Source organism: Schistocerca serialis, chromosome 1 (assembly GCF_023864345.2).
Source record: "Schistocerca serialis cubense isolate TAMUIC-IGC-003099 chromosome 1, iqSchSeri2.2, whole genome shotgun sequence".
Classification (NCBI taxonomy): Eukaryota; Metazoa; Arthropoda; class Insecta; order Orthoptera; family Acrididae; genus Schistocerca; species Schistocerca serialis.
Window position 1 is genome coordinate 321,501,149 of NC_064638.1, and position 144,179 is coordinate 321,645,327.

Here is a 144,179-nt window from a genome sequence, read left to right on the forward strand (position 1 = left end):
TCTTCGGCACTCTTCCTTCCTACTTCTGCATGGTCTTTGAATTTATTTTCGAAGTTTCTGACTATCAGGCCATCATAAAAGGGGTTACAATCAGCGCAGCAGATTTTATAAATGCCTGCAGCAGTAAATTTGTTGTGATTAGCTTGAATAAGTAGTTATAAGAGTCGAGGGACATGAGAGAGAAGCAGTGGTTGGGAAGGGAGTGAGACAGGGTTGTAGCCTATCCCCGATGTTACTCTATCTGTATATTGAGCAATCAGTAAAGGAAACAAAAGAAAAATTTGGAGTAGGAATGAAAATCCATGGAGAAGAAATAAAAACTTTGAGGTTCGCCGATGACATTGTAATTGTGTCAGAGACACCAAAGGACTTGGAAGAGCAGTTGAACGGAATGGACAGTGTCTTGAAAGTAGGGTATAAGATGAACATCAACAAAAGCAAAACGAGGATAATGGAATGTAGTCGAATTAAGTCGGGTGATGCTGAGGGAATTAAATTAGGAAATGAGACACTTAAAGTGGTAAAGGAGTTTTGCTATTTGGGGAGCAGAATAACTGATGATGGTTGAAGTAGAGAGGATATAAAATGTAGACTGGCAATGGCAAGGAAAACGTTTCTGAAGAAGAGAAATTTGTTAACATCGAGTATTGATTTAAGTGTCAGGAAGTCGTTTCTGAAAGTATTTGTATGGAGTGTAGCCATGTACGGAAGTGAAACGTGGACGATAAATAGTTTAGACAAGAAGAGAATAGAAGCTTTCGAAATGTGGTGCTACAGAAGAATGCTGAAGATTAGATGGGTAGTTCACATAACTAATGAGGAGGTATTGAATAGAAGAGGAGAGAAGAGAAATTTGTGGCACAACTTGACTAGAAGAAGGGATCGGTTGGTAGGGCGTATTCTGAGGCATAAAGGGATGACCAATTTAGTATTGGAGGGCAGCGTGGAGGGTAACAATCGTACAGGGAGACCAAGAGATGAATGCATTAAACAGATTCAGAAGGATGTAGGTTGCAGTAAGTACTGGGAGATGAGAAGCTTGCACAGGATAGAGTAGCATGGAGAGCTGCATCGGCCGGCCGGTGTGGCCGTGCGGTTCTAAGCGCTTCAGTTTGGAACCGCGTGACCGCTACGGTCGCAGGTTCGAATCCTGCCTCGGGCATGGATGTGTGTGATGTTGTGTCTAGACAAGACAGCCTAGTCACAATGAGAGGAAGCCGAAAGGCACGCGCTAAGCTAAAGCAGGATGGCGTGAGGTCTGAAACAGGATACGTAATGAATGCTATAAAGTAAATTACGTAGCTTCTGGAATACTTAACTTTAATCCATCCTTTTGGTACATCTGGAGATTGAGGCGATACAAGTGAGACTCTTTAGATACATGCAATGTTACTAATGGCGCCTTGCTAGGTCGTAGCCATTGACTTAGCTGAAGGCTATTCTAACTATCTGCTCTGCAAATGAGCGAAGCTTCGTAAGTGTGCATCGCTAGCTACGTCGTCCGTTCAACTGGGGCGAGTGCTAGTCCCTATCTCGAGACCTGCCTTGTGGTGGCGCTCGGTCTGCGATCACACAGTGGCGACACGCGGGTCCGACATGTACTAATGGACCGCGGCCGATTTAAAACTACCACCTAGCAAGTGTGGTGTCTGGCGGTGACACCACATGTGATGTCCTTAGGTTAGTTAGGCTTAAGTAGTTCTAAGTTATGGGGGACTGATGACCTCAGTAGTTAAGTCCCATAGTGCTCAGAGCCATTTGAACCATTTGAAGAGCTGCATCAAACCAGTCTCAGGACTGAAGACCACAACAACAACATGCAAATGTAGTTGGCATAATATGTTATCGTTTTGAACGTATTTCTAACATGAAATCTGCGAAACAGAGCACAGAGTTTATAAGAAATAACCCCCCCCTCCGCCCCCCACACACAAAAAGAAACGAGACAAATTTTATTTATTCGAACACAACCGCAGTACGTTGGCTTTGGTTTGAAGAACCTTGTCAACTATGGAAGAATGGTAGCCATTTTTGGAGGCAATGTGGCACAGTTTATGAGTAGCAAAACCATGGGCCCAATACCTCAGCTGCAGGCGATGTGTTCATGATGTCACTATGCACAACTAGATGTAGCTGCTTCAGGGAGACCTTACCGACCATCGCTTGTCATCAGCAACTTGCGATTGACGCAAAGGGAGACTTTTAATTTACGTGTGTACATTAAAGTTTGTACAGCAACTCTCTATCTCCATTCACGTATGACATGGGTGGGCAACCTGCGGGCCTGTGATTGGTTTCAGTCCGGCATGCGGAACGAATTCGTGGGAGAGAGCGTGAGGACCTCGCCTTGTACACCGGCGTGGACACATTTTCTTTTATTTCCTGCGACGGGTGGCTGGTCTCGGGCTTGCAGCTCATGACGCAGACTAGTGAAAGTTTTGTTCACTCCTCCAAAAAGTAAAGTTACGTAATAAATTCTTAGTCTGTTTGCAGTTACATATCTGCAGTTCTGGTGCACATTAAAATCCACTCTCCGGTATCGTAGCACACCGACAGAGGAGCCAAAAGCCTCTGTCGACGTGCTGCGGTACAATGGGGGGAAGATTTCAGCGTATATCTGCAAATAAACAAAGAATTTATTCTGAGGAATACCACTTCATCTGCATCTACATCTACATGGATACTCTGGAAATCACATTTAAGTGCCTGGCAGAGGGTTCATCGAACCACTTTCACAATTCTCTATTATTCCAATCTCGTAAAGCGCGCGGAAATTTTTCCGTACGAGCTCTGATTTCCCTTATTTTATCGTGGTGATCGTTCCTCCCTATGCAGGTCGGTGTCAACAAAATATTTTCGCATTCGGAGAAGAAAGTTGGTGATTGGAATTTCGTGAGAAGACTCCGTTGCAACGAAAAAGGCCTTTCTTTTAATGACGTCCAGCCCAAATCCTGTATCATTTCTGTGACACTCTCGCCCATATTTCGCGATAATCCAAAACGTGCTACCTTCTTTGAACTTTTTCGATGTACTCCGTCAGTCCTATCTGGTAAGGATCCCACACGGTGCAGCAGTATTCTAAAAGAGGACGGTCAAGCGTAGTGTAGGCAGTCTCCTTAGCAGATCTGTTACATTTTCTAAGTGTCCTGCCAATAAAACGCAGTCTTTGGTTAGCCATCCCCACAACATTTTCTATGTGTTCCAGTTTAAGTTGTTATTACCGTGTCTGATATTTTGTCCAGCGTAGTGCAGCAACTCGACGTGACATGGACTCAACAAGTCGCTGGAAGCCCCTCCTGAAATATTTAGCCATGATGTCTCTATAGCCGTTCGTAACTGCGGAAGTGTTACCGGTGCAGGATTTTGTGCACGAAGTGACGTTTCGATTAATTTCCGTGTATGGCGATCTGGGTGTTCGAGTCATTCGCTAGCAATGTCCAGATGTCCTTCAAACAAATGTGAACAAGTGTGGCCCGGTGCCACATTGCATTGTCATCCATAAAAATTCCATGAATGGCTGCAAATGGTCTCCAGGTAGCTGAACATAAAAATTTCCCGTCAATGGCTGGTTCAGTTGGACTAGAGTACCCAGTCCATTCCTTGTAATCACAGCCCACACTACTGTGGAGGTGCCACCAGCTTGCACAGTGTCTTGTTGACAACTTGAGTCCATGGCTTCGTGGGGTCTGCGCCTACTCGAACCTCACTACTAGCCCTTATCGACTGAAATCGAGACTTATCTGACCAGGCCACGGTTTTCCAATAGTCTAGGGTCCAACAGATATGGACTCCGGGAGAGGCGCTACAGGCGATTTCGTGCTGTTAGCAAAGGCACTCGCGTCAGTCATTTGCTGTCATAGACCATTAACGCCAGATTTCGCCTCATTGTTGTAACGGATACTCTCATTGTACCTCCCACACTGATTTCCGTGGTTATTTCACGCACAGTCGCTAGTCTGTTGGCACTGACAGGTCTACGCAAACGCCGCACTCTCGATCGTTAAGTGAAGGCCGGCGGCCTCTTCGTTGTCTGTGGTGAGAAGCAATGCCTAAAATGTGGTATTCTCGGCAACTCTTGGCACTGTGGATGTCTCGACATTGAATTCCGTGACGATTTCCGAGATGGAACGTCCCATGCGTCTAGCTCTAACTACCATCCCTTCTGTTAAACGCCACCGGTAATAATCACGTCGGACACCTATTCACCTGAATCACCCGAGTACAAACGACAGCTCCGCCAATACACTGCGTTTTTACACCTTGAGTGCGAGATGCTACCGCCATACTGCGAGCACATGGCTTTTGTCAAGACAGTGTATCCAACTAAGGTACGAGCATATGGGATTGGTTCCCAAATATGCGAGTGGCTCGAAGACATCTTAAGTAATAGAACCCAGTACATTGTCCTCGATGGTGAGTGTTCATCGGAGGTGAGGGTATCATCTGGAGTGCCCCAGGGACGTGTGGTGCCGGCCGGTGTGGTCGAGCAGTTCTAGGCGCTTAAGTCCGGAACCGCGCTGCTGCTACGGTCGCAGGTTCGAATCCTGCCTCGGGCGTGGACGTGTGTGATGTCCTTAGGTTAGTTAGGTGTAAGTAGTTATAAGTCTAGGAGACTGATGACCTCAGATGTTAAGTCCCATAGTGCCCAGAGCCATTTGACCCATTTTTTGAAGTGTGGTAGGTCCGCTGTTGTTTTCTATCTACATAAATGATCTTTTGGATAGGGTGGATAGCAATGTGCGGCTGTTTGCTGATGATGATGTGGTGTACGGGAAGGTGTCTTCGTTGAGTGACTGTAGGAGGATACAAGATGACTTGGACAGGATTTGTGATTGGTGTAAAGAATGCCAGCTAACTCTAAATATAGATAAATGTAAATTAATGCAGATGAATAGGAAAAAGAATCCCGTAATGTTTAAATACTCCATTAGTAGTGTAGCGCTCGACACATCACGTCGATTAAATATTTGGGTGTAACATTGCAGAGCGATATGAAGTGGGACAAGCATGTAATGACAGTTGTGGGGAAGGCGGATAGTCGTCTTCGGTTCATTGGTAGAATTTTGCGAAGATGTGGTTCATCTGTAAAGGAGACCGCTTGTAGAACACTAATACGTCCTATTCTTGAGTACTGCTCGAGCATTTGGGATCCCTATCAGGTCGGATTGAGGGAGGACATAGAAGCAATTCAGAGGCGGGCTGCTAGATTTGTTACTGGTAGGTTTGATCATCACGCGAGTGTTACGGAAATGCTTCAGGAACTCGGGTGGGAGTCTCTGGAGGAAAGGAGGTGTACTTTTCGTGAATCGCTACCGGGGAAATTTAGAGAACCAGCATTTGAGGCTGACTGCAGTACAATTTCACTGCCGCCAACTTATATTTCGCGGAAAGACCACAAAGATAAGATAAGAGAGATTAGGGCACGTGCAGAGGCATATAGGCAGTCGTTTTTCCCTCGCTCTGTTTGGGAGTGGAACAGGGAGAGAAGATGCTAGTTGTGGTACGAGGTACCCTCCGCCACGCACCGTATGGTGGATTGCGGAATATGTATCTAGATGTCGATGTACTTGTTCCAGTGTGACCAACTTGCGCCCTGCAGCGTCGTCTGGCTGTCCTGACAGTAGTGGCTGAGGCGGACGTAGCAGAAGTTGCGCCGAGTCTGAGCGCCAAAGCGGAAACTCGGCACGCGTCCACCGCGGACGCTACAGAGGACGGCCCTATGCATGACGTTATCGGGAAGTAGCCTGGAGAGGCGTTTAACGGTGTGATTGGTGAGCGACGTTGCTGCCCCCTTTACAGTTGGTGCTCGTACTCGCTCATGCGGGAAGGCTCAGCTCTCGCTACGCCACACTTTGCCACCGGCGGCCTCCGCGCTTGTCTCCAGGGAGCTCCTGGCTACCTCGCCTGCTCCCGTCTGAGCCTCCGTCTCCGCCACTGCCACTGCAAAGTAAGTCGCGCAGAAGGCAGCGACGCGCGCGCTTCTTGTGATGGTCTGAGGTCATCGCGACCCAGCAGCTGCTGATAGCACAGACGGCCGGCTGAGTTTTTCCTCTGCTGTGCGTCCTTGGCTACTGTTTTTCTGCTGCTAGTGTTACGAATACTGGTAATTATAAGGCGGCGGCACAACGACTTATTGCTTTCTTTCTGCATAACAATGTGAGACGTGGCTGTCGTACCTTAAAACTGGGAAACTGTATTACACATTCAAAAATTTTTGTAACGTAATCTTTTAAAATAAGCATGTATTGCGAAATTTAATTTCCACCTAAAGGGCATTTTCTAAATTTTATTGTTTAATTTCGATGGCAATAAAGTTTTTTTGTGTGCAGTGAAATATTTAGATTTGTAATATTAGTTGTACAAAGTGCCCCCTCCCTCTTCCCCTAGCCCCACAGCTCAGGACAAGATTGTGACATGAAGTCTAAAACAGGGAAAGTAGATTTAAATTAATCTGCCACATGCATGAGCTGATCTACCGATTCTTTACGACACGCATTTATGAGCTCGTTAGAAATTACCCAGTTTTATGAGTTTTGTTTCACCTACTCACAGAAAATATACGTCACAAATTTTGACAGTTTGGCGAGATTTATTTGAAAAATTTTCTGAAATCCAAATGATTATAGGCCTACCACCATTGAATCATTGATAGGAAGAAATGTCCTCAATTGCATTAAACGAGGTAATAAAACAAAATATTACACACTGATTTAAGTATCAGTCTGAACTAACCTAAGGACATCACACACAGCCATGCCCGAAGCAGGATTCGAACCTGCGACCGTAACGGTCGCGTGGTTGCAGACTGAAGCGCCTAGAACCGCTCGGCAAAACTGGCTGAACAAAATTATAGTAAAATTTAACTCTTATAGAGGCGCAGTCAGCTGTTCAAAGCTATCGACAGTAGAAGGAAGTTTCCGAGAAAACCACAAACAGGTTTTTCACCTATAAACTGACCTTGTGACCAGCTCAAGTGTGTTCATGTGCTTGTAGTTACCACCTCTACTGGCGGCATTATGGAAGAACTATCTGTTGAATGTGTCCGCGACCTACAGTGCATGAGAAGATATAGATTGTCAGAAAGTAGTACCTCAGTCACAAAGTTGCCCAGTTTTACGTTAAGTTTGTCGTGCTGGGTCTGGCTTCTCTGTTTAACTATAATATTTTTTTCTTATTGAAGTTCTTACCTATTTAATATACAATTAACATTTCAGTCGGTGATAGTTTTGATGCTGTCGTGGTAATCACTGATAGGTTGAAATTGTGTCGAACTGGGGCTCAAAACTCGACCAGCGTTTTTCATTTGTTTTCCGCAGAACAGCGAGTCCAGCTCCAGGACACGGTTTTAATCCGTCAGAGAGATAGTATTAATAACTTGAAGGTATGCTAAAACCTGAATAAAATTTCATTTGCGCATTATAGTACGTTATACACATCCTGCAAGCGAGAATAGAGAGCATCTTGATGGTAACGAATGTCATCTTCGGTAGCGACCTGATGATGATGATGGTCGTTGTTGTGTGGTCATCGATCCCTTCGAAGACAGAATGATCAAAAACAGTCGACGATGCATAGGAAACAGATTGCTGGTAATGAATAGGAGAATAACTAGCTACAGTTACGATTTACTCGTTAAGGAATAGGTCTGATGATGTCGAAATTAGTCGAGGGATATCGCTGGTCACGCTATTCAACTCCATGGCCGAGGTCGCTCACGCATCCCCATGCGGTGGTGCTCGACACAGATGTAGCCAGTTCTAAATATGGCAGGGGAAAAACTTCCACCACCAGTGATTAGCCTGAAACAGGAGCAAGAGGAGTGGTGGTTATGCCGACTCCGTGATCACCAGTCCGTGCGCCAATGCCCTGGATAAATTCCAGACCTCCCACAATATATCACGAAATGAGGAAGTCGGTGCTGCCGAATGGGGCTTTAAGTACAGTGGATCCCTTGAGCTGCACAAGAAGCTATGCTGAAAGTGGCTAATTAATTTTTGTTGTTGTATGGTTGTTGTTGTTGTCTACAGACCTGAGACTGGTTTGATGCAGCTCTCCATGCTACTCTATCCTGTGGAAGCTTCCTAATCTCCCAGTACTTACTGCAACCTACATCCTTCTGAATCTGCTTAGTCTATTCATCTCTTGGTCTCCCTCTACGATTTTTACCCTCCACGCTGCCCTCCAATGCTAAATTTGTGAGCCCTTGATGCCTCAGAACATGTCCTACCAACCGATCCCTTCTTCTCGTCAAGTTCTGCCACAAACTGTTGTATGGTAATGTATAGTTATATTTACTGGTATTTTGTCTGTGTAGTAATGTGAAGTTAAACTCGTGATAAAGAAACAGTTAAGTTCGTATTTAAGCTAGTAATTAATCTCGTAATTCGTGAAAAGTGATCAGCAATGCAAAAGCTAATCAGAAATGCAACAACAAATTATGTACTACAATGCTCGTGACGAGAGTACAGTTTGTTCTGTTAAATTAAACTGTCCTGTTAGAAATAACACAAGCAATCTGACTGCGAGGAAAATATGAAACATAAATAATTACCAAAAATGCCCTACCTGTAAAGTATGTCACTTTTTAAATGTTTATTGTATCACACGTAAACAATAAATGGTCTACCTGTTTGCGCAATGAATAAATGCTGTGCTGCTGCTATCTCCAAACTATTGCAGCAGCTGCTGCTATGCTAGTTAAAAAATAAAACTTCAAACTACCAGCAACGCATTATGCAAAGCGTGCGTGAAACTGTAGACACATCCAAAAAACTTCTTTGCTAATAAATCTCATTACTGCAGTGATTACTGTCAATTGTAATTCTGTTACTGAGAACCTTGGGAAAGCAAATTATATATGTGAAACTTGAAATAAAGAGACGAATGCTGATTGATGGAAAAACAATAAAGTAACTGTATTAACAGAACTTTACATCACTAAGATAAGATATTTTAACACTTGAAATATTAAAAATTTAATTTACATGAATAAGGAAAAACCTGAACAAAATCTCTTTACTTTCTTACAAACACGTATGCTATCCACCTTTGAAGAACAATCAGTAAATCACACATTGTTATATTGTCATAAAACTCTGCAGCTCTAAATACCTGACCAAATTAGGTATTATGCTTTGATGTCTCGAAAAATGCGCTAGTATAGTACCTTTTGAAGTCTTCTGAATGAAATTACAAGATATCTCTCCATAAATGAAAAATAATATAAAAAATTATTGCTGGCACATAGCACGGCCTAAACACATCATTACAAGATGCAACTCTAATCCTCCTATCTCTCTCTCTATCTCTCTCTCTCTCTCTCTCCAACACTGCAGTCCACTCACAAGCAAAGGCTCTACTAACAGTCTCTCGCAGTGCAACCGTTACAATGTGCCAGCACTGTGTTTTTCTCCCACGTATATTAGAAACATGATACCACACTACATGCACACTCAGGGTCACCCACCGCCAACACTACTACGCAAGTCTATCTCTCTCTTTCTCTCTTTAACTGCCAGGACTAGATGAGCCCCGATAATGATTTACTCGACAGTTCGCTATTATTCGAGTAATACTAGTCACTAACAGAACATCCTTATTAGACGCCCTTCCGTAATGATCCTATCAATGAGTAATGTCACAGGATACTGCTGGTTATATAGATCATACTAGAGGAACTCCCTTAACGATTCTCTCTGCGGTGGACAGGTCTGGAGATACGTACTTATTCGAGTGATATTGCCGGTAAAGTATGCCGTATGAGATGGGTTTCCATCATGATCATTGGACAGTAGCTCTGTGATTGTGGCCGCTTTGCGAGTAGACCAGTAGTGTGCGCGATGTATTACAGCTGTGAGTACGGGCACTGCACAGCTTAGACATGATATCTCTGTGATGTCAAAGAGAAGACAACAGAGTGGGCCGAACGACGTACTTTGTGTATCCCGCACTGTTCATCAGGGCTGTAGCATCTTCGTAAGCTATGTCTCGCAACACTGTGACGTCTAGGACTTGTCCTGTATGTCGTTTCCTAACATACTACAATAATTTGCGCTCCGCTAGTCGAATTTGGGCTTGGAAAGACCATAAGTGAACTCGTGGCAGAATGTTCTCCATTAGCAAAGACGAATCTGAGCTATTAGTGAATCTGTATACCGTTATAGTCCGAAATCAGGAGGACGAGCATGTAGGGGAGATGGGGAAATCCCAGTCATACAGACAATGCTATCCACTTGATATCGTAATAAAAAATTCGCTCTGAATCGCTCTGGTTGGTGCTGCCAGCTACAGAACAACAGTAGGAACTAACTCAACTCTGTGAACCATTGTCTGCTGGTGCCACTTAGAAGCAAGACAATTCTTAAAGGTTTCAGCAATTTTCATATAATTGTACCTGTGTGATTTAACTGAGGTAAGTGTGAGTGTTCTTACTAGTTTTGTAGAATACTTGTCATACATTACTCTACTACATATAGGAGATCAATGTGACAGAGTAATTTGTAATCTGAACTGCAATGTTTCGACTAATTTGTAATATATATAATGACTTGTAGGCGGTGATTATGGCGGCCAACATGACCAGCATTGCCCCACATAATAATAATTTTGATTTTACTCTCAATTAGGTGGCGTGAAATTGTAAAAGAATTTCCAGTAAGGCCACGTGAACACAAGAGCAGCTGCAAGATGCACTCTCCAGGAGAGGATAAAGAAGGTAATGGAGTAGGCCCCTAGAATGGGTCGCAAATTCTCTAAATCTTAGAACAGCTGCATATGAATTTTCAGAAAAGAACATAATAGTTAATAATTTCAACTCGGTTGTGCGTCTGGCTGTTAGAAGTTAGTGAGAGAGTTTTCTGAAGAGGAATACCACCATTTCTGTTAGGAAATTATCGTGAGCCGGATTTGAGGAAGATTTAAGGAAGAATTAAGGAAGAAATGTCCACATTCTATGATCTTCTGGATGAAACATCCAGCAACTCAAATAACACTCAGGATGCAACAGCTTACAGCAAAAGAAACTGATCTGCAGATATATCTCTAATTCGAGGTGCTAGCAACACCCCGAGGAATAGAAAATGACAGAAACGGCAGCACTCTCTAATCCTGAGACCTCAATGAAGAAAATATTGAAGAAAAGAGGGCAAAGTAGACGCGAAAGGTAGACAAAGAGAAATAGAAGGCTTTACAGAAGAGGAAACCAGTCGTTCACAATAAAATAGTAGGTCTTAGGAAGAATATAGCTGATGCATTTCATGATACTGCATCGGAGGCTGACACTGACAGTCTGTGCAATGACAATTCGGACGACAACATTAAAATTGGAAGGGAAAACTGTCTAGTTTGTGTAGACTATAGAAAGGAGGACGAAATATGGTACTAGTTTACAATCTGTTGTTTATGGGAACATTCAGATGAACTAGACTACTGTAAGTGTGATTTTTTTGTATAGACAACTGCAGTGTAAGTAGGAAACAGTCACTGATTCATATTACGCCATTCTATTATTTTTGTTAGTTTCATATTCCTTAGATTCCATAGTATTTAGTATAAATATGATTGTGCACGCATTCTTCTCGATTTGAGAGTTGGTTTCTTACATTTGTATTTTTAGATGTTTGCGACCATGTAACATTGATTCATTAAACTTAATTCTATAAAGATTTCTCTGACCGTTACTAACCCCATCTGTGCGTATTGCCGGTCAAAGCAGTATTTTAATTTGATTCACTTTGTGCACGAGAGATGATACATAACAGTGCAGAGCAGTATTTTTACTAAATTTGTATATTCAAACGAATATAAACAGGCCATTTAATAAATAAGCATTCAAGATTTTGATATTCTAATTTTGACTCGTCCGTAAGTGACGGCCCCCCCCCCCCCCCCAATCTCACCTCGGATCACCTTCAGCAGTAGCAACACTTGTACACAGCAGACTCATTATGTCCATCCTGTTGGGCAGTTTTTATTCGAACGGTTTACTAACCTCCCACAGACTTGCAGCACCATCATAATGAAATGTAGCTGTCTGTCAGGATTGTGTTCGCTTTCCTCTTTGGAACGTTCACTAAGAGGGTTACAGTTTTTGGGTTCAGAGTTTCCGTGCTCAGTACCTGGCTTCTACTCTGCCAACAGCACGGCAACTGGCTTAATAGCCTCTACCGGTGCCCCACGCGGAAAAGGCTTTTGCACACGACTGTTTTAAAGCTACGTGTTTGTCATTTCCACTGTTGTACTTGCACACTGAATTTATACTTAACAATATATGTTTAAAGCTCAGTAATTTCAACTAAAGCTTAAGGTCAGTCTGAAGAAATGAGGAAAGTGAAAAATAAGAGGCGGTGAATTGTAGCTGTGTTACAAGAAGCTCCTAGAAGCCTGTGAGCCGTCGGCTGTCCTTAACTATGCCAGTGTGATTATATTTAGGTCTACACACATTTTTATGCGATAAGATGGAACAGTAAACATAAACTCGAATTTAGTAGTGTTTCCTTATGGCTTCTTATCGTTCTGACTCATATCTTGGGTTGCGTCATCAGACTTTGGTTATTTTGCAGTTCTGGGATGGAATCTACACAGTGGAAAAAAAACTGAGTGAAGTGTATTTCCCTAAAAGGAGACGCATCGAACAACAGTGTTTTTTTTTTTACCTAAAAAGATACTGTAAGCCGCTGCCAGCCCGGGTCGTGTTCTCCTTGCCCTCGCAGTTAACGCTATATTTGTAACGTGTAAGTGTTTTTAATGCTTCTTATGAACATTTCAAACGTTTCTTTGTTCTTCTTCTAAGAGAAGATGTTTTGCTATTCTGCTGATGCATTCGGAATGTTATGAAACACCTTTATACCTAGCTTAGTATTTGACCCCAACAGATTTTGTTAACTGAAGTGTGGTTGCATCAACAGATCTACTATGCTCTTTCTGGTGTTTTTAGTCTGATAGCCACCTGTCATGTCTTTCATTAATAGCAAAATGCGATTACATCTACTACCTCTCTCCTTGTTTTTGTGTTGCGCGCTACTATCCCATCTTGTACCGTCATCCATAATTTCTGTTTCTCCTTCTTTATCTTTCAGCCGAAGTCTTTCTTAATAGCAAAATGCTTTTACATATACTACCTCTCTCCCTGCTTTAGTGTTTCACGTTACTATCCCATCCCGTACCGTCAATCATAATTTCTGTATTTCCTTCTTTATCCTTCAGTTAATGTCTTTATTAACCCGATTTACCATTCTTTTGAATTCCTTCTCTAAAGCCGGCCGAAGTGGCCGAGCGGTTCTAGGCGCTACAGTCGGGAACCTTGCAACCGCTACGGTCGCAGGTTCGAAACCTTCCTCGGGCATGGATGTGCGTGATGTCCTTAGGTTAGTTAGGTTTAAGTAGTTCTAAGTTCTAGTGGACTGATGACCTCAGCTGTTAAGTCCCATAGTGCTCAGAGCCATTTTTGAACCTTCTCTAAATTTTCCTTTCTTTCAATTATATTTGCTTTAAGTTCATCAAAATTCCATAGATTTGTATTTCTGCTTTCCATTTTTATTCCTGTTCTGAAATTTTTCTCTTACTCCACCATTTTGTATAAAACTGAACAGTGTGATAAGTTTTGAATATCTCTACCTTACTTTTCCTATGTTAACTATTTTTCTTTCTTAATTTTTTGTTTTATTGTAATAAACGTTTGTAGTATGCACCGTAAATTACTCATTCCTCATTAAAGTTGATTACTATTTTATCTTATTCAATTTTGCGTTCCTCACCTTTCCTGTAGATCTACGAACAACAACGGACGAATCCAATATTTTCAAGCCACCTTTGTAACTGCATACAAAAATCTTCTTTTTCCGCTGTGAAACTAACAGTTACCCATTAACTTTTAAGTTATACTTTTATTTTTGGATATATGATTACAGCTAACAAATAAGGAATATGATTTAAGATTGGTGATACGATGACTTTAATGTTTATCTTCTTGTTTTTGTTCTCCCATTATTTACTAGAAAAGAATTATTGATGGGAACAGTTTTCCGCATTCCACATTGAATAAACTTTTGCTTCCCACATTTCCCATGGCCTAATGTAATTCTGAAAACAAGTTTGGTCTCTCATGCCTCACTTGAATCGTTATTTGCTATTCCTACCGCACGTTTATAGAAGATGACAAGAAGAGGAAGAAAGGAAAAATGTCAAGAATTGTAGATAAATGTCATTGTATATCAGCAAATCATTGTGAAGCAGTATTCGAAATCTATTGCAGTATTCTTCTCATTTATCTTTTCTATCTTTTACTTGGACTGAAATCAAAAAACTGCATGGCCAAGATTAATGTGGAGAGTTGCATCAAACAACTTTTTGGACGACATCACAACGACAAGTTGTACAGATCGACACACTTATATATCACACGTTATTAAATACAAATATGGAATATATTCTGAGAAATATTGCGTGGCATACCTTTAAATACCATGCATCTGAATCTACAGGTGTAATTGCTTCTTTTTTAAAATTATGGTGAATCTGGCATAAGGGATAATATTACAATTTTTGCATGTATGGAACACTTTCAAAACAGAAGAAGCAACCATAATCATCACCACTAATATGATGTAGAATCTGTGAGACTGGAGACATACCATCACATTTTCGAAAGAAACTTATCACCCTAATCCTGAAGATGGCAAGGGAGATAAGTGCGAAAACTATCGCACAATCAGCTTAACAGCTTATGCATCAAAGCTGGTAATAAAAATAATAATCAGAATAATAAAAAAGAAAACTGAAGATCTGTTATATGTAACAGCAAAGGCAAAGGCATCAGAGAGGCAGTTACGACGAAAATCAAGACGCGTTCATAGGATTGACGACGCAGAAAAGGAGTTCGACAATGTAAAATGGCGCAGGTTGTTTCAAAATCTTAAAAAAAAAACAGGTGTAAGGAGAAACGGGTGGTATGCAATACGTACCAAAATCAAGAGGCAGCAGTAAGAATGGATGATCAACAACGAAATACTTGGATTAAAAGGGGTTTAAGAAAGGGAAGCAGTCTCTTGCCCCCCTCCACCCCCCCCCCCCCCCACTCCCCTACTGCTCACTCTGATCATCGAAGAACCAATGGCGGGAATAAAAGAAAAGTTCTGGAGTGGGACTGAGATTTGGGGTGAAAGGACATCAGTGATGAAAGGAAATGTGTGTGTGGCTAGGACCTCTCCTCAGATAGACCGCTTGCCTGGTGCAAGCCTTTGTAGTTGACGCCACGTCGGCGACTTGCCTGTCGATGAGGACGAAACGATGATGTAGACAACGCAACATCCAGTCCAAGAGCGGAGAAACTTTCCAATCCAGCCAGGTATCGAATCCGGGCTCCTTTGCACTTCCACGGTGGCCACTCAAGTGTGGAGGTGGACATGTCAACGATACGGCTCGTTGATGTTATTGCTATCCCCAGAGAAAGTGAAAAACAAGACTAAAAGTTTATAAGGTATTGACGGGCAATATCAGCAGCAGTCCAGCACATGTGACGTCACAGGGGATAAATACAGAAACCAAATCGATTTTATACTGGTAGTACAAAGATACAGGAATGCATCTGCACATTACCAGGTGTAGATATTAACAGCGACCACAACTTACTTATGGCAGAAATAGAAATAAGCATGAAAAAACTGAAGAAAGCGACCATGGTGAAGAAGCGGGATCTAGAGAAGATAAAATCCAACAAAGAACAAATTACAGACATGCTGTCGCTTGAGTTTGTAAACGCATTACGAGACAAAGAACCACCTGATAATGTCAATGAGTACTGGAATATGCTGAAAGAAGGAATCAATAAAGAAGGACAGCAAAATGTAGGACATGTAAAAGGGAAAAGGGCAAAAAAACCATGGATCACACAAGAAATGATTTCCAAGGTGGAGGAGAGAGGAAAAGAACATTGAAGATGCAAGAAAGGTGTACCGAAGGTTAAATAATGAACTGGGAAGAGAAACAGAGTGGGCTAGGAAAAAATGGCTAAAAGAGGAATGAAGAACTGGACAGGAAGGGAAGATACGGCTTACTATACAATAGAGTAAAGACTATGACATGGGATCAAAGCAGAGCAGGAAGTAATAGTATGGAAATTTTGAGTAAAGACGGAGAGGCAGTGTACAAAGATCGTGACGATGTCCTCCAGAGATAGAAAGAATATCTAAAAGAACTATAAGACACAGATCGCAAACCAGAAACTCTGGAACTTGAATCACTCAACAGTGTAAGTGATGACGTGAAAGGACCAACCAACATAATGGAAGAAGTAAAGTCTACCATAGCTGCAGTGAAAAATGGCAAAGCAGTAGGTGCAGATACGATACCGGGAGAAATATTAAAATGCTTGAACCAAGATGGAATAAGAGAAATATTGAGGTTATGCAATAAAAAATATGACACTGGTGAGCGACCTGAGGACTTTCTGACAACAGTAATGATTCTATTACCGAAAAAACAAGGAACGAAGAAATGCAGTGAGCACAGGACAATCAGTATCATTTCACGTGCAGCCAAAATGATGTTAAGAATAATTAATAAGAGACTTGAAAAAGTAATGGAGAAGAATCTTGGCGAGGAGCAGTTTGGCTTTAGAGAGAATACGGGCACCAGAGATGCAATAGGCCTCCTACGAATCTTGGGAGAAAGGTTTATTGAAAAAGGAAGAGACCTCTACATGTGCTTCATCGATCCAGAAAAGGTATTTGACAATGTGGCTTGGGAGAAACTGGCGGCTATAATGAGGGAAAAGAGAGTGGACTGGAAACCAGAAGACTTATAAAATTATATCTGAATCAAAAAGCCACAGTTAAAGTGAGAGTTGAAAGTACAAACTGGATCGAACTAGGAAAAGGAGTAAGACAAGTATTATCACCTATCCTTTTCAACCTGTACTTGGAAAATATGATTGACCAATGCTCATTAGATGACAAAGGAGTAGAAATTGGAGGAAAAAGAGTAGGGTGTTTGAGGTTTGCTGATGACATGGTCCTTCTAGCCGCAGAGGAAAAATAATTACGGGATCTACATCTACATCTACATGACTACTCTGCAATTTACTTTTAAGTGCTTGGCAGAGGGTTCATCGAACCACAATCATACTATCTCTCTACCATTCCACTCCCGAACAGCGCGCGGGAAAAACGAACACCTAAACCTTTCTGTTCGAGCTCTGATTTCTCTTATTTTATTTTGATGATCATTTCTACCTATGCAGGTTGAGCTCAACAAAATATTTTCGCATTCGGAAGAGAAAGTTGGTGACTGAAATTTCGTAAATAGATCTCACCGCGACGAAAAACGTCTTTGCTTTAATGACTTCCATCCCAACTCGCGTATCATATCTGCCACTGAAGCTAACGGAAAAAATTATGTAATGAAAATTAACACAAAGAAAACAAAAGTATTGGCACTAGGAGGAAATAAAGAAATAAAAATTAAGCTGAATGGACTAAAATTAGAACAGGTGCAAAATTTTAAGTACCTTGGGAGCGGGATAGATACCGACTGGAAGTGCAGCACAGAAGTTAAAACAAGGATGGCAATTGCAAAAGGGACATTTTATAAGAAAAGGAGAATTTTCTACGGCAATGTGGACAGAGAATGGCTCATAAAATGTTTTGTATGGCGCGTTCTTCTGTATGGCGCTGAAACATGGACTTTGAGAAAGGAAGACAGAGAAAGGCTGGAGGCTTTTGAGATGGAGACAATGTGGAGGATGGAAAGAACAAGTGAGATGGACAGAGTAAAAAATGAAGAGGTACTGAGAAGAGTGGGAGAGAAAAGATAGTTACTAGATGTAGTAAAAAGAAGAAAAAGAAAGTGGATTGGGCATATATTAAAAAAGAATGAGGGACTGACAAAAACAGCTTTAGAAGGCTATGTAGAAGGGAAAACGAAGCGAGGAAGGAAGAGATTTCAGATACTGGATAACGTGAAGGACGGTACAACATACAGAAGCCTTAAGAAGGCTGATGATGATGATGATGTGCTACAGAAGTAAGCCGAAAATTTTGTGGACTGATAAGATAAGAAAAGAGGGGAATTTCCGTAGAATCGGCGAGGAAAGAAACATACGGAGAACAATGACAAGAGGAAATGACAGAACGATAACACACGTGTTACGGCGCCGGGGAGTAACTTCCAAGGTACCAGAAGAAGCTGTGGGTGGTAAAAATTGTAGGGGAAGACAGAGATTGAACTGTATACAACAAACCGCTGGGGACATTAGGTGCAATTTCGACTCTGATATGAAGATGTTGGCCAAGGTGAGGAAGTCGCGGCGGGCCGCATTAAGCCAGTCAGAAGACTGATTAACGCACCTCTCCTCTCCTCCTCCACAAAACACGGTGTATCGTCGCTGCGAATGAACAACACTGGTTCTCACCAAAGTGACAACAATAAGATTATTGAGAACTTACAAAGGACCATTTGACCTCGCCGAAATAAGAGTTATATCAAGTTCTAGGATAATCGTGGAGGGTGTTGGTCCAGGTGCAGTACGGCTTCCAAGCGGATCTTTACCAAATTCAGCACGATTCAGGTAAGATGAGCGCCGTGGCATACGAGTGTTGAGCGTGCCTTGTGCCTTGTAGTAGTATGTCGTTGACTACCTTTACATGAGGCTTTCGTAAGAAGCAGTTTGTCGTCAGCGGCGTGAGCATACGGCAAGAGAGCAGAACATGCTGTCTCTCCACATAAGTGCCACAGAAGCACTCACAGTTACGTTACTTATTTTACGAACAATACTCTACACACTCTAATGTGATTTGCTACTGCGTAGCTCGGTGAACAGTTCAAACAACTCCAGTCATTTAATAAGCTATCAAGTGTACAATTGCACCGTAATTTTTGGGCGGTGGGTACTTGACAGTCTGCTTGGTTGTACAAGTAGCAAGGATAGGAAAAGAACGCCAAGAGTCAAAAAATGGTTCAAATGGCTCTGAGCACTATGGGACTTAACATCTCAGGTCATCAGTCCCCTAGAACTTAGAAAAACTTTAACCTTACTAACCTAAGGACATCACACACATCCATGTCCGAGGCAGGATTCGAACCTGCGAACGTAGCAGTCGCGCGGTTCCGGACTGAAACGCCTAGAACCGCTCCGCCACCCGGGCCGGCCACCATGGGTCAACTTACAGTATTTGATCAAAAGTATCCGCACACCTGTCAGAAAATGACTTACAAGTTCGTGGCGCCCTCCATCGGTAATTCTGGCATTCAGTATGGTGTTGATCCACCCTTAGCCTTGACGACAACTTCCAGTCACGCAGGCATACATTCAATCAGGTGCTGGAAGGTTTATTGGGGAATGGCAGCCCATTCTTCACGGAGTGCTGCACTGAGGAGATGTTGGTCGGTGAGGCCTGGCACGAAGTCGGCGCTCCAAAACATCCCAAACGGTTCTATAGGACTCAGGTCAGGACTCTGTGCAGGCCAGTCCATTACAGGGATATTATTGTCGTGCAACCACTCCACCACAGCGCGTGCATTATGAACAGGTGCTCGATCGTGTTGAAAGATGCAATCACCATCCACGAAATGCTCTCCAACAGTGTGAAGCAAGAAGGTGCTTAAAACATGAGTACAGGCCTGTGATGCAATAGTGCCAAGCAAAATAACAAGGGGTGCAAGCCCCCTCCACGAAATAGTCGACCACACCATAACACCATCACCTCTGAATTTTATTGTTGGCACTACACCCGCTGGCAGATAACGTTCACCGCTCATTCGCCGTACCCACACCCCGCCATCGGATCGCCACATTGTGTACCGTGATTCATCACTCCACACAACTTTTTTCACTATTCTGTCGTCCTATGTTTACTCTCCTTACGTCGTTTGGCATTTACCGGCTTGATGTGTGGCTTATGAGCAGCCGCTCGACGTTGAAATCCAACTTTTATTACCTCCCACCTAACTGTCATGGTACGTGCAGTGGATCCTGATGCAGTTTGGAATTCCTGTGTGATGGTCTGGATAGATATCTATCTATTACACATTACGACTCTCTTCAGCTGTCGGCGGTCTCTGTCAGTCAACAGATGATGTCGGCCTACGCTTTTGTGCTGTACGTGTCCCTACACGCTTCCACTTCACTATCACATCGGAAACAGTGGACCTAGGGGTGTTTAGGAGTGTGGAAATCTCGCGTACAAACGTATGACACAAGTGACACTCAATCACCTGAACACGTTCGACGTCCGTGAGTTCCGCGGAGCGACCCATTCTGCTCTCTCACAATGTCTAATGACTACTGAGGTCGCTGATATGGAGTACCTGGCAGTAGGTGGCAACTCAATGCACCTAATATGAAAAACGTATGTTTTTGGGGATGTCCGGATACTTTGGAACGCATTGTGTACCTGTCTGGCAGCTGAGCTAGTTTCCCCGTGAATGTTTCGCTTTTGGACGATACTTGTCGTATCAGCGGAAATATTATTTGGAGAAGGAAACACAGTCGCTTTTAAGTTATTGCTTAAATTCATTGTCACACTCGAGAATAGCCCTTTCTGTTGTTTCGTTTTAGTGTGTTGTCATGAATCTACTTCCACATTTCAGATTTACAAAAATTGTCAACGTTTCACTTTAACGTTTGTGTACCTCCATTGTTCCAGTGGTTTCGCGTTGTTTTTTTCATATGAGTTAACTGAGGGTTGTGTGTACGCTTACACTCACACACTCACTCACTCACTCACACACACACACACACACACACACACACACACACACACACACACGCACACCCGCGCGCCGGCAAATGTGTGTGTGTGTGTGTGTGTGTGTGTGTGTGTGTGTGTGTGTGTGTTTGTACGTGTGTCTGGCCCAATGGTTGTTTCTCGAGAACGACACGCGAAGCACACTACATTACAAGAACAGCTCTGACAGAAACTAAGTTAGAAATAATGGGCTAGAGACTCAGGGTGCTGCAGAAAGCTAAACAATCTTTTATGACTTCAAATTTCACATACCAAAAAGTCTTACGTAAGTAGATAAAATGTAGCAGTACTCTAAAATAAAACAAAAATAATGAATGATCATGTAAAGAGATCATCGGTCAAAGCGAAATTTTTGGGTGTGATATAACACGTAATAGATAGTAGAAAAAAAAGTAGGAGAGACTAATTACGATACCTATTGCGTGTTATGTCTATCATAGCGCTAAAATCACATAGAACTTTAAACAAGCGAAGAGAGGAGCGATACGCATTTGTTAGTCGAAATGGTGGTCTCCTCATTGCTTATTCGGAGAGCGCAAGTGATATATTGCCTGACGGCAACGGAGAGGAAGCGAGCAGTATAGCGTCATGCCGGCGTATCAGATGTTGTTTACATCCGGCAAGGACGCGAACTTTGTCGAGATACACGGCATATGTTGAGTTCTCTCCTTCAGTTAGTAGTGTCTGTAGCAACGGCCCCTCAAACGGGAGACATCCAACCGTTTATTTCCCATTAAGTTGATTAAAAAGTGAACATGCGTGTAGACATGGGTAGAGAAGTAGTGTCGAATACACCAAGTTGAACAAATGACTGTGAATACGAAGACTCATGTCATAGTGTCAAGCAACAACAATTAAACTCTAGGGATTATAGAATAACTTAAAAATAAAATCCGTCTACTGCCTTCTCAATAGCGCTTATACTTAGTCAGTGTACATTTCGAACCACAGCTTCATCATACGAGCTCCAGTTGGCACCGAAGAATACAATGCCCACACAACAGAAAGGTTTGTGAGGAACAAATGAAATACAGGCAACCAGTTACAGAATAAACCATTCATTTCTGCGACTGAATGGTTGTATTTCACTTTATCCTCATTAGCGGCATCCAGTCATGTTCGAGATTTAAACATAAATAAATAAATAAATAAAAATGCATGTCTGTGGGACTTACAGTACTTCTTAATTGCAATTTGCCAGGCTGTGGCGTAAATATACAGGATGGAGAAAAATATGTGTCGATTTTTCCTAACACTTACAGTATTGGTATAACTGAGGATTTTGCTGATTGTTGTACAGTATCTGATCAAAATAAACGTTAATACGAGGTGTGTCCACGTTTTGCCTTTACGAGGACTTGAACGATGCTGCGAACATTTTCAGTGACATGTCTAAATGTCTTACGAGCCGAAACCAGAGAAGAAACTTATCCCAAAGATGTTCCATTGCGTTCAGATTCGGACTCTGTGCAGGACAGTCCATTTCAGGAATGTTATTATCCATAAACCATCCGTAAACCATTGACTGACAGATGTTGCTTTACGACAGGATGCGCTTACATGCTGATTCAATCATCGTTTCCAAACTGTTCCTCTATTTTATGCAGTACACAACACTGTAAAAATGTTTTCATATCCCTCTACATTCAGCGTTTTCTTGAGCGCAAAAAGGAAACCACACCCCAATTACGACAAACACAAACCGAGCGATGTGACGCAGTGGTTAGCACACTAGACTGGCATTCGGGAAGACGACGGTTCAATTCCGCGTCCGGTCATCCTGATTTAGGTTTTCCTTGATTTTCCTAAATCACTCCAGGCAAATGCCGGGATGGTTCCTTTGAAAGGGCACGGCCGACTTCCTTCCCCGTACTTCCCAAACCCAATGAGACCGATTGCCTCGCTGTTTGGTCTCCTCCACCAAAACAACCCAACGAAAAACACGCCCATAACGTAACACTACCTTCTTTGTACTTGACTGTTGGCAGTATATATGATGGCAGGTATTGTTTTCCTGGCGTTCGTCAAATACATACTCTTCCTTCGGCTTGTCACAGAGTATAGCGCGATTCATAACTGCTAATTACGCTTTTCTACACTCATGCTCATAAATTAAGGATAATGCTGATACATGGTGAAACAACGCTCTGGTGGGCGGTTTGCGGGTTTAAATCACCTCGGGTTATGACCATGCTGTGCATTTGACCTGCGGTCGTCGCACAGCGGCGCTGGCAGCAGTCCACATTCGCCGAGGTGTGTTGGTGCACGTCAAAGTACGGTGCAGCGAGTAAGTGTGCGGACGTTTTCAGACGTGCTAATGGTGACTGTGTGTTGAAAATGGCTCAAGGAGCACATATTGATGACGTTATGAGGGGTAGAATACTAGGGCGACTGGAGGCTGATCAAACACAGCAGGTCATAGCACGGGCCCTCCGTGTGCCTCAAAGTGTGATATCAAGATTATGGCAACGATTCTAGCACACAGAAAACGTATCCAGGTTCTACGGTACTGGACGTCCATAATATACAACACCACAAGAAGAACGATATCTCACCATCAGTGCCAGCCGGCCGCAGTGACCGTGCGGTTAAAGGCGCTGCAGTCTGGAACCGCAAGACCGCTACAGACGCAGGTTCGAATCCTGCCTCGGGCATGGATGTTTGTGACGTCCTTAGGTTAGTTAGGTTTAACTAGTTCTAAGTTCTAGGGGACTAATGACCTCAGCAGTTGAGTCCCATAGTGCTCAGAGCCATTTGAAACATTTTTGAACCATCAGTGCCCGCAGACGGCCACGGAGTACTGCAGATAGCCTTGCTCGGGACCAGCCATTGGTACAGTTGTCTCCAGTCACACCATCTTCAGATGACTGAGCAGACATGGTTTATTTTCCCGGAGACCTGCAAAGTGCATTTCACTGATCCCTGGTCGCAGGAGAGCCCGTAAAGCCTGGTGTCAAGAACACAGTACAGGATCATTGGAACAGTGGACCCAGGTTATGATCACGGACGAGTCCAGGTATAGTCTGAACAGTGATTCTCGCTGGGTTTTCATCTGGCATGAACCAAGGAACCAGATATCAACCCCTTAATGTCCTTGAAAGGGACCTGTATGGAGGTCATGGTTCGATGGTGTGGAGTGGGATTATGATTGGTTCACGTACACCCCTGCATGTCTTTGACAGAGGAATTGTAACAGGTCAGATGTATCGGGACGTCATTTTCCACCAGTATGTCGTCCTTTTCAGGGGTGCAGTGGGTCCCATCTTCCTCCTGAAGGATGATAACGCACGGCCCCACCGAGCTGCCATCGTGGAGGAGTACCTTGAAACAGAAGATGTTAGGCGAGTGGAGTGGCCTGCCTGTCCTCCAGACCTAAACCCCATCGAGCACGTCTGGGAAGCTCTCGGTCGACGTATCGCAGCACGTCTTCAACCCCCAACGACACTTCAGGAGCTCCGACAGGCACTGGTGTAAGAATGGGAGGTTATACCCCAGCTGCTGTTCGACCACCTGATCAAGAGTATGCCAACCCGTTGTGCGGCCTGTGTACGTGTGCGTGGTGATCATATCCCATATTGAAGCCGGGATACACGCACAGGAAACAGTGGCGTTTTGTAGCACATGCGTTTTGGGCGGTTTTCTCAGCTTATCACCAATGCCGTGCACTTTCAGATGTGTGTCGTGTGTCGTCCCTGTGTGCCTATGCTACTAGCGCCAGTTCTGTGTAGTGCCACGTTGTGTGGCACCACATTCTGCAATTTTCCTTAATTTATGAGAATGAGTGTAGTTATCCTCTGTCCAGCGTCGCCCCTGTTTGCACCATGTCAAGTGTCGCATACCACTGACTGTAGAAATCTGCATTGTTGTAACGTCCTAGGCATAGTCCTTGTGCTAAGTACATTGCTGTTAGCTCTTTCGAACCCTTGCACTTTTTTACAGCCACCATCCGCAATACTAGACGGTCCCTATCCCCCAGTATGTGAGGCGTGCCTGGTCTTGCTACAGCTGTGGTTGTTTCTCCACTTTTTCGCTTTACATTCGCATCACCAACAGTCGACTTGAGCAGCTTTAGAAAGATTTAAATGTCCTGAGGGATATGTTACTCAAGTGACATGCAATGGCTTGTCCACTTCGGAGTTACTGAACTCAAGTGACCGTGAGATACTTCTGGTATTGCTTCTCTACTGATAACACGGCACTCCCCGTCTCCTTTTATACTAGCGGGTCGGCCTCTCATCTAGTAGTCAACTCTGCTTTACATTTGGATGTCCAGATACGTTTGACCAGGTAGAGTATATGACAGGACAATCAAGTAATTTCCACACGTTGTTTACTCCATTCTGTGAAGATACATTGCTTTGAAAGGTGACAATACAGGCATGAAACAAAATCGCAAGTTGCGTAGATATTGCAGTGGAACAAATAATAATTAGCATACACGTTATACAATTTAATATTTAAAAAAAATTCCTTACATATTCGATGAAAAAAGTGATAATATCGTAGATTCTTCTCCGTTGTTGAAACTAAACATCAAAATGACTATTACCGGTTGCAAAACATATAACGTGAATTATCCATCACAAAATGCTCGAACAAGTGTACTAACGGAAACCGAACGTGAATTGAGTTTACAAGGTCTGAAACGCTTTCGGAATCATGAAGAAATAGTGAAGATGTGCCATGTTCGGATCGAGAGTCAACATATATAATAAAGTAAAACACAGAGCAAGTGAGAGAGATGATAACATAAAATCATCGACTATATCAGAGACTGATAAAGGAAGGGTTGAGAAGCAGCAAAGAATGTTTACGGCAACATTCACACAGATTTAGGAAAATGAGATAGCAATGTCCGATTTGTATTCCACAAATCAGCAAACGATCGGGACGCACTACGGGTGAAAATTGATATAGATGTAATTAATACTGAGATCCATCTTCTCTGCAAATCATCATTACAGCCAAGAAATGGTAGGCAATATCAAAAGGGTCCGAAAAGTGTTCGGTACTTCTTTACAATGTAATCTAAACTGCAGAGAGATTATTCGATATTGTAACAGACACCATTGGATGTGAGAGCCGTAACAGCGACGAGTTGTCAGTGTAGAGCTGTTAAGGTGGTCAGTGGCAGCAGAGGGTGGTTCCGAGCCCGCTTCACTTGGACCACCAGGTAGGAGATGCAATGATTCAGAGCTGAGGCCGCCAGATTGATTCAGAGCCTGACAGTTTGTGGAATAGTGTCCACCTGCTTCCTCGATTCCGTAAAAGAGTAGCCTCCAAAAGTCCGCTATTCAAAGAAAGCGACGACATGATACAATGGGAACTCGTCCTGGAAAGTACTTCAGCTACCGACGCCGGTCTCCTGTACGACGCTGCATTAAGACTATTGATGCTACGTATTCGTTATAATCAGCCGTCGTCGTAACCGACAGCTAAGTGGGTCTCCTGTACGACAAAACCCGGCCGCATCATGGCACCTGTGAACTCGACTTCATGGCTAAGTGCCATTTCTGGAACATTGGCCATGACTCCCCTGTATGGTAACGGCAGATTTCCTTTGGTTCTACTAAAAAAAAGGAAGCCCGAAAAGAACACATGTTTGAAACACACTGCACCTCCAAAGAATCGAGCGAAGTGGCGCAGTGGTTGACACTTGCCTCGTTATTGGGAGGACGGCATTTCAAACCCCATGTATCCAGCTTGATTCAGGTTTTCCGTGCTTTCTCTAAATCGATTAAGACAAATATCGGAATTGTTCCTTCGAATACGACACGGATGATCTCCTTCCCTGTCCATCATCAGTCCGAGTTTGTGCTGCATCTCTAATGATCTCATCGTCGACTGATGTTACTCCCGAATCAACATTCTTGCACATCCAGACATGTGTTACGTCGATGCCTCGATCGACTACACAAGAAGGCCTTCGCTGAAACATTTATAAACGTCAAGGAAGGGTGTTGTGGCCACTGGAACTAATTATTTTAAGATATCACCGACAGAATTTTTCAGATTTACGTTGTGTGTAAAATACTTTCCTCATGAAGCAAACTACTAATTTAATGTAATAAATTTGCAAAGAAATGTGTAACTTCCTGGCAGATCAAAATTATGCGTTTGACCAGGGCTCGAAACTGGGACCTTTCCTTCCGCAGGCAAGTGTTCTACCTACTCAACTATCCAAGTACGACTCACGATCCGCCCTCACAGCTATAAGTTCAAAGTATTAAATCCCTCACAGCTGTGAAGTAAAGTATTAAATAAGGGTAAGTAGTGATTGGAGGCCCGGTCCGCCACATAGTTTTCATCTTCCAAGAAGTTTCAAATCAGCGCACACTCTGCTGCAGAGCGAAAATCCATCCTGGAAAGAAATTTGTTTTGACAGGACGCTTTAGGTGTGGGCAAAAAGCTTGATATGAATTATTGGAGTCTGTAAAACACTATTCAATACTTAAATACATGCTTCTCCCACACATATCTTTCCGAAGTTTATTTGCACGGAACATAAAAGAGTTCTTGTTTTGTAAACAAAACTGCCTTTTCCTGCTGCTAGTTAATTTATTTATTCCATCCGCGTTTCGCCTTTTCCTGTTCTAAGACATCATCAGTGGGACCTACATTGATACAGTTTTGTTAGTTTTAGGTTATTAAACAGTTCACGTCACGATTTTTTTTTTGTAAAAAATTAATTACTTACGATTTTCTTATCTGCATTTCCTCACGTCTGCTCTGGAGGTCACACTACCACTTTGATTACTGCCATATAATCACAACTTTGTGTTCTAGCCTTCATGACACTGTTCACCATGTTTCTCAATCTTTTTTGTGGTGTACTATTGTCCTTTTGTCTCTCGATACAACTATTTCGCCGGATACTGCTTTTCACAAAGTAAATATTGTGACTCCATTACGTGTTTTCTCTTCTTTGGCATGTTTTCTTATTTGTTGCCTACCTAACGAAGTATGTGTTCGAGACTAGATTCTGTTCGTGACGTTTATATTGTGTGTGTGTGTGTGTGTGTGTGTGTGTGTGTGTGTTTGTATGAGAGAGAGATGTCATACGAAATTCAATTCGAGTCTGGGACAAAGCTACTCATGTTTAAAAAACGTACGATTGATGGCACAAAAACTGGCAAGCGGAAATCGCAGCCAGAGCTAAACTCCGGTGCAGCAGAGATGTGAAACAAATTCAGTATGCCATAATTTTTTATTTTCCGCGGGAGCATCGATATGAGGACATATTACTTCAAAAATTACAGGAAACCGAGCTTCAGGTCTGTTCCGAGAAGGCCTAAAATCTTTTGTACAAATAAGATATGCTGGTATGGAAGTTTGGCTACAAACCAAAGAGAGTCGCCCTGTTTTTGATTTTATTGATATTAGACGCAACAGACTGATAGTCTGTTGCGGATAGGTCTGCAAGCGCAAACATTTGTTCTATAATTACCAGTGACAGTACACGAGGGACGACAAATGCCTCTACCCCATCGCTTTCAGACAAGTCATATTTTTCACGCACTATGCCTCATCGTCAACAGGCTATTCGTGGCTGCGTCATTGCTCCTACAGAGGAAGGGGATCGGACGCCCGGTCATGGTATGGCATCCTGAGCGCGCCGCGTGAGGATGGGTAAAACAGTATCGAGATACTAGAGTATCCAGTAGGCGTGTGAGAACTTGACTTTGGCGCATAATAACTTGTGTCCACCATGAAGATCTTGTCAACGCATCACGGCAAAATCCGTTTTTAAATGTGGTGCAACTGAAACATACTGGCGGAACGTGACATTTTCCGACTACTCAGTATTGTCCTCAGCGAATGATGGTCCCGTACGGGTATACAGACGGAGAGGCATCTCGCAGAGGCTGTGTATCTGTGGCAGGGGCTGGATATGTTCCTGTGGAGTTGCAGTGGTTCTTGGCTCCACATCACGAATTGAACTGCCCTTACTGGATATGCAGTTCTACAAATGACTCGGCGCAGTTTTCTTCCCTTCCTTTGAGGTACGTCCTTAGGTTAAGCGTGAAACAGTTGTTAATCCTTCTACCACACAGACACACACACACACACACAAACACACACACAATGACAAATGTTATTTACTTTTATGAGCAAATCTGTACACCCGGAATGTGACTGGCACCGTCATAACATGGGGGGTAATTTAAATTTCAGCCATTTTTTCTGCTGTTAGTCGTATATCCTGTAACGACCTCTTCAGCTTGTGTGTTGCTTGATTAAGAGCTTGTCAAATCCGTTACACAAATTTGCCAAGAGGTTGACATTTGGGTTCTGCAAAGTTGTTTATAAAGTATGCGGATCATGATACAGCAACCACAGCTTGACAATTGTTCCCATTACAAGATGAATAAATCTTATACAGTTGTCGACTGTACTATACTTTTCGTAACTTCCTTTGCAGTACCTTAACGTACTGAAAACAAGTCACAGTCCTCTACACCAGAAGCTGTCATGACTCCCCTTATCACCTCAGCACCGTCTCCCGGCTTCACTCTCCTCGTATTTACGTATATTTGTACACAACGTAAAGAAAGAAAACTCAGAGTTTGACGTCTCGTAGATGGCATGATCATTAGAGATAGATAGCCGAGTCCATTGTCTAAGTTGTATGCGTCTCTTTGATCATGATAGCTATTTATGTTTGCACCCGAGTCACAAATTTGTGTCTCTTCTTGTGTCCCCAAAATTTAGAAAACTTTTCCATAAACATTTCTGGGCTATAGAGCTTCTCATTCTGTAAAATGAAGTAATATTTCGCTTCAGTTTCATTACTTTCATCATGAACTTCATGTCTGCAACATACACAGGGCCTTTTGTATGCGGTTCCAGCCTTAACCTTATTATGGTGTATGTAGAAAAATATTTAATGACATGTTGTAAGCGAATTTGATCTTGTTGCAGGAAGTATGGTGGTGATGTTGAAGAGATGCTGTTGCCAGGGGTGTTCTCTCAGGACAGGTGCCATCATCATCGGCGTGTCTGGCATTGTACGTAACGTTGCGTTATTACATTTCTTGCACCGTTAACTAACTAACTAACTGATATTGGCTGCCAGGCTATTGGCCTTCACATCTTTTCTTTACAGTGCTGAAGTTCATAGGGAGGTCCTCACATTAAGTGTGATCAGGAAGCCTAAGCATTTTCGGTATCACCCAAAGAGACAGCTACAGATAGCTAGAGTATGTTTATAGTACGTTATTGCATCCACGTCCTGAGGAAGGCCGCTGCAGCACGATCCAAACGTCGGTTATATTTTACCATTTTAAGATTTTTATAAGATGGAGGGCAACATATCCTGAAGGATTTTAGTTAAACTGTTACTGGTGGCAGAGATATACGAGCTTATAACAGTGTATATACTAGTTGATACGCTCCACGTTTAACGACAGGTGGCACCGTTAACACAATTGTAGTTACTTCTATCCTACCTTCTTACAACACACATAATTAATTGATATTTATAGTCCACGATACAACAGGGGCGATTTCCATGTGATGATCAAGTATGCTGTAATTGAAAAGAATCGTACAGTATTTGTAGCTTCTAGAATAGAACACATTAGCACACACAACTGCAGCTTGCAAGAGTACTTGGGTCTGTTGATTCGACATGGCCCAAAGGATTGTGATATCAGGCTGAGGCGCGCAACGTGTGCCACGTTAGGGTGAGCTTTTGTCTATAATGAGTTCAGAAACAAAAATGGAGTTTGTGACTAAGGGGAGAGGTGGAGAGGAAAAGGGGAAAGGGGAAAGAAGGAGGGGGAGGAACCTGGCAATGCTATACACTACACTACAGAAGCTGAAAATCTGCTGTAGGAAGATATGCGCGCAGATCGTCACATAAATGGAATACCACACCGTGGTCGTGATGTGTCATGAAGCTGGTAATTATTTTTGATGCTCTGTAGCTGAGTGGTCAAGCTCCGGATACTCATCTTTTGGCGCATCAAAATTCAGCTGTGTAGTTCCGATAAAGATACGACGGGTTTCCGACGAACCTGCAGATATCTGACGGTGGTCCCGGAGTATCAAAACTAGTTATACAGTAAGAAATATGCTACTGGGTCTGAAAAATAAACGTAATAAATAAAAAGAATTATTCAAGAATTTTTCAGAAAATCGTATTCTGAAGTTTAGGAACAGTTGACTGCGTCACTCAAGAGTCGATTCCTCAAAGAACCTTAAATCTCTGGAAAGATCTATTCTTTAACAACCTACAGAACTCGATGAAATTGTAAAATGTTACAGAAAAGGTAATTTATCGGGAGAGAGGTTGCCATGCAGAGGACCCGGGTTCGATTCCCAGCATTGCCAAAGGTTTCCTTCCTTGGCGAGAGGACTGGTACGTTGTGCATTCAGACTTGTGATGCCAAGTGAGGAGGAGCTACTACTTAATCGAGTCGCAGGGGCTCCACGGTCTGGAAAGTCTGTGAAACGGTCGGTAGAGCGGTGTGCTGACCACGTACCCCTCCATGCCGCATGCGCAAGACGCTGCAAGGTAGAGGACGACATGGCGGCTGGTCGACGTCCCACGGGCCTTCACGGCCTGACGAGGAGCTCATTTATACAATACTTGGTCTTGAAATGTTGGAAACGCTGCGTGAGAAGACTTTAGAAATATAATCGGAGAGATGTAGAAAACACCGGTAGATCACCTTCTGAGCGGACCTGAGAATTGTCTGACGAACTCTGAGCAGGTCCAACAGTTCATACTCTGTCTGAATGGGTAGTTGCCCCATAAACGGTCCTCCGACTCCTTACCCCTTCCCTCCCCCCTCCCAGAAATAGCAAACAGAAAAAATCATAAAAAGGAAACTTTTTACTGACAAAAATCACAATAAAATTCAAAATCATTCTTAAGATATTATTTGTTTAATTGTAAACAATTCATTACAAAAGAAAATCACTTGCACCACGCAAAATGTGAGCTCCCCTTTGAGTGGCGCGAAATAAATGTATTTAACAAATCGTCTACATCTGTTTTATTGGTAATGCCACAGCAAACATGCAAAATATCGATAGGGCTGAGTCGATCTCGCAACACTGCCGATCCTAAATAAGTTCTAAATCGACACAAAAAAGGAAAACTTAGTTCGTTAGAATATGATGATCAAGGAATCGTAAAAAAACAAATGAACAAACCTCTGAACTCAAGAAGTGGTCGTCTTGTCCATTAACATTTTTCAAAAACTCCACAACTTTCGTAAAATATTATGCCTACTCATTTTGTCTCTTCAGAAGTTGTAAAAACATGTCTCCGTTGCTTATCAACCTCTCTCCCGATAAATTACCTTTTCTGTAACATTTTACAATTTCATCGAGTTCTGTAGGTTGTTAAAGAATAGATCTTTCCAGAGGTTTAAGGTTCTTTGAGGAATCGATTCTTGAGTGACGCAGTCAACTGTTCGTAAACTTCACAATACGATTTTCTGAAAAATTCCTGAATAATTCTTTTTATTTATTACGTTTATTTTTCAGACCCAGTAGCATATTTCTTACTGTATAACTAGTTTTCATACTCCGGGACCACCGTCAGATATCTGTAGGTTCGTCGGAAACCCGTCGTATCTTTATCGGAACTACACAGCTGAATTTTGTTGCGCCAAAAGATGAGTATCCGGAGCTTAAACACTGTTGGACGAAAAATAATTTCACTCATTCTTTTTATATTGCAAAACTGGTAAGCAATGTGCCAGCTTATAAGCGCTTAATAGTCTGAGAAACGGCTGGAACTGCTCGTCTACGGAAAGCGCTCGCAATAAGCACTCGATTTCCGCGAAATTAAAAAAAATGCGAAAAGAACTTATACCGCTTCTCTGCGACACTTTCCTTCTTTCCTTTTTTTAGGTTAGTTATTTAGAATATATATATACATAAATTGATGGAGCAGAACGTTTGCTGTGCTGCAGTCCTATTCAGAACGGCTGCTGTATGTACTTCACGGTGATTACCAGCGGTCTTACAGTTTGAGTTGCTGTTCCCTTTGGGACCGCAGCTTTCCCAAAGGCGCAGCAGCAGCTACACCAGTACGTTGTGTTAGGAACGCCATCACGCTCTTGATGCAACTACCACAATTTGGAGTGGCTTCATAAGCGCTTAGGAGAGTATCTTTCCCGAAAGTAGGAGACAACTCGCGCTGAGAAGTAAATACGTCACTGTAACTGCAGTTAGCGCAGCTGCTTCGCGAAGGTTGTCTTAGTGTACAGTCCGCATCTCGTGGTCGTGCGGTAGCGTTCTCGCTTCCCACGCCCGGGTTCCCGGGTTCGATTCCCGGCGGGGTCAGGGATTTTCTCTGCCTCGTGATGACTGGGTGTTGTGTGCTGTCCTTAGGTTAGTTAGGTTTAAGCAGTTCTAAGTTCTAGGGGACTGATGACCATAGATGTTAAGTCTCATAGTGCTCAGAGCCATCTTAGTGTACATGTATTCCCTGAAATCTAGAGTGGGTGTTTTGCCCGTTCTGAATTGTTTGAGTGGGTACACCTACCCTCTATATCCTTACTAACCGCCCGCCCTGTCTGTAAGTGGGGCATCTCATCCACAAGACTGGCTGAAACCTCCCTGTGTCTATCTGCACAACTGCCGAATTTCTCTTTGGCGAGTGATTGTCTCTGTGAAGTCTCCATCGTGACTCACGATGCCGCATCATCGAGCATGGCCATGCCATCTATGTGAGGAGGCAAGCGACATGTGATATGCCATCTAAAGTACGAAGTTAATTATGGTACTCTTTGCAGGTAACGTGCAGCTTAGCATTTCACTGCAGAGATTTTTTAAGCAACTGCAGCAGCTTTTCGCTGCCTCGCTCCATTATCAGGAAGATAGCGCGTGGTCTCTCACAGCAACTAAATCGAAGGAATGTCTATTCAATTCCTGATCTTTATCTCACAGGACAAGGGGTAATAATAAAGTGTTAATTATCACAAGCAAAAATTAAAGTTCTGTAATGTCTATGAGCCCGTTGGTAAAGTGGATTATCGTGCTGTAATTAATTTCCTGTATTTCAAGGGAAACAACGCTGCAACAATCCATGCTGAGCTGTTGGAGGCATACGGCAGCAATGCACCATTATATGAGCACGGTCTTCGGCAAGTCATCTATCGTTGTGAAAAATATGTCGTATCCCCATGGCTCTTAGGATGGTAAAGAAGCCATCTGGAGTGGCGTGAAACAGCTGAAACATTTACATTGCTGCCTCGCTTCGGTGAGCTCTTTGAAAGGGTGTGAGAAGTCGCGGAAACCAAATGGTGGCAACTTTTGTCACGTGAAAAATGTCGTGCAAGATGCTCAGAACTGATCCATGACTGTTTCCACTTTTGTTTCGGTTGTGAGACTTCGGTGTTTGACAGTGTATCCACTTCTCTTGCGACTTACGGACTTCCTCAGAGAGATGGTGTGCTTTTTCGCTCTGCGCCATCCAGGTTTGTCTGACTGCCAAGCAAGCGTCTGTGCCACGTAACCATTGAGTCAGTGATGGTGTATAGTTACCATACACTTTTTCAACTCAGCATAGATTGTTGCAGCGCTGTTCCCCACCAAATGCGGAATATTAAAATCACCGCACGGCACTCCCTATATCAACGACTTGCGACGTTTTCTTTAGTCTCCGATGTTGGTGTGAAACGGTTCTGTACGGAACGATTTCTGTGTGTACTTGCAAATAAACAAAAAATAATTACCTAATTTTATGTTTTGGAGGTGATAATTAAAACTTAGACTGCCTCCCGTATGCTCAGCAAGGTCATTTTCTCTTTACTACTTTCCAAAGATACTTCTTATGTGATGACATCTACTATCGTCAATCTCTAATTACTACATCCGTAGATTGCGAAATACTCATACCTATGAATCAGCATTAAAATAAGGTAAAAAAGCTTTAAGAACCTTGTTCTGTTTTTCTTCGTTTGTACGTTAAGAAAACCGATGTACGAGGGTAATCTCAAAAGTATGGTCTCCTATTTTTTATTTCCACAATGGTTTACATCGGTTTACAGCTTGAACATTTAGCTATTTTTCGACATAATCACCATTTCTAACGATGCATTTTTGTAGATGCTGTGGCAGTTTTTGTATGCCCATGTCATACCAGCTCGCCGCCATGCTGCTCAGAAAGTTATGAATCTCTTCTTTCACCTCGTCGTCAGAGCTGAATCGCTTTCCGGCCAAATGTTCTTTTAACTTAGGGAACAGGTGATAGTCTCTGGGCGCCAAGTCAAGACTATAGGGTGGGTGGGTGATTTATGTTCCACTGAAACTACTGCAGGAGAGCAACGGTTTGCCGAGCGATGTGTGGGCGAGCGTTGTCATGGAGAATGTGTACGCCCTTGCTCAACATTCCTCTTCTCCAGTTCTGAATTGCCCGTTTTGAGTTTTTTCAGAGTCTCACAGTACCTGTCAGCGTTATTTGTGGTCCCAGTGGACATAAAGTCGACCAAAAATACCCCTTTCCGATCCCAAAAAACGGTTGTCATGACTTTACCGGCAGACTGTGTTTGTTTGAATTTCCGCGGCTTTGGCGAAGAAGGATGCCGCCACTGGCTTGATTGTTGTGTAGTGTCAGGTGTAAAGTGGTATTCCCAGGTTTCGTCACCCGTGACAATTGAATCCAGAAAGTTGTCCTGTTCGGCTGCAAGGCGGTGAAGAAACGCGCGGGAAGCATCAACTTGTTGTCGCACGTGGTCCTTTCAGCATGCGTGGTACCCATCTTGCGCACACCTTCCGGTAACTCAATATTTCCATTAAAATTCTGTGAGCAGTGCTTCGGGAAACCTCTGGAACCAACGTGCAGAGATCATCCAGGATGATCCGCCGATCTTCACGCATGCTTTGTTCAACCTTCAACAATATCTCCTCAGAAATTGACGGTCCGACCAGCTGCAAACTCTCTAGACCACTTACGAACGTTTTTGACATCCATGCACGACTCACCATACACTTCCGTCAGTGCCCTTTGCGTTCAAAAACCGAATAACTGCGCGCAATTGGCACATGGCGGTAACATTCAACGGAAGCTCAATTCTCAACGGCTTCCAAGACAAGACTGAGCGCCTCAGCGCGGCGTGCGCAAGTTTGCACTCAGCGCGTGAAGCACTCTTCATAACGGTGTGACCAACTGCCACACAAACAGATTTCTATACTTATAAAAAAATATGAGACCTTACTTTTGGGATTACCCTCGTATTTCTTTTCGTGAAAGTCTGTTTCTAAATCTTCCAGCAATTGGAGCTTTTTTCCTATCTTTCCCATGTTTAAGATTTCTATCTGTCGTCTATTACTTCTACAGCGTGGCCATGGCCTGTTTTGTGCACGTGGTAGCTACTTTTGATTTGTATTTCCTAACTTTGAAAGCGTCTTTACGTTCCTTGTATCTGATCGAAAATGGGCTCCTCGTGGGTCCAATATAACTTGTATCACAGGATGGGACGTATTTTAGATACTCTCGACTTTTGAAATTTCCTTAATCGCTACCGACAACAAGCCTCAGGCAATGCCTTAAATGAAGGATTAGTCTGAAACGACTGTATGACATCATGAGGCTTAAAAATGTTTACTGACTTTTGCTAGAGGACATAGCGACCAACATCATCAACCTCCTAACGATGCTAGGACTGCCCCTCAAAATGCGTTGTTATTTTGTGCGAAGTATATTTTTAAGTGTAATGAATGGTACTACTTATTATGTTTAGATTATAGCAATCCTACCTCACATCCACACAATTGGAAAATATTAATTTGTTGCTCAGTTCGACCAGATGACAGTGAATATAGTATCCTGTATTCTCAATCCAGAGGCTTTGTAAGCATAGTCAGAATTAAACTGGAAGCGATAGGCAACAATTTGTTTTCAGGAAATCATTTTTCCTCTCCTTCAGTAGTTGTCATTCTGGTAATGCAAATCCACGAGTCTCAATTTGAGCTTCTTACACGTTTTCATCATCACCTACGTGAGACTTGGGCTTTTTGCCTGATCTGTCTTCGTGATTCCTTTCTCCACCTCTTCCTAGATCTTCCCGAAGGGTCGTCATTCTTTTGGTACGTACTGGATTCCTGTTCTCGTACTTTCCAGACCCCTATTTCGGACAAAACCAATCTGATTCAGTCTCCATCACTTACGTTATATTCCTAGTAATTGTTACGAAGCCTTGCTGCTAAAAAGTATCCCGCTTTTTGCTCCATGTGCTCTTTCCGACGACTTTTGCATATATGAGATATTCTTATTCTACGCAGTTTTTCAAAAATGAAACTGGGGCCGGCCGCTGTGGCCGAGCAGTTTTAGGCGCTTCAGTCTGGAACCACGCGACCGCTACGGTCGCAGGTTCGAATCCTGCCTCGGGCATGGATGTGTGTGACGTCCTTAGGTTAGTTAGGTCTAAGTAGTTCTAAGTTCTAGGGGACTGATGACCTCAGATGTTAAGTCGTAGAGTGCTCAGAGCCATTTGAACCATTTAAAACTGGGTGAACGAAAAGGATATTGTGAGATCTTAGCTTCTCCCGGCCTATACATTGTTCAAATAACTTACGGGACTGTAGCCGTCTGGCGTCGCCGACAACCACCGATACTTCGACAGCAACACGCCCTGACATTTTCAAGACAAAACTGCAGCAAGTAAAAGCCGTGCAAGCTCAATTAAAACCTCGGTTTTCAGAGAAACTCCATAAATATAAAACACACACACACACACACATATTGTAAACACTAGCGCTGTCACAAATCAACGATGATAACTTCAGAAGTTATCGATAGTGAAATCACGAGCTCAGAAAGTAATCCACTGCATTTTTTTTCTTCGACCTTTATTGAACATTATGAGGATTGGATTACACACACGAAAGAATGGTGTTTTATCTACACACCCTATTTTTCCAAGAAATCTCCATCCCGTTCTATGGCCTTCCTCCAGCGCGAAACAAGGACATATATGCCTTGTCGGTACCAATCCTTTTGAATATCCAAGAGTACGGATAAATGTATCCACACTTCCTCTGCTGACAGATGCAGCGCCAAATGCCGAGTCGTAATGCATCTGTCCTCGCGAATTACATCATATCGCTGCAACATGTCAGGTGTGACATCCGTGGATGGTCTCCCCGACCGATGCAAATCGTGGAGTTCCGCCGAACCGGCTTCTGATGACCTCATCCTCTGTGCCCACAGACTGACTGTACTTGTGTCAACAGCAGATGCTCCATAGACTTTGTTTGTGAATATTCCCCACAATTTCTTTCTCTACAGTAAGAAATTCAATGACGGCGCGTTGCTTGTAACGTACGTCACCTATAGACACCATTTTGAAACTCTCCTGCAGATACTCTCCCTGTCGGAAGTGAGGGAAACTTGGATCGCTCACTCAGAAGACTTCAAATATTACATACGTAACGTTTCGCATTCGTAGTATTGTTTTCGGATGAGAAAATAAAAATGCGCTGCATTACTTTCTGGGCAACCCTCATAATAACCGACGGGTGAGGTAACATGAACTCCGTCCCTCTGATATCTTTTTTTTTTTTTATCAAGTGAGAGAGCAGGATTCCATGCAGAACTTAAACAAAACTATCCCAATAGCTGGAAGTGTATGCCAAAATTTCTGTGTTGTTGTGTTTCATAGAATGACTGGCGCCAAGACAGTGTTCTGGAATGGCGGATTTGCCCAGCTGTTGTAAGCGAGTGTGCCGCTTATAAGCTCAGTCATATGTTGCACAGACTATCAGGACTGTGGAGGATCGGTATACAAGATGGAAGCTACGTAAAAATATACTACGGTATTCTTCAAATTGAAACAAACACACAGTAGGCGAGGAGAGCGGAAATATCGACTAAATGCCTGTCTTCATACATACAAATGTTGGTTTATCAGTACAAACAAGATCTACCGAATAACAGAAAATGAAGGTCCATGAACCATGGACCTTGCCGTTGGTGGGGAGTCTTGTGTGCCTCAGCGATACAGAAAGCCGTACCGTAGGTGCAACCACAACGGAGGGGTATCTGTCGAGAGGCCAGACAAACGTGTGGTTCCTGAAGAGGGGCAGCAGCCTTTTCAGTAGTTGCAGGGGCAACAGTCTGGATGATTGACTGATTAGGCCTTGTAACACTAACTAAACCTTGCTGCACAGACTTGCTGCGCTGGTATTGCGAACGGCTAAAAGCAACGGGAAACAACAACGGTAATTTTTACCGAGGGCATGCACCTTTACTGTATGGTTAAACGATGATGACCTCCTCTTGGGTAAACTATTCCGGAGTTAAAATAGTCCCCCATTCGGATCTCTGGGCGGGGACTACTCGAGAGGACGTTGTTATCAGGAGAAAGACAACTGGCGTTCTACGGGTCGGAGCGTGGAATGTCAGATCCCTTAATCGTGCAGGTAGGTTAGAAAATTTAAAAAGGGAAGTGGATAGGTTAAAGTTAGATATAGTGGGAATTAGTGAAGTTCGGTGGCAGGAGGAACAAGACTTCTGGTCAGGTGAATACAGGATTACAAATCAAAATCAAATAGGGGTAATGCAGGAGTAGGTTTAATAATGAATAGGAAAATAGGAAAGCGGGTAAGCTACTACAAACAGCCCAGTGAACGCATTATTCTGGCCAAGATAGATACGAAGCCCACACCTACCACAACAGTACAAGTTTATATGCCAACTAGCTCCGCAGATGACGAAGAGATTGCTGAAATGTATGATGAGATAAAAGAAATTATTCAGATAGTGAAAGGAGACGAAAATTTAATAGTCATGGTTGACTGAAACTCGACAGTAGGAAAAGGAAGAGAAGGAAACGTAGTAGGTGAATATGGAATGGGGGTAACAAATGAAAGAGGAAGCTGCCTGGTAGAATTTTGCACAGAGCGTAACTTAATCATAGCTAACACTTGGTTCAAGATACATGAAAGTAGGTTGTATACATATAGAGGCCTGGAGATACTGGAAGGTTTCAAATAGATTATATAATGGTAAGACCGAATTTTAGGAACTAGGTTTTAAATTTTAAGACATATCCAGGTGCAGATGTGGACTCTGACCATAATCTATTGGTTATAAACTGTAGATTAAAACTGAAGAAACATCAAAAAGGTGGGAATTTAAAGAGGTGGGACCTGGTTAAACTGACAGAACCAGAGGTTGTAGAGAGTTTCAGGGAGAGCATTAGGGAACGATTGACAGGAATGGGGGAAAGAGAAACAGTAGAAGAAGAATAGGTAGCTTTGAGGGGTGAAATAGTGAAGGTAGCAGAGGATCAAGTAGGTAAAAAGACGAGGACTAGTAGGAATGCTTGGGTAACAGAAGATATATTGAATTTAATTGATGAAAGGAGAGAAAATAAAAATGCTGTAAATGAAGCAAACAAAAAGGAATACAAACGTCACAAAAATGAGATCGACCGGAAGTGCAAAATGGCTAAGCAGGGATGGCTAGAGGGCAAATGTAAGAATGTAGAGGCATATCTCACTAGGGTTAAGACAGGTACTGCCTACAGGAAAATTAAAGAGACCTTTGGAGAAAAGAGAACCACTTGTATGAATGTCAAGAGCTCAGATGGAAACCCAGTTCTAAGCAAAGAAGGGAAAGCAGAAAGGTGGAAGCAGTGTATAGAGGGTCTATACAAGGGCAATGTACTTGAGGACAATATTATGGAAATGGAAGAGGAGGTAGATGAAGATGAAATAGGAGATCTGATACTGCATGAAGAGTTTGTCAGAGCACTGAGTGGCCTAAGTCGAGACAAGGCCCCGTGAATAGACAGCATACCATTAGAACTACTGACAGCCTTGGGAGAGCCAGCTCTGACAAAACCCTACCATCTGGTAAGCAAGATGTATGAGACAGGAGAAATATCCTCAGACTTCAAGAAGAATATGATAATTCCAATCCCAAAGAAAGCAGGTGTTGACAGATTTGAAAATTACCGAACTATCAGTTTAATAAGTCGCAGCTGCAAAATTCTAACGCCAATTCTTTACATACGAGTGGAAAAACTGGTAGAAGCTGACCTCGGGGGAGAGTAATTTGGATTCCGTAGAAATGTTCGAACACGTGAGGCAATTCTGTCCCTACGACTTATCTTAGATTAAGGAAAGGCAAACCTACGTTTCTGTCATTGGTAGACTTAGAGAAAGCTTTTGACGATGTTGACTGGAATACTCTCTTTCAAATTCTGAAGGTGGTATTGGTAAAATACAGGGAGCGAAAGGCTATTTACAATTTTTACAGAAACCAGACGGCCGTTATAAGAGTCGAGGGGCATAAAAGGGAAGCAGTGGTTGGGAAGGGAGTGAGATAGGGTTGTAGCCTATCCCCGATGTTATTCAATCTGTATATTGAGAAAGCAGTGACGGAAACAAAAGAAAAATTTGGAGTAGGAATTAAAATCCATGGAGAAGAAATAAAAACTTTGAGGTTTGCCGATGAAATTTAATTCTGTCAGAGACTGAAAATGACCTGGAAGAGCACTTGAACGGATTGGACCGTGTCTTGAGAGGAGGATATAAGATGATCACCAACAAAAGCAAAACGAGGATAATGGAATTTAGTCGATTAAGTCGGGTGATACTGAGGGAATTAGATTAGGAAATGAGACACTTAAAGTAGTAAAAGAGTTTTGCCATTTGTGGAGCAAAATAACTGATGATGGTGGAAGTAGAGAGGATGTAAAATGTAGACTGTCAGTGGCAAGGAAAGCGTTTCTGAAGAAGAGAAATATGTTAAGACGGAGTATAGATTTAAGTGTCAGGAAGTCGTTTCTGAAAGAATTTGGATGGAGTGTAGCCACGCATGGAAGTGAAACATGGACGATAAATAGTTTGGACAAGAAGAGAATAGAAGCTTTCGAAATGTGGTGCTACAGAAGAATGTTGAAGATTAGATGGGTCGATCGCATGACTAATGAGAAGGTATTGAATAGAATTGGGGTGAGGAGAAATTTGTGGCTCAACCTGGCTAGAAGAAGGGATCGGTTATTGGGATATGTTCTGAAGCATCAAGCGATCACCAATTTAGTATTGGAGGGCAGCGTGGAGGTTAAACATCGCAGAGGGAGACCAAGAGATGAATACACTAAGCAGATTCAGAAGGATGTAGGTTGCAGTAGGCACTGGGAGATGAAGAGGCTTGCACAGGATAGAGTAGCATGGAGAGCTGCATCAAACCAGTCTCTGGACTGAAGACCACAACAACAACAACATAAAATTTTGTTAAGTGATATGGCCATTGAGAGGGCTAATTATGATAACGAGTCTTTCGAAAATTTCGATCTGATGCAACATGCAGTTACAGGTGATGGTTATCACACATATTATATAAATAGATACAACCAAGTGTAGTGTGACGATAAAACATGTTTATTTACGTAACTGTACGACACCCAAGTTGTAAACTAAGTACGTGAGGACTTTGTATCAACATACATGGCTGTGTATGAGAGAACTGACCCGTGACTGCTGACACAGTGACTAGTTGCGAAGACAACAGTACACGAGCTAAGCTTTGAAATTATTCCTACCATTTCATAGCCGGTTTTCCTGTTCCTAACCTCAAAACATGGCTTGGTGGTGGAGGGAGGGGGATTATTCCCAGTTTTGTTAATATAATGGAAATAATTTCTTTTTCGAGAGAATAAATAAAAGGTACTCTCCAGTACATTAAAGTCAATGGAAAATATCATGAGAAATATGATTTTACCTTTAATTTTGTACCAACCTCGTTACCTTATCCTCGTAATTCTCCAATCATGAAATGAAATTATGTGTGATGGACATTTGTGATCTTAATTATGTTATTCTTTTGTCTTTATCCGACATCCGGCATTGTGAAGTAATCGTTGACGACGTTGAACTGATAATACTTCCGTTTCTTTTCAGGTGTACGGCATTGCTATGATAATCGAATACCTCTATGGTAAGTCTAATTTGTATTCCAAAGCGCATCAGTTTACAGCAAAGAATATTCAAGACGATGGTAGTTTTTGTATACTTTCATTAATTACAAAATTAATTTGTAGGAAAACAATGTCTTTTAATTTAACAGTTCTCGGGACGTGCTCATACAGCCAACTGAACGCTGTAAATGTTATATTACAGATTACAGTTTTCTTTGACAATTCAAAGTAGACATTAGTGTAAGTCGTACTCTGGTACGAAGTTAGATTGCTTTACAAAGGACTAAAAGCGACATGAAACAAGTTTTACAATCACAGTATACTGAAGCGAGTAAACAAGACGAAAATGTAACAAAAGATACACAGAGGTAGTATGTTAAAAAAATCCTTCTGGTGACAAAATAAGAAATGATAAAATGCCGTTGGTACGCATTTGGGATATTCTCAATTTAATCCATGTGGATGACTATACATCTAAACTAACAGTAAAATGTTCTTTTGTATGTCCTGCAATAATTGTACCAAAAACTACGAATAGAGAACTGAATATTTGTGTAGGTGTGTAAGTATCATCTAGACAGAACAGGAGTATAGCTTACAAGAACCAGGTTTGGGCACTACAGCCATACGATTAGTTACACCAGTATTCAGACAAATGCATATAGGAGGTACATAATAACGTACATTTAGAGCTTGAGCGTTCCGTATTATGTTGAGTACCACGTGGGAAGATGGTCAGTTAGTTGAGCTTTGGATTTCCCCTGGCAGTCTGATTGCTAAGAGCATTAGATTACCAGCCAAGGGAGCTATATCGGTGTGTTGGCACTGTTGACGAACACGTACTGCAGTTTATACTTTGCTATATCGTTGGATGCTAACCCTATGTGAAGGCTGCTTGGGAGATGATGTCCAGGGAGCCGGAGATTGCTTGCAAATAAGTTAATATGTGTGTGTGTGTTTGTGTGTGTGTGCGTGTGTGTGTGTGTGTGTGTGTGTGTGTGCGTGCGTGCGTGCGTGTGTGTGTGTGTGTGTGTGTGTATCTTCTTCCTCTCCGCAAAGATGTAGAGGGGTGGCGCTTAGGTTAAGCCGATAATGGTATTTCTTGAACTTACAATGATTAAATTTCAGCCGTGCTATAATTGTCGTGAAGCTACTTGATGTGTGCTCTTGTATTCACCTAAAGTAGTAATTTTACAATATACTATAGCCTCTTTGTCATAATTATTGATTTACTAACATTCTTAAGATTACGTCTTTCTTCAGAACAACGCATGTTTGGCTCTAGACAAACAATTACGTAATAGTTCGCACGTTCTATTATCAAAAATTTTCTTTATTATTGTTATTATTATTGTATACAAATACTTTTCTTTTTCAGTTATGCCATCGACATACTCGGAGCTGAAATACAAGTGGAACTTTGGTAAGTAGGAGACGATATGCCCTTCACATTCTGTGGAAAAACTGATGAATTTTCTTTTGTGGAAAACATACATGGTGCCATGTAATGTTTCTGCATCCTGATAAAATCTGAATCTTCATCTTAAACTATCAGGAGTATATAGGTCATCATCAGATGTAATAATACTGTAAAGCAAATAGATTTTAGACGGTTGCTGTTTTTAATAAACTATATATATATATATATATATATATATATATATATATATATATATATATATATATACGTTGTAGTTCGAAGATTGCGTTGATGAAGCTCTCTACGCTAGTCTATTCTGTGCAAGCTTCTTTATCTCTGCGTAACTCCTGCAGCCTCTGTTCATTTGAATAAGCGCCTTGCCGTCCCTCTACAGCTTCCCCCCCCCCTCCCCCCTCCACCCTCCACCCTCCACCATCCCCCTCTCTCTCTCTCTCTCTCTCTCTCTCTCTCTCTCTCTCACACACACACACACACACACTAGCCCCCTATTACTACACTGACGATTTCTTGATGCCTCAGGATGTGTCCTACCAACTATTAATGGATCCATTCTTCAGATCCATTCCCCCAGTTAGATTCAATACCTGCTCGTTATTTACGTGGTCTATCCACCTAATCTTCAACATTCTTCTGTAGCACCACATTTCAAAAACTATTTTCTTCTTGCCTGAGCTGTTTATTGTCAACGTTTCACATCCGTACAAGACTATGCTACAGACAAATACGTTCAGAAATACTTCCTAACGCAAAATTTCTACTAATTTTCAATGTCTGTTTATCAGGCAGGCATGCATGTCTCAAGGAACAGACATTGTAAAATAAGTTCGTAAGCACAGACAGCCAAAACGACGAGAATAACATTGGACGTGGTCTCACTGTCTATTGTGGGAATCCAGGTAATATTGTGAGCGTTAGGGGATGTAGAAGGTGTGATGTATGGAGGTTTGGATCGGTCCGGAAAGCGTGCATGGATAGCCGAAATGGTTAAGGCGGCCGCTCGTGATAAGCTGGATATCCGGGTTCGAGTACCGGTCCGACAGAAATTTTCATGTCAATAATAGGTAGTATATCTACGCAGCTGATATCAAAGAACTGGCAATCAGTGAACAAATTTCGTGAAACTTAAAATTCTGTTCGGTGTTAACAAATTTCACTTTTTCAGAAACGCTTGCTATTGCCAGTCTGCATTTTATATTCTCTCTGCTTCGCCCATGGACAGTTATTTTCCTGTTGCAATTATATAATTCATATATTACTTTTAGTGTTCCCTCAGAGTCAATTGATTTAATTCGACTATATTCCATTACCGCTATTTTTCATCTGTTGATGTTCATCTTACGACCTCTTTCCAAACCGTTACTCATTCCGTTCAACTGATCTTTCAAGTTCCTTGGGGTCTCTGTCATAAAAACTACGTGGTAGCAAACCTCTCTGAGCTTTAATACCATTCTGATTTAATTTCTCTACTGCTTACGCTATCTACAATTTTAATCACATCGGGTGTATGCTATATACTTCCGAACTTGTAACTACAATCTGACTTCTGCAGAACTTGTAGATAACATCTCACTTCCTGTAGAAATTTACCCTGGTACCTTCAGAATCTGGAAGGGTATATTTCAGTCAACGTTGACAAAAGGTTTCTCTAAATCTACTAACGCTCTAAATGTAGAGTTTGCCTTTTTTAAAACTGACTTCTGTGATAAATACATTAGACAGTATTGCCTACCGTGTTCCTACATATACGCACATGGCAGTAATATCATGTACATAAGATATAAGAAGGTCAGAGCATTGGCGGAGCTGACATGTTTACTAAGGTGAGTCATGCGAAAAGATTTTCGACGTAGTTATGGTCGAACGACGGGAATTAACTGCCTCTGAACGCGGAATGATAGTTGGAGACGATGCATGGAACATGCCATTTCGAAAATCGCTAAGAAATTCAGTATTCCGAGATCCACAGTGTCAAGAGTGTGCCGAGAATACCAAATTTATGGCATTACTTCTCACCGCGGGCAACACAGTGGTCAATGGTCTTCAATTAACGACCAATAGCAGCGACGTTTGCGTAGAGTTGTCAGTGCTTACGGACAAACAACACTGTGTGAAATAACCGCAGAAATCGATGTGGGAGATACAACGAATGTATTCGTTAAGACAGTGCGGCAAAATCTGCGTAAATGGCAGCAGATGACAGACGCAAGTGGCTGTGCCAAAAACCCGACATCGTCTGCAGCGCCTGTCCTGGGCTCGTGATCTTATCGGTTGGACCCTAGACGGTTGGAAAACAATGAAACCGCGGCATGGTCAGATGAGTTCCGATTTCAAATTGTAAGAGCTGATGGTGCGGTTCGAGTGTGGCACAGACCCCACGAAGCTGTGGACCCAAATTGTAAACAAGGCACTGTGAAAGCTGATGACGGTTCCATAATGATGTGGGCTGTGTTTACATGGAACGGTCTGGGTTCTCTGGTCTAACTGAATCGATAATTGACTCGAGACAGTTACATTCGGCAACCTGAAGACCATTTGCAGCCATTCATGGACTTCATGTTCCAAAACATATCATGGAGTCACAATTGTTCACGAATGGTTTGAAGAACAATCTGATTTGGGCACTAACAGTGCCGACATAAACCCATCTGACATTTGTGGGACATAATGGAGAGGTCAGTTCGTGCACAAAATGCTACACAAACAACAGTTTCGCAATTATGAACGGCCACAAAGGCAGGATGGCTCAAAATTTGTACAGGGTACTTCCATCGACATGTCGAGTTCATGGACCCAAGCTTTGCAAGAATAAATTGTGACCGCCAGTGATCAGCATGTTCCCTTTGCTCTTCAACGTATACGCCGAGAATCCAATAAACGAATGTAAAGATACATAATACACTATGTGATCAAAAGTAACCGGACACCTGGCTGAAAATTATTTAAAAGTTTGTGGCGCCCTCCATCGGTAAAGCTGGAATTCAATAGGGTGTTGACCCACCCTTAGCCTTGATGACAGCTTCCACTCTCGAAGGCATACATCTAATCAGGTGCTGGAAAGTTTCTTGGTGAATGGCAGTCATTCTTCACGGAATGCTGCACTGAGGAGAGGTATCGATGTCGGTCGGTGAGGCCTGGCACGAAGTCGGCGCTCCAAGACATCCCAAAGATGTTCTATAGGATTCAGGTCAGGACTCTGTGGCGGCCAGTCCATTACAGGGATGTTATTGTTGCGTAACCACTCCACCACTGGCCGTGCATTATGAACAGTGCTCGATCGTGTTGAAAGATGCAGTCGCCATCCCCGAATTGCTCTTCAACAGTGGGAAGCAAGAAGCTGTTTGAAAAAAAAATGGTTCAAATGGCTCTGAGCACTATGGGACTCAACTTCTGTGGTCATAAGTCCCCTAGAACTTAGAACTACTTAAACCTAACTAACCTAAGGACAGCACACAACACCCAGCCATCACGAGGCAGAGAAAATCCCTGACCCCGCCGGGAATCGAACCCGGGAGAAGCTGTTTGAAACATTAATGTAGGCATATGTAGTGATAGTGCCACGCATAATAACAAGGTGTGCAAGCCTCCTCCGTCAAAAACACGAAGACACCATAACACCACCGCCTCCGAATTTTACTATTGGCTCTACACACGCTGGCGGATGACATTCACCGGGCATTCGCCATACCTACACCCTGCCATCGGATCGCCACATTGTGTATCGTGATTCGTCACTCCACACAACGTTTTTACACTGTTCAATCGTCCAATGTTTACGCTCCTTACACCAAACGAGGCGTCGTTTGGCATTTACTGGCGTGATGTGTGGCTGATAAGCAGCCGCTCGATCAGAAATAAATGCTTTCTCATCTCCTGCCTAACTTTCATACTACTTGCAGTGGATCCTGATGCAGTTTGGAATTCCTGTGTGATGGTCTGGATAGGTGTCGGCCTATTACACATTAGACCCCCTTCAACTGTCGGCAGTCTCTTGTCAGTCAACAGACGAGGTCGGCTTGTATGCTTCTCTGCTGTACGTGTCCCTACACGCTTCCACTTCACTATCACATCGGAAACAGTGGACGCAGGGATGTTTAGGAGCGTGGAATTCTCGCGTGCAGACGTATGACCCAACCACCTGACCACATTCGAAGTCCGTGAGTTCCGCGGAGCTTCGCATTTTGTCATTCACGATGTTTAATGACTACTGAGGTCGCCGGCAGGAGTACCTGGCAGTAGGTGGCAGCACAGTGCACCTACTATGAGAAACGTGTTTTGGGTGTCTCCGGATATTTTTGATCACATAGTATATGTTGCAGGAATAACTACATACGGGGAAAACATAAAAAATGCCTAGATCTTCAGATGATACAGCAGTGTTTGCCTAATCTGGAAATATTTTCCAAGAGACCGTAGAAGACATGAGCAATATGAAAATAGATAAGAAGCAAACCGAAGTCACCGTAAGTAGGGAAGTTCCAACAACAGCAAACTTGCGTCAGGATGGAGAGAATCTGAAGCAAGTCACAAGCTTTATGTACTTGGACAGTAGAATAGCAGAGAATGGCAGATTAAGAGGTTAAATGCCAAAATGCACAAACTAAAATAGCATTCAGCAAGAAGAAGCTACTGACACCGAAAAATATTAGACCAAACACCAGGGAACAGTGTGTAAACCTTTTATTTGGAATGTTACCCTATATGACCCGCGGACGCGGACGCTACGTGAGCGAGAACTGAAAAGGCTACAGGCTTTTAAGGGAGGGCGTTGTAGAATAGTTGTAAAGATGTCATGAAAGGAGAGAATGATCAATGAAAATATTCAGCAACGCAGGAGAGAAAAGACTGTTGTGGAGGGGGAATCGATGCTTTGGACACCTATACAGACATTGCCCTTCATTGCGAAATTAATAGAGGGGAAAAGAAATTAGGAAGAATGCACGAGGAAGTCTAAGAATTCAATACACCAGGAAGGTAAAACGAGATCCGAAACTGACTTAGAGACGATAGGGAAAAATGGAAAATAAAAATTGCTCCCACCAGCCTATGAATTGAGGACAGAAGAAGAAAAATTCTTTAAGTTCGTTCCCTTGTATAGTCGTATATTCCTCCACTTTTCAGCTTGTCCTTGTTACCATTGACTTGTCAGCTGAACTTTTAATACTCTTGCATATCCTATTTCATGCAAAGGTCCCTTTAATTTCCCTAAATGTGGCATCTATATATTCCATAGTCACGAGTAGTCACTTGTTCGATTCCCAGCTGCGTCGGAGATTTTCTCCGCTCAGGGACTGGGTGTTGCGTTGTCTTCATCATCATTTCATCCCGATCCGGCGCACAGGTCGCCCAATGTGGCATCGAATGTAATAAGACCTGCACCAAGGCGGCCGAACCTGCCCCGCAAGGGGCCTCCCGGCCAATGCGGCCAAACGCTCATTACCGTGTAGTAGTTTATATGTTATATTGCGATCAAGAAGATTAAAATTTATAATTGATATCGGTCAGTCAAATATTTGGCGTCACCCCTGCATGCCTGAATCTTCTGGATGACGAACCAACATTTCCTTATGTTTTCACAACAGAAGAAATGTTTCCATGTGGTGAACTGGCTCATTGTTGAAGACAGGGGATTTCGGTCGGAGCGAGGTTCAAACGACCGTCCGGCCACCCAGATTAAAACTTGCCTTTTCAAAGGACTTTGATTTCCTACTCTTTCGCAACCCGAGATTCTACTCTGTCTCTAGTATGTCGACACGATGCGAAACACTACTCTTCCTTGCTTTACGAAAGTTTATCACCTACGGATACATGATGTGGCATTGACGTCCCTATGATTCTCCATAGCAGTTTGTCAAGTGGATTATGACCCTTGTTGACCAAGCTGGCTACCACACCTGCCAAAGCAACAATATGGTAATACTCTCAAGTATGGTACTATCTACACTCATGCTCATAAATTAAGCATAATTGCAGAATGCGGTGCCACACAACGTGACACTACACGAAACTGGCGCTAATAGCATAGCCACATAGGGAACACACACGACACAGATATGTAAGTCCACGGTATTGGTGATACATGGAGAAAACCGTCTCGAAACACAAGTGCTACAAAACGCCACTGTTTCCTGCGCATGTACCCCGACATCAATTTGGGATATGATCACCATGCACACATACACAGGCCGCACAACGGGTTGGAATACTCTGGATCAGGTGGTCGAGCAGCTGCTGTGGTGAAGCCTCCCATTCTTGCACCATTGCCTGTCGGAGGTCCTGAAGTGTCGTAGGGGTTTGAAGACGTGCAGCGATACGTCGACTGAGAGCATTCCAGACGTGCGCGATGGGATTTAGGTCTGGAGAACAGGCAGGCCACTTCATTCGCCTGATATGTTCTGTTTCAAGATACTCCTCCACCATGGCAGCTCGGTGGGGCCTTGCGTTTTCATCCATCACCCAAGAAAAGGCGGACATACTGGTGCAAAATGTCGTCCCGATACATCTGACCTGTTACAGTTCATCTGTCAAAGACATGCAGGGGTGTACGATCACCAATCACAATCCCAACCCACACCATCGAACCACGACCTCCGTAAAGGTCCCTTTCAAGAACATTAAGGGGTTGGTATCTGGTTCCTGGTTCACGCCAGATGAAAACCCAGCGAGAATCACTGTTCAGACTATACCTGGACTCGTCTGTGAACATAACCCGGAACCACTGTTCCAAGAACCATGTACTGTGTTCTTGACACCAAGCTTTACGGGCTCTCCTGTGACCAGGGGTCAGTGGAATGCACCTTGCAGGTCTCTGGGCGAATAAACCATGTCTGTTCAGTCGTCTGTAGACTGTGTGTCTGGAGACAAGTGCTCCAGTGGCTGCGGTAAGGTCCCGAGCAAGGCTACCTTCAGTCTCCGTGGCCGTCTGCGAGCACTGATGGTGAGATATCGGTCTTCTTCTGCTGTTGTACGCTGTGGACGTCCCGTGCTGTAAGTTCGAGCGGGAGTCGAACTGTTGGCTCACACGCGTTCGTCTTACGTAGCACGAATACTAAAGCACTTCTTTTTCATTTTGTTCGTTATTGTTCGTTGCATTTGGTCGTGGCTGACGTCACATGGCACCTGTTGAAGTTTATCGTTGATCCCTTCACTCTTATTTTATTTGCAGAGAGCAACCAGCTCTGTGACCGAACACGCTGAGCTACCGTGCCGGCCGACGTGATCACCATGAACTCTAAATCTGTGATCCAAACGTCGTGGTCCTCCCCTTGTGAGATATTGAAGTAAGTACGTTTTTTGTAAACTTTTGTTAATGTTGGCGTTGAAATCTATTGTACAAAAATTCGAGAAATATCGTAGAATGTGAAAGCTGGGTGGCCGGAAACGGCATTTGCTGTGCAAATATTGCCAAGTAGGTGTCTCGGACCACGCTGCGTAGCAGTATGCCGTAAGGCAGGCCTGCGCTACGAGAATAAAGCTCTATTTCTAACTGAACCAACTTACTACCTAGATGTAGGTTCACACGAATGTTGTGTATGGAAATACGACAGACGCTAGTACCTGTGGCATCACAAAGAGCTTCGGAAAACTATTTACATTTGTGTATTCTCCTAGGTTTACGTGGGCTGTAACAGATAAATCAACTGGTCATTCATCAAAAATAAAGGCTCTTATACGCTGCAAAAAGCAACTACTGTATTAAATATCTGAATTTCAGATGGAAGATCTGTATATTTTCCTGTACGTGGCTGTATGCTTCTTTGTTGACATTGCATGGCAATTTTGTACATACGCAGATGAAATAAACAATTGACTAACAATGATTTCGTAGCCAGGCAAATCACATAAGTTTTGTCTTAAAAAAAAAAAACAACTTTATCCTTAATTTAATCAAACTGTTGACCATGGACTGAAAGGCACATTTGTAGTCGTCGTTAGAAATAATGATTAACAGATGTAATTACAGTGTGAATGATATGGTAGAGCATGCACAGGCGCTTCGACAACACATATCGTCCGGGGTAGTTGGGTATTCGTCATAGACAGCATCTTTGAGTGGTCCCCAAAAAAAGAAATCAAGAGGAGTCAAATGGGGGGGGGGGGGGGGGATGATGGGGGGCTGGCAGACCATTTGACTATAGAATTTCGTTCTATCAAACGTCCAGGAAAGCTCTCATTCAGTATTTGCGTTGCAACACGGGACGAGTGAGCTGCAGAAACATCGTATTGCAGCCACATACACTGTCGAATATCCAGAGGCACCTCTTCCAGAAGAACCGGCAGAAAGTGTGCATGCGAATGTCAATTTAGAAGGCCTGAGATTAAGTAAGATCCTAAAATGTAATTTCCTATGAGGTCGCACCATAGGTTTTCGCTCCACGACCGTTAACGTTGCACCTGACGGAGCCAGTATGGATTTTCCGCTGCCCAGCAGTGTGTGTTATGCAAATTTACATTGGCGTGGTTAGTAAACGTTGCTTCATCGATAAAGAGAAGAAAGAAGTTGGGTCGTCTCTCAGTTGCTGAAGTGCAAACCTACAAAATTCGGTACGACGTTCGAAATCACAGTCTTCGAGTGCCTGGTGTAGTGACAGATGATAGGGATGGAAATTCTGTCGATGCAGGATGCTAATGATACTCGCCCGGGTGATTTCAAATTCCTTGGCAATATTTTTCGAACCACTGTGCAGATTCATTAGCGTCGCAGCCACAACAGCTGCTTCGTGTTCTCTATCAGTTGCAGTCTCCTACCTTGTCCTCTTTTCGATGTTCAAGCAGCCTATGGCGTTAGCATCTTAAAAATTCGTACAATTTGCTGACGCTTCGGGCATGGCGATCCGGATAGATAGCACTATACCGCTGTCCTGTTTTTACGGCATTTCTTTTACATTCACCATTTAAAAGTGCTATATCCAACTTCTCCTCATTGGTGCACGCAACGAATGTTGAAGCAGAAGTCAGAGGCCTGCAGTGCAGACAAGTAAACAGACAAATTATTTGACATCCAGCCACAGCGTAGCACGAGAGCTCTGCTTGGCAGTGTTAGCACCGGTAATGTGGATTCCGGTCACCGTGCTGTCATATTCTAGGATATTTCTCAAATTTTTTAACGTCAAGTTTCAACGTCAACTTTGACAAACGCTACATCACTGTAATTATCTGCTAAAGAGCTATCGAACGCAATAAAACGTATATGGTTCCATTTTAAAAACTCGTTGATACCAGCGCTAGAAGCATTAACGAAACAAAAAACCCCTGTCCCTCGATGCTCTAACAGTTGCTGAAAAGCGCGTTTCGAAATGTGTTACCGTTCACGAAATAAAAGATGCGTTACGTCTAACGTGACTCACATATGTACTGGGCGATTCAGAAGTATGCACACAAATTAAAGGAGCTGGTAAAATAGTCAAAATACAACAACTCTGGAATAGAAATTTATGTCTGGGCAGCAATTCCGAGAAAGTGAAAGCTTTGCAGTGTCAGGAAGAAACAAGGGCAATCAAGGCACACGCGCCTTAAGCTCAACAAAGATAATGTACTGTTTACTCAGCAATATTGTACAATACAGAAGGTGTTGAAAATGGCGATCACCACATTCAGTACAGGCATAACATCTTCGTAAAAAATTCTGGTGCACTCTACCTAGTACAACAAGCATTGCACGCACAAATCTCATCTGACGTTGCAAGTATCCTGACGAGAAGAATTTTTTGATCGGGGTTTGCTGTCACATACACAATGCTTTTGATATTGACTCACAAAAAAAGTAAAAATAAACTCAAGAGATGTCAGATCAGGGGCAGACAGGTGATCCCTTTTCGATCTAGTGCCTGGGATGTGTAGTATTGTATGGCTACCTCACGCCATTCATCTGATGCCTCCTGATCTTCTTTTGGGGTCATTTCCTAATCTAATTCCCTCAGCATCACCCGACTTAATTCGACTACAATCCATTATCCTCGTTTGCTTTTGTTCATGTTCATCTTATATCCTCCTGTTAAGACACTGTCCATTCCGTTCAACTGCTCTTCCAAGTCCTTTGCTGTCTGTGTCAGAATTACAATGTCATCGGCGAACCTCAAAGTTTTTATTTCTTCTCCATCCATTTTAATACCTACTCAGAATTTTTCTTTTGTTTCCTTTACTGCTTGCTCAATATACAGTTTGAATAACATCGGGGAGAGGCTACAATCCTGTCTCACTCCCTTCCCAACCACTGCTTCCCTTTCATGCCCCTCGACTCTTATAACTGCCATCTGGTTTCTGTACAAATTGTAAATAGCCTTTCGCTCCCCGTATTTTGCCCCTGTCACCTTTAGAATGAAAAAGAGAGTATTCCAGTCAACATTGTCAAAAGCTTTCTCTAAGTCTACAAATGCTAGAAACGTAGGTTTGCCTTTCCTTAATCTTTCTGCTAAGATAAGTCGTAAGGTCAGTATTGCCTCACTTGTTCCAATATTTCAAAGGAATCCAAACTGATCTTCCCCGAGGTCGGCTTCTACCAGTTTTTCCATTCGTCTATAAAGAATTCATGTTAGTAATTTTGAAGTCTGAGGGCTTTTCGCCTGTCTCATACATCTTGCTCACCAGATGGTAGAGTTTTATCAGGACTGGTTCGCCCAAGGCCGTCAGTAGTTCTAATTGAATGTTGTCTACTCCCGGGGCCTTGTTTCGACTCAGGTCTTTCAGTGCTCTGTCAAACTCTTCATGCAGTGTCGTGTCTCCCATTTCATCTTCATCTACATCCTCTTCCATTTCCATAATATTGCTCTCAAGTACATCGCCCTTATATAGACCTTCTCTATGCTCCTTCCACCTTTCTGCTTTCCCTTCTTTGCTTAGAACTAGGTTTCCATCTGAGCTCTTGATATTCATGCAAGTGGTTCTCTTTTCTCCACAGGTCTCTTTAATTTTCCTGAAGGCAGTATCTATCTTACCCCTAGTGACATCCTTACATTTGTCCTCTAGCCATCCCTCCTTAGCCATTTTGCACTTCCTGTCGATCTCATTTTTGAGACGTTTGTATTCCTTTCTGCCTGCTTCATTTACTGCATTTTTATATTTTCCCCTTTCATCAACTAAATTCAATATATCTTCTATTACCCAAGATTTTTACTAGCCCTCGTCTTTTAACCTACTTGATCCACTGCTGCCTTCACTACTTCATCCCTCAGAGCTACCCATTCTTCTTCTACTGTATTTCTTTCCCCCATTCCTGTCAATTGTTCTCTTATGCTCTCCCTAAACTCTGTACAACCCCTGATTTAATCAGTTTATCCAGGTCCCATCTCCGTAAACTCTCACTTTTTTGCAGTTTCTTCAGTTTTAATCTACAGTTCATAACCAATAGGTTGTGGTCAGAGTCCACATCTGCCCCTGGAAATGTCTTACAATTTAAAACCTGGTTCCTAAATCTCTGTCTTACTATTATATAATCTATCTGAAACCTGTCAGTATCTCCAGGCTTCTTCCATGTATACAACCTTCTTTTATGATTCTTGTACCAAGTGTTTGCTATGATTAATTCCCACCTTTTTGAAGTTTCTTCAGTTTTAATCTACAGTTCATAACCAATAGATTATGGTCAGAGTCCACATCTGCACCTGGATATGACTTACAATTTAAAACCTAGTTCCTAAAACTCTGTCTTACCATTATACAGTCTATCTGAAACCATCCAGTATCTCCAGGCCTCTATATGTATACAACCTACTTTCATGTATCTTGAACCAAGTGTTAGCTATGATTAAGTTACGCTCTGTGCAAAATTCTACCAGGCAGCTTCCTCTTTCATCTGTTACCCCCATTCAATATTCACCTACTACGTTTCCTTCTCTTCCTTTTCCTACTGTCGAGTTTCAGTCAACCATGACTATTAAATTTTCGTTTCCCTTCACCACCTGACTAATTTCCTTTATCTCATCATACATTTCATCAAATTCTTCATCATCTGCAGAGCTAGTTGGCATATAACTTGTACTACTGTAGTAGGCATGGGCTTCGTGTCTATCTTGGCCACAATAATGCGTTCACTATGCTGTTTGTAGTAGCTTATCCGCACTCCAATTTTTTTTTCATTATTAAACCTACTCCTGCATTACCCCTGTTTGATTGTGTATTTATAACCCTGTATTCACATGACCAAAAGTCTTGTTCCTCCTGCCACCGAACTTCACTAATTCCCACTATATCTAACTTCAACCTATCCATTTCCCTTTTTAAATTTTCTAACCTACCCGCCCGATTAAGGGATCTGACATTCCACGCTCCGATCCGTAGAACGCCAGTTTTCTTTCTCCTGATAACGACGTCCTCTTGAGTAGACCCCGCCCGGAGATCCGAATGGGGGACTATTTTACCTCCGGAATATTTTCCTCTAGCGGACGCCATCATCTTTTAACCTTACAGTAAAGCTCCATGCCCTCGGTAAAAATTACGGCTGTAGTTTCCCCTTGGTTTCAGCCGTTCGCAGTTCCAGCACAGCAAGGCCGTTGTGGTTAGTGTTACAAGGCCAGATCAGTCAATCATCCAGACTGTTGCCCCTGCAACTACTGAAAAGGCTGCTGCCCCTCTTCAGAAACCACACGTTTTTCTGGCCTCTCAACAGATAACCCTCCGTTGTGGTTGCACCTATGGTACGGCTATCTGTATCGTTGAGGCACGCAAGCCTCCCCACCAACGGCTAGGTCCATATTTCATGGGGGGGGGGGGGGAGGAAGTAAGCAGTACTCATGTTGATATACAAGTAAAAAAATGAATTAAAAAAACAAAAAACAATTATTTAGAAAAAAGACAAATATTTTGTGAAATGATTTGTCTAAAAATAAGAAAACAGTTTAGATAAACATCTGAGGCGCGTTTTAATGATGGTCGAAATGATATGTCTCAAGATATGGCTTTGCCACAGTCTGGGGGCTTGTTTATAGAATTAATCTTCACAACGCAGCGGAGTGTGCAGTGGTTTGAAACTTCCTGGCAGATGAAAATCGTTCGTTGGAGACTCGAAACTGTGACCTTTGCGTTTCGGGGGCAAGTGCTGTACCATGTTAGCTATCCAAGCATACTCACGGCCACCCCTTCCCCCTCACAGCTTTACTTCCGTCAGTAACTGATCTCTTTCCTTTCAGGAGTGCTAGTCGTGTAAGGCATGGAGGAGAGCTTCTAAGAAGTTTGGACGTTAGGTCGTATTTGTTTTCGTTCCGTTACAACATCTGACCAACACTGAGGACGATGTGAAGAAACTTACGACCCAGTAAGAAGACTATTTCGTAACACTGATACAGCTTAGAGTGACGTGCAACTTTAGAGAGGCATACTCGCTATTCCTACAGAGTAATCCTAAAAAGTAGACACGACAATGTTTCACCAAACCTACAGAATGAACCACAGCATAAATCATGACTAATGAGATTTCTATTTATACATATGAGAGTTAGAAAATTAAAAAAAAATTCTTTAATGATGGATTCCCTACTTTCTAGTTGCATAAACATAGATAACATAACCGTTATTAAATTGCAGAGCGACCTACATTTATATATAAGACGTATAACGTAACATGAAAACTTGGTTCAAATGTAGAACTTAGAACTACTTAAACCTAACTAACCTAAGGACATCACACAACACCCAGTCATCACGAGGCAGAGAAAATCCCTGACCCCGCCGGGAATCGAACCCGGGAACCCGGGCGTGGGAAGCGAGAACGCTACCGCACGACCACGAGCTGCGGACTGAAAACTTGGAATGGTATGCGCAATTAAAATAAAATTCTCAGTTAGGTGCAAAGGAAACTCAAAAATAGTAGCTATATTGTTTCCCAATAATATATCAAATGGAATCAACAAATAAATTTATAATGTGAAACAACATAACATGAAATGTAAATTCTAAGAATAAGGTTTAAATTTTTAGTTATTAAGACCTCTTTTTACGTACAGATCTACTCGTAGTTTTGGCTTTATAAGCCATTTTCGACTGTTTACCCAGAAAAAGGTGCAACACGCTTAAAATTGGCAGCCAGTTTACTAGGTGTGTTAGCGTGCTTAATGGTTTACAAATCGTTTTATTTGTAAACAATTACGAATGGTAGCGTCTTGCGAGAATATACACTGTTAGAAAAAACTTTGTTCACACTTTTAGAGGTTTCCAGTTCACTCAAGATTTATTGTTGCAACAGTGCATATGGAGCACAGCAAATGATTACATTTACAGATCAATAGCTCAAGAGGTTCTGAGGTATCAGGTATCGACCCATGCCGAAACACCCATATTGGTAAGTGTTGTAACCTCCACGGGCTGCAATGCAGGCACTGACTCTGGTATCCAGTCGACCGTGCAGGCGGCGAATACTCTCCTGGGATACGTTATGCTAGTCCCGCTCGATCCGCTCACGTAGTTCGATAAGAGCTGTTGACAAGTCGCACGAGTCACTTCTTGTACCATCACACCCCACACGTGCTCGATTTGAGAGAAGTCCGAAGATCATGACTGAGCCGTGGTAAAAATTGCTGTTTTGAAGAGCGCGCAGCATCGTGTAGTGTAAAGCAGTCGGCCTCCGTGTCTGGCGGTGGCGCCGCTGTGGCAGTCGCAGCTTTGGTGTCTCCCTCTGGTGGGAAAGGGGGAAGGTTGCCTGTTCACGTGCATTTAAGGGGCGCTATCAGCTCGCCAGTGGGTCAGTCTGAGTCAGTCTGGGTGAGTCCTGAGTGAGTCTGGGGTTAATCTCTCGTCCCCAGATTGCTAGTCTGTCTCTCGTCCGAATTTGTGGCGCAGTGAGAGAACTCAACGAGTGGTCGTCCGGTCGGGGGCTTAGTTCCTGCAACTGAGTCTGCGTGTTAGGCCGCCAGTCTGCTCGAGTTGCTCAGGCAACGGTCATTGGCAGTTGGATCGATCGGTTGGTTGGTCGGTCGTGCTTTGGGAGTGCTGCGTCAGGTCTTCCCCAAAAATCGCAATTTGTTAGAAGTTAAGTGATTGGTGATATGTTGTTTCATTTACTTGTTAACTTCTACTTGTTTTCTTGGTGAGGTTACCAGCTGCTTTGTTTTGGGGTCGTCCCACCATTCTTCTCCGTTTGCCCACCCACAGGAAGGTGGTTATTTATGAATTGGGTGGTCCGTTTTTCCCTTGTGGAGTAGGGGCGGGTTAGAGCAACCTGCGGTTCGGGTTGTTCGGTAATCTCCCTATCAATCTGCCGTACACTAATAGCTGCCCCTGTCGTGTTTGTCGGATTCGGTGTGTTAACGAATTTATTGCTTGAGGTGTAACAGCCTAATTCCTGTATTATGTTTTTATCTTGCCTATCATCCTGTGAGGCGGTATATGTGTACTGTAGAGCATGTTTGGCCAACCTTGTATAATTTTATGTAAGATTGCATTTCATGGGATTTTATTTAAATGGTCATTTTAGTATATAAAGTTGCCACCCTTCCACCGTCAGACTTTTCTTAGAATTTAAAATCAAGTTTCACCTTCGGTGGTAAGTTAATTTTTTAATTTTAGTGTTTTGTACCATTTCCATCCTGCCTACGGGGTGCATAGTTTGTTCTGCTTGTGTGAATTGTTAATACTTTTACTTTAAGGTAATCTGGTGTGTTGCAGATTTGCACCTGTGTAGTCTTTCAGGGGTTGTTGTGAGCGGTCGTGACTACGGCTGTGTCAAAAGGGAGCGGCAAGGTTCTCAGCCCGAAAGCTCATACACTCAAAAATTTGTTTCTTTCTGCCTCTGTATAAATTGTAACTTGGTATTTAGAGGGTGTTTTCTGCTTATTATTTTAAATCCGTTTCTTAAAAAAAAGGGCTTTTAGGAATAAAATTCCCGTTTGTTAAAAGGAATTTCATTTTGATTTCATCAGTTACTCCCTGGTAACTACTTCCACGCTCACATAGTGTGATTAAATGTGTTAATGTTCTTGATGAATCGCTAGTAAATAAAGTAAATTATTAAGAAAAGGTTTTGAAAGTAAATTCACGGTTCAATGCCTTCTAGGAAAGTTGCTGCACATCTTGCAGAACACTTTGAGTTTCACGGGCAGTGCGTGGGCGTGGGCGAGCATTATCCTGTTAGAACAACACATCAACTTCCTTTTGCTAGTTTGACAAAAGAATAGGTCAAACAACATTCTGCACGTACCGAGTGCTGGTCAGCGTACCCTCCATAAACACCAAAGGTGAACGAGAGCTGTAACTTATCTCACCTGAGACCATGTGGCGTGGAATGGGGCCGATGTGTCTTGGACGAATGGACTCTATGGGACGGCGCACACCAGGTTTACGTCGTACGCGCAAACGTCCATCATTTGTGTGCTGGCAGAACCTGCTTCCATCGCTGATGACCACGGCGCGCCATTCCAACTTCCAAGTGATCCTCTGACGGCACCTGTCGAGGCGAGCACGTTGATGATGTGGCGTGAGTGGAAGACGGGCTAGAGATGTGCGTACCCGTAGTCCCACTGCTAATAATCAGTTTGGAACAGTTCGTGTTGACATGCCTGGGCTTACAAACCATCTTATCTGTGCTGCGGTAGCTGTACAATCTGCCACTGCTTCCCTTACAAGACGATGATCCTGTTGGGTTTCTGTGTAGCATGGATGTCCAGAACTTTATCTGAGAGTGTTGGAATGTTTACGTGACCACTGATACTAACGTTTTATCAGTGACGCAGCATGTTGAACTCGTGTGGCAGTTCTCCGAAACGACCATCCCGCCACCCCAAAGGCCATAATTTGGCCTCTTTCAAACTCAGTCACATGGCTGTAGGAAGCACATCTCCGTGGCATGGCTGCCTGCTTGCTTCACACGTTCGCATCACACTGAGTCTTCTGGCTGTGAACATCCCTATTGAAGGGTAGACACAAATGGCGCTCTGGTAACTATGCCACTCCACTATCTATTCACGGACGACGTTGAAACCATTATCAGTACATCTACTACTCCTAAGTTGGCATATGCCGACAACAATGAAAAACGACATTGTCTTTCCAAGTGTGTTAATATTTTGTTTCCGGCACTGTATATTCAGTATACTCTTTACCAAAAATGTAGTGTGTAAACCATTACACACTGTAGCACATCGTATGTATTAGCCGCTGCAATATTTTAATTCGTGTGATACCTAGGTCTGTGTTGACACTAGAAAATGGCTTCTTAAGCCAAAACAAGTGCTGTATTTAAGAAGAGGTCTTAACGAACATGTAGCCAAAGTGGAAAAATGTCGCCTTCATTCGAGAAAAGTTTGACTGTGGGACCCATTATAAAAAAGATGTACACTTCAAGCACGAGATTCACTGGGTGAAGATTGGATGTGACACGTGACCAGCACTTGGAATTACTTGGTGAGTCGCCGTGTGTACGTTTGTTCTGTTGCAGACGTGCAGTTGATGTCGTACATCACCCTGTGTCTGGGCCTGCTCACACTGCTGATCAACTGTATCCTGATAGTGGGCGTCTGTACGGTAAGCAGTTGCGCGTTACTGGAACGATGATCACCCACTTTCAGTATTTATTTCATGACACACTTTTCCTCAACTACATTTTCATATCAGAAACTTAATTGCTGAGACTTTAGCCAATGACAAGAAACGTTTTTTTTAAATATTACACGAACGAATTGAACATTACAACTGCGAACCATAATTATCAAAGCTTTTACAAATATCACCGCACTGCGCAGTTAATGAAAAATATTAATTGTGTCGGGAGTAGGCATAGATGGTACAGAGGCCGTCCGAGAGTTCACCTGCGCTCACAGTGGCATATGTTGTTAAGGGAAAAACAGAACATCAGTTCTAGATCGACTTCTGATTCTGCCATCGCCTGGCGGTTCAGGCATAGTGGTGTTCATGAAAGTGCACGATTTCTGAATTGACTGCGTGCTGGTGGAATGAAAAAGCAAATTAGCCGTGTTAGTGCGGAAAGTCTTGCTGGAAATACTGCTGAATCGAATACAAAGGATATCGGAGGTAGATTATGGCTATGGGGGAGCACCAAATTGTGCAGCAGAGTATCGATTATCCAAAACAACAGTAGACGTCGGATTTTTGGATATCCTACTTTTCGGATAACAGTTAGTGAACAAGTGTTCATAGGAATGTAAAACAAAGGAACACTGAATTAAAAGCAAAACTGTACATACATATTTTGCATCACGCGTCTTACAAATACGTCGTAATACAGATAGCTGATTACCTAACCTATCCTGGGAAGTTCAAACTGGCTATTAAAGTAGGTCTTTGGTTTAGGAAAGTAAGTCCAAAATACTTGATTTAAAGTTCAGACTCGCTATTTTTTACGCTAAAAATCCGAAACATTTTATAGAGAATGGTAAAGCATCACATTCTTCTTCTTCTAACAATTTCATATTCGTTTCAAGGTAGTGAAGTATTCCTAACTGGATGCTCCTTTTTCAGCACAATCGTTGTCCTCGCAACGAAAATTGACTCATCGTCCGTCAATACTAAATATTTAGGCCATCAGCATCTCATCCGAAGAAGTCTTAAAATTATCCTGATCGCGTTCCTCAAATCCTGACGCTACTTTAATCAGTTTATTCAGTTCGGATACGAATTGTCTGTCTGGTGGCTTTTCAAGGTGCACTGATATGCTCATCCGCTATGTGCAGCGTCTAAATCTTGGTTTTCTGTCGTTTCCATTTTTTTTTGCTGGCAGGCTTCCATCTTCACTGAAAAGTGCAAACACAGATTTTGCAGTACCATTCTTGTCCTTCCTAATTTCCAATATTGTTGCACTGCCAACTCCATATTGAAGAGCTAAGTTTGTCCACTAGCACCTTTTTTCAAGTGGCCCATTATTTCTAGTGTACCGGAAACACTAAGAACAAGGCGTCTACATTGAGTCGTCATTGCGACCGGTACAAGAACAGCATGATGTTCTGACGTGAAAACAGAACTGAAACAATGACAGTTGGCAAGGAGGACGAAACCGCTGAACTGGCCCACCCAGTGATAGTAGAGCTTTTACGTGGCACACACGCAGATTTCAATTTTCGGACTGGAAGTCTTTCGGTTAATTATTGTTTCATTTGGTCAGTATTCGGATAAACGACACTTCGTTGTACTCAGTAAGTGCTTACCAAATGAAATCTTTTTGGCATTATGATTGGCTTTCGATGTTACATTGCTGTTCAGTTTTACAGAATAACCCGGGCTAATGCTTTTTTCCCCTTAAAACTGATACTGGCCAGGGAAGTCTGCAATCCTACAGTTAATATCTATCACCTGGTTTTCAACCTTATTATCTAAGTGTACTTTGTTTCTAGCTCAACTGGTTCTGTACTTGTTTGTGATATTTTTGTGTGGTTTATGATATAGCTGCATTACGTACAATGACTACGCAGGAAATGCCTACAATTCGTCGAAGGCATTTTTGTGAGATACGACGTATATCGTTCAGTTTTACTATCACTGATGCATGGTATAAAGTCTGTGTGTGTCGTGGGTGGACTCTGTGACCTCCATTCACTAGCTGTATCCTCCGCCACATTGTGTCAGGTGATATGCTAGTATTTGAAAAAGTGCAGTTATTCCTACTTACGTAATCAGTGTTACAGTACTAACAAACAGTGATAATGGTGAAAACCTTTTCGAAATAGTTACGGATTTCCAGCACGACGGAATAGCTTGGGTCAGCAACTTCTGTTAATCAGTAGCACGAACAACCAGTACGAGTTTCAAATTTCTACTTTTTATGCATTCGATGACTAGTTTCAGGCCGAGACTCAATTTTCAAATCACCATAACAAAGCCGAAAATGGCATTTTCGAAGATGTCAAAAGCGTGCAACGAATACTGATTGTGGAAAAACCGGAAAAGAAGGCAGCCGAAACTTTTGAGATGTGATGACACAGAACAACGTTCATATTAGGTGGACTGATAACATCACGAATGAGCAGGAGAGTCTGCAGAATTGGCGAAGAACAAACGGAGAATACTGGAAAGAAAGAGGGTCTGGGTGATGGGATACGTGTTACACATCAGGAAGTAACTTGCATTGTACTACAATAGTAGTTCCCAACCTGGAGGGAATTACCCCCTGAGGGATTAAATTGATTTCTCTGGGAGGGGGGGAGGGGCGGACTGCGAGGGGGGGGGGGGGTTAAAACCGAAGCGTTCAATTGTGTTTCGCTCAAAAAACTATATTTATTTGGAAAAGTAGTGCGAAAAACCAGTCCAAGATGCAACTTTTTACCTTTTATTCACTATACGAGGGGCGTTTGAAAAGTCCGTGCAAACATAAAAACTATTTACTTGTTTGGGGTAAACCTTTTTTATTTTTCGACATAGTCTCCTTTCAGACTTATACACTTCGTCCAACGCTGTTCTAATTTCTTAAGCCCTTCCGAACAATAGGAATTGTCCAAGTCTGCAAAATAGCTATTAGTTGCTGCAATCACCTCCTCGTTTGAATAAAACCTTTGTCCCGCCAGCCATTTCTTCAAATTGGGGAACAAATAGTAGTCCGAGGGAGCCAAGTCTGGAGACTAGGGGGGATGTGAAACGAGTTGGAATCCTGTTTCCATTAATTTTGCGACTACAACTGTTGAGGTATGTGTTGGTGGATTGTTGTGATGGAAAATGACTTTTTTGCTGTCCAATCGCCGGCGTTTTTCTTGCAGCTCGGTTTTCAAATGGTCCAATAACGATGAATAACATGCACCTGTAATAGCGTTACCCTTTTCCAGATAGTCGATGCGGATTATCCCTTGCGAATCTCAAAAGACAGTCGCCATAACCTTTCCGACCGAAGGAATGGTCTTCTCCCTTGGTAACCCATTGTTTAGATTGTTCTTTGGTCTCAGGAGTATAGTAATGTATTCACGTTTCGTCGACAGTGACGAAACGACCCTTAAAGTCCTGTGGATTCTTCCTGAACAGCTGCAAACCATCCTTGTAACACTTCACACTATTCCGATTTTGGTCAAGCGTAAGCAATCGCGGAACCCATCTTGCGGATAGGTTTCTCATGTCCAAATGTTTATGCAAAATATTATGCATCCGTTCATTAGAGATGCCCACAGCACTAGGAATCTCACGCACCTTAACTCTTGTGTCACTCATCACCATATCATGGATTTTATCAATTATTTCTGGAGTCGTAACCTCCACAGGGCGTCCAGAACGTTCAGCATCACTTGTGCCCGTATGGCCACTCCGAAAATTTTGAAATACTTATAAACTGTTCTAATCGAAGGTGCAGAGTCACCGTAATGTTTATCAAGCTTTTCTTAATCTCCTGAGGCGCTTCTCCTTTCCTAAAGTAATGTTGAATCACCACACGAAGTTCTTTTTAGTCCATTTTTTGACAGTCACTCGACGTCCTTGATTCACACGAATGCCAAGCACGAAGAAATAGACCAATATGGCTGAAACTTGGTGCGCGTTATTTCCAAAGATGTTACCAACTAAACATGACCTCGATATTCGCCCGTGGTGCCGTCTTTCGGACTTTGCACGGACTTTTCAAACGCCCCTCGTATAGTGCATGCGGATAACTAGTCATCGAGTGAATAAAAGGTGAAAATTTGCATCTTGGACTGGTTTTTCGTACTACTTTTCATAATAAATTAATTTTGTGAGCGAAACACAATTGAACGCTTCGGTTTTAACCCCCCCCCCCCTCGCACTTCCCCACCCTCCCCTCCCAGAGAAATCAATTTAATATTCCCTCCAGGTTGGGAACCACTGCTGTAGTACAATGCAAGTTACTTCCTGATGTGTAACACGTATTCCATCACCCAGACCCTCTTTCTGTCCAGTATTCTCCATTTGTTCTTCGCCGATTCTGCAGACCTCCCCTGTTCATTCATGATGTTATCAGTCCACCTAATATGAACGTTGTTCTGTATCTTCACATCTCAAAAGTTTCGGCTGCCTTCATTTCCGGTTTTTCCAAAATCAGTATTTAATACCACGCAAAAATCTCCTCCAAACGTACATTCTCACAAATTTCTTCTTCAAATTAATGCGTCTGTTTAATACTAGTAAACTTCTTTTGACTAGGAATCCCCTGTGTGATAGTACTAGTCTGTTTTCATGTCGTCCTTGCTCAGTCCGTCATGTGTCACTTACCTTCCAGGATAGCAGAATTCGTCGTCACTAAGTTCGGTATTAAGTTTATAGTTAACGTCATTTCTCCTATTCCTAATTTCGCTTTACTCTCAGTCCAAATTCTGTGCTCGTTACACTGTTCATTTCATTAAACAGTTCCTGTAATTCTCCTCCGCTTTCCCTGAGAGTAGTAAGGTCATGAGATAGTCTTACAACTGATGTTCTTTCAGTCTGATTTATAATCCCACTCTAGAATCTTACTTTCCGCCACTGCTTCTTCGATGCATATCTTGAACAGTAAGGACGAGAAAATGCATTCCCGTGTTACAAGCTTCCTCGTCAGAGTGCTCCGTTTTTGGTCTTCCTTTCGTATTCTACTCCAGACTCCTCTTGGTTCTTGTACACATTGCATACTACCCGTCTTTCCCTATAGCTTGTTCCTGTTTTTCTCAGAATTTCGAAGATCTTACAGCATTTTACTTAGTCGAACGCTTTGTCTGTGCCGACAAATCCTAGAAAGTCTTGATTTTTGAGTGTTATAAGGAGCAATATTTCTTTGGCAGGCATTTGTTATCATAATTGCTGCGCGGAGTGGCCGCGTGGTTTAGGGCGCTATGTCATGGATTGTCCGGCTCCTCCCGCCGGAGGTTCGAGTCCTCCCTCGGGCATGTGTGTGTGTGTGTGTGTGTGTGTGTGTGTGTGTTGTTGTTGTTGTTAGCTTAAGTTAGTTTCAACAGTGTTTAACCCTAGGGACCGATGAGCTCAGCAGTTTTGTCACTTAGGAATTCACATATATTTGAAAATTTTATTATCATATGTACACTCCTGGAAATTGAAATAAGAACACCGTGAATTCATTGTCCCAGGAAGGGGAAATTTTATTGACACATTCCTGGGGTCAGATACATCACATGATGACACTGACAGAACCACAGGCACATAGACACAGGCAACAGAGCATGCACAATGTCGGCACTAGTACAGTGTATATCCACCTTTCGCAGCAATGCAGGCTGCTATTCTCCCATGGAGACGATCGTAGAGATGCTGGATGTAGTCCTGTGGAACGGCTTGCCATGCCATTTCCACCTGGCGCCTCAGTTGGACCAGCGTTCGTGCTGGACGTGCAGACCGCGTGAGACGACGCTTCATCCAGTCCCAAACATGCTCAATGGGGGACAGATCCGGAGATCTTGCTGGCCAGGGTAGTTGACTTACACCTTCTAGAGCACGTTGGGTGGCACGGGATACATGCGGACGTGCATTGTCCTGTTGGAACAGCAAGTTCCCTTGCCGGTCTAGGAATGATAGAACGATAGGTTCGATGACGGTTTGGATGTACCGTGCTCTATTCAGTGTCCCCTCGACGATCACCAGTGGTGTACGGCCAGTGTAGGAGATCGCTCCCCACACCATGATGCCGGGTGTTGGCCCTGTGTGCCTCGGTCGTATGCAGTCCTGATTGTGGCGCTCACCTGCACGGCGCCAAACACGCATACGACCATCATTGGCACCAAGGCAGAAGCGACTCTCATCGCTGAAGACGACACGTCTCCATTCGTCCCTCCATTCACGCCTGTCGCGACACCACTGGAGGCGGGCTGCACGATGTTGGGGCGTGAGCGGAAGACGGCCTAACGGTGTGCGGGACCGTAGCCCAGTTTCATGGAGACGGTTGCGAATGGTCCTCGCCGATACCCCAGGAGCAACAGTGTCCCTAATTTGCTGGGAAGTGGCGGTGCGGTCCCCTATGGCACTGCGTAGGATCCTACGGTCTTGGCGTGCATCCGTGCGTCGCTGCGGTCCGGTCCCACGTCGACGGGCACGTGCACCTTCCGCCGACCACTGGCGACAACATCGATGTACTGTGGAGACCTCACGCCCCACGTGTTGAGCAATTCGGCGGTACGTCCACCCGGCCTCCCGCATGCCCACTATACGCCCTCGCTCAAAGTCCGTCAACTGCACATACGGTTCACGTCCACGCTGTCGCGGCATGCTACCAGTGTTAAAGACTGCGATGGAGCTCCGTATGCCACGGTAAACTGGCTGACACTGACGGCGGCGGTGCACAAACGCTGCGCAGCTAGCGCCATTCGACGGCCAACATCGCGGTTCCTGGTGTGTCCGCTGTGCCGTGCGTGTGATCATTGCTTGTACAGCCCTCTCGCAGTGTCCGGAGCAAGTATGGTGGGTCTGACACACCGGTGTCAATGTGTTCTTTTTTCCATTTCCAGGAGTGTATTTGCATTGACTGACAAGCGAAGTGGATGTTACGAATTCGTTCAGTCCTTTGGTATTCGATGGGACGTTGTCAGAGATTTAATTTGAAAAATTTAATCCGAACCATTAGAAAAAGACACTTTTGAGCTGTGTTTGTCTGGTATATGTCTAGAACGGTCTTAATCAGGTTTCTACAAAGCTTCCCAGCTTTTTAAAGATAGTATGAACCTAACATTGTTACAAGACAGTTTACGCAGCGCTTTTACAAATTTAGCGGTAAATGTCTGGTTAGTAGAAATGCTTCTGTAGGGTATGACTATTTAAAAATTAATGCTTTTATCATCTTTAAAAATTTAAGGAAACCTCGAAGCGCACGCTATAAGCTCAAATGCTGTTTCAGGAATCCAAGGGTCCTTTGCTGGCATGGACGATTTTCACAGCCGTAGTAACAGTACTGGGAATGGCCCTTTGTCCCTTGACTGTGGAAATATACTTCTGGGACAACAATGTCAACTTAGCCGTCATCATACTGTGCAGCGGTTTCACAAACGTAGGTGAGTGCCAATGTCATATACATTTTAAGCCTTTTCAATTCTGTATTCACTCACATAATTCTTAATTTGGCTTTACAAAATCACGGCAATCGAGGGGTGTGCGGATATTCCTGACTCATCATCCCTGTACTGTAAACTCGTCTCACTACATCGAAGGTAATATGAATTTAAAATTTCTGATCACACATCGACCGCCATCATTTCGTAATAATGCATTTTAATTGTTAATGCAGGTTACCTCTGCGTATTTCTCAAAGAGATAGTTGTCTTAGTTTTAGAATTTTCGTAATGATTCAGATTAAGAAAGCATGTGTTGAACTGTTCGGGGGCATAGCCGCGTTGACGATTTTGTTCTGCACCCAGTTTGAAAACGACAGAGCCAGTCTTCTTCAAATAGTCCGAGCAGTAATCTTGGTCCTAAACTGTGACGCACTGTTGATGTTGCTCTTTTACCTGTAACTGAGCCCGCTTCCTGCTACCCGCTATTCCGACCCCCCCCCCCCCTCCCCCCGCCACCACCACACCCACTTCCAAACCCCGCTAGCACCTCTTGCTGTTCAGTTGTTATACCCTTGCCATGCCTTTCCCGGGTGTCACCCTATCGTGTTGGGTAAGTTTACCACTAATCTCGATCATCTGAGTGCCGGATCGCAAAAACTTTGTTTTAACTGAATCCTTCACTACCGCTGTGTCTATACAGGGTGTTACAAAAAGGTACGGCCAAACTTCCAGGAAACATTCCTCACACAGAAAGAAGGAAAATATGTTATGTGGACATGTGTCCGGAAACGCTTACTTTCCATGTTAGAGCTCATTTTATTACTTCTCTTCAAATCACATTAATCATGGAATGGAAACACACAGCAACAGAACGTACCAGCGTGACTTCAAACACTTTGTTACAGGAAATGTTCAAAATGTCCTCCGTTAGCGAGGATACATGCATCCACCCTCCGTCGCATGGAATCCCTGATGCGCTGTTGCAGCCCTGGAGAATGGCGTATTGTATCACAGCCGTCCACAATACAAGCAGGAAGGGTCTCTACATTTGGTACTGGGGTTGCGCAGACAAGAGCTTTCAAATGCCCCCATAAATGAAAGTCAAGAGGGTTGAGGTCAGGAGAGCGTGCAGGCCATGGAATTGGTCCGCCTCTACCAGTCCATCGGTCACCGAATCTGTTGTTGAGAAGCGTACGAACACTTCGACTGAAATGTGCAGGAGCTCCATCGTGCATGAACCACATATTGTGTCGTAGTTGTAAAGGCACATATTCTAGCAGCACAGGTAGAGTATCCCCTATGAAATCATGATAACGTGCTCCACTGAGCGTAGGTGGAAGAACATGGGGCCCAATCAAGACATCACCAACAATGCCTGCCCAAACGTTCACAGAAAATCTGTGTTGATGACGTGATTGCACAATTGCGTGCGGATTCTCGTCAGCCCACACATGTTGATTGTGAAAATTACAATTTGATCACGTTGGAATGAAGCCTCACCCGTAAAGAGAACATTTGCACTGAAATGAGGATTGACACATTGTTGGATGAACCATTCGCAGAAGTGTACCCGTGGAGGCCAATCAGCTGCTGATAGTGCCTGCACACGCTGTATATGGTACGGAAACAACTGGTTCTCCCGTAGCACTCTCCATACAGTGACGTGGTCAACGTTACCTTGTACAGCAGCAACTTCTCTGACGCTGACATTAGGGTTATCGTCAACTGCACGAAGAATTCCTCGTCCATTGCAGGTGTCCTCGTCGTTCTAGGTCTTCCCCAGTCGCGAGTCATAGGATGGAATGTTCCGTGCTCCCTATGACGCCGATCAATTGCTTCGAACGTCTTCCTGTCGGGACACCTTCGTTCTGGACATCTGTCTCGATACAAACGCGCCGCGCCACGGCTATTGCCCCGTGCTAATCCACACATCAAATGGGCATCTGCCAACTCCGCATTTGTAAACATTGCACTGAGCCCAAAACCACGTTCGTGATGAACACTAACCTGTTGATGCTACGTACTGATGTGCTTGATGCTAGTACTGTAGAGCAATGAGTCGCATGTCAACACAAGCACCGAAGTCAACATTACCTTCCTTCAATTGGGCCAACTGGCGGTGAATCGAGGAAGTACAGTACATACTGACGAAACTAAAATGAGCTCTAACATGGAGATTAAGCGGACACATGTCCACATAACATCTTTTCTTTATTTGTGTGTGAGGAATGTTTCCTGAAAGTTTGGCCGTACCTTTTTGTAACACCCTGTATTTTGGAAAAGGATTCTGCCTCGAGGAAGCACATTTTCTTCTTTTTCACCCATGTTTCAGTGAAATTTCGCCATTATCAGAGTGTTTATTGTATTTTCTTTATGTAACTTTCTGTCGTCTGTAGTATAGCTGATATTTTGGTACACGTCGTCATGACTATGGAGCTGCACTCACGAACGCACACTATGTCACTATTTACGAAAAGTTTCATTTACTAAAATAAACTTAGCCCTCTCCACCTCAAAAATAGAATACACATACAGTTAAAATACACAGAACCACGTGTTTGCGATTCACTACATATTGGTGCATAAAACTCACGTCCCGCTTAGGTTAAATGACGACTGTGTCGAGAGTAAAGGTACCAGACTACAAATTTAAAATAAGTTTGCCAAATTATGAAAACAAGAGACCCTGGGCGACGGGATAAACATTAGGAAAGAGAGGATGCACAGAGACAGAAATATAGCATTAATGTTTTATTGAAATGTTTTAATTGCAGATGTTAATAATGAAGTTGACCAGTTTCAAATGATAAGCAGCCTACACCAGAACTAATGAAAATAAGAGACAGAATGGAAATAGATACACTAAAAGATGAAAAATAAAAAACTTCATCCACATCCAGTAGGCTAGTCACAAGTGACATGTCACAGTAATGGTCTCGGAAATTACAAACTACCTTTCTTGCTTCTGCGTCACACTTAAAACGGCGAAATAAACTATATCAGTAGAAATTCACAAGAGAATAGGAAGAGAAATGGAAAAGAACCAAATAAAATATAGGAAGAAGATTTCAGTATTGCACAAAGTCCCTGAAAACAGAAGTAATGAGCTGATGAAGAAAGAGCTTGTTTCTGATGACAGAGTAGTTAATCTTTCTAATATTGTAGTTAACAGTGGTGCTACTGTACAAAAGGCTTCAGTACAGAATTACTCCTCACTTCAACGCATAGAAAATTAAGGAAGTGCTAGATGAAATGAAAGTGAATGCTGAAATAGCTAAAATAAATGGATTAATTGTGACAGACAGATATTAAGTCAAAATACAGTCAACAAAAATACAGTGAACAAAAAGTAATAATGTCCAGATGCTTAATGATGAAGAGTACTGGAGTCTGACGGTCTCTCTGGTGGATGGTGGAGGAGCTATTTTACTGGTATCACTGCATGGCATTTGGATTTCCCACCAGAATTTTGTAAGTTACTTAAAATTTACTAACTGCAGTGGTACACCACTTTACTATTCTACAGAAGCGAAGCGCAATATTTAAACAAAAAAAAAGCTTCGCAATACAACACCCCCAAAGGGCAACATACGTGTACACACTTTATAATGAAAACTTTAGAGCCAATTCAAAGAAACAATACAACGCCCTGCGCTGCCAGGACGTTGTGACCACACAACACATCACACGGTCATCTTAACTTTTCACAGTCCAAGTTTCAGTTTTTTAAAAACATAACGTACGAACCACGGGACAGACCACCAGTACCTCCCCCTTTTGGGTTACATCAGTAGCAACAACCATATACGGATGATCCAGAATCGCCAACCCTTTGAAATAATGAAATTTTTGCCGCCAAAGTTGCCACCGGAGGCAGTCCTTACAACATTTCACAACGGCCACCACAAGACAAGGAGTATCAAACGCACCATTTCTAGAATGGTAGCACCTACCCTGTAACCGTCGTTTCCATCACTTTCCTACGGTGCACATGCTTTCGTAGTTCTCCTCAGCAACAAGAAGCTTATAAAGCACATCTGTTGTCGGAACCAGTCTTTGCAATAACTCACAACGGCCGCACCACGAAACAGTGCAAAGAAATCAACACATCGCACACAGTTCAATAATAACGCTAACAATTCGCAGTCTGTACCGGCACTTTAATACCATAGGAAACACCGTCAAGAAGCTAAGGGACCGACATTCTCGTATTAAGTAGCCGTGGCAACACCATACAGCTTCTAATGGTCGGTGCGGTCTATCGGCGTTGTCTTATTAAAGTAAAAATAAACGCCCGCATCTCGTGGTCGTGCGGTAGCGTTCTCGCTTCCCACGCCCGGGTTCCCGGGTTCGATTCCCGGCGGGGTCAGGGATTTTCTCTGCCTCGTGATGGCTGGGTGTTGTGTGCTGTCCTTAGGTTAGTTAGGTTTAAGTAGTTCTAAGTTCTAGGGGACTGATGACCATAGATGTTAAGTCCCATAGTGCTCAGAGCCATTTGAACCATTTTTTTAAAAATAAACGTTACAACCACCATGTTCATCACTTAACCGAACCCGATTGTCATCGTTGAAGAAACACAACGGGAACGATAAGCCGACCCTCACCACTGATCTTGCCTTCTCTCTCCAGTATCCTGACTGAATCCAACTAATAATCAAAAAGATGAACAGCACCGTAGAACTAAACCACCAAAGACGCATTTCAACACTTTCGCAGAGGCAACGGACACACTTGCTGTCGGCAGCACAACTCTGCCTCGTCGCTGCGACCGTAAACACCGGCGGTCAAGAACGGAGCGCCAGGCCTACCTTGCAGTACTACTTGCTGTCACCTTTGACGCCGCTAGCGCCACCGCACCGTCTCTCGCGCACCTAGGTATAATGAACCGTCCGTGAAAGACAGAGGAACTGTGGTGGAACCACAACGGCGCGAAATACAAATTGCCATAGGAGGAAGACAAATCGCACAGCACAAAATCAGAAAATCTCCTCCTCCTCCTCCTCCTCCTCTTTTTCCTCCTCCTGCTTCCAGTCCAAGGAGTGAGTGTACGCCCGTTTTGAAATCAAAGGACTGTAACACAAATATTGTCGCCATATCTTCATTGGCCTCCTACCAGCTCTAACCCCCACTCCCTCCTCCCTCTCCACCCCTTTTAACCACCTGGGCTCCCTCTCTCTCCCCCACCTTCCTTTCTCCCTCCATCCTGTCTCCTTTGTCTCCCTCTTACTCCTCTTCTCCTCCCTGGGCTGCCAACCCTTACCCTCTCTCCTCCCCCTCCCTTCTTTCTCCTACTGGCACCTCCCCCCCTCCTTCCCCCCTGCCTTTCCTCTTCACTCAGTGGCAGTCCCCCCCCCCCCCCCCCCCCTTTCATGGTGTTGGTGTCCTCCTTCGCTGATGATCATCGCCACGAAATGAAGTTGTTCGACTGTACTGCACCTACAGTCGAACAACTTCATTTCTACCATGTTACGTTTTGTCATCATGTTTTTCTCTACATATTTTTTCTATTGTCTTCTATTGTATTTAATGTTGTCCCATTTGGCCGAAAAGCGGCGTATGTAGGCCACTGCTGGCCCGCCTCGTATGCGGAATAAAGGGAAAAAAACTTCATTGGCTAGGCTGCAGAACGGCATATGAAGCTGCTGCCAGCCCGACCCCCCCCCCCCTCCGCCCTGGGGGGAATCGAAATTCAGGGTGATTATACGAGGGCTGACTGAAAAGTAATGCCCCCACCTTCGTAACTCTTCAACAGTTGGCAGCACTGGTATGCTGCAGATACTGGTTTCTTCCATAGTCTCTTCCCTACAGCTCCTGTTGGCAGAAAGCCTTAGCACTCAACAGTTGTGTTGTTACAATGTAAAGTATGGAACCCGGACCAGACGGTCGGTCAATGCGATTTAAGCAACGTGCAGTCATTTAATTCTTGACAGCAAAAGGTGTCACCCCAAAGAAATTCATCTGATCCAAAGAAATTCATCTGACCTCACAAACAGTTGGACGTGACAGCAACCACCGAATTTCACAAGAAAAATGTTGACAGATTGAATTAGGGCGATGTTGTATCGCTCAGAGAGAAATTGTAAGCACAATCGGCATTTCACATAAACGTGTGGGTCACATTATTGCTTTGCTAGGCTATCAGAAAATCTGTGCACGATGCGTAGCCCAGATGCTGACTCCTGAAATGAAAGCGCATAGACTTGAAATTTGCCAGGAACTTCTCTCGCGTTACGAGAACGAAAGTGACGCCTTTCTCCATTAAATTGTGACAAGAGACGAAACGTGGGTACACCATTACGACCCGGAGACGTTGAGAGAACTGTGAGACTGTGGTTGCGGAAACAAAGTGTTGACTTCTTCCGTAATGGCTTCAGAAAACGTGTTCGTCGTTGGCAGAAATGCATCCAATTGGCTGGTGATTATGCGGAAAAGTGAATATTAATAATTAAAGATCACATTCTAAGGATTATTTCTGCGTTTTATTTATGAAAATATTCCCATCCAAACTTAATTAACGAATGTGGAAAAATTACTTTTCATTCAATCTTCGTAATTAAACTATCAAACCGCTGTAGAAATAACACCACTGCTCAGAATGACGTCATATTGCAACGGAATAATATCTGAGAAGGGGGAAAAATGTATGGCAGAAGAAAAATACATAGTTACAAAATGTAGCAATAGATGGCGCTGTAAGCATCATAATTTAATAGTGGTCGACTAAAAATGACAAATGAATCATACAACAACGCGTAAGGTGTACGTTTGATGTTGAGCAAATTATACTCCTCAGTGTGCATTGGTGTATAGGTGAGATATTGTTAGATACGTAAGCCCATCCACCAAGGAAAGCTCACATCACATCGGATGGGAAAAATCGGTTTTTAATTATCATGAGGCAAAAAACCGCATAAAAAGTATCACTCACATCGGTTTTTAATTGTCCTGAAGCCAAAAACCGCATAAAAAGCATCAATCAAAATCAAATCGGATCATTAATTTCTGTGTGACTGGCGCAAAACAGTAAAGTCCATCGTTTTCTGCAAGTTGAAATCGAGGAACAGCATGTTTCATAGCTGATCGAAGTGTTTCCGGGGTCACGTTCAGAATGTGTTGCGTAATGCGTGACTTCAATGCACCTAAGTTTGCAATCGAAACACTGAATATCTTTCAGATAGCCCCACAGCCAGAAGTCACATGGATTAAGATCAGGTGATTGGGACAGCCAGGCTGCAGGGAAATGGCGGCTGATAATTCTAGCATTTCCGAAATGGCGCTTCAGCAGCTGCTTAACTGGATTTGCAATGTGTGCAGGTGCACCATCTTGCGTAAAAATGATCCCATCCACACGTCTACGATGTTGGAGGGCTGGAATGACGTGGTTGCACAAAAGACACTCACAGCGCTTACCAGTGTCGGTACAGGTCACAGGACCGGAGGCCCCTGTTTCTTCGGAAAAATATGGCTATATGATCAATGATGCCGTAAACCCGCACCACACAGTGACCTTTTCAGGATGAAGTGGTACTGGTTGATTTGCGTGTGGATTTTCCATTGCCTATATTCGACAGTTCCGTGTACTGAGATGTCCTGTCAGATGGAAGTGAGCTTCGTCTGTCCACAAAATCTTCCACAATCATTCATTGTCCACTTCCACGAGAAATTCTAAAGCAAAGGTCTCTTGCTGGCAGGTCAACAGGAAGCAACTCGTCCACTTGAGTTATTTTGAATAGATAGCAAAGAAGCATGTTCCATAGGATTTTATGCACCGTGCTTACAGGTATGTCCAATCTTCAGGCAATTCTCCGTGCACTACACGTTTGCACACCACCACTCGTCTCCTCCTGCATTGCTGTGGCCACTGCTTCCACTGACGTCGAATCAATTCGTCTCCTCCCTCCATCAGGTTGTGCATCAAAAGAACCCATCTTTTCGAATTTCCGAATCACTTTCTCCAGACCCACGGGAGTCATCAGACCAACACCTTTTTTCTAACCCTTCAGTGTCCAGAACTTCTGCACAGTGAAGTGTGCACAGTCATTATTTTCATAATACAGCTTTACAAGCAGAGCACGTCCTGCATTGAGACAGTCATGACGAATATACTTATATGGATATGATGACCTGCAGCCGTCTAGAAGGAAATTAGAATTATATATTAATACCTTCAGCTGCTGATAGGGTTTGATATATATCAATGGGGACAGGTGAAAATGTGTGCCCTGACCGGGAGTCGAACCTGGGACCACCTGCTTACATGGCAGACGCTCTGTCCATCTGAGCCACAGAGGGCACAGAGGATAGTGCGAGTGCAGGGACTATCTTGCGCATGCCTCCCGTGAGACCCACATTCTCACATTATGTACCTCTTCAGCCAAGAAAGCAGACAGGAAGACATTTAAAACAACATAAAGAAGAAAACATGGCAGAATATAGAAACAGAAAAGTCTGAAACATAAGAAAAGAAAGCGTGCAAAGTGGTGACTGTAAAACGGAGGTAAAAATCTAAAAAAGTATTTTACACAGAAAATCCACACTGGATTAAAATGCAACAGGCAAAGACAGGCCAGAACATAAAAAGTCGCAGGACGATTGAAACAGCCACGTGACGGACGGCGTAGCATGGAACAATCATGGACTAAAACAGGTTGAGCACACAGTTAAAACCACATCACTAGATGACTCTGTATAACGGCACCAAAACACAACGCAACACTAACGCAGCACACTGATGATGAATAAAAACCTGAGAGGATCTGCCGGGAGAAGGGACTAGGGAGAAGAGAAAAGGAGGTGAGGAGTAGGGGAGAGAAAGAGTATGAGGTGGGGGGCGTGCCGAAGGAGGGCCGTGGAGGGAAGGGATGGGAAAGGAAAACAGCTGCGGAGGGGGTGCAGGGACTCGGGGAGGGAAGGAGGAAAATCTGCTCTGGGGAAAGGAGAGGGGAGGAAAAAGGAGCCCTGGGGAGAGGGGGGGGATAAGGCCAGGTTATAGTTGGAAGGAAGGGTAGATGTCACAGCGAAGTTCAACATCCGGGAGAGGGAGGTGCTGGAAACAGCCCTGATCAAGGAGATGGTGGGTGTGGAGGTAGAGAGAGGGAGGGATACAGCGATAGAGGCAGCAAAAGCCGTGTACCCGGCGTGTTTTACCAATTTCAATGGTTCATGCGCATGACAGGTGGTTTCATTTACTATTCTGACACATATAGCGCCATCTATTGATCAATTTTCACACTTTTTTTCTTCTACCATACGGTTTCCCCCTTCTCCGATAATATTCCGTTGCAATTTGACGTCATTCTGACAAGCGGTATTATTTCAAGCGTCTTGAGAGTTTAATTTTAATTATAATCACCCTGTATATCCCGTCTTCCAATTTCGTTAAAATATAATGCTTGCCATGGCAGATGCTCAGGTGGTATCCGTTCGATGTGGCCATAGCGTTTTTGGGTAGCGCCCAGTATCCTCTACCAGCGTCGTTTTCATGTCTCATTGCTGTCTTATGTCTTTACTTAGCGCTCCGTTTTACAATGTCCGCGAAGTGACCCCAGCTCATCCAATTCTTTGTTCTCTCCTTTTCTTAAAGTCCATGACTCGCAAACAAACACAAGAGCAGACTTAGCCACCCTTTGTGCCATGTTAGTGTTATGTCTTTCTCTATAGTTCTGCCAATGTAGCTCCTTAAGCAACGATTTCTAGCGTCACATTTCAGTATATTTTATACCATATCTAGGTTATTTTTGTATCGATTCTGATACATTTAAACGAATTTACCTTTTCAGTTATCTTATTGTTTAGGACTAGTATTGTGCTTCTTACATTTTTCCTTTCCTTTTCCATTACTTTTGTGTTATTTGCAGCTACAGACAATTGATAAATATCTAATACATTATTAACTTGAAGCACATTTCATTGTAAAGCACTTTCAATGTCTGCTGGAAGAACTGGTCGTCCATAATGTTAAGGAATTAATACTGTAAACATAACTGATGAATGCTGTTTAAGACACTGTCTCTCTGTAGAGAATAGTAATCCCTAAGGAAAATGCACGACCATGAATATACATGCAATCCCTCGATAGAAGGGGAAAAAGACGGAAAGTTCATACACTGTCGTAAAAATATGCAATGAAATTCGGAAACAGCAGCAATATCATGAAATCGGAACAATTTACCTTCTACCATTTACACAATAACTTGACGGACGGTCTCCTACAAGAATGTCAGCCTACATAGGATCAGAAATAAACTCAACACGGCATGTAATACTCCGCAGCAACTGTGTCTGTAAAGTCTGCTAATTTCACTCCAAATCGTCTTCACTTCGAAATGGCAAAAGCTGAAGTCCCTCGAAACGACCGAAACACAATGGGACCTACACATATTAAACAGTGCTTGAGCAAGAGAACTTCTCGGAGACATGTCTCTGAGAAGCAGAACTAGCAAATGTAGCTCATTTGATCGTAAGATGTTTTCTTATTGACTTACGACCATCGCCATGTCACCATCCATTGATATAGATAATAAAATTCTTCCACATTTTATTCTAAACTATTCATTAATTGCTCCAGTGAAACTAAGGAAACCTGGATGGCCAGACGCAGATTTGACTCACTATCCATCCGAATGATATCCAGTGTCTTTACCGCTTGGCCACCCTGGTCAGTGCGGGCATGTTTAGTGATCAGCTGAGCGGGTGATTTACATTGATGTGCGATGGTTTTCCACACCGCCAAACCAAAAATGGGGCAAATAAGTTGTTCGTTTTGCTGATTTGCAGATTTATTGATCACGAGCCACGTCTGCCAACTACCACTCTCATTATAATGATTTCTGTGTCCTGGATATTTCTTTTTGCAATTTATTAATTTATAGCTTCGTCTTTCTTCACGTCACCTATTCTACTTCTACTTTGCACAACAAAATTAAAGGACCACTATTTCGAAACCACATAATTGTCTTCCATTACAGCGCGTGAGCTTGTAATTTGGCCTAATAGTGCCTACAAGATTCCTTTGAAATAGTGAAAAACTATAGCGCTCTGCGACGTCACCCTCGAGCTTGGCAACGCTTCGAACGGAAGATGTCGACAAAGGCGAAAAATAGGCCACTGCTGAAAAGTTCATGTGCGCTGTACGGTCGTTTATTGATGTCATACTGGCACCAGATTTCAACATAATTCTACCCAAAACAACGACGATAAAGTCATCACAGCCGCTCTTCCCCACGTTCCACTCCCTCTTTTGACGTCTCTGCGATGGAGTTCAGAACAACGACACCAAACGTTGAAATCATGGTCCCGGCGGAGGTTCGAGTCCTCCCTCTGGCATGGGTGTGTGTGTTTGTCCTTAGGATAATTTTGGTTAAGTAGCGTGTAAGCTTAGGGACTGATGACCTTAGCAGTTAAGTCCCATAAGATTTCACACACATTTGAACATTTTTTTTGAAATCACGCGGTTTTCTTATGATTGGCCGAGGAAAACATTTGAGACAATCGCTGCTTCGAGTCTACACGAAAAGGCCTCAGGGGATGGCATAAAGTGCCACAATTAAACTGCCCCTTCCTTGGGGCGTTGATTCCCACACATTTCGCGGTCGAAAACGACAGTTCACAATGCGATGAGCAACGGGAAGATGTTATTGGTGTCCTTCGCCACTGCTGACACCCTCGGGCATTTCATCCCTTCTCTTAGGACATTGTGGGGCTGCATCCCCATTGAATGTGATCATACCCTCTGGAAGTGCAGCGTGACCGCAATTTTTACTATCCTGCACAGGTTGGATTACAGGGACCGTTCAAAACATGTGGACGTTATCCAAAGCATCAAAGGGCAGTTATACTTTATCAGCCCTCCCATTTTCCGGCCTCCTATGGCGCTATCACGTGGGAGTTCAACGTTATCATGTGCGTGAACGAAACGACAAAGGGTTCCTCTATGAGCCCCCAGTTGAGCAACACCCTCGGTGGCCCTATTCACCTTTTTTGAGCATGTTGGGAATGTACGTTTAGAAATTTCGACATTAAATCAGCCTGACAGCTACTCTAATGCCTGAGGGTTAGGCAAAACCTTCGACAACCCCTTGGTGCGGCTCGCCTGCCCTCAGGGTCAAGAGCAGTCGCCAGGCTGATTCGGTGCCGATATTTCTAAATGTACATTTCTGACGTGCTCAACAAAGTTGCGTGGGTGGCACAGAGGATGTCGTCGAACCGGGATGGTCTTAGTGGGACCCTTTGCCGTTTTATTTATACACATGTTAATGTTACAATCTCACTTGATCACGCCCTAACAGTGCGGAAAACAGGAGCTCCATTTCCCACTTCGGATCACGTTAAATTTCATCGGACGGTTTTGAACGATCCGTAGTGGTTCCAACCTGTACACGAGAGCAAAAACTGCAGTCGCGCTACACACCAAGTGGGTGCGATGACGTCCAATGGGGATGCAGCCCCACAATATCCTTACAGAAGGGCTGAAACGTCCGATGGTGTCAGCAGCGTCAAAGGTTGGCAAGAATATCTCACAGTTGCTCATCGCACTGCGAACTGTCGTTTTCGACGGGAAAACGCGTGTAAATCAACGCCCCAATGAAAGGGGTAGTTCTATTGACGCCATTTATGCCTCTCCCTAAGAAATTTTCCTATTGATTCTGAGCGGCGATGTGTCTGAAATATTTTTCACGGACACCCATATGAAAACTGCGCTGTTTCAGTGCTAGGTGTCGTGGTTATGACTTTCGTCGCAAAGACTTCAAAGAAAATGTGGGTAAGAGGGGCTGTGACGACCTTATCATTGCGTCACGCGTCCACGGTGGCATTGGGCAGAATTGTGGTGAAATTTGGTGCCAATGTGACATCATTAACCCATCTTACGGCTCATATGAGCTTTTGAACTGCGGTCTTTTTTTCGTATGTGACGACACCTTGTTGTCTGATGCGTCGTCGAACCCGAGAGTCACGTCGCAGGGGCCATATTTTCGCACCGCTATAGAGGAAGATTGCAGGCACCTTTGAGCCAAATTTCAAACTTCTGTGTCGAAATGGGAGCCAATTACTGGATTTCTAAAAAGTGATCCTGTAATTGTGTTGTGCAGTGTACTTCAGTACTACAGCTGATCTGCTAATGTTCAACAGCGGTATTATTATTCGAAATGAAGAAAGTAAAGTTGCCTGTAAATTATTTTCACTTTTCATCTATATTTTGGTCTTAGACTCTCCGTCCATGATCGGACTATTATCTGAAACAAAATAAAAATCCTGTTCTTATGAAGTGAAAGCAATTTATATTCCATCAACAGCAAAGTATTTTCTTTGTGATAAGCAGATTCGGCAGTGCGTGGATATTTTCAGATCAGTTCAGAGTTACAAGGTAACTCGTCACAGATGTAAATCGCCAAAGGTAAATGCTCCGTCTCTGCAACGTCTTCGGTGGGCATGGCGTGTGTGAAAGATATTACGAAGTGAAAGTTGCGTAGTTCTGTAGCAACTGCATCACGATGGGAGAGAACATTCCTCTTTACATGATGCTACCGCTTAATCACCATTCCGTCCTTCTATTCTTCACCATACCGTGGCAGGAATTCGACTGACCGATAAAGAATATGTGTTGCGAAGTAACTCCCATCGGTGTACCTGGACCTTACTTTTCGACACTTCCGCAATAATCTAGTCATGAATCTGCGGATACTGCAGCAATTTACGATTAATCCTGTTCCGTTCGAGATCAGATTTCCAACCAAAAATACCGCTACTTCAATATGCCCGTACTGTCCTTGCCAAGTTTAACCGCACACCATCACGGCTTCATTTATTATAAGACCAACCTTTTGCTGCTTTCCATAATATTCACGTTTAACGTCTCAAGATTTTATCGTAACGACTATTGTGACGGAGATCCTCTACAGACGTACGGTTTATGATCTCGGGCTTTGACTATCAGAGATGCATGCTGATTTTCGTACGTGGTACATAATGAATTGGTTGGAATCGACCATAAAAGTAACTGGAGCAAATAATGTATGTTGTGTCATTGAGTTAGTTACGTGTTTCTCTCATTAAAATCCTAACATAATGTTGGATACCTGATATAGTCTTGTGCTCTAGACATACCATCCCAGAAATGAATATTTAGTAGTAATCTTTCGGAGAGAAAAACTTTGTTTGCTCCCTAGACTAGTGTGCAGAGTGTTATTTTACACTAGTGCTTCCCAAACTGGTAGTATTGACCCCTGAGGGGTAGTTAAATTATCTGAGAGGTAAAAACAAAGTGTTTTAATTGTATTTCCGTCACTAAACTAATTTTTTAAAGATCATTACTATTAACACTATTTTGTCAGAACTGTAAGCAATATTGATTACGTAAATTGCCAATAATTAGTTTTGTTTTCAAATGCTAACATTAACATGGGAGTAATTTGGTGGAATTTAAGCTTGTTAGCGATTATATGAACATTAGATTACTCACATTGTTCACCTGTTACAAGCATACTTTGTACTTCGGACTACGCATGTATTAAAGCAAACCTGAGACATATACATCATATATGCTTAAATATCTCATGAAAATTCTCGCAGTAGTCCAGAAATCACGTCGCTATTCACTTCACGACAATAACTGAAATAGCTGGCAGTTCAACTTGACAGTAACTACGCATTGGGTACTATATTGCTGTATAGAATACACAGTATTGTTATGTATTATTATTATTATTATTTGTTATTATTATTATTATTATTATTATTATTAGTAGTAGTAGTAGTAGTAGTAGTAACAGTCATCGGACACAAAGTATTGGCAGCGTGACGTGTTTCAATTTCTGCCAGTTTAGTAATGAGTCCCGTAATCAAGTGATTTATAGACAGTAAGTGTAGCATCTATTTTAATTTTGTTGATTTTAAATGGGAGAGCACAGTATGGATGGAGCAAGTATCACCAGAGAGAGAAATGATGTATGTTTTGTCCCCCGAATGAAATTTCCACCCTGCAGCGGAGTGTGCGCCGATATGAAACTTCCTGGCAGATTAAAACTGTGTGTCTCACCGAGACGTGACTCGGGTTTGGAAGGTAGGAGACGAGGTACTGGCGGAATTAAAGCTGTGAGCCTGCACGGTTGCTCAGCGTGTTCGGTCAGAGGGTTAGCTGCCCTCTGTAATTAAAAAAAAAAAAAAACAAAAAAAAAGACTGGGTGAATGGATCAATAACGAACTTCAACGGGGGTCAGGGGACGTCCGTCACGAACAAAATGAGATTAAAAAAAAAAAATGGTGAAGCACTTGCCCGCGAAAGGCAAACGTCCCGAGTTCGAGTCTCGGTCCGGCCCACAGTTTTAATCTGTCAGGAAGTTTCAAGTATATTTTGTCTTCCCTCAATATGGACAGTATTTTCTGAGAAGGAGTTACGGGTATCACCCGCAAAGCATTGAGAATTTCTGGAAATAAGCTGTTAGAAATCACCCGCAATGCATTGAGAATTGCTACAAATAATCACTACCAATTGTGTCATTGATCCATTAACTCATGGTTTAATAAAACGGCTACAAAAACAAAACATAATTCATCTTTCGTCATTTTGAAAATAAAAGTATTCAAAGAAAATTCGTTTCCTTTCCAAAGGGTAATTAATCGCTGATGTTGATGACTGAGAGAGACGGGTGGGGTACTTGCTGATATCAGATTTCACTCAGGGGTAATGGTCACACAAAGACCGGGAATCACTGTCTTACGTCCTCAGCACTAAAGGTTCGTCCACCTCCTTTCTCAATTTGGATGTTAGCTGATTCAGATAAATTTCAGATGCACCTAGAAGCTTTTATTGTGGAGAGTTATGTTGTGTATAAATCCAAAATCTCAGTTGTTTGAATTTAAATGTTTCTGGGATGAGGTAATATTTCCTATAATATTGCTTCTGTATTTACTTACCACACTTTTTATACTTGGTACTTTTTGAAAGAGACAACAGTATCAAACAACATCTTTATTGGTCATGATACAAAAAGATGTTTTGGTAAATAGTGAAGGGAAGAAATTAATTGCTTTTACAGGTGATAGAACTTGAAGACTATCACCAGACTTTCATTTTAACGATAGTATTTTATAATGTACTTTGTATTTCTTTTTCAGCTCTCAATATATACTACCTATTGGTGGTGTACAGCTTCTACCGCACGATTGGAAATTCGTCAGTGGATGATGTCGAAATTGTATGACCGTGGAATTTCTTATCCATTATTGCAACAAACCATAGGTTGATATCACTGCGTAACACGGTACATTTTTAACAAGCACGATCTACTAGAAACATCGAATATTGTTAACGCTAGTAAAATAATTTCATTCAGACATATGGAAACTACGAGTAACAGACAAAACATATTCGGTCACAGACTGCTTCGACGTCCTTCAACCACGCCCTATCAAAAGCCCCTTGCGCTGTTCCATTTAGCCTCTGTTATCATGTGATCCCAAAAGTGAAGTATAACTAAGTCTTCTTCTAAACCTCACTTTTAGTTTTCTTGCTTTCCAACCAGTTAACTTTTATATCTAGCTTATTAGGATAAGTGTACATATTTACTTTATTATAAGAATATCACGTAAGCAATAAGAGAACGTTAATAGCAAACTCGATTTGTAAGCTACAGCAAATAAAGTGAGACGTAAAGGTAATTTCTTATGACATGTTGTGATTCCCTTTTTATGCGTATGTTTTAGTCACCTCGTTATGTCTATACTGTGTATGATTATTGAAGAAATCATATTCTTTAATATTTTTGTTGTTGTGAGGCAATTGAAATATCTGCAGCAATAAAAAGAGCTGTAAATGTCTGTTTTGTTGCGACAGTGTTGCTAGATTTATTGCACGTAACCATCTCCTAAATTTCAGTTCCATCTGCAGAGAAAGTAACATCAGTTTCGTGTCATCGATTGTCGTCACCTGGGTAAAAATGTTTTTGTCCTGGTGTTGAACAGAAATTATTATGTCCATTTGACTGAAGAAATGTAGGTGTGATTTAAACAGAAAATTTCAATATATATCAGTTGGGTTTAGGAAACTGGAACATTTTCAAGAGGAATAATAAGTATTTTAAGCGTTACCTACTCAGTATTCACAATTCATTGATTATGTAGCAGCAGTTGAAAATTGCTCTTCACATACAAATGAAGTATTCATATCTACATATGTAGAACAGTTGAGCTGCAAATGAGAAAACAGAAACAAAACGAAGGTGTAATACTAAATTAAAACGATATTTAACTTACCAGATAATTCTCTATGAAAATCCAGGCAGAAACAGGAGACACATTTTTAAATTTGGTACGCATATCATCAGCAAAGAGTGATAAGATAAATACCAAAAGTATCTGCTGATTTTATTCAGAGCTCTTTTGGACAGCACTGCGTCCTTGATGTTGAAAATTTTAAATGATTTTAATAACATTAGATCTTTATCAGGCGCTTTGACATCTGCACTACATACAAGTGCCATAGTTTAACATTGATCGTAACTACGAACATTGAAGCAGCTTTTAAACTATTCTCATTTCGATGCATGGTTTTAATTTCGGTGTCAGTAAGAACATATTGGACAGTAAATTTCTCTTGCTAACCAGCTTGCATGATGCAGTCCACCGGGAGAACTTATTTTTAATCTCTTTTCAGCATCTCCTTCAAGAAATGTAAAAACAGTTCTGTGGATTCATGGCAAACACTTGTCAGTAAAACTTCATGTACTTCATTACTATAAAATTCGACTATGTATTCAGTTTCCGAAGCATTAATTTTTTTCCGTATACTTATTGCCACAATGAATGGTTTAGCAAGGATATTTTACTACGTTTCTCTCAACTATTTGTATGCAACGACTTAACAAACTGAGATATCTTGCTTTTAAGGACACTTCGCAAAGTTAATTCATCAATGTAATAATGGCAAGTAAAACAGATGTCTATGAATTTTTTGGAAATGGGTAAACATCTACCATTAAGGCGACCAGTGTTCGCACCGATTGCGAAGTTGAAAATAATTTTGACATTGTATTTTAGTCATCCCTTTGAAAATGTAGTTCAAACAGCTTGTGCTTGCTCTTTACCGGAAGAATTCTCTAATTTTTGACGGTCATAGAGCTTCTCTTTGTACCCAAGGGAAGCCACAACTGGAAGCTTTTCTTCGTTTGATTCCTTAAAATTTAATGCGGACAACAATTTGCCACCCATTGAACAGTCATAATGGTAGGAACATAATTACCAAATGCCTATTTAACAGTTTTAGCACGTTTCTTTTTTACTTTCATCTGGATTTGATGAATAAATAATTTACTGATAGAATGATCATCAGTAGTTTTACTGCATCCTGCAGGATATAAAGGGGCCATAACACTCAGTCAACATCTGTCTATAGTTTTGGAGCCATAAAATCCGTTGAACCTTGTTTCGTAGCACCCTGACGTCAAGTAGGAAGTTACGACAGGAACTAATAAGTCATCAAACGATGAATTGTATGTTGCAGCTGAAGAGGCTTACGGTTGCATGTGACTGTTCTTTTATTGTTTCTGTCCTTCTGTACTTCTCGTCCTCCTCCTCCTAGAACAATCTATTTTTCCTTATTATGTGCTTGTTTGACAGTTCGTAAACCATTAACGTTGTGAATTTAACGTCGGTTCACTGATACAGTTATCATAACTTTCGCTTTGACTGAAAGTGTCCAGTACATGGGAAAGTACATTACATTTGGAGTAAGAATGCGATTTGCCTGAATGAAGTTTAACAGACGACATAAAATCTGGAGTCCGTCGTTTCGTAGCACCCTGACACCGGCAGAGTATGTCAGGACTTTGCAATCTGAAGTATCATGCTTTCTAAGGCACACTGACTTTCGTTGATTAGTGTTTACAGCCTTATAAAGACTGCCGCCAGAAATCAGTTATACCCTATGAAGCATGTTCTGGAAGAAGATGTAGCCGAAACCCATCCATATGAGCACACTAATCGTTTCCTTGATATCGATAGTGTTGAATTAGTTAAGAGACTCATGGGTATTGTCTGTCGTGAGGATCCAGTTGCAGCAACGGTGTGCTTAAGGATACTAGTACCTATATGTACCCATGATTTACAATCTACTGCCTGGTGAATAAGGTATTGGCCTTTATTCCGTTCCACAGAATGTGCAAGAATTTCACGTTCACCTTCGTGGATGTACTACGTTAAATCCTGTTCCTGGACCGCAAAAATTTTTTTCGAATGACCACAGAAATGGAATACATCATCTTCAGAGATCAGTCGATTGGTATTAAACATGATGATCTTGGTGACCAACTGACAGGGATTTCTCTTCCAATACATCATTCACAAAGATAGTCTTGAAAAGTATTATTAAAGTGGGCTGGTGCACCGTCGTGATAACAGCCCTTCAGTGACGTCTGTGTAAATTTCTGGAAGCTACTTACGCAAGATCTACAGTCCTTGAGAAATAAAAAACGCACAAATTCTTTTTAAGGTTCAATAACAAGTACACTGTTCTGTTCTATTGACTTTTTTATTTGAAACTAGTTTTCGGCTTATTAGGCCACCTTCAGGAAACAACTGACTAGCGACTGAAAGGGACTCTAGCTGTTAGGTAACCATATATCCTGTAATACTATAAGACTGTGTATTTTAATTATTGTGTGTGGTGCTGTTGATTGCCTAAAGTTTAGTTTACAATGTCAAAAAAAAAAAAACCATTTTGTTGAATATAAATATAGAGTGCTCAGTTTAACGGTTTCTCAGCCAATGTCAAGACCTCACAAAAGCTGCCATATTGTGTCGCTTAATTATTTATTATACTTAATATTGTCCATGGTGTAAGTTGCAATTTCAAAATTAAGAAACAAGTTTGCTGCTCAACACTCTACATAAGTAGAATGTATCTTTGCTTATAACGTTTGATTACCTAATAACTAGTGTCCTTTTCAGACGTTAGTCAGTTGTTTCCTGAAGATGGCCTAATAAGACGAAAACGAAACTGAAATAAACAAAAATCAGTAGAACAAAAACGGCGTACTTGTTATTCAGTCTGAAATATGGAGGAAATGTTCTGCCAAGAAGTAACGGAAGAATTCAGATATAAAATCATAATTTCTTGTATGAAGTTGTTTGCTATCAAGTACTTTCCCTAACTACAGCGCATAACAGGATATATCGATAAATACGTATATGTTTGGTTTGCGAAACGCCTGACAGCGTAAATTCAGGTGATTACTCTGTAAACGAACATTCTGTGCGCAGAGGCAGTAACTTCAAGAGTACGTCTACGGCGCGTGTTATGACGCAATAAATGTCGCAGAAAGCAGGGCCTCTAGTACTCTCGTAATTGCAACCAGGCGTTTTCATATTAGCCTTACCATGAAATACGATGCGACGGTAATGAAAATGCCCGTCGCTGTAATTAACGGGGCAACCTTTCACTGTAGTCGCAGCTGTTTGATTGATTTAGCGCGTGGGTGGGAATACTCAAATACCAGATGTGTTGTAGAGTAGAAAGTCGATAGAATTTAATCAGAGAAAAATACAAGTGATGTTTTTTCCTATGTTGTAACGAGAGTAGGTTCGTACTGTAGCTTATTACAAAGCAGTTGCTCGTTAGGTAACGATTCCTAACTGCTCTATCGTGTAACAGTAACGCTTAGCGTTCTATTTTCTAAATTTGCGCCCACATCTTTACGCAACAATCCGCCATACGCTGTGTGGCGGAGGGTACTTCGTGTACCGTTGCCACTGGAAAAGGGAAAGGGAGGACCTTTTCCTTTTCCAGTCACAAAGTGTTCGTGGGAAGAATGATTGCTGCAGAACCTCGGTGTTGCCTCAGATTTCTCTGATTTTATCTTCATAGTCTTTCCTCGTATATCAGTAGGAGGAAGCACTACATTGGGTGACTCTTCCAGGAAGGCACTCTATCGAAATTTTAACATGAGACCATTCCTTGATGCAGAACACCTCTGTTGCAGCGTCTGCCGCTGTGTTTGGCTGAGCGTCTCGAAGACGCCTTTGCATATACTAAATGAAAACCTGTAACGGAATGTGCTGCTTTTTTTTATCTTCTCTATTTCCACTATCAACTGTAATTGGTGTGGGTCCCAACTGGTCAGCAGTATTCAAGTATTAGCCGAACAATTGTTTTGTAAGGTACTGTCTTTGTTAATGGACTACATTTTCTGAGGATTGTTACAATGATTCTCAGTCTGACACCTCTCTAATCCACGATTAATTTTGTATGGTCGTTCTACTTCAAAAGACTCCGAACCGATGCCCCTAGATTTGCTTTGGAAGTCGCTGTAGCGAGGCTTAACGCCTCCACTGTCAGTAACTAACATCACATTAGTACTTCAGATATGCAGAACACACATGGGACAATTTTCTAGAAGACGGACGGCCATGCTCCTACTAGCCACCAGGAGATAGCCTAAGGGCTGCTAGGGGCTGCAGGTCGCGCAGACCTTTTCCCCTCTGAAAGGCATACTACTGAAAATCGGCCCGACTCTCTCCTGTCACCGAGTGGTGTTTAGGGCAGCAGCCAGGTCAAACTAGACCAGTTCGCTCCGATTACACAAGGATTGAATCATCAGTCAGGATGCTCCAGTGAGAGCGCTTACGTGACGCCGCTGCCATTTACGTCTGACTCCACAACCACGGGAGCCACCACTGTAGACTTAGGGTGTTTGTTAAACATGTTCAATCAGTGCTACGTTGGTACTTTTTGAGTGCTTCCAGTGATCGTTATGCAAACATGTAAGCTTACAATAAAAGGGCCTACATTTGTTTATGTTGAGGGTCGATTCGTACTCCCTACAACATTGATCCTCTGCATTTACCTAAAATTTACTAGTACTGCTACTTCTCTGTACATAACAGTATGACCCACGAAAAGTCTCAAGGAAACTACGACTTTACCTACGAATACTATGTAAGTTCTGTACCTTGTGAAAATTAATCATCCTACAACATTCCCTTGGGGCACGCGCGAGGTCCTAAGACTTCCCTGCGTTCAGAATGACATGCTGTGTTCTGTTTGCTAGAAACTCTTCGGTCCAGTCACACAGTTGGTCTGATACTCCGTAAGCTCGTGTTTTGTTCATTAAGTTTCAGTGCGGAACTGTACTGGGCGCCTTCATCCACTGCTTTCTAGGTCTCCTGGACGAACAATGTAAGCGGGGCTTCACACGATCGTGGTATTCGGATCCCATGTTGATTCCCACAGAGACGATTTTCGGCCTCCACAAATGTCAAATACGCTATCACGAAAAAGCATACGCCAGAATTCTACAACAGATCGACGTCAGAGATGTGGGTGCATAGTTTTGTGCCTCTGTTCGACGGCGGCTCTTGAGAACGGGAATGGCGTGTGCTTTTTTACAGTCATTAGCAGCACTTCTCTTCCCTAGAGACCTACGACACATTGCTGCTAAAAGAGGAGAAAGTTTCTTCTCATACTCTATGCGGAATCGAACTGTTAGCCCGGCGGGTCCAGTAGCTTTTCCTATGTTTCGCAGTTTCAGTTGATTTTCTATCCCTTGGTCAGCTATTTCGATATCTGTCATTTTGTCGTTTGTGCGAAGATTTAGAGGAGGAACTAGTGTGAGATCCTCCTCTGTGAACAGTTTTAGAAAAATATACACTCCTGGAAATTGAAATAAGAACACCGTGAATTCATTGTCCCAGGAAGGGGAAACTTTATTGACACATTCCTGGGGTCAGATACATCACATGATCACACTGACAGAACCACAGGCACATAGACACAGGCAACAGAGCATGCACAATGACGGCACTAGTACAGTGTATATCCACCTTTCGCAGCAATGCAGGCTGCTATTATCCCATGGAGACGATCGTAGAGATGCTGGATGTAGTCCTGTGGAACGGCTTGCCATGCCATTTCCACCTGGCGCCTCAGTTGGACCAGCGTTCGTGCTGGACGTGCAGACCGCGTGAGACGACGCTTCATCCAGTCCCAAACATGCTCAATGGGGGACAGATCCGGAGATCTTGCTGGCCAGGGTAGTTGACTTACACCTTCTAGAGCACGTTGGGTGGCACGGGATACATGCGGACGTGCATTGTCCTGTTGGAACAGCAAGTTCCCTTGCCGGTCTAGGAATGGTAGAACGATGGGTTCGATGACGGTTTGGATGTACCGTGCTCTATTCAGTGTCCCCTCGACGATCACCAGTGGTGTACGGCCAGTGTAGGAGATCGCTCCCCACACCATGATGCCGGGTGTTGGCCCTGTGTGCCTCGGTCGTATGCAGTCCTGATTGTGGCGCTCACCTGCACGGCGCCAAACACGGATACGACCATCATTGGCACCAAGGCAGAAGCGACTCTCATCGCTGAAGACGACACGTCTCCATTCGTCCCTCCATTCACGCCTGTCGCGACACCACTGGAGGCGGGCTGCACGATGTTGGGGCGTGAGCGGAAGACGGCCTAACGGTGCGCGGGACCGTAGCCCAGCTTCATGGAGACGGTTGCGAATGGTCCTCGCCGATACCCCAGGAGCAACAGTGTCCCTAATTTGCTGGGAAGTGGCGGTGCGGTCCCCTACGGCACTGCGTAGGATCCTACGGTCTTGGCGTGCATCCGTGCGTCGCTGCGGTCCGGTCCCAGGTCGACGGGCACGTGCACCTTCCGCCGACCACTGGCGACAACATCGATGTACTGTGGAGACCTCACGCCCCACGTGTTGAGCAATTCGGCGGTACGTCCACCCGGCCTCCCGCATGCCCACTATACGCCCTCGCTCAAAGTCCGTCAACTGCACATACGGTTCACGTCCACGCTGTCGCGGCATGCTACCAGTGTTAAAGACTGCGATGGAGCTCCGTATGCCACGGCAAACTGGCTGACACTGACGGCGGCGGTGCACAAATGCTGCGCAGCTAGCGCCATTCGACGGCCAACACCGCGGTTCCTGGTGTGTCCGCTGTGCCGTGCGTGTGATCATTGCTTGTACAGCCCTCTCGCAGTGTCCGGAGCAAGTATGGTGGGTCTGACACACCGGTGTCAATGTGTTCTTTTTTCTATTTCCAGGAGTGTATTTAGTTTTCACCCCTTTCTGTCATCTTCTCAATGTCATTATGATCACTCGCTGTCTGGATAGAAGGCTCCGATTCGTTTACTGATATAACATATTACTAATACTTAGAATATTTTGTCAAGACGGTAGATAGAATTTAACTTCAGAAATCGCTGAACGCTTCACGCATAACTCTGATTACACTAATATTGGCTTCGTTTCGTTTTTGTTTGTCTGTGAGACTTTGTCAATGCTTAAATTTGGAGTAAAGACCTCTTTGCTTTCATAGTAGATTTCTGACGCGATTGTCGAGCCTCGGTGGGTCTTTTCCGTCACTCACAATTTTGCTCTGCAGTTACTTGTGTAAAGCGTGTTGGACAATGCTCTTGAACTTTGTCCATTGATGCTCAATAGTGTCAGCCTTGGAGATGAAAGTTTCGTGCTGACATGTCAGGTAATCTGTTGTCTCTTGTCGTTCTTGCTAAACAGAAAGATCTTTCTACTTTTATTTGTATTCCTATTTACAGCTGCATCCAGTGATGCTGTAACTGTTCTACGCTGAGGCTAAGGTTCATCGCAGCAGGTCTAAGATTTTATCTTCACCATTCTATTCTACGATTACCGCTCAAAATCACTTTGAGGAAAAACACATCGAACAATTTCAGTCGATTATCTGTACCTAGTATCCGTCCTAATCACTTGAGTATCCCAGTCTATAGCTAGTAAGTTAAAATATCCATCCAAAATTAAAACATCACCAGGAAATCTACGCGAAATTATCTTAAAGTTAACCCTCAGATATTCCACCATTACTGCTGTTTAGCTTATATAGCACTGGATGACAATGTCTGTTTCTCTGACTACACACTTGTCTCTCACGATATCACATATTAAAATAAATGATAAAAAAGTTATTATCGGCTATAAAATAGGGGCGTGCATGCCATAGTCATTAGCGAATGTTATCATTGATGTTCATTCACCTTGAATGTTAGTTCCACTCCTGAACCTTTGTTTTATTTCCGTAGTTGCTTCTCGATATATCGACTGAACTGTAGCGGCGAATGACTACATCCCTTACTTTCTCCCTTTTTAATCCTAGCACTTCGATCATCGTCTCTCACTCGTATTGTTTCATCTTGGCTCTTGTACATATTGTATATTACCCATCTTTCCCTCTGGCTTTCCCCTACTTTTCTCAGAATTTAGAACCGGTTGCACCATTTTACACTGTCGTACGCTTTACTGAGATCGACAAATCCTATGAAAGCGCCTTGATTTTTTTCAGTCTTGCTTCCATTATCAACCGCAAAGTCAGATTGCCTCTCTGGTGTTGTTCCTTCCCTAAATCCAAACTGATCGTCATCTAAGACGTACTCAATTTTCTTTTCCATTCTTCTCTATATTATTCTTGTCAGCAGTTTGTATGCATGAGCTGTTAAGCTGATTGTGCGATAATTCTCGCACTTGTCGGGTCTTGCAGCCTTCAGAATTGTGTGAATGATGTTTTTTGCTAGTGTCACATGGTATATCGGTAGACTCATACATTTTACACACCAACGTTAATAGAAGTTTAGCTAGCACTTCCCCTGGTGATTTTAAAAATAGTGATGGATTTTTATTTATGCCTCCTGCCTTATTCAGTCTTAAGTCTTCCAAAGCGCTTTTAAATCCTGGTTCTAATACTGGATCCTCTACCTCTTCCCTATCGACTGCTGTTTCTTCTTCTATCACATCAGATAGGTCCTCACGCTCATAGAAACCTTCAGTGTACTGTTTCCACCCTATCTGCACTCTTCTCTACATTTGTCGGTGGAATTCCCATTGCTCTCCTAATGTTACCACCCTTGCTTTTAATTTCATCGAAGGTTGTTTTGACTTTTCAATGTGTTAAGTCAATCCTTCCATCAATCATATCTTTTTCGATTTCTTCACATTTTTCCTGTAGCCATTTCGCTTTAACTTCGCAACACTTCCTGTTTATTTCATTCCTATGTGACTTGTATTTTCGTATTATGGAATTTCCCTGAACATTTTTGTACTTCTTACTTTCATCGATCAGCTGAAGTATTTCTTCTGTTACCCTTGATTTCTTCGCAGTTTGCTTCGTTGTACTTATGTTTTTCTTTCCAACTTCTGTGATTTCCCTTTTTAGAGACGTCCACTCGTCTTCAATTGAGCTGCCTACAGAGATATTTCTTATCAGAGTATCTACAGCCTCAGAGAACTCCAAGCATATCTCTTCATTGCCTAGTGCTTCCGTATCCCACCTCTTTGGCACTAATTTTTCCCGACTAGTTTCTTGAACTACAGCCTATTCTTTATCACTGCTAAATTATTGTCTGAGTCTATCTGCTCCTGGGTACGCTTTACAACACAGCATCTGATTTCGGACATGATTTAATCTGACTGAAACCTTCCTGTATTTCCAGTTCTTTTCCAAGGATACCGCCTCCTCCTGCGATTTTCGAACAGAATATTCGCTATTACCATCTGAAATTTATTGCAGAACTCAATTAATCATTCTCTTCTCTCATTCCTACCATCAAGCCCATACTCTGCCGTAACTCTCCCTTATACTCTTTCCCTTTCAACTGCATTCCAATATCCCATGACTATTGGATTTTCATCTCCCTTTACACACTGTGTTATTCGTTTAGTATCCTCATATACTTTCTCTATCTCTTGATCTTCGACTTGCAATGTTGGCATGTATACCTGAACTCCCATTGCCGGTGTTGGTTTTCTGTCGATTTTGATGCGAATAAACCTACCACGGAACTATTCACAGTAACTCACTCTCTCCCCTTCTTACCTGTTCATAACGAATCCTACTCCTATTATACCATTTTCTGCTACCCCATACTCATCTGACCACAAATCTCTGTGTTCTTTCAGTTTCACCTCACTGACCACTATATGTAAATTGAGATTTAACATATCCATTTTCAAATTTTCTAGCTCCCCTGCTAGGTTCAAGCTTCTGACATTCCACGCCCCAAATCGTAGAAAGTTACGCTTTCGTTGGTTTTCCCGTTTGTTCCCGTTGGTAGTTCACTCCCGGAGATCCGAATGGGTGACTAGTCCGGAAGCTGCAGCGTATGGAGAGATCATCATGACAGTTTTTGAGTTATAGGCCATATGTCGTGTGGATACACGTTATCTGTCTTTAATGCAGTGGTTTAATTTGCCTTCTGCATTCTCATCTCCTTGATCATTGCTGGTTCTTCTGCCTTTAGGGGCAGTTTCCAAACCCAAGGGCATGAGAGTGCCCTGAACCTCTGTCCGCTCCTTCGTCCTCTTTGACGAGACTGTTGGCAGAATGAGGATGACTTCTTATCCAAAAAGTCTTCGTCCACCAATTCTGGTGATTTTACTCAAAATTGAGCCAGTGGCTTTTTTTTCCATGGAGCTGCCCACGTGTCAAATTTCGGCGTAGTTTTCTGGGATAAGGCTCTGCTAACACCAGCTGCTTGCAACACTGCATCACTGAATGAACAAAAAGTTCTTGAGTAATCAGTAGGTTAAAGATGTACTATTGCGAGTAGTTACAAACCTATAGAACTTGTAGAGGGGAGTGAGTACATAATATTTTGAGTAGGCACCGCTTTTGTGCTACAGCCGGTAGTGATGCGGAGTGTCGTTTGATATCCATCCTACCTCTCCGACCTGGTTCGATTCTCATTCACGTATCTGTAAGTGTTAGGGCAACATGGTTGAGTACATATTTGCAGAACACACCACCGTGAACCTTCCGAATGGGGAAGCTCAGTGTAACGGAAGAGCTGCTTGTCGGCTTTATCAAGATCGTTCTCCACAACGTCAGACTTCATCGCATATCCTTTTCGCCAGTATTCCATAACGGCTTCGAGGAAGGGCACGTTAACGGTCAGCAGGAGTGACTTCAGTGCTCGAAGGAGACGCCGCACACCCGAATTTGGAGAGACTATACGGCAACACAGTGCAGAGAACACGTCTATGAGTGCACGAGCAATTTATTTAGCTATTAATGAGTGGAATTGTCAGCCAAGTAATGTTCTAGGTCACGCCTAATCAATTATTTGGAAAAGCGGTTACCAATATGTTTGCAAATGATCGTAGCATGGAATGGGTTCCACCTCAAAATGTTATCTACTCACTCCCCTCTAAAAGTCCAGAAAGTTGGAATTTCTGAACATCCTGTATATTTTTCACACCTACACTTTTTATGGTTGCACACTGTCTCATGATATTGACAGCTGGAATGATGTGACATTAGGGTACTCTGCAACATGGCACTGTTTTTATACACTAACCTCCCAGATCAATAGCTCCAAATACTTCCCAGTAGTTCTGAACCTCCCTCTTGGGTAACAAGTGGTGGGAAGCGGATTACTCACAATTTCTAGTGTTATGTCAATTTTTGCCGAATCAGCAGTTTGTTACAGTTTCACTGTAACATGAGGGACCATAACGTGGCAGGCTATTTGCTATAATTTTGCTGTAACGCGGACAGTTTGTTACAATTTCATAGTAACATGGAGGGCCGTTTGTTATAATTGTGCCATAATGTAGACAATTCTTTACAATTTTGCTGTAACGTGGTTGACAATTAGCTGCAGTTTTGTTGTAACATGCGTCAGTTTGTTACAATATTGCTTTAACGTGCAGGGCAATTTGTTACAGTTTTGCTGTAACATGGACAATTTGTTACAATTTCGCTGTAACACGGAGCGTCATTTGTTAAAATATCACTGCACAAGGGAAGAGGGGGATTTGTTACAGTTTTGCTATAACATGGAAACGAGTTACAATTTCTTTTGTTGCTTATCTGTAAGTGCATGTAAGAAGGAACACATTGTTATATATTGTTATGTTGCCTTTTCTTTGTAAAGGCAACATGGACAACTATAGAAAGAAGGCGAACAGAGGTCCAACACCAAGAGGTAAAAAAAGTGGTAAAAAAGTAAATGCTGGTTCATCTCTAAGGAAGGCTACTAATGAATAAGGAATAAATTTTGTGACACTAAAATTATCCTGTCGAAAAATGAAAACAGGTTCTGTTGGGAATGGTATTTATAGGCACACATAATTCTATAGGTAAGGAAACATAATTTTATGTAAAGTAGATGTGTGAATATTTTAAACTGAATTAATTTTCAAGTATCCACAAGAAACACAGTCAATCAATATGGAAAATGCAATATTCATTTAGTCTTACCATCACGTAATGGTTATATTACAGTATTCAGAGTTGCAGTTCCTACTCCAACTTCCTGTAATGTTGGATACAAAAAATCTTGGCAGCGTTTGTCAGAGGGGAAGATGGGATTCTAGAAACAGCACGTCAACGTCCCATCAAATTCATTTTTCATCCGCCACATAGACTGAGACAGATATTCTGAACATATGAAATTACAGTGACATCCAGACGATTAGCTACTTACACGTGTCGATAAATATAAAAGGGGACAGTTGAAAATGTTTGCCCCGACCGGGACGCGGACCCGGGATCTCCTGCTTACATGGCAGACGTTCTATCCGACTGAGCCAACGAGGACACAGAGGTTAGTGCGACTGCAGGGACTTATCTCTGGTACGCTCCCCTTGAGACCCACATTTCCAACTTACTGTCCGCACACTACATTTGTAGTATTCCTGCCCACTATACTCTTACTCGCGGCAGTCAGTCTACCGATTCCCTTAAGAGTTCGAGCAATGTGAGTGCATCCTCACTGAAGAAAATCATTGGCCAGTAAGCCTTATCTATATGAATATGGTATCTGCTCTTTCGACATGTCCGAAGGAGCAGATACCGTCTTCATATGCTCTGAACATAGGTACACCGTGGAGGAGATGTCAAAGTCAAAGGAAGCAATGTATTGCAACTTCAGCGGTGTCAAGTGAGAGCTCAGTGGAGGACAGGAAGGAGCCTTGTTGCGATTTCAGTTGAAAGCTGGATGGTCATGTGTCTGTTACAAAGAAGCCAGTTGAGGACCTTCACAAAACCTATTTGCGTCCTAGACCTACACCTGGAGCTATGTTCTGGCGTGCTATTTCGTATGACAGCAGGAACACTCTCGTGGTTATCCTATGCAAAACGGCGTGTCAGTCAGATGATTCGACCTGTTGTGCTTACTTTTACGAACAGAATTACGGATATGGAAAGCGAGGTGGAGCACAGAGCGTTCATGGATTTGGAGGGCTTTATAGAATTTAGGAGGGTAGAAATCCAGGCGACACTGGAGTACCAAAGAACATACAGGAGGATACTGCTCGCACATCTACCTCTGGTGCAACCCAGCATGCTCTACAGACTGTCGATACGTTGACTTGGCCTGCTTGATCACCAGAACTGTCTCCAGTAGAGCACGTATTGGACTTCATGGCACGATACCTCGATCATCATTCACAAACAGCATTAACCGTCCCTGTATTGAGAGAACAAGTGCAAGTGGCTTGGAACTCTATCCCACAAACTGACATCCGGCACCTGGAAAACACAAAGGATGCATGTTTGCGTGCTTGTAGTCAACATTCTGGTGATTACACCAGTTATTAACGTACCAGCATTTCACATTTGGAATGGCTTAAATCGCTCTTAAATTAACCAGTAATCTTGCAGTGTTAATCAGTTGAATCTGTTACCTAGACAAATGTATCCATGACACTTCACTACTCTACATTAAATATTTTCTGGTGCTGCTTTTTTTCTGTCAGTATATAGCAGGCCCAGGTCACACAAAATGTATAACTGCTTTCGATCCCTTAGGAAGTCATCATCAGGTATGCTACATGATAGAAAGTAATAGTGAGGAGATGCATTTTCCTGCCTTGTCCAGATGCAGTATGAAGAATTACTGTACATCACATACAAATCACTTGATTTTTTTTTAATAGAACCATGATTATGTTTTCGTAAGGTTGTTTGGATAGCCGGTGAAAATAACATCTGTCGCTATGTAATTTGAGTTGGTCCAAAAGAAACAGACCATGAGAATGAATGATCATGTCGCTAAGAATGGTGTAAAGAAGTTTTTATTGACGTGAAGAAAGAAACTTTAGAAGAGTGATGCGTCATTTCACATGTCAGCTTGCGTGTACGAATTGAGTTTTTATTCTCTAAAATGTGGGTTGGTAGCGGCACAATTCGCTGCTCTTGAGCGGAGAGGCTGCATAAAACAACACAGGAGAACGGCACTTACATAAAATATGGCGATAAAAGATGAACTTTACTCCTGATTAGGGGGAAACAATAGGTGTTAAAATATACCACAGAAGGGGAAGTTTCATGATGCACGTTTACATAAAATCCACATACAAATCAAATGACACTTGACGAAGACATAGCACATAAACACTGACAGCGAAAAGAGCACAATTATAAATGGCGTTCACGGTAACGAGAGCCACACAGGACAATGACACTGAACACACACTGCATTGATGTTACATACTTGATGAGCACAAAAACAGCAAAAGTAACTGAAGTAACTGGATTTAAATTGGAAGGACATTCCAAGGGAGGGGAGGTCAGAGGAGGGAGAGAAAAAAGAAGAGAGATCGACAGAGAAGGGGGGCAGGAAGGGGCGGAAGGGAGGGGGGGAGCCTATAGCACACCAAGTGGCAGGAGACAGGGACGGTGGGGAAGGGAGCACCCCAGGAGGAAGTGCAAGGACTGCAAAAGGGGGGTAGGAGGGTGGAGACAGCAGAGGAAGAGGCAAAGGAGTGTGAGCCCAAGGAAGGAGTGGAGGGGAAGAGAAAGGTCAGAATTGGAAGGAAGGATAAATATCGAGATGAACCACATGTATCCAGGATGGGGAACATTGGAAGTTCCAATGGGAGAGGAGATGGAGGGTGTGGAGATGGAGACAAGGTGGGAAACATCAGTAAAGGCGCAGCAGCAGGTGAAGAGTGGAGAGGAAAGGAGACACCAGGGGGTGAGGGGGATCAAGGTGGCCATTGGTGTAGAGGATATCGATGTGTTCAAGGAAAGCGAAGAGTTGTGTGAAGGGGGTGAAGTCATAGTGGACCCTCATGTGGTACGGGAGATGAATATGGAAAATGAGACGGAGCACACGGTGTTCAAGGATTTGGAGGGCTTTATAGAATTTAGGAATGCAGAAATCCAGATAAGGTGGATAGGACGACCATAAACGGTGAGGTAAAAATTGTGGAGCCAGAAGGAGCGGCTGGTATTACCTATGATGATTGCCTGGGTTTTGGAAGGGTTGATGCGAAGGAGCAGTGCAGCTATTTTTTTCCATTATCGTGATTTAATTCCCCTGCTCCATATGGGCAGGGGAGGGCTGGCAGCAGCACAATCGGCCGCTCTTCAGCCGAGTGGTACAGTTAATTAAATTTCAATTCCCCAACAGGGCAGGTTGGCAGCAGCATATGGGCTGTTCTTCAGCCAAAAGACTCTAATGATACAATAGAAGACATTTAAAATTACAAAGGAGAAAATATGGCGGACAAAAATATAAAAAGGGGGGAACATAATGGATGAGAACAGACACAAGGGGGGCGACTCTAAAATGGAGAGACTGGGTGTTGTGTGATGTCCTTAGGATAGTTAGGTTTAAGCAGTTCTAAGTTCTAGGGGACTGATGACCATAGATGTTAAGTCCCATAGTGCTCAGAGCCATTTGAACCATTTTTCTAAAATGGAGACAAAAACCTCAAAAAGTATTGAGCACAAAAAACCAAACACTGGGACAATTAAAAGAACACGAGGCAAAGTATGGCTTCAGCATAAAGTATCGATGGGCAGCGTAGCACATAACAATCACTGACAGTAACACTATGTACAAGTCCAGTACACAATTAAAATCACAGCTCTCGTCACACAGGAGAACAGCACCAAACACAACAGTGACGTAGCACACTGATGATGATGAGCAAACAGAGGATCTGGCAGGTGCATGGAGATGAGGGAGAAGGGAAGAAGGGAGGGAGAGGAGGAGAGGTGGGAGACAGGTGCGCCAAAGAGGGCCAGAGAGGGGGAAGGATGTGGGAGAGGAAGAGTTGAGGATGGGGTGCAGGGACTCAGGGGGGGGGGGAGGGAGGAAAATTCACTCTGGTAGAAGGAGAGGAAAGGAAAAGGGTGGCTCTGGGGGCGGGGAGTACAAAGCCAGGTTACACTTGGAAGGAAGGGTATATGTCATGGGGAAGTTCATCATCTGGGAGGGGGAAGGTGCTGGAAATTGCCCTGATGAAGGAGATGGAGGGTGTGGAGGTGGAGAGAGGGAGTGATACAGTGATAGAGGTGCAGCAAAGGGCGGGGGGATGGAGAGGAGGGAGGAAACCAGGGGATGAGGGGGATCAAGTCTGTAGACAATGTAAAGATGCAGAGATGTTGGAGGGAAAGGAGGAGGTGAGGGACGGGGATGAGGTTGTACAGGAGCTGTGTGGGGGAAGGAAGGTGGATATCGAAAGCAAGGTGGAGGACATGGCGTTTGAGGATTTGGAGGGCCTTTTAAAAGTGGGCGGGGGGGGGGGGATGCGGAGATCCAGGCAATGCTGTCATAACAGAGGATAGGACGGATGATGGATCTGTAGGTGTGGAGGATGGTGGAAGGATGCAATCCCCATGTCTGGTCAGACAGGAGTTTCAGGAGGCGGGAATGGGCTTTCTGCTGGATGGTCAGGAGGTGAGGGGTCCAGGTGAGGTGACGGTCGAAGGTGAGGCCAAGGTATCTCAGGGTGGGGGTGAGCTAGATGGGACAACCATAAAGGGTGAGGTAGAAATCATGGAGACGGAAGGAGCAGATGGTGTGGCCTATGATGATTGCCTAGGTTTTAGAGGGGTTGAGACGAAGGAACCACTGGTTACAACAAGTGGTGAACTAGTCAAGATGGCTTTGGAGGGTGTGTTGGGACCGTTGAAGGGTAGGATAGACAGCCAGGAAGGTGGTGTCATTAGCATATTGGAGAAGGTGGACAGGCATATCAGCCATGTACAAGAGATAAAGGAGAGGGAAGAGGACAGGGCCCTGGGGCACACCTGCAGAGGGGTGGCAGATGTGGGAATCGGGGTTATGGATGGTAACATAGGAGGGGTGGCAGGAGAGGAAGGAGGCAATCAGACAGGCATAGTTGACAGGAAGGGCGTAGGTCTGGAGTTAAAACAGGGGACCAGGATACCAGACAAGCTCGTAGGCCTTTTCGAGGTCGTGGGAGACAAAAATGGCTGAGCAATGGAAGTTAAGCTGGAGGGACAGAAGGTGAATGAGGTTCAGGAGTTGATCTTTGGCAGAGAAGGAGGGTCGGAAGTCACAATGGGGAAGGGGGAGGAGGTGGTGTTGATTAAAGTGTTGATGGATACAATGGGAGAGGATTGATTCAAAGACCTTACTGCAGATGGAGGTGAGGCAGATGGGACGATAGGAAGAGGCGTCGGAAGGGGGTTTGTTGGGTTTGAGGAATAAGAGGACATGTGAAGTCTTCCACAGGTTGGGGTAGAAGCCGGTAGAGAGGATGGCATTATAAAGATGGGCAAGGACAGTCAGGAAGGACAAGGCGCTTTCTCTAAGGTGGCGGTAGGTGACACAGTCATGACTAGGGGCTGAGTTGTTTTTGAACCAGAGGGTAAGTATAATGTCTTGTGCTGTGATTGGAGAGTTGAGGTCAGAGGGGGGCAACTGCCCCAAGTACTGGAGACTAGGAGCAAGTGAAGTGACCGAGGTATCGGTCTGTTCCATGACGGTTGGGAAAAGAGAATAATGAAAGTGGGGATCATCAGGGATAGAGAAGACCTCGGAAAGGTGGGAAGCGGTTGTCCTTACTGAGGTTGTCAGGAAGTGGGCAGTCGTTATGGAGAAGGGGGTAGTGGGGTGCGGAATGGGAACCAGTAGGGTACCCATGGTCTAGTGGTAGCGTCTTTGATTCATAATCAAAACGTCTTCAGTCCCAGGTTCGATCCCCGCCACTGCCTAAATTTTGATAAATAATCACCATTGGCGGCCAAAGACTTCCGGCATAAGAAGTCAGCCTCATTCTGCCAACGGCCTTGTCAAAGAGGGTGGAGGAGCGGATAGAGGTTCAGGGCACTCTCTTGTCCTAGGGGTGGGAAATTGCCCCTAAAGGCCAAAGAATCAGCAATGATCAACGACATGAGGATGCAGAAGGCAATGGAAACCACTGCATTAAAGACACGTAACGTGTATCCACAGGACATGTGGCCTGTAATTGAAGAAGTGTCATGATGATCTCTCCATTGGCAAAAGATTCCGGAATAGTCCCCCATTCGGATCTCCGGGAGGGGACTGCCAAGGGGGAGGTTACCGTGAGAAAAAGATTGAATAATCAACGAAAGGATAACGTTCTACGAGTCGGGGCGTGGAATGTCAGAAGCTTGAACGTGGTAGGGAAACTAGAAAATCTGAAAATGGAAATGCAAATGCCCTATCTAGATATAGTAGGGGTCAGTGAAGTGAAGTGGAAGGAAGACAAGGATTTCTGGTCAGATGAGTATCGGGTAATATCAACAGCAGCAGAAAATGGTATAACAGGTGTAGGATTCGTTATGAATAGGAAGGTAGGTCAGAGGGTGTGTTACTGTGAACAGTTCAGTGACCAGGTTGTTCTAATCAGAATCGACAGCAGACCAACACCAACAACGATAGTTCAGGTATACATGCCGACGTCGCCAGCTGAAAATGAACAGATAGAGAAAGTGTATGAGGATATTGAAAGGGTAATGCAATATGTAAAGGGGGACGAAAATCTAATAGTCATGGGCGACTGGAATGCAGTTGTAGGGGAAGGAGTAGAAGAAAAGGTTACAGGAGAATATGGGCTTGGGACTAGGAATGAAAGAGGAGAAAGACTAATTGAGTTCTGTAACACGTTTCAGCTAGTAATAGCGAATACCCTGTTCAAGAATCACAAGAGGAGGAGGTATACTTGGAAAAGGCCGGGAGATACGGGAAGATTTCAATTAGATTATATCATGGTCAGATAGAGATTCCGAAATCAGATATTGGATTGTAAGGCATACCCAGGAGCAGATATAGACTCAGATCACAATACAGTAGTGATGAAGAGTAGGCTGAAGTTCAAGGCATTAGTCAGGAAGAATCAAGTACCCAGGATGTACCCAGGAGCAGATATAGACTCAGATCACAATATAGTAGTGATGAAGAGTAGGCTGAAGTTCAAGGCATTAGTCAGGAAGAATCAATACGCAAAGAAGTGGGATACGGAAGTACTAAGGAATGACGAGATTCGTTTGAAGTTCTCTATCGATATAGATACAGCAATAACGAATAGCGCAGTAGGTAGTACAGTTGAAGAGGAATGGACATCTCTAAAAAGGGCCATCACAGAAGTTGGGAAGGAAAACATAGCTACAAAGAAGGTAGCTGCGAAGAAACCATGGGTAACAGAAGAAATACTTCAGCTGATTGATGAAAGGAGGAAGTACAAACATGTTCCGGGAAAATCAGGAATACAGAAATACAAGACGCTGAGCAATAAAATAAATAGGTAGTGCAGGGAAGCTAAGACGAAATGGCTGCAAAAATGTGAAGACATCGAAAAAGATATGATTGTCGGAAGGACAGACTCAGCGTACAGGAAAGTCAAAACAACATTTTGTGACATTAAAAGCAACGGTGGTAACATTAAGAGTGCAACGGGAATTCCACTGTTAAATGCAGAGGAGAGAGCAGATAGGTGGAAAGAATACATTGAAAGCCTCTATGAGGGTGAAGATTTGTCTGATGTGATAGAAGAAGAAACAGGAGTCTATTTAGAAGAGATAGAGGGTCCAGTATTAGAATCGTAATTTAAAAGAGCTTTGGAGGACTTATGGTCAAATAAGGCAGAAGGGATAGATAACATTCCATCAGAATTTCTAAAATCATTGGGGGAACTGCCAACAAAACGACTATTCACGCTGGTGTGTAGAATATATGAGTCTGGCGATATACCATCTGACTTTCGGAAAAGCATCATCCACACAATTCCGAAGACGGTAAGAGCTGACAAGTGCGAGAATTATCGCACAGTCAGCTTAACAGCTCATGCATCGAAGCTGCTTACAAAAATAATATACAGAAGAATGGAAAAGAAAATTGAGAATGCGCTAGGTGACGACCAGTTTCGCTTTAGGAAAAGTAAAGGGACGAGAGAGGCAATTCTGACGTTACGGCTAATAATGGAAGCAAGGCTAAAGAAAAATCAAGACACTCTCATAGGATTTGTCGACATGGAAAAAGCGTTCGACAATATAAAATGGTGCAAGCAGTTTGAGATTCTGAAAAAAGTGGGGGTAAGCTATAGGGAGAGACGGGTCATATACAATATGTACAACAACCAAGAGGGAATAATAAGAGTGGACGATCAAGAACGATGTGCTCGTATTAAGAAGGGTGTAAGACAAGGCTGTAGCTTTTCGCCCCTACTCTTCAATCTGTACATCGAGGAAGCAATGATGGAAATAAAAGAAAGGTACAGGAGTGGAATTAAAATACAAGGCGAAAGGATATCAATGATACGATTCGCTTATGACATTGCTATCCTGAGTGAAAGTGAAGAAGAATTAAATGATCTGCTGAACGGAATGAACAGTCTAATGAGTATACAGTATGGTTTGAGAGTAAATCGGAGAAAGACGAAGGTAATGCGAAGTAGTAGAAATGAGAACAGCGAGAAACTTAGCATCAGGATTGATGGTCACGAAGTCAATGAAGTTAAGGAATCCTGCTACCTAGGCAGTAAAATAACCAATGACGGACGGAGGAAGGAGGACATCAAAAGCAGACTCGCTATGGCAAAAAAGGCATTTCTGGCCGAGAGAAGTCTACTAAAATCAAATACCGGCCTTAATTTGAGGAAGAAATTTCTGAGGATGTACGTCTGGAGTACAGCATTGTGTGGTAGTGAAACATGGACTGTGGGAAAACCGGAACAGAAGAGAATCGAAGCATTTGAGATGTGGTGCTATAGACGAATGTTGAAAATTAGGTGGACTGATAAGGTAAGGAATGAGGAGGTTCTACGCAGAATCGGAGAGGAAAGGAATATGTGGAAAACACTGATAAGGAGAAGGGACAGGATGATAGGACATCTGCTAAGACATGAGGGAATGACTTCCATGGTACTAGAGGGAGCTGTAGAGGGCAAAAACTGTAGAGGAAGATTGGAATACATCAAGCAAATAATTGAGGACGTAGGTTGCAAGTGCTACTCTGAGATGAAGAGGTTAGCACAGGAAAGGACTTCGTGGCGGGCCGCATCAAACCAGTCAGTAGACTGATGACAAAAAAAAAAAAAAAAAAAAAGGTACATGTCGCTGTATTTGCCGGTGGCGTTGGAGTGTATCCCTGTCATGAGTGCGCAGGAAGGAGTGATAGAGGAGGCGGGATTCACGGAGGAGGAGGACAGCCCATGGAGGGAGAGTGGAACGATGGGGGTGGATGTTTCTAGTAGGAGCACGGGTCTCCACGGCGTCAGTAATTACCATCTGAAGGAAGGATGAGGCGTGGATGATGTTGTCAGGATGGTGATACGTAAGAGGGTGGGTTTCGACCTTGGTGGCGATGGGTTCCTGGTAGGCTTCCCAGTTGGCCTGACAGTAGTTGTGGACGACCTTGGGACGGGGTGCTGCGTGGGAAGCCGGAGGGGGGTGGTGAGCAGACGTGACGCAGTACTCGCAAGGAGGCTGGCGGAGCGGTGACAACATCGGGGGTGGTGTCGCTTTCGGGACAGGTGTCCTGGGGAAGGGGAACAAGGTCACCTTGGATCGTGGAGAGGAACTGATGCCATCGCCGATGTGTGGCAGGGGAGCGGCTATGGATATTGATGTCTGCGGCAATCACATAGGCAGAGAAGGTGTGGTCAATGTGGGAGATCAATTCATAAGAAAGAGGAGCAGTGGAGCGGATATGGATGGTGGCGCAGGTAATGGTGAGGGAGGGGAAAGTGCTGCGATAAATCCACGCTCCCTAAACACAGGAGTCATATTCCGACAGCATTGGGGAATGAAACATACTTACACCTATTTACGAGTCGCAGTTCACAACCTAGCCAACACAAACGTGGAAAATACATCGTACGATTTTTTGTAATTCTCATTATCTTACTAGATCACGAAGTCTCAAGAAAAGAAAAGAGAAGAAAGAAAAAAAGAACCTGGCTAGTCACATCCAGTCTAGTCCAGCGCCATCTACTGAGTGCATTGTGTCCCTGAAGAGCTGACAGTCTGAAACCTTTCTTTATACCTGTCGGTGGCAACAGGTTAAGTCGCAGCTTCCACTCGATCGAGCCCTCATGACCGCGCCTGCTGGTCCCTAGTGTTGCTAACGCCTAGCATGCTATGAGACAAGCAGGCACGGCTTGGGTGTAGAGTTCTAACTGCTATCCACCCCCCCCCTCCCCCCCATAGCCAACCTAGTTTAAAAATCCATTTTACCGGATCCGAGACGGGGGCGTTAGTGGCCATAAACTTCGAATTTGTCAAGCGAAAATAGATTCCTCCCTTTTATGCGCGTTATATTCGAAGAGAGAAGAAATCAGGGCCTGCATGCGTTTCCACATCGCTAAAGTATTGTTGATTGTGTGAAAATCCTGTACAACAGTGTGGCGTATGCACATTTCTTCTAAGTATCCTCTCATCCGGTAAAAGATCTGTTTTTATCAGCTTAATATCTGTTACGTCTTGCATCACACGGCTAGAATATTAGACTCATTTTTTGGCTCATAATGGAGAGCTAAGAGCATGCAGTGCCTCTGTCACATGATGCCTCGTCACTTTCTACCTCCCTTAAGATGTCTAAAAGCCTTGTCATCGCCGAAGTCTCTTAAGGTAGCGGCACAGTTGAGCTGTAAACATCAAGTTGTTACGTCGGTGCTATTTGTTACGTTATATACAAAAGAAATTATATATATACATATATATTATATATTTTTATTTTTAATTTATCAGCATGAATTTCTCTTTTGTTAGAGCATGATTCTTTCTCTCAGGGATATTGTCTTTTCTTATCACTTTTACTTACGTGCTTAAGTAAATATGAGACGGGTTCTTGAAGGTACGCTGTTATTCATGTACCAACTTTAGATTTTGAACGTGGTGACTAAAATATAGTTGCCGTTAACTGAATTGAATGTAATTTTGTAAACCCAGTAGCTACAAACGTCGTACATCGAGAGCCAATTAGCCGACAAATACAAGCTAGAGCAAATCAGTGTCGATGCGTACTCCAGCAGCAGCAGCAGTCATTTTAGTATCTCTTACACCTCGAACTGAATTGTAGTGCCACAGCTTCTAGGTGACATACAGAAGGAATTTACGGGCACTCGCCTTCTACACTGTCATTTCTTAGTGGGTGAACTGCACCCACCCTCCCCACCCCACAACCCTTAAAAATTCATGCAAATGAATTTGAGCCTGACATCATTTCTGCTTTAGCTCACCGACTTATCAGTTCATAGAGTTTGGGTTGCTTCCCTTAAGATTCCAACAAATGAATCAGAAACCGACATATGCAATATACTTCAGCTCGCTCCAGATGTTTATTGCTAGGTATTTTACTGTAGTTAACGCTCCCGATAACAGTGTATTGGATGTATAGTCCTATTAGCGTGGAATACATTTCGTTCCGTTCAGGTCACATACCAAACTCACCATAGATCTTAACGCCTGCTTGGAGAGAAGAAACATTCTACATAATACAAAACAAATACGCCGCAAGCCGTTGTACAGTGTTTGAAGGAGGTAATATCGCTCTAGGATTATCGATTTCCCACTCATCCCATTTTCACGTTGTGACTGAGTAAAAAAATGGTTGACTCTGTACTTCATAAATACCACTAACCGGCCTTGTGTTTCCGGGAGAAATAAGTCGTTTTTCCCCTAAATGTTTTTTCCGTTACATATTGAGATGGAGTCCGCCATCCTACACGGCCGGTCCAAGCACATCCACACGATACTTTTGTTTCGTGGATGAGCACCATAACACGAACAGATGTGGGCTCACATGATTGGTGGGCAGCGACTATGTAGTTTGAGCTGTCGAATCCATGATACTGTTCACCGATACTTAACCACAAATGTCGGTTCTAAATTTCTCGATAGTGTTCCTCAAAAAGAGCATCGCCTTCGCTCCAGGAGTTCTCATTTGAGTTTTTGAAGCATCCTCCCACTAATTTGATGGGGCCCAATAGGTACACTTCTACAAGACTGTGTTGTGCTGGAAACTCAGATCTGAGGGCTCATACACGTTTGGGATGGGATGGTTAGCAGACAGGTATTTTGCCATTGTTCGCTGGGTCAGTCTTTCTGGCATATCTTGAAATCGAAACCCAGAATGTTTCTGTTTGCTTGTGGGCGGAGGTGATGTTTAACATTCTGGTATTTTTCCCAGGGACGTTTAAGTGCATAGTCCCTCTGAGAAGGATAGGACATTTTCTACGAGCCTGGAATCATTTGCAGCTGTCTGGCATGGTGATTGGTGGGTTGTCGGTCGGGAGCAGTACAGTCCTGACGTGCAGTGGAGGTTTGCGATCCGGTTTGCATACCACCGGTGGTGATGGCAGGCACAGGGGCAGAGGAATTCTAGGGGTGGCGGCAGTGGCAGCAGTTTGCATGCGACCCAGTGGTGGTGGTGGGGATGGAGGTGGAGGAATTCCGCGTGTGGAGAGGAGAGTGAGGCATCCTACTACCCCCACAGATAAATGGGTCCCAGCAGGCTTAGTAGCAGGAGCAGTAACATCCTACCGCCCCCACAGGCCGTCAGGTCTCAGCAGGATTAGTGGCAGGAGCAGTATACCAGAATTGTAATTGGCTTACTTCCACCAGCATGACAAGGAGGTATCTGACGATGGTTTCTAGCCATTTTCGTATTGGAGGAGGTGACTACCTAGCCTATGGGAAACCCCTAGAGATGTCATAGAAGCGTCTGTAATGGTTGCCAGGTGACTGTGTTGTATCCACGGACCCAACCAACCAACCAACCAACTCTCGCACGCGCGCCCTGACCGTGACATCGCTGGCCACAGTTCCTGTCGCGGCCGTCGGCGTCTCAGGGCCTTGCCGCCGACGGAAGAGGTCGCGCCATGGCTGAGCTCGGGTCCGCAGCGCCCTCTGCCTTCTGCATATAAGGAGGGGCGCTGGCCCCGAGACGGACAGTCTATTTTCGGTTGTCTATTGGTAGCCTTTCGTGGAGTTTATAGCGGAGCCATTGCAATGTGATATTTTCTATTGTATTCGACTAGCTTCAGTACACGGATTACTCTTGGATATTACTTGGACTTGTATTGCTGGTGCACGTTTCGTCAGAAATAAAGATAAATTATCTCTTCATTCTAGCTGGCGCAATTCTTGTCATTAATTATTTTTCGGCCAACAGACATAGCTACATCCTGGTCACTACCTACGCTTTATATAATTTGTGGTCGCTGCCCCAAAAGTACCTCCGAGGACCTTGGATTTGGGAGCCGTCACAAAAGACTGTAATCCGAATGCAGGAGAAAAGTTATCACCATACATAGAGATTCTCGCGATGATTTTAGTTAATTAGAAAATCAATTTGATGTCAATGACATGTTTTTGGACTGGTGGAAGCGAGGGCGAAAGTCCCACAGATTTGATTCGTGACTTGGGGCGGCGTTTCTTCGTTGCCTCAATATACTTTAACGAAAGTTCAAGCACTCACCTACACAAGGAAAGATACCCATCGTAAAAAAAATCAATATAGCCGAATTTATAATATGATATGTAGTATTAATTCCTATGTGCTGCTATTTAGCAACCTTAATATACTTGGTAGATGTTGAGGGTTTTGACCACCTCAAGAGGGTTTGAAAGTGAGGAGGTATTCTATGACATAGAGCATGCTCTTAGCACTTCGCCTTTAGCCAAAAATGAGTCTAATATTCTAGTTATGTGATGCAAGACGCAACAGATATTAAGTTGATTAGAATAGATTTTTTTTTCTGGGTGAGAGAATACTTAGAGGAAATTCAGAATATGTTGTACAGAATTTTCACACTAAGAAAATTTGTTTAACGATGCGTAAATTCATGTATTCCCCGATTTCTTCTGTCTTCGGAAATGATGTGCATAAAAGGAATGAATCTACATTTTGCGTGACAAAATTGAGGTGTATGGACACAAACATGCCCATTCATAATGGGTAATGTGGATTTTTCAAACTTAGGAGTCTGTGTTAGGGTGGAATTGCAGTTAGAACTCTACATACAAGCCACGCCGGCTTGTCTTGCAGTGAGCTAGCAGTCAGTGACGCTGGCCAGTGGTAGGCGTGGTTGTGCTGGCATATGCTGGCGCCAGCACACCATGCAGCATAGTTACGAGATTATCGATAGGGGCCAACGACAAGACTCGCTGGAAACTCGCCGACAACCCCCTTTCATCCGCCAATATTTAGGATCGCTGCCACGGACCGAAGAGCCAGATAACTAGTGAATGTTAGCCAGGTAGTTCGAGTCTGTACGCCATGCAGCTCCACTGTGTCACCGAGATGGCGCCGCAGACTTACCCTCTACAACACAGACAGGCAGCACATAGTAACCTTATAGTGAACGTAGAGGACTTTTGCTTCAACAGCATTAGGGCTACGTGGACTATACAGAAGACAGTTTGTACCAGAGCACATAGAAACTTAAATAAGATAGCTCTTTCTTTATGAATAAAGAACCCAATTATTAATTTCACGCAGTTTGTGTTATAGAACGAGGATACCGGCAACAAACCAACATCCTCTCCTTGTTTCCCATGGTATAGCACTACAGAGACAACGAGACGACATAAAAGTGGCTCAATCGACCAGGTACTGCGGCTTAGTCTGTTGCGAGCAGTAGGTACAAAGAATGGTTCTGGATGGTTGGCTCTTCATGTACACAATACAACTGGTAGATAGCGCTGGAATACACTGGAGGTCACTGGCCAGTTTTTTAGTCTTGAGATGTCGTGTTCAAGCGAGCTAATGAAGATAACACTCACAATAAATAAATAAATAAATAAATAAACCGTACGATGTATTTCCCTTGTTTCTGCTGGCTAGGCTGCGACTTGTAACACGTAAATAGGTGTAATTGTGTTTCGTTCCCCAATGCTGTTCATATATGACTCTTTTATACAGATATCATGGATTTATAGCATAACTTTCCTAGGTCTTCTCCGTCCCTGATGATCCCCACTTTGATTATTCTATTTTCCCCACCGTCATGGAACGCGCTGATACCTTGATCGCTCCACTTGCTCCTGGTCTCCAGTACTTGGGGCAGTTGACATTAACACTCCAATCACAGCACAAGACATTACACTTATCCTCTGGTCCAAATGCAACACGGCCCCTGGTCACGACTGTGTCACCTACTGCCATCTTAGAGAAAGCCCCTTCTCCTTCCTGTTTCTCATTTCCACTCTCTATAAAGTCATCCTCTCTACCGGCTTCTACCCCGATCTGTGGAAGACTTCCCACGCCCTCTTATTCCCAAAACCCCCTTCCGCTACCTCTTCCTATCCTCCCATCTGCCTCACCTCCGTCTTCAGCAAGGTCTTCGAATCAATCCTCTCCTGTCTTATCCATCAGCACCTTAATCAACACCACCTCCTCCCCCTTACCCAGTGTGGCTTCCGACCCTCCTTCTCTGCCAAAGACCAACTACTTAACCTCATCCACCTTTTCTCCCTCCAGCTTAACTCCCGTTACTCCACCATTTTTGTTTCCCTCGACCTCCAAAATGCCTATGACCACGTATGGCATCCTGATCTCCTCTTTAAACTCCAAACATATGCCCTGCCTGTCAATTTTGTCTGTTTGGTCGCTTCCTTCCTCTGACGCCATCATTCCTATGTCACCCTCCTCAACACCAACTCCTGTATCTTTTATCCTACTGCTGGCATCCCCAAGGGCTCCGTCCTCTCCACCCTCCTCTATCTTCTGTACACCACCAATGTGCCCAAGCCACCCCCACCTGTCCACCTTCTCCAATATGCTGATCACATTGCCTTCCTGACTCTCTATTGTACCGTTCAGTGGTCCAAATGCACCCTCGAAACTCACCTTGACCAGTTCACCACTTGGTGTAACCAGTGATTCCTTTGTCTCAACACCTCCAAAACCCAGGCGATCATCATAGGCCAACCCACCCACTCCTTCCATCTCTATGATTTCTACCTCACCATTTATGCTCGTCCCATCCAGCTCACCCCCACACTGAGATACCTTGACCTCATCCTCGACCATCACCTCACCTGGACCCCTCACCACCTCACCATCCAGCAGGAAGCCCATTCCCGCCACCTGAAACTCCTGTCTGGCCGGAGGTGGAGATTGCATCCTTCCACTATCCACCACACCTAGAAATCCCTTATCCATCCTGACCTCTGTTATGTCACCGTTGCCTGGATCTCCACACCCACCCACTTTTATAAGGCCCTCCAAATTCTCAAATGGCATGTGCTGCGCCTTGCCTTCCGTATCCGCCTTCCTTCCCAAATGGTTCAAATGGCTCTGAGCACTACGAGACTTAACATCTGAGGTCATCAGTCCCCTAGAACTTAGAACTACTTAAACCTAAGTAACGTAAGGACATCACGCACATCCATGCCCGAGGCAGGATTCGAACCTGCGACCGTAGCGGTCGTGCAGTTCTAGACTGAAGTGCCTAGAACCGCTTGGCCACACTGGCCAGCCCTTCCTTCCCCCACATGGTTCGTGTATGACCTCATCCGCTTCCGCCACCTCCTCCTATCCCTCCAACATCTCTGCATCCTTTACACTGTTTGTAGACTTCATCCACCCCACCCCCTGGTTTCCTCCTTCTTCGCCACTCTCACAGTGTATTCATCCCTCTCTCCACCTCCACACCCTCCATCTCCTTCATCAGGGCAATTTGCAGCATCTTCCCCTCCAAGATGTTGAACTTCACCATGACATCTACCCTTCCTTCCAACTGTAACCTTGTCTTGTTCCCTCCCCTCCTTCTCCCGGAGCGGATTTTCCTCCTTCCCCCTCCCCTGAGTCCCTGTACCCCTTCCTAAACTGTGTCCCTCCCACGTCCTTATCTCCCCAGCTCTCTTCGATGCACCCCGCCATTCTACCCCCTCTCCACCCCCTCCCTTTCTTCTCTTCTCCCTCATCTCCATGGCTGTGGCAGATCCTGTGTTTGCTCATCGTCATCAGTGTGCTGCGTCAGTGTTGTGTTTGATGCTGTTCTCCTGTGCATCGAGAGCTGTGATTTTAATTGTGTGCTGGACTTGTACATAGCGTTACTGTCAGTGATCGTTACGTGTTACGCCGCCCATCACTACTTTTATGCTCAAGCCTTGTGTTCTTTTAATTGTCCCAGTGCGAGATTTTTCGTGTGCAATACTGTTTTAAGGTTTTTATCTCCATTTTACAGACGCCCCATTTTTGTCTGTTCTCTTCCATTATGTTCCTCCTTTTTGTATTTATGTACACCATATTTTCTTCATTGTTATTTTAAATGTCTTCCATTGTATAATTAATGTCTTTCCGCTGAAGAGCAGCCTACATGCTACTGCTGGCCCGCCCCAGATGGGGAATTGAATTACAACAAATAAAAAAAAATTATAGCATAACAGAGTCAGGCAGGTTGGGGCCCTGACAATGTTTACTTGCAAGTACGTGCACGTCATTTGTTTCGATGACAAGTGTTGTTCAGCGCTGTTTAATCGTCGTGTCTGAGTCAACAGTGGTTTGTCATTTGCCTTCTAAGGCAGTGGTGTTGTTTTTGAGTAAGTGTCTCTGTTGTAATGAGCATTTATAGGCGACAGGCGTTAGCGTATCTGATCTGTTAGCGGCGTGACTACGTCATTCGGGCCGAGGTAAACCGTGAATATGGTCAAGTCCAGGAATCAGCAGCTAGACGACTCTTCGCCGCCCCTTCACGCGGCAATATGACACCGACCGCTCAACGGCCGTCCTGGTAAAGTGTTGGAAGCGCCGACACTAACACCACCCAACAGGCTAAGAGCCGAGCACGTAGCGCCTCCCGTCATGAGTCCTCGATAAGCACTGACAATGATACCGATTCACATGGTCCTGTCCACAGGCTCGTGTGAGAGGCCGGCCTTCCTCTGCGTCGTCCAATGACTCCCATGGCCTCCTGGTGATAGACCTCTCACCCAGTGATGGTCAAGAAATGTGAGCCCTCAGCATTTATGCAACCTACCTCCATGTTGACGTTCTGTCAGCTGCTATTTCGACTATACCATTTCGTCGGCCCACAGGCCTTCTGGAGATTGTGACCCTGTCGGTTCCCCCTGTGGTCTAAAATCTAAGTGGTCTTCTGCTCACGCCCATCGCAGTGGCCTTGATTCGGTTTCAGATGCCCCACACCTGCAGCTCGAGCATCAGCACCTGTAGGTGCCATTGACCAGACTTGGGTCCCCCTTCCGACCTCACTTCTCAGAATCCACCGCCACCACCACCAAAGGAGTAGAAGATCCCTCTTATCGTTGTTTACAATTCCACAAACTACATTAAATTGAATACTGAACTGCAACGCCTTGTTGCAGGCCAGTTGCGAGCAGTTTACCAGAAAGAGAATGATGAGTACCTGCTTGACACAAACGGCGATTATCTCCAACTCCTCAATGTAGTGAAATCATGGGCTGTGGACTTCTAAACTGATCAGGCTTCCGGCAATGGAAGAACAAAAATCATCATCAAGGACCTTCCCTGCAATGTTACAGAAACAAACGTCAGCGATAATTACTCCGTCTCAAGTTCCTGGGCCCTTTGGTCCACCAATACAACAAGAGGGACGCCGAGACCCAGAAATTAATCCCTATGCCCACCCATGTTGTCTCATTAGGAGAGATGACATCAAATGCACCTACCAACACACGTACATCCTGATTATATGAAGGCGCAATGGCCCCTCCATCTGTCGTAGGTGTCAACGTTTGTGACACACTGGTAATCACTGCTCATTGCCATTTCAGTGTGTCAAGTGTGCTGGCTCACATGCGTCAGAGGACTGCAAACTCCAAGCCTCAGAAAAAACCCAATGTGCCTGCTGTTTGGGCACCTCTTATGATCTCCACCATCTGACTTCCTGGGTGGGTTGCCCTGTACACCAGAACGCTATGATGTCTTCCCAGCCTCCAGTAAGGAAACGAAGGAGGAATTCATCACAACCACCATCGTGGGACTGCACCCATTTCCCCATCTTGTGGGTTAACCCGACGTCCATCTCACCACTGATGCTCAGGCGCCTGAGGCATTTGTGACACAGGAGCCCCACCTGGCTGCATCCCCTATGACCACATTCACTGCTACAGCTGAGTCTCCTCCTGCTCATCTATCTTCTGTGATGAATCCCAATTCCCACGAAACTGAAAGACTGTCTGGAGTCTCCTCATGCCCACCTGTTGAAGCGCCACAGCCCTCAATTGTGCACCTTCTTCACCAGTCACCACGCCCACCCATACCCACCATAAGGTCAAGCAGCCCACCCAGTATATTCCCCCAGTTTTGGATACAGATGATTCTTTCTGGAATGACATGAGAGAGATCCTCCACGTCATCTCTCTGTTCACGCAGCCCCAAATCAGGGCTGTCACTCGTGAAACATTTGAAAAGGTCTATTGGTCAGAGGATAAGCTCACCAAGGTCGTCTGACTTGTTAGTGGGCTCAGCCAGACTTTGTTATAAAGGCAAATTGCCCACAGCACAACCATCAGCCCTCTCGGGATCTAATTGTCCGTATTTTTAATGCTACTGGCATTAAATGTGTGAAGACTGAATTGAGCACCTTCCTCTGTGACCACCATATGGACATTTTACTTGCCTCAGAAACCCACCGACGATATTCGCCTCCACAACGTGGTGTTGCTATTACATTGACAGACTCCATCACTGACGTGGGGGCATGGCAGTGTTCCTATATAAGACACTCGTCCATAATCACGAGGTTCTCCAACCACTAGAACATACAGAGGCTACGGTGGTCACTGTTTCTACCTGCCTGGGTTTTATTACTTTTGCTGCAGCGTATTTGAGCCGAGCCATAACCGAATACTTCTTGCAGTGGACCTCTGTACCTTGACATCATTTGATAAATTCATTTTTGGGGCAAATCTGAGTGATAAGCATCCAGTTGGCATTCTCGCATTGCTAATCCCAAGGGCAGCCTCCTCTTTGACCTGGATGATCTTCTGGCGCTGTTGGTCTATGGCCCACTCACTTCCACCCATATACCTGTCTGCTCCGACTGCCTGTCGGATGTTCTGGATGAGCTCATTTTCAAGAACATTGTGGTACAGTTTTCGTTGTAAACACTCCACGAACTGGCTTCTGACCACGATCCTATGCTCCTGCACCTTACCGATGTCACTCTGTCTTTAGAATTCCGTTCTACCTTGGCCATCATGGATTAGAACAAATTTTCCAAGACTCTCAACAACATCACTTGGCAACACCTCGATCTGACAACGCCTTCCAATCTGTTTAGTGCTGTTGATTACCTAACTACGAAAATCCAGAAGACGATGAAGGTATCTACTTCGATTGTACCAAGGGCTTTAACCCCACTGGATGACTTTTCTTCCCTATTGCGCGAACTGAAAATTCAGAAGAACTGCTACTGTAGACAGTGGAAACAGTTTCGCAATCCTTAGGATAAGCATCACACGAAGTGTCTCCAATGTGAATTCTGCCACTGCCTCGCCAATTGGAAAGCAGAACAATGGGAGGACAGGATGTCCTTTCTTCTCCAACACAGAATGGGCTGTTGACTGAGCGCCATGGCACTCCACAGTGAAGACCAACCATGCCATCGGCACAATGGATGGCTTAACTTATTATACTCTTCATGTGGTAGAAACTCTGGCCGATGCGTTTGAGGTCCAGAACCAGTTGCTCATCCAGCACCTTACGCCTGATGAACTCCGAGATGAATGTGATATTTTGGTGGCCATTGCCGCTTTCAGACAAAGACCACCTCTGACTGCCTCTCGCCTTACATCCCTGGCGAAAGTCTAACGGAGCTTCCGGTGGAAACGTGGGCAGTCAGCTCCAGATTTGGATGGCGTCTTAATGAACACCTCCACGGGCCAAACTGATTGTCACCCCCAAGCTCTTGAAGTATTCTACAGTCCCTAATAATAACAGGCACATTAGCCTCCACTGATCTTCTATTGCATTTCCAAGCCTCTGGCAGCGTCTGGAGGCCAGAACAATTCGGATTCGTTTCCCACCTGTCAGCCAAACTCCAAGTTTTTAGGATCACAGAACATGTCAGCAAGGGCTTTGACTCCACCATGTCGACGCAAGTGGTTTTCCTTTACCTGCAAAACGCGTATGGCAAGATTTGGCAGGACTACCTTATGTAAAAAACGCTGACACAGATGACCATACCCAACATCATTGTCAAGATCGTGGTTACTCAGCAAAGAAAACGCTGAAGCTTACGTCACATCTCGATTGGTACCCCTCAAGGCCCTTTGTTCCCTCTCATCCTCTTTAACATTTATGCTAATGATATGCTAGTCATCCGACGCTGCCAACAAGCGCAATAGGCCGATGATAAGGCACTCTGTGTGACCAGCTGCAACACGGACCAGCTCATTGCTTGTCTCCAGAGGCAGGTGGGCGTGACAGTGACCTGGTGTCGTTCAAAGACGATTACCCTCAATGCTGCCAAAACTACGGCTGTCTACTTCAACAAACTGTGCCCAATCCTCCACCACATCACTACTGCATGCGTCCAGGTCCCATGGTCCCCTGGTACCAAATATCTAGATGTGTGGATGGATAAAAGGCTGCTCTTCCATCGACATGTAGACTACGTCACCGAAAAAGGACAGAAGCTGATAAAAGCATTTTACACAATGTTCAACAGCAGGGAAATCAACCTTGAAACCAAGCTCTGACTGTAACGGATGGTTGTCCACTCTTCCCTCACCTATGGCTGCACTGTTTAGGCCACAATTAGTGCCTCCCGGATGCAGACCCTCCAGTGCCTTCAGAATAAGGTGCTTTGGTGGAGTCTGCATGTTCCTCCCCTCACGGGGGTAGCTATCCTCCATGTGGAAACAAACATGGTCACTCTGAAGACGTCCATTCGAGAGAAGGCAAGCTATCCCTATGATAAAGTGGGTGTCCTGTGCAACACAGACGCTAGCTTACAGAATTCGCATCACAACTCCTTGGCACTGCCACCGCCACCTTGTTCCTCTAACCATCTTTGAGGAATCAAATTCAGACCACGGCTAAAAATAGCCCTGTTGTAGCCACTAATGAAGTGTCAGTGTTGATACGACCACTGGATGTGTGTCGACCACCATACCGCCTCTAATGTCAGTACCTAATGTAGTTGTGCTACCTATCGCCTGCACCTTGAACTGCCACCGTCAGAGTTTGATATGGGACTTTGGAATGACGTCATTGTAAGTTATAACAGTTTTACCTCTCCGCCAAGACAGTAAGACTGAGACCCACCGGTGACGCTGCACTTCAACGTACCACAAAAAAAGCAGCACAGGATCATTGTTATGACTCGAGGTTTTTGATTGTATTGAAGTGTTCTTAATGAAGCGTACATCGTTAGTCAGTTATAGTGTTTTTCGTGTGCTCGCGGACGTATTTACGGAAGTATCTGTGCAATTTTTCACGGAGGCGTCGACGGGAGTGTGAAGGCGACTGCAGGCTGCTGCGGGTTCCCCATCTGATGACGACATGGCTCACGCCTAGGACATCGCATTGGACACTACGTTGAGTGACACTGTACCGCAACTACACTAAGACACGGTGAAACAAAGCCTGAAGGCTAGGTCTGAATCGGACACAAAGGCTAATGATTGGGAGTGCTGGTCGGGCACTGGAATGAGCTGCACAAGCTACCCTTGTCACAACAAACAGATATGAAGCCCTCCCTGGAGCGTCGGTGGACGAGCCTACGGCTGCCGACCCGCCACCCGCACCTCCTTCCGTGCCAAAGGCGCCGTAGACACCACCCGTAGTGATTTACAACTGTGAGAACCGTGTTAAGCTGTGCCGAGACCTTAAGGAATAGATATATTGTGTTTTACGAGCTGTACATAGGAAGATGGCGTAAAATTCTACGTTGACACCCTCGAGAATTACCAGAAGAAGATGTTCAAATTTTGCAAGAATCAATAGTTACCATTTCACACATAGCAGGAAGTCACCAGCAGGCCTACGAAGGTGGTGGTAAAAGATTTTCCACCTTCGATTACTGTGGAGGAAGTGCACAAAGACCTACAAGAGCAAGGTTTTACTATAAAGGATGTACACCAGTTCAGGCATAAGAGGCAGGGAAAGCTCCGCCCATTGCCGGTGTACGCTGTGACACTACCAAAGGGGGATAAACCTGATACCATCTATGAAGTTCGCTATGTGCTATCAACAAAAATGCAGGTGGAGGATTACCGCTCTCGCAATGAACCGTCCTAGTGTAAACGTTGTCAGCGTTGGACACACATGTTTAATTGTTGTTGGCTACCGGCAAGCCATGCACCCCAGTACTGAATGCACATTGTCTCCAGGTTCACCTCCTAAGTGCGTAGGTTGCCACGGCCCGCATGCAGCTTCTTGGAAGGGTTGTAGCGAATTTCAGAAAGCTTTCAAGAAGTTCTTCACATCAACCTCTCGTCATGCACAATCACATAGGGAACGTCCAACTGTTCGCGTTGGTGAGAAACTTGTAATGGTTGACATGGGTAGCCTGGCTGCTCAAAAAGCCCCCCTCAACTACCACAGGACTAGGTGTGGACTGCAACTACAACATGGTAGGGATGAGCATTTGCTTCAACAGTGCAGGGTCTACTGTGTGACACTGGTCGTTCAACATAGAGGATGTCTCGGACAAAGAGCGGTTGCTGTGCTTAAGGAGGTGATAACTCAAATTTCTTAGCAGCGCAGCTCATAGCACAAGATTTACATCATATCTTAGCACCAAACAGTAAGACGTTTATTGGTGGCGACTGGAATGCGAAGCATCCTACCTGGAATTCCCGTAACACTAACCCTAGGGGACTGGTGCTGCACCACGTGGAACAGTACTTTGTCCCGGAGATCTGGAGACCTTTTGAGCCGACTCACACTCCCTCCCCCAGCCATCAACGTACAGATATCCTTGACGTTGTTATCACCCAAGGACTTGGGATTGACCCCCGTCTTTTTACTATCGATGAGTTATCGTCGAAACATGACCCTGTTCTGGTGTCTCTACCACTTACGAATCAACCATCGAACCAGCGAGTGCACCAGAAAAATAACTGGCCCCAGTTCGAGAGGTACTTAAATGACAAAATCGTGCCAACACTGGAGGTTCAGACGATGACCCAAATCGATTACGCCATCGATTACTTAAAGCGGAAGCTCCAGAAGGCCCGCAAACTGTCGTCTGTAACGGCTCTTGAGCACTTCCAGACCTACTTCCCGTTGCTTCCGTACTTGAAGAACTACGGCTACAGAAGAACTTGTACCTGAAGTTACGGCAACGGCCTCGCAACCCAGCTTACCACCGATGGTGCATCGCCCGGGAAGGCAGCTTCGACGGCGATTATTTGATTGGCGAGTAGAAACGTAGGATGACAAGATGTCCTCCTTCCTCTTACATACCAGAAAAGAATGGTGGTTAGTGAAAAATTTGAGGGCTGACTCGATGCCCAAACGATCGCTTTAGATTCCTCAGGAATTAACAGAAGACTCACTCACAAAAGTGGAAACATTCGCGATGCCGTTTCAGCGACAAATGACACTTCTATGGAGCCCGTGAACAGAGCTCAGAGAGACCACGAGTATGCGACCATACAACTCGTCTATCGGACTGCTCCTGACCAGTTCCGTCCCCGTCTAATTACACCTAGCAACGTTAGAACCATACTCAGGAAGCTAAATGGGAACAAAGCACCTGGTGTTGACAAGATCAGCAAGTTATACCTTAAGAACTTTCCACGTAAACCATTGGTTCACTTGACAAGTATTTTCAATGGCTGTTCTCTTGACAAAGTACTTCCCCATTGCGTGGAAGATCGCCAAGGTAGTTCCTGTTCCGAAACCACAGAAGGAAGTTACCCTGGCCACAAATTACCGCCCCATTAATGTTCTTAGTGGTTCGAGCCAAATCTTCGTGCCAGCCAGTATACCCGCATTCTTGACTTGCACGCGCCTCTCCATATGGATATGATGTTAGTAGCAGTCCGCAAACGGACGATGACCTTGCACAACAAAATAGCCACTTTGCGTTACTCGGTGTATCAAATAAGAGGTCTGGGCAGGACAATACCCTTCCCATGGCATCGGTATAAGGTACCACGTTCCTTGGTTCTATGCCATCCTAACCCATTTCACTGGCGGTATCTTATGGAGCGATTCACAGGCCCCAAGAAGTTGACCCCAAACATTCATTCGTAATAAGATGAACCCAAGCACCGAATTCCTTTCACCATGAAGTCTGGATTGTTGTCGCGATGACACTTAGATTTACAGCGTGCCAAAAATAAATAAAAAAATAAATAAAAAAATAAGAAAAAATAAAAAAATAGCAGCACTGGGACAGTGGATCACTATCGTAATATTGTTACCCACCCTTATGTTCCTCCTAGCAGCTGTTCACTTGTAGATCGGCAGGAGGCTACTTCCCTGCACTCTCTTATTATTGCCATCCATTTCTCCCACATAGAACTAATAACGAAAATACCCTCTCTACATCTAGCAGTCTTGGGCCACTTAAGTGCCACGTAAGTGCCCGCATCTCGTGGTCGTGCGGTAGCGTTCTCGCTTCCCACGCACGGGTTCCCGGGTTCGATTCCCGGCGGGGTCAGGGATTTTCTCTGCCTCGTGATGACTGGGTGTTGTGTGCTGTCCTTAGGTTAGTTAGGTTTAAGTAGTTCTAAGTTCTAGGGGACTGATGACCATAGACGTTAAGTCCCATAGTGCTCAGAGACATTTGAACCATTTTTGCCACGTAAGTGCGGTTGACCAATTGAAACACTGACAAAGAACGATGCACTTTCGGTGTCTCTCACAAATGCTGCAAGGGTATTTTCCAGAACGAAATGGATGACGGCCTCTGGCTTGCGGAAATCTGTAGAGGGTGGAACAAACACATTCTATCTTCCAGAAAGGAATGGTGAACACCTGGGGGATTTAAATGCCGCCAACCACCTGAAACATCGACGAAAGGACGGTGCGTTCTCGACTATTTTTAGGTGGGGGAAGGGAGGTTTCTGTTCCCAGCGCCCTTTGGTGGGGGTAATGTGATGTAGGCTAGTCAGTCTCCAAATGTGAAGATGAGCATTGCCATAAGGCAAAATTTTAGGAAACATTTTATAACACGATAACACCCCAAAATAAACCATCCTATTTCCTTGTACACCAACGGCTCAACACAGACAGAGCAATTTTTTCGACTAATTTTCAGGTGGAGGAGGGGTGTGGTGAAGCTCTAGCTTCCACAAGCTGATTAAATAAAGAATATGAAATTTGAATTTTAAAAATAAACAATATATCCTGCGTTTTCCCCCAAAATTTTGAGGATGATCCCAATTTTAACCCCAGAAATAACGAAATGAATAACATTTTCCAATAAACACCCAAAATAAAGTGAAAACCATCCTGTGTCCTTACAGTCAAACAGCTCAGCACAGACTGACGTTTCCCCCTCCAGTTTCCAAGTGGGAAGGAGAGAGAGGATGGTAAGTGTGAGAAGGGAATATAAGTGTAGAAGGAGAAGTGGAGGAGGGGGAAAAACACATAATGTCATGAGTGTGATGTTGACACATCTACACCAGGGGGCAGGGGTGAGGGAAGAGTCCGCCATCTCCAATAATGTACCGGTAGCGGTTCTTATTGCATGTTTCTGTTACCGACACACACAAGTATTGAATCCATTGAATTCTGCGCAGTCTTCTTCCGAAATATAGGCATGTGATAACCGGTAATCCAGTTGCTGTGTTCTGCAAAAATATATATTTTCCATTTCCAGTATCTGTTGGCAAAACCCCGTTCTTACAGCTTCAATTGTGGCATCGGAAGTTTCTTATTGCCACAATATATCTAAACTTCGACATCAGGAATAACAGGAATTTGAAGCTCTTCCTTTGTTGTACGAGGAATAATTTTTCTGACATTGTAACGGTATTATTCATAGTGGAAGTTTGGCTCTCATAAAGTGCCATGCAGTGAGTTGATGGTAGACCGTCTAGTGACAAAAACCATCAGCCGAAATTTTCTGCTGCTGCCTTTATGAAAGCTTCATTATTACTAGCGAAGTATCCTCGAAGATTCACCTTAGCCGCGGAAATGGCGGCTGATGATCTGAAAGAGTGAAATTCGTTATAAGAACAGCACACTGGAAAGTCACATACTTTCCCAATCAGTTCTTTCAGTAGCAAAATGAAACAACCTGCAACCTATAATGTGGTCAGCTAATGTACTGTGTTGCCTGTAATCATACTTGCGGCCATGACAACAGGCGAGGTGCCACGAAGCCACTTCTCACTCATTTTGTTGCATTTATCAAGTATAGTCTGTTTGAAAGCTTTTTTACCTTGATCACTGTTGTGTACATAGTTTCGCGTAGTCAGCGCGTACACAACTTTCCCAATAGAGCGCGCCCCGCTAAGCACAACAGCGCAGGCGCAGCGCTCGTCCGTCTCCGCTCTACGAGATGGCGCTGCCATAAAGACGGACCAAATTCGGCTTGCGCCGATCCGCAGCCAATGAGATTGCTGCTAACGTAGAACCTTTTCTCCTCGCGGATCACACTCGCACAGTGATACCTGAACGCGCGAGGTATTATAACGAATGTACAGACCTCCGATTAGTCAGTCTGCATTAGTCAAGTTTCAGTCTGCGCCTAATAAGATTATCATATTCCTGTACATAGCCATGAAGATAAATGTATAGACACTTTTGTCAAGTATCAGAGATACGTGAGAATAAGATTAACGTACCAAGACCAAAGGAACTTCAGATTGTCAATTGTAAATAGCATCCAGAACCAAGTTAAGTTATTTCTATGCTTTTTATTATTTTAATAAATGTGTGCGAAACTTAATCAAGTTCTGTTTAAAGTTGGTCACCGTCAATCTGCTACTCTAAGCGTGCAAGTGGCATTTCTATCGTCTGACCTAACGGCAGAAGATAAACACGCCACGATAAGACCACGAGACATATTGCTGACACTCGCCTACTTCATTAGAGCGACAAGTCAAATAATCTGATGGTGTGTGTACCGAAGGTCTTACAGTACGCACACCGCAATCACGATCAACTGTCCTGCATCAGTTAACCCCACCCATGGGGATTTATGCTGACTCTTTCCATCAAGCACTGCATACCACAGATTATACAATGCTGAAGAGATCCCAAGCCGGAAGTTAGGAACGGCTACGTTTCTCATGTGTTTCACTCCCAGATTATCTCACAGTTTTGTGTTTTCTACAAACTCTGTGATACGATTTTTCCACGTATACATTGACAAATGGTTCAAATGGCTCTGAGCACTATGGGACATAACTTCTGAGGCCATCAGTACTCTAGAACTTAGAACTACTTAAACCTAACTAACCTAAGGACATCACACACATCCATACCCGAGTCAGGATTCGAACCTGCGACCGTAGCGGCCGCGCGGTTCCAGGCTGTAGCGCCTAGAATCGCTCGGCCACTTCGGCCGGCGTATACATTGACACACAACCTTTATGACAAAGAATTGTCATATTTGAATCAGCCTGCAATTACTCATGGAGGCCAGTATGTACTGCTCCGTTCCCCCCCCCCCCCCTTCAACCCACCACCCTCTCCCCCACCCACTCGTCTTACGTGCAGTGACGATCGACTGAATTCTCTTGGCGGTTGTAGTAACCAACAGTTCTCATTCTCTGAGTGGCACAGGGTTTCCGGAATGTTTTTGTAATAGCACTTAGACATCTTCACAATTCTTTACAATTTCCAATGCGAAAAAAAAACGAAAGGAATTACTTAAGTGACTTGAGGAAATCATCAGATTTCTATTGTAAGCACAAGTGAAAGTCTTTAAAAAATACGTTAATGGTATCCTACTGTCTAGCTACAATTGCACAGCAGTGTCATAGTTGCACCCCCCCCCCCGCACCCCCCCCCCTCCCCGCCCCCGCACCCCCCCCCCTCCCCAGACTTTGTTTACTTGCATACGTGTTGAGCAGATTCAGTGATAAAACTCTGGGTGTAACTCATTTCCACTTCATAGGTTACTACCACCAGACTACATGTAAGAAAGGCGCTAGAAGTCCTCTGCGTTAATATTGAGCGACGCTGCCTCTACAGCTGTCCGTAAGTGCGGAAGTGTTGCCGATTCAGGATATTGTGCACGAACTAACCTCTCGATTATGGCCATTAAATGTTCGATGGGATTCATGTTGAGAGATCTGGGTTACCAAATCATTCGCTCGAATTGTTCTGAATGTTCTTGAAACCAGTCGCGAACAACTGTTGCCGGGCGACATGGAGCATCGTCATTCATAAAAATACCATCGTTGTTGGGGAACACAAAGCCCATGAATGGATGAAAATGGTCTCCAAGTAGTCAAACATAACTATTTCCAGTCAACGATCGCTTCAGTTGGCTCAGAGGAGCCACTCCATTGCACGTAAACACAGCCCATACCATGCCACCAACATGACTTGGCCACACTCGAATCTTATCATCAGCTCTTACTAACTGTAATCGGGGCTCATCCGACCAGGCCTCAGTTTTACAGTCGTCTGGGGTCAAACCGGTACGGTCACGAGCCCAGGAGATGCACTGCAAGCGATGTCGTGCTGTTAGCAAAGGAACACGTCGGTCGTATTCTGTCATAGACCATTAATGACAAATCTCGCTGGACTGCCATAAAAGATACTTTCAACGGGCGTCCAGCATTGTTTCCTGCAGTTATTTCACGCAGTGTTGCTTATCTGTTAACACTGACAACTCTACGCAAACACTTCTGCTCTCAGTCGTTAAGTGATGGCCGTAAGCCACTGCGTTGTCTGTGATAAGAGGCATTGCCTGAAATTTGGTATTCTGGGCTGTGGATGGTGGTTATCACTTACACAACCGGGTTTTGGTTATACCAGAATGAGATTTTCACTCTGCAGCGGAGTGTACGCTGATATGAAACTTCCTGGCAGATTAAAACTGTGTGCCCGACCCAGACTCGAACTCGGGACCTTTGCCTTTCGCGGGCAAGTACTCTACCATCTGAGCTACCGAAGCACGACCCACGCCCGCTACTCACAGTTTTACTTCTGCCAGTATCTCGTCTCCTACCTTCCAAACTTTACAGAAGCTCTCCTGCGAACCTGGCAGAACTAGCACTCCTGAACGAAAGGATATAGCGGAGACATGGCTTAGCCACAGCCTGGGGGATGTTTCCAGAATGAGATTTTCACTCTGCAGCGGAGTGTGCACTGATATGAAACTTCCTGGCAGATTAAAACTGTGTGCCCGACCGAGACTCGAGGAGAGCTTCTGTAAAGTTTGGAAGGTGGGAGACGAGATACTGGCAGAAGTAAAGCTGTGAGTACCGGGTGTGAGTCGTGCTTCGGTTGCTCAGATGTTAGAGCACTTGCCCGCGAAAGGCAAAGGTTCCGAGTTCGAGTCTCGGTCGGGCACACAGTTTTAATCTGCCAGGAAGTTTTGGTTATACCAGTTTTTTTCCATGTAGTTTAAACTGACTGCTAAAACTTCTAAGAAACAGGTTTCATAAATAACCGATTTTCAGTTTTTACTTCCTTTAATAAACGTAGAAATCGAATAAAGATTGAAAAATCTTGCCTCTTTCCGTTTCAAGATACCTGGAATCAAAACATTAAATTAAATTGGCAAATAAAAGGAAATTTAGTTCGTCCAATGTTCGCTGCTTTTCTCGAAAAGTTGTAAGTGCCTGAATACTACAAAAATTGTTGAATACTACAAAAATCACCAATATGCTCCCACTGTTTGTAACTTTTTGAAACTCTGCTAAAAATCACATTGTAATCGGGTTCGTACCACAGTTTGAACATTACAGATAGGCAGTGCTAAAGGGCAAAAACTGAGGTTGAAGAACTTTCATTCGTGTTATTTTGTTTCTTTTTTAAGGACTGCAAGCAGATAAAAACGTGTGGCGGGGACACAGGCACCAGATCAGCTACTTTCTGTTATCAGTATATACTATAAATGAATTGTTTATAAATTTTTAATTTATTACAGTTACCTTAATTTCCTTACTCTTTCATTATTTCATAGAAACTGCAGACAAATCTTTAATTGAAGCATTGTACAGTACTTAATTGCTATGTAGCTTCGTAAAAATACTTCCAGACTAGGGTTGGTGCCATTCTGCAATACAACGTACGTCCGCCGATGACAGCGAGAAACTACCGTATGGCCAAGTGGATCCATCTCTTGCACACTGCAAGTACAAGCGCACCTCAGGTCACGACACAGGCCAATAGGGACATTATTGAAGAGAAGACATTTTAACATGGAAGCTGCTTTTTATTTACCGGCTGACTAATTTTGGACTTTGCCCATTTTCACTAGCCATCTTTTACATGGAACTACACTTGATGTGATTAGGTGTATAGAATGTGGATAGTAAAGATATCAGTGATTAAATGATTCTGTGGTAACTATGGTAATTACAGTACTTACGCTTTTGTATTTTAGGTATGGTTGGTGTGGGCAGTTCTGTTTATGCCATCACACGTTAATGTATCTCATTAATGTATCTCACATCCTGCATTGAAAGATCTCACAGATTAGTTCCACCTTACAGTATTATGTTACAGTAAGGAGGAATATATATATACTTTTCATAATTGTGGTACCTTTGTTATCCAACATGACGTGAGACATATGACAACAGTATTGTATACTACACGGAAAATTTGTTCTTATTGGATTACACTGAGTATCGCGCTGTCTTATTTATCGTACGAGGGAGAGTAAAATGAAAACCTTATATCTGTAACAACAAATCGAAATTTTGCGCCGTTATCCTGTAAGTTCCTAAGCGTGCTACAAACAGCGTGCAGAATGGCCTGTGCGTGACAGCATAGTGCAGATGCACACATACCGTCGCAGTATCAGTATAAAGATAGCCGCTCCACTTTCGACTTGCACCAGTCAAGAACAGCGTTCTGTAATTAGGTTTTTGCGTAGTGAAGGTGTGACACCTACTGAAATTCATCAATGAATGAAGGTTCAGTGCGGTGATGCATGTTTGTCACAGCAGCAAGTCTACGAATGGAGTAGGAAGTTCGCAAATGGTGTGACTTCAGTGGAAGATGCTCCTCGTCCAGGTCAGGCACAACGAGTTGTGACTCCACAGAACATTGCAGCAGTTGAAGACATAGTGAAGGAAAACCGCCGAGTGACACTGAATGGCATTGCAGCATGTTTACAGATTAGTCATGGGTCAGCACACGACATTGTCCATGATGTGCTCCAGTTTCACACAGTGTCTGCAAGATGGGTGCCAGGGCAACTGACTCCTGAAATGGGAGAACGACGTGTTGATGCTTCCTTGCAACTGGGGACGAAACCTGGGTTCACTTCCACCAACTGGAAACGAAGAGAGCAAGCAAGGAATGGCGCTAGTCCTCATCACCAAAACCAAAGACGCATCGAACAGAACTATCAGCAGGGAAGGTTATGCTGACTCTCTTTTGGGACGAAATAGGCCGGTCGGTTTTTCCCATCTCTACTCTCGGCTTAATCTTGATACTGTGGATCTCAGAATATCGAATTTCCTAACGATTTACGAAATGGAATGTCCCATGCGTCTAGCTCCAGCAACCAGTCCACGTTCAAAGTCTGTTAACACCTTTCGTGCGGCCATTATGACGTCGGACACCTTTTCACATGAGTCACCTGAATACAAACGACAGCTTCGTCAATGCACTGCCCTTTTATACATTGTGTGCGCGATACAACTGCCATCTGTATATGTGCATATCGCTACCTCATGATGGTTGTCACTTCAGTGTATGTTAGTCCCACCTCGTGGCTTCAAACGGGGAATGTCAAAATTATTTTGTCCCCTCCATCTGGTGAACCTCTAGACAATATCTCGGTAATGTCTGCGAATGTGGGAAAATTGATTTATTAGTATTAACAGAATGATTAAGACTGACGGCTTGTTAATTAATAATCGGCCTGTCTGAGTTTTTTATCAGTCACTCGGAATTTTATTAGAAGTTAGAATCTGTGATCGGAATTAAAGGATTAATTTTATTTCTCTCTCTACCTTGTGGTAGGGACTGGTCTGGACAAACGCTGTTTCCTCGCGACGTGCGTTATGTGCTCGACAAAATCACTGCGTCACAATTTCAACGAAATCCGTACAGAAATGCAAAACACGAAATATAATGAATATGCCGTTACTAATCAGTATTGGTGCCGGAGGAGTAAGACATATTTCAAACAATGTAGGCACTGCTTTTCTAACGTGACTGCATTCTGGGTCATTTCATTGATCATCACAGTTCGCGGCACGTATTTCATTTCACTAAATTCTTGTTCAGTTGGTTTGTACAGTACGTCTACGGATGTGTGCATCCACAGTTCTCCGCTAAATCCATTTCCTCTGTGGTGGTTTCCCAAATACCAAGTGAGAGAACCTCTCGTTATAGCGCTCAGATCTAATAGAAGCAAACATCCTTAATGTGAAACAACGGAGTTAGATGGTCTAATGGGTGAAGGCAACTGCCTTTGCAAAGTATAAGATCAGGGTAAAAGTGCCGGCCTAAGGCAAATTTCCGTTTTTCACGACAGATTCATTACTATAGAGTATTCTAGAAACAGTCGAATTCTGTAGAGGTGACGCATTGCGTTGAAGTTTGTAACGTTATTTTTTAATTTTTCTTAGTAACTCCCCCAAATTCAATAACGCAAGAGAGTTTCATTTTGTCGACTTGGTACGACGAAAAGTATAGGCAGAGCCAATAAAAGGTTCAGAGAGGTCTAAGAACAATGCTTTTATACGTAGTAGTAAAGAAAGAATATCTCTGTATTTTTTTGTAGATAAAAAAAAGGAATGATGTCTATTTGATCTTATTATTTTGTTGGATCTCACCTAGATTAAATGTGAGCTATGTGTAACCTTCTCTTAATTAATAATCCATATCAGCATTGAAGTGTCATGATAATTATCAAAAATTACGTTTCAAAATATATTCACGAGAAAATAAATTGAATAATGTTAAATATGTCTTTCATTAAAACGGAATCGCTTATTTTCATATTAAAATTGTAAGTATCATTTGGTTCCAGTTTATTCCCTACAATATTTAAAATTGAACCTGTAGAATTAAGTGACGAAATCCGAATATTGCACTAAATGAGATTTTCATATAGTGAATAGCGTTTAATAATCACACGGGGTCGCGCAATTACTAAACGGATCGATTCCATATAAATAATGAGCCTAGCTGATATTTTCTAATTTCTTAAAAGATGAATAATATATATTCAGTTTAATGTTATAGATAGATGTAATTTGGGTCTTGCATTACTGTGTTTTCAAAAACTTTTGTGTCTTTTTCATATCTTGCAACTGAATGGAGAGAGAGATTATACAGAAAACGAAGCTATTGACCGAATCCATTCAGAAGATAACATGAAAATTTTTCAATTTTCTTTGAAATAAAAGAAAAAATTGGAAAAGAACACCCTCTTGTTTGTGGCACTAGCAACGAAAGGTAAGGCTGTTACAGTTCTGTCACTTACCTTCGCGTGTTTCATGTGACAGGACATATGTGATTAAATGTACCCAAAATTAGCGTATAATATTTTTCATACATTTTTTATATACGAAGGATTTAGGAATTTTCAGTTGAGAGTACGGTCGACAAGATGGCCGAAATATAGTGCAGAACTTTCATTAGCATTATTAGATTATTTTATTGTAGGTCATGCGTTACTGCTTATTTCAGTGAAATAACACAACTGACTTTAGCGTAATAGCTAATATTTTAGCAAGTTTCAAAACTATCCCAGAATTATTTTAATTAATTAAATATGGGGAAAGTCGGAAGGCCTAAAGACAGGTCTTCCGCTGAGGATAGCGACGTGGAGTCGGAAGCTGACGAACAAGAAATACCACGCACCACAATCGAAAAGGTGGGGTGTGTGACATACGAAACTGAACAGCTTTCAGAATCAACAGAAGCGACAACTTCATGAAACCCATTACCTGGACCGTTTGCTGATCTTCGTAAGACTTTTGGAAAGATATTAAACTCGAATTGGGAACATATGAACACGAATTTGGACTTGTAGCATCTGAAGTACATAATAAAGGAATTGTACAGTTACGTTTGGATAAAAATACGAACACTGAATGTATAGCATCTGAAATACGTACTAAAGTAACTGCACAGATAAGTTCAAATATGAATACGAATTTTGAACGTGTAGCATCTGAACTAGAAACAAGAATTAATTTTCAGTTAAAAGAAAACTGCCGGCCGGAGTGGCCGTGCGGTTCTAGGCGCTGCATTCTGGAACCGAGTGACCGCTACGGTCGCAGGTTCGAATCCTGCTGCGGGCATGGATGTGTGTGATGTCCTTAGGTTCGTTAGGTTTAATTAGTTCTAAGTTCTAGGCGGCTGATGACCTCAGAAGTTAAGTCCCATACTGCTCAGAGCCATTTGAACCAAAAGAAAACTTTTAGAGTATGAGGACGGAAATTTTCGAACTTAACGAAAGCGTATAAAGATTTGCTGGAACTGTGAGTTACCTGTCTCAGTCAAGTTAATCAGATAAAAGCAGACCACGCAACTTTAGAAGGAACCGTTCAGCAGCTCACTGGACAAGTACGGGAGATTACTCTTGAACAAGAAGAACAAATGCAGGAAACGTTTAAGGAAAAGAGCAATAATAACGCACTAGATTACGTTAGCTGGTTAAAAAAAGGGACGACCAGTTTAGAGAGTGCTTACAGAATGAATTACTAGTAATAGTACAGCAAACTACTAACGAGACTCTGTCAGGACGGACAATGGGGTGATGACATGACTAAAGAAGTAAATTAAATTAAAAGGCAACTTACTCTGGTAAAATAAGTTTGTCAAAGATGCAACGCCTATTGCTGTTCGAACGTACATTGTTCCGCCGCGAGGTGCGGATGCAAACAGGTGTGACACAGAAAATGTCAGACCGGTAGGAAGTCACTTATCTAGTGACATGATGCCGCTGGTAGACTGTACCCTACACTTAACTAGGAGAGTCTTATGAAATACAGGCTATTTCAGATATTCATCCCCGAAAGCAAATCCCTCACCCAGTTATTTTCATCAAAAGTTTTCGTGGCGTGATGTCAAAAACGTGGAGGGATGATCAAATTGTCCATTTTGTGTATACATACATTCAAGGAGGTGGCGCCTTGATGGCCAGTGAAACAGCAGATTGTTATAAAACTTACGCATAATGCAAGAGGACGTTCCTAAAGAAATATTAATTTACTAAAATTCAGGGGCGCCTTCGAAGAGAAGCATATGACCCTCAGCCTCATAATTGTACTCAAGACAACCTCTGGAGGTAGTTTGAGAAATACTGGGTTGAATGCATGTCACAAGAGGTGATATGACTGTCAAAATCTAAACTCCGTGTACTTATCAAGGAAAAGCTGATACATGTACCCGACACTAAAGCAGTTATTTTCATGTCAATCCTTAATTCCATTGACCTCTTACATGGAGAGACTAAGTTAAATAACGGCAACGGTAGTAGTGTATCTGTTACGAACGATGATATTCATTGTTGTTGTTGTTGTTGTCGTCTTCAGTCCGAAGAGTGGTCTGATGCAGCTCTCCATGCAACACTATCTTGTTCGAGCCTCTTCGCCTCCGAATAACTACTGCAAGCTACATCCTTCTGAATCTGCTTACTGCATTCATCTCTTGGTCCCCCTCAACAATTTTTACCCACCACACTTCCCTTTAGTACTAAATTGGTGATCCCCTGATGTCCTAGAATGTGTCATAACAACCGATACTTTCTTTTAGTCAAGCTGTTCCACCAATTCGTTGTCTGCCCATTTTATTGAGAACCTCCTCATTAGTTCCTAATCTTCAGGATTCTTCTGCAGCACTACATTTCAAAATCTTCTATTCTTTCTTTTCTAAACTCTTTATCATCCATGTTTCATTTCCATACATGGATACATTCCGGACGAATACTTTCAGAAAAGACTTCCAAACACTTAAGTCTATATTCGAAATCAACAAATGTCTATTCTTCAGGAACGCTTTTTTTGCCATTGCCAGACTGCATTTTATATCCTCTCTACTTCGACCATCATCAGTTGTTTTGCTGCTCAAATTGCGAAGCACTCCTAGTACTTTAAGTGTCTCATTTCTTAATCTAATTCAGTCAGAATCACCTGATTTAATTCTGCTATATTCCATTATCTTTGTTTTGCTTTTGTTGACATTAATATTACATCCTCCTACTAAGACACTGTCCATCCAATTCAACTGCTCTTCCAAGCTCTTTGCTGTCTCTGACAGAGTCACAATGTTGTCAGCAAGCCTAAAAGTTTTTACTTCTTCTCCCTGAACTTTAATTTCTGCTCAGAATTTTTCTTTGGATTCCTTTACTGCTTGCTCACTGTACAGATTGAATAACATCGGCGATAGGCTATAGCCCATTTCACTTCCCTCTCAACTATTGCTTGCCTTTCCTGTCCCTCGACTTTTTAGCTGCCGTCTGGTTTCTGTACAAGCTGCAAATAGCACTTTACTCCGTGTATTTTACCCATGTTACCTTCAAAATTTCAAGGAGAGTGTTCCAATCAACGCTGTCAAAAACTTCCTTTAAGTCTACAAATGCTATAAACATAGGTTTGCCTTTCCGTATCCTATCTTCTAAGGTAACTCGTAGGATCAGTACTGCCTTGCGTGTTCCTACGTATCTCCAGAATCCAATCGTATCTTCCTCAAGGTCGGCTTCTACCGGTTTTTCCATTCTTCTGCAAGGAATTCGTCTTAATATTTTGCAACCATGATTCATTAAACTCATAGTTCGGTAATACATCTTCCAGTAACTGATTTCTTTGGAATTGGAATTGTTCTATTCTTCTTGAAGTATGATGGTATTTCACCTGTCTCATACATCTTACACACTAGATGGAAGAATTTTATCATTGGCTGGCTCACCCAAGGCTATCAATAGTTCTGATAGAATGTCATCTAGTCACGAGGTCTTGTTTCGACTTAGGTCTTTCAGTGTTCTATCAAATTCTTCTCACATTATCATATCTCCCATCTCATATTCATATACGTCCTCTCCCACTTATGTAACATTTCATTGAGGTTCATCTCCCTTTTGCAGACCCTCCATATACCCTTCCGTCTTTCAGGTATCCCTATGATAATTATAACAGGAACGGCAATGGAAGAAATTATGGCGCGTCAACGACGGGTCAAAATGGTACAAATTAGCTGTCAGTTGATGGTGTAAAATCGCCAAACTCAAGTATCGGCGAAATGATGCGAGGTATACTCCTGCGTATTTTCAAGTCGGGAATATCGGAAATAATTCGCAGCCTCACTGGAATAATAGTCGGCCTAGTAACTAGCATGCAAACACTGCAAATAATATCCAGTCAACTGATAAAACAAACCAGCGCTCCTGCATCTGAAAATGTGGCAGCACAAAACTAGCGACAACACCTTTCTGTAAGACTATCTGAAGTCATAGATGAGAATCGACCTGGTACCTCAGGTTCGTCTGACTAAGTACGATATGGCCGCGACTGAAATAGGGAGTACGTCGAGCAAGGATTGATAATCGACACAGGGGAAGCCATGAATGTAACGTCTCTCGAATTGCCTAAGAAGATTTGTGAATTATTTACACCTCGTACCCCACCTCCCCCTGTTAAGAAACTTAGAACATCGGGTGCTATTTGTGCTAAATCAAAGAATATCCACATGGAAGTTGAGACAGCAAATGGAGCCATAATAAGCACCTTTCTTGTCGTATAAAGTTTATTAGTGAGCTGCATTTGAGGAATAGGATTCCTAAAGGAAAAAACTCATTTCTCTAACTATCTTGTGTTAAATGTTCGTTTCATGTACACGGGAAAGAGTTAGGATTACCCTTCATAAAAAGTAAAGCAGGGGACAGTAAGTTTGGACAAGGTGTTAGTATTAGGTTTGTGGGTGTAGAGGTATTGGTATATGGACAGAAGCTTCACCTTTTTCTCAGAGGACATAAATTTAAAAAATACAATAATGTGCAGGCCTGTAAAGCTCACATTACAGAAAGAACAGCAGAATCTATGTATCTAGATAATCGTCGACATGAAAAAGCCGGTATTCTCTAAGGTTATGAATACAAAATGGAATTGATCCCACGAGAGACGTATTTCCACTCAACCTACTCCATTCCGTGGGCACTACGAGACAGTTGCTAAAGAGATAACATGTATGCTATGTTTTTATTTTTGTATGATCAGTTACGTAAGTGTTTTGATTTTTATATATGGGTGTTATTATCAAACAAATGTCAAATCACAGTAATGCTACAGGTCATAGTAATGCTGAAGAAGTAATTTCAAAAAAGAGAAAGTTTGTATTTGTACATAGCGAAATGGATGTCACTTATTAGATTTCTATGCAGAAGCATCTCTTTTGTATGAGTCAAAGTAACAAGAATCTTTGGAAACACTAAGAGTCAATGCTCTGTATCTTTTAAAGAAGTCATGTAAATATAAACTGCTTCTAACTCATTTCATTGTTAGTGTTCTATGTAAATGATACAGGAATGGCATGAGTCGTTAGTATATGATTATAGGTGTACGTAGTAGTAATAAGTCAGTCTTCATTTCATGTTAAAATAACATTTTACTTTTTCAGCTGAAATGAAATGAAGATTACATCATCAGTTCTGTAACATGGTAATAGCTATTCACCCTGCTTCAGAGAAAATGGAAACAAATTGCATCGCCAGTGTTGTAGAAAATCTTGCAAACCCTTTGCGGCAGGGCGGGGTCGGTCGGCTGTGTTGTTGTTAAAGCTATCGTTCAGTCCATCTACCTCGATAGGATTCTTGCCGATGTCCCTTCACTCTGTAGTAACAGATACGTGCTAGGCAGTGTAAAGCAGCGTTGATGAAACCACCACCTAATACCTACCATACAGAGGCCGCGTATCTCTGGTTTAAAGTCGGTTCCTGAAAGTTCATGATTAAAAAATCGGACGTTCGGGATATTCAGTCTACTTGCAGAAAAGCTTTTAAAATTAGATTAACTCTGTTTTTTATTTATATTGAAACACATGAAATAGCTATCAAGTCCGTATTTAATATGGTGAAACGTTATCATTGAAAGTTCACTGTCTGTATAACAAAAATTCACTCGAAAAGCAGCCAGAATTTTAGCAAGTCCGACCCGACTAATTTTCGCGTTCTACCAGTCACAGACCCACAACTATTCGCGAGTTAAACATTCGGCCGTTACAGTGGTCTTCTTCGTAAGAAGTGCTCACCAAAATATTCCGTACAGAGCACAAAACACGCCACGTGGAGTTGTTACTACGACCAGAAAGTTCACACTCTCATACCTGTCAAAATATTTAACTTAGAAACACCAAACTGTCATTAAAGTGTTCGTAACGAAATGTTCAAATGTATGTGAAATCTTATGGGACTTAACTGCTAAGGTTATCAGTCCCTAAGCTTACACACTATTTAACCTAAATTATCCTCAGGACAAACACACACGCCCATGCCCGAGGGAGGACTCGAACCTCCGCAGCCACCAGCCGCACAGTCCATGACTGAAGCGCCTTAGAACGCTCGGCTGGTCCAGCGCGGCTGTTCGTAACTCCAGTCGCTTCAGTCACGATATGTTCGGACCGAAATTAGCTCACTATTTCCTCACCTTGTAGAGTATTTTTAAGGAGCGATCTAACATCGTGTTATCCGTAGGCCGGCTGGCAAGCGGCTCTCTCAAGGTAGTCTCCTTTCTGGCCACTCCTCTATTCGTTCGGGAACAGCTTAATGCGGGTTGGCTGTTGATCTAAACGACCAATCAAGACGTTCCTTCCTGATCATTCTCTCGGCAAATCTTGCCTTATCCAATCGCTAATTTGAGAGTAATTAATTTAGCAACACAATTTTTTGTTATGTTTAATCAACATAAGCATATTCTTCAAATTGCTAAATGAACTTATTCCGCCTCTAAGTTCCATTCTGGCTGCTTTTATAAAAAGCATGCTCACACAGACATACGTCACCTGAATCGTGGTTGCAACATAACTTTCCCACGTTTCGTTTGTGCAAGGTTTTACGTAAAATGAAATACTAAATTTTAACGTATGTTCCACATACACTCTCTCAATCATTCTCACGCACTCACACAACAAAATATAATCAAATAATTTTGACCGATTTTTGTATTACGTAACGTAAAGTGGCTAAAATTTTAAAAAGAAAATTCTAATTAATTGATTTTTATGCACTAACAACTTTGTAATGGCTTCAAATGATAATGAAAGTCAATCTGTTATTGTTCCTATCTTGGTTTTTAAAAAACAAGCGCAGGTTTTAGGGCTTTTAGGTAATTCTATTTATCTTCGGAACTATAATAAATAAAAATCTGACAGCACAATTCCATTAATAACGAAAAGCTGCGTATCAAATTTGAACAAAATCGGATAATAATTAATATGGATTATTTAGATTCGCAGAGGATATGAATCTTCGTATCGACTGAACGTTACGCTATGCAGTTCTCACGGCAGCTGTGCTATGAGCAAAGCGGAAAGAAAAAAAAAAAAAAAAAAAAAACAAAAAACATAGCCATCCTGAAGCCACCATACTAGACGACTGTATGCCTTACTGCAACGGATGCTATCTCGTAATAACGTGCTGCGTTACACCTTTCTCTAATGTTAACGCTGTAATCGAAGTGAAGGAAATTCGTACACAGTATTGGAGCGGCATGTTTGGAGCGGACAATAATGTCAAGGGATGTATGATCTCGTCAAACTAAATCCTAATAAAAAAAGGAAGGTGAGTGAAATAAAAAGATATGAATCTGCTATTTAGCATCTCGCAGAAGGAACAGTTATCACTTCTATCTGTTTCATCCTCACTGACCGTACTGTTGACATCAACTTTTGATGAACGTCAAGAAAATGATTTATTTTAAGTGAGGTGAACCTGTGCTCTTTCATTGTATTGAGAATGTAAGTTAGTGCTTATAACGTAAAGCCTGTCACGAACATTTTGTTCACGGCTATTGCATTGTTGTCTGTAATAAGTATATCGTTAATGTTATGATCGAATGGGCATTCTTCATCCGAAAACGACAGGGTGAATTATTTATGCTACTGAAATACCGCACAACAGTCTATCTGTAAGCCATTTTGGGATACAGCTATGACTTATGTATCATAAGAGATAAATGGAAATTAATAAAGGTTGCGTGTCAGTTATCTCAGTGCGTGTCCAACATGATGTCACATTGTGATACGTACAGAATTGCAATCAATTATGTCGCGTGTCTGACGCGACGCAACGACGCCTGCTGTCTGCAGTGTTGTTCAGATCACTGAGTAAGCAACTGCTGTTTATTATACTAGTGCGAGTTCATGAGACGTCAGTTCAGTAATTCCGACTTGCCAGTGCGAACTTATCCTGTAACGACTCTCTGTTTTGAAAGTGCAACGTCGACATGTTTGTACTGCGGCATTAGACCATTGCAGTTGTGAAATGTGTGGTTACATTTAGTCTTTGAGAAAGCAGTCGTGTTACGTAAAGTGTTGATTTATTTGCTAGAGATCACTTGATTACACTTTATTGCCGAGGTAATGTCCAGATTAACTAATGTAGTGATTTACTTGGTGGATATCAGTACTAAAAATTGATATAACCTCTTCTGGCAACAAGCCTAAAACATTGACTAGCATACTCGTAAATTTTACACAGTGGACAAAAGTCACTTTGGACGGCAAGACTTCCTGAACAGACGTTGCAGCTAGTTCCTTGGTGTGAGCAACAGGGAAGGTCGCACAACTTTTACTAAGAGTATATCTAGGAAAGTACTTACCAATTCATGTCAAATATCAGATTTATAATGTACGTGACCTCGCATCGTGGACTTATTTTGTAATTCTTTCCGTTCAAGTCGAACAGCGACTGCAGAAATTAAGTCTTTTGTTCCTCTTCTTATAGCCAGAAAAAGCAATAGAACGCTCTTTCGTGTTAATAACAGTAATCGATGTTCCTGGCGGACGTGCTGCTTTTTCTCCACTTGACGTGAATTTGCAAACTGGTGATGTTTTATATACATAGAGAATATCAGCATCGCTGTAATCTTAATTCCATGTTACACGGTAGCTTCCTTCATATGTAAATAGGAGAGAAAGAGAAAGGACTATCTTCAATAAGCAGAGGGACAGAATAGTCGTCGATGTTCAAAAGAAGCTTCAGTATAATTACTGCTTTACTTAGCTGCTATTTCTAGCCTACTGCATTCATACTGTTTAGTAAGAATTTTGGCAGCAGTTTGCTGCAGACGAATGATGATAAGTGTGGCTTCGGTATCCACAGTTCGCTATGAGGTCTGTGTATTCCGGTATAACTGAGCTTTACAAGGGTTCATATCATTGTACTTTGCTCATTCTGCTGACGTACATTGTCTGTCTTCGTGAGATTGAGGGCTATGGACGAAACCGTATCGTTACCTTATACTATAAAGGGACAACACATGCGGAGCAACAAACTTACAAGTCAGATTTAACGCTAACAATCTGAAGTCAGTTTATTCAGGAGATTTTAATTCCAAAGGAAGGTAACGCTGTATACATCTTGTCGGGAGCTTGGAGGCTAGATGAGGGTCAGCGCTTTCTAGGAGATGTGTTTAGAGCGTGCAGCGACCGCGTAAATGTAGGAGATTTCACTGTGCCCGTTTTGCTGGTTCAGGAAAATCATGACAATTATAGTGCATCTTTTGTCAATGGATTACTTAGTAATGAAGTAATCATTCGGTCAAGGGACTGGAATGTGGCAATCTTCTCTGAAGTCGAAGATATTTTGAAGTACGTCAGCAGCGATCGCCGTAGAATTACCGCGTCCCGTGTAATAAGTGGTTTAATACTGGCAGTCTATTCGTCAGCAAATAACAGCAGCTCTGGAGAGGAGTTGTTCCGATGGTTTCATGACGACGGATTTGAAAATTTAACTGTCATATTTCTACACAAGTACGGAGAGGAACGCCCCAGAATGGAAAGAAGGGGTATGGGAAATGTGATTTCGAAAGACGTACTGTCGAGAGGGGGAATGAAAACAGCACTGGAGGTGCAGCACGTAGTAGTTGTCACCGCAGCTGAGCCTCAGGACGGCTTACTGAGGGTCGCCGCCACGATGACGCTTCCAGCTGGCGTCTTCTTGAGGAAGACCGCCGTGGGAGACAGGGTAGCGCGCGAGCCGGCCTGACACGACAGCGCGATCCTGCTGGAGCTGGCGCCGTTCCTCGGGCTGCGCGCCCGGTTCCCGGAGGACCCGTTCGCGATGCACGTCGGGATGCGGCTGCCGAACGGCTCCTTCACGGGCGACTTGGCGGACCTTGAGTCTGGGCGCGCCCACGTGTCTGCCCACGTGCGGCTCTTCTCCCCAGAGGAGGTGGCGCCGCTGGAGACTGTGTACCCGCACGCGGGCTGTGACGTGGACCTGCTGGTGCGGCGGTCGCAGGCGGTGCCGGCGGAGCGCCTGCTGCTGCTGCCGCTGCAACCCGCCGTCTGGCTTGCGTTCGCCGCCACGCTCCTCGCCTGCGCAGCCTTCCGCTTGCTGGTGAGTGCTCCGCGCCAACCTGTTAGTAACGACACTTTCTATGAAGCAGCGTCCGTCTCTCATAATACTGTGCGAGAAATTTTCTTTGAGAGTTCACGTATTACGTACACTATCTGATGAAAAGTGTCCGGACACCAATTAATGGGCCACTTTGGCGGCTTGAACTCTTTTTTTGGACAACATGGTTGTGGAGATGAAGCAGCGATTAGTATGATTAATCAGTTATTCAAAAACAGTCTTAATCGCATTTATTATTATTATACCACCAACCGGTTTCAACCAACACCGACTCAAAGGAAGGCCTCGGCCCTTGTTCGTGACGCCACGTCAGCTAGGCACGGCCAACGCCAGGTCTTTTGCAGGCATACTCATAATGGTGGTGTCTCTCTCTCTGACACAGGAAAATGTGAAACTATTGGCGGTAGTTGACCAACACACATTGTTCTGAGAGATTTCTACAATCAATTAATTGTGCAATTCATTACACTTCTTAACAAATGGTGTACTCCTGAACTTAAATTTCCACCTGTTTTAAGGATTGGCATACAAAAACTACTTCATGGTCCAGCAGCAACAGAATTCGTGCTTCTTTACCTTTTTTGTAAATCTGAGGAAGTTACGTTTGTACTGGGTTCCTTTTACAAGAAACTGTGAACTAATCGGTGCTCTTCTTTAGGTATCTTGGTTGACTATGGGTGAGGAGCACTGAATGTTAATGAAATATCTTGCGATTGTACACGTTGGTGGAGGGGGTGGGGGAGGGAAGAAGAGGCAAAAGAGAGATACTTGTTTTATCAAATAAAATTTTTTTATCTTATAAAGTTTCTCCTTTCAGTTGCAAGAGGCGAAAATATTTGTCTTTCCTAATGTATATGTTAAAAAAAGTTTAAGCTCAGCAGTATTTTCGATGTATGAAGCTATTTTGTTTCCTGTTTAGAATTCCTTTCGTTGAAAACGACTGTAATCTAATGACTGGCATCAGTTGGACATTTACACATGTAAATTAGTTCACATTTCCAGTGACGACGTCAAACGAAAATAAATAAATAAACAAAAGAAACGAGTTAATTGTAAGGGGGTTGGGGTAACTTTCGATAACAAAATGGATCAAGTAAATATAGTTACTTGAATGTAAAATTTCCGAAGCTTGCAATGGGGCAAAGCATCTTCTCATATTGGTCTACGTTTGTTTCGACAGGATTCAGTAATACAGAACTATGATCTTCATTTGTAGCTTTACGATAGTAAGAAACTCTTTCATCTAATTAACTGCAGAATCCAAAACAATACCAATCATTTTGTCCAAAAATAAGAGATTTATAGTGATAAGCACGCCCAGGCGTCTCTGCCTGCAACAGACCTGGCGTTCGCCGTGCCTAGCTGACGTGACGTCACCAACAAGCGCCGAGGCCTTCCTTTGAGTCGGTGTTGTTTCAACCTGACGTAGGGGTCATCTTCTGGGCGTTTACA

General features: G+C 43.3%; 1 protein-coding gene across 1 annotated transcript; it reads left to right on the forward strand.

Annotated features, from left to right (window-relative positions):
* Positions 1 to 4,271: 4,271 nt before the first annotated feature.
* On the forward strand, positions 4,272 to 85,561 carry LOC126470548 (uncharacterized). The gene is made up of 8 exons (XM_050098521.1): positions 4,272 to 4,328; positions 5,800 to 5,947; positions 29,664 to 29,749; positions 42,615 to 42,651; positions 44,010 to 44,054; positions 61,432 to 61,517; positions 68,752 to 68,901; positions 85,019 to 85,561. The coding sequence occupies exons 1-8, from the start codon at positions 4,272 to 4,274 to the stop codon at positions 85,145 to 85,147; spliced, it is 738 nt and encodes a 245-aa protein (XP_049954478.1). The 3' UTR covers positions 85,148 to 85,561.
* Positions 85,562 to 144,179: the final 58,618 nt, after the last annotated feature.

Excerpts from the sequence above, each read along its gene's own strand:
- LOC126470548 (XM_050098521.1), top strand. The coding sequence starts at position 4,272 with ATGCTACCGCCATACTGCGAGCACATGGCTTTTGTCAAGACAGTGTAT. Across the intron at positions 42,652-44,009 it reads GATAATCGAATACCTCTATG|TTATGCCATCGACATACTCG; the intron begins GTAAGTCTAATT and ends TTTCTTTTTCAG. Across the intron at positions 44,055-61,431 it reads GAAATACAAGTGGAACTTTG|ACGTGCAGTTGATGTCGTAC; the intron begins GTAAGTAGGAGA and ends GTTCTGTTGCAG.